The following is a 107,511-nucleotide window of genomic DNA, read 5'->3' as shown; positions in this document are numbered from 1 at the left end:
CAAGGCCGATAACGCGACTAATTACCCTTGCAGACGTGCGTGACAAGTTTTTTTTAGTAAAAAACACAGTCGTAAGTGAGTTTTTAAAAATTTAGAAATGTTTTTCAAATTCAGACTCCATACGGGTATGAGACTGTTAAAACACGATAGATCATTTCCAAAACTTACAAAAATACGGAAATATTTTGAAAAACGACAGATTTGACTTCACACTGGCGATATATCTTCGATTCGACCCTATATATAGCGTTAACGAGACGTTATGTGATATTATTCATTTGCCGTGTTTGAAAACAAAAATTTGCGAGGGACAAGTCAATTGAGGAGTACACGTTGTATACGCGGTTCTCGTCGCGCGATATACCTCTCCTCGCGGTCTAGAGGCAGAGCGTTCGACACTCGTTATGCAGGACCCGGGTTCGAATCCCATATTTTTATAACTTTTAATTTTTTTTATCACATGCTACTTATAAATATGTCAATATTAGGAATCTAGTTAAACGTTAATTTCTTAACAACACGCCTATAAATAAATTTATGCTTTTTAAAACTATAATGTACAGCATTCTGAATAATAATAATATGAAATGAAAAGAGTGAGAAAAGAATACTAAAAGTTTCACTTCCGCCGTGCGTAGGCTTGCCACACACTGTATTTTTTTAATATATATATAGATGATCGGGTATTTTTTAGATAGCTACTAGCAACACCTTTATTTACTGTAAACAAATGAAATGTCAAAGATCTGTCAAATTCGTGAAAGTAACTTTTATTCGAATGGAAAGTCGATGTTGTAATTTTTGAGTTCGCCTTTGTAGAAGCATAAATGTCAATTTGGAAATGAAAAAATCTGGGAAGAGGGATAGAAAAAAATCAAAGTTTAAAGAAATACGTTTTTTTAGGAGTTATTTTATATTATTGGATTGCCACATCAACAAGATAATGTGGTTTCCGTTTTTTCTTATTGAATTATTTTTATTTTCTGTTAATGGTTTGGATAATGGTTTAGCTTTGACTCCACCAATGGGATGGATGACTTGGGGCCGTTACCGCTGTAAAACTGACTGCGTCAAGGAGCCTGATGAATGTTTAAGGTATACTATTTGTTTTAAGATGTTAATGTTTTGCTTTTTGCTGCTTACAAAATTTTAACAAAATTATAAAAACGAGGAATATAACACAGAGTAATCTAAAAAACCTTCATGAATGGTGTATCATCAATAAACTGCAACTCAATTTAACTAAACTTTAATTTCAGTCAACGAAATAAATGATTTACATAGTAAGAAAAGACTTAATATATTTATTTAAAATTTTGTTGAATACGTCATTAGTATGTAACCAAATAGAGTATAACTCACCTATTTGGTCACCACAGTATGACGTTCGCTTGGATTCTATTGAAAAAATACAGCACAAATTTTTAAGACATAAATTATAAACTCAATACTCCTATTGAAAATATAACTTGTTTCATGAAAAATCTAAATTTAAATCTGATGCCCCTGATCTGATTCTTTAATGCCCCTGCATCGTATATAAACCATTCACTAGATCGATATCTTCGGGCTTTTTGAATTAAACAAATTGGTCCTAAAAAACCATAGATATGCCAATATTTAGTCAGTACCATTCTCATTTGGAGCCTACTTATTACACTATACACCAATGGAAAACTTTTTTTATTGTTTATTCCATAGACTTTCATAGTTTTCATTGGTGGATATGTTAGGCAACAATATGACGTCACAATATTCACGGTTTCAATTTTCGATCGGTGTTATACCCCCTGCTTGTACAGTAAAAAAATAATATTGTCATCTGTTTACGCTGTTCTCGAATAGCCACGAAGTTAGAAGCTTTGGTATTGTGGATCTATAGTTGAATCCTCTTTTTTTTTTTATAGAGCGGAGACAGTTTACATACAGTTCCCGTGAGCACTTAGGTTATAGGCCCATTGTGCTATCTCTCATTTTACCTCATTCCTTTAACAGTCACCCGGTCCCCTTTATAAAGTTCACCAGGGTTGAATCCTCAAAATGATTAATTTGTTTATATTGTTGATGATGGCCTCAGTGGTCGGGGGTAAGGCTCTCACCTAGCAAGCCGGAGGACGCGGGTTCAATCCTTGCATACCAGTAAATATTATTTGATTAATTTGTGTTTTTTCACAATTTACTCATTTAAAATAATATATAGTATATTTGTGGCACGTTTCAGACTTGAGGATACTCTCAGTATTTATTGCCTTGGTGTAAAACCACCATTCAGAATTAAAACGTTGCTTGAAATGGCTTTAGCTGTGTTTGGTGACCAGATCTGAAGAGCCAGGTACATTTCCACCTTCTTCTTTCCCATCTCTTTCTCTTCCCTACTACCTTCAGTCCCACAGCATACCACAATTGAGGATGCTACACTCTCACTGGCTCCAGACTTTTGGAAGCAGTTGTGACATTAAAAAGTTTAGAGATTAAATTGAGTGGCTAAATTTGAAGTAACAAAACTCATATATCTTGGTCACTTTGTGAATGACGAAAAATGCAAGGTTACTCAACTCATTTACCTACATAATATACGGGGGAAGTTTGGTGAAAGATGTGGTTTATGAAAGGACGTTGGACTTCATGGCTTCGAAACTTATATTACTGGTACTAGTTCAGTTGCCTTGAGTTGTTCAAGGCCGATTCCCTGATGGTTGCTAACCTATGATGTGAGAGGGCACCAGAAGCTGTAGACTGAACCCAGTGGGTGCAGTGGGCCATCATGTGGAGGGCGTAATAGCTTTTGCCGAGAAGGGCTTAGTGTCAGTTTTTCACCTAAAAACCTCACCGAACCCTTCCCGCCATAATGTCATATGAGTTGACATATATATGTCGTTAATATAATGGAAGGAGAAGTTTCAGCGGTCCGTCCAGTAGCAGTACCATAAATATTTTTAATTACTTAACTTATTGCAGAATATGAAACAATTTTTTTTGTTTTCTTTTTCCATCCAGTGAACGTTTGATGCTGGAGGTCACTGACAGGATAGTATCTGATGGATATGCTGATGTGGGCTACCAATATATCATAATTGATGACTGCTGGATGCAGAGAGACAGAGATCAGTACGGAAGACTGCAGCCGGACTGGGAGAGGTTTCCACAAGGAATTAAATATATTTCTGACCATGTAAGTAAGTCCAATAAATTAATCATTAAAGTAGCTCTTCCCTGATGATGTTGTACTCTTACAATGCTGGCCTTTTCAACACAATTATCCCAACATGCGGCACATTTTGACCAATGTATGTGTTTTAGTGAAACATCTGTGTACACAGATAGTTGCTGATTGCTCAAATATGCGGAGAAAACGAATTAACTGTTAACACTTTCTCGATATCTTTAGACAAAACAGATATAAACTTGTTTGAGCTTTCTGAAGTCGCTTCTGTAGATATTGGGGTTACCAGTTAAATTGTTTGCGATTTGTTTCGCTTTTGGCCAGCTGCACTGATGTCTTTGTGAATCTATTCCTTCCTTAATTAACTAACGTTTTACATCATACATTGTAGGGTTGGCAGTGAAGGTGGACTGTACACAACTCGGTTTTGACACACTCCATGCTTCATTCACATTCATACTGACTTGACATGCTGACTCAAGTGTTTAATTTACTTGATTATGTGCCTTTCTTTTTCCATATTATTGATTTTTGTTAAGAGTGTGTCCCGATTTGCTGTGAATGTTGTAATTTATGCACCAGAGGTTCGGAAAGGTGTTTCTCAACCTAAATCATCTTATCCCAGATATTCTATCCACTCACAAAGTCCCCCAACATTTGGGGTGCCATAGTCTCATCGACAATAAAGAATTCCAGTGAATTTTTTTTGTGTGGTTTTGTGTCGATTTCGTAGTTAAAATAATTTTTAAAGTTAGCATTTTTTTAAACGATCGAAATTTAGCGGGGTACGCGCGACTTTCATACGTAACTCGGTTTTTTTCATTTGGTCATTTGTTTCATTAGCAGTGAGTAAATCCCACTCGGGTTGGTATGAAATAAACAAATTCTAATTTATATATTTAGCAAGATTTCCAAAAGACATGTATTATTTTGAAATAATACTGCGTGCGATAGTGGTGAACTGTGTGCGAGTCTAAGCAGCACAACTTGGGACAAAAGTGTCCGCATTCTTAATGCATGTGGTCGACAGACCCGTGAGCTAGCAGTGTAAGTTCTGTCAGAACCTGGCGACCAATCACAGGGCGTTTAGTCTCTTACGGTTTTAATTGTTTTTGAATTACAGTTTATTAATTCTATGTATAATTAACAATATGTAATAAAACCTATATGGGTATTCAGAATCGGTGTTGATATATATGATTGTATGTTTTTAAGCCATAATATGTTTCACTCAACAAGTAAAGCCAACTACATATAAAATTTTAAAATTTTCCCCTGTAACACAATTTTGTTTTTATTAGGTCCACTCTGTCGGGCTGAAGTTTGGTATTTATGAAAATTATGGAGAATTCACGTGTGAACACTATGCAGGCTCTAAGGGCCATGTGAAGATGGACGTTGAACTCTTTGCATCGTGGGATGTAGACTATCTGAAACTAGATGGATGCTTCACACAGTCCGATGAACTTGATTCTGGTAAATGTGTATATTTATTTATTATTTGCCAAGAAATCCACAACGGATTTGCTAGTAGCTCCTGCACTTGCCTCGATTTTATTGTTATTCTAACTTGCAAATATGTTTTTTTTATTTTGTGAAAAAACACATCGCAAAATTCCAAGTGAAATATTTTAATTCCGATTTTCAAAAGTCACAGTACTGTATTTATTTACAGGGAAATCCCCGCGAAAGTTATTAGGAAATTATGCCGGTGTACACCAGGCGATTGACATTTTATCCTTGATATTCCAAGTATGAGTGTTTGGTAATGGTTCTACAATGTGGCTTCCCAAAAGTATCTTAAGCTTTCTTCCCATCTAGGCAGGACCTTATCTATAGATGAATCGGTTTTCTTTCATCCTCTTTACATTACCTACAACTATTGGTGCTTTCCACTCCCTATTGTTGCATGTTTCAATTTGTAAAACTAATTTAATTAGTTGAGAAGTTGAACTATTGAACACATATTATGTATTGCAGCTTTATGCCATCTACATGGGCGGTACATAACATTATATTATGTATTGCTGCTTTATTTCATCGACATGGGCGGTACATAACATTATATTATGTATTGCAGCATTTTGTCATCTACATGGGCGGTACATAACATTATATTATGTAATTGCAGCTTTATGCCATCTACATGGGCGGCACATAACATTATATTATGTATTGCAGCATTATGCCATCTACATGCGCGGTACATAACATTATTTTTAGAACTGGGAAGTTTCTTAATTGCTGAATTTTTTTGTAGGTTATCTTGAATTCAGTAAAGAACTTAACGACGCCGGGAGACCGATAGTGTTTTCATGCAGCTGGCCTTACTATCAAGAGCATATTTTTAAAATTGCAGTAAGTTTAATTTGTACCATTACCTAATAGTTTTATTACCCGCTTTCACCTGAGTTATAACATTTCTTTTAACCTCTTGAACGCCAGCAAATCCTTATGGATATGTTTAAAAAATCATTTCTCTGAATATAACTGACTATTGTTAACCCCCATAGGAGGCCTTGAGGAAAATAATTTCCCTCAGGGCCAATGTTATCTTTTGTGATGCTGTGTGGAAGGTCTTTTTTAAAGAAAAGGAAGGAGAGGAATTTCTGGGAAGGTAAAGGGTATGAGGGTTAGGTAGGAATCTAGGGATCAGTGTGTCCAGGAGTGACGGACATATGAATATATTCCTCCCACTGCGGCGCAAGGCGATGGGTTGAGAGACCAGTTGGAGAGGTCAAAGGGTCTCCCCAAACCAGCCTTCCCGATCCGGCACGCCACGGCACCTCACCCGATGAACCCGGGCACCCCTACTAAATCACCAAATGCAGCGAACCACTTGGGGTATGGAACCACCTATGGCAGTGGCGTTGGTTATCCAATAAATAGTTACCCAAACCCGCCTTCCAAATTAAAAACATATTATATAATGGTAGATTATATACGAGGCGTATCCAGAAAGTAAGTGTACTGAATTTTTGTAGGTTACAAATTTTTTTATTGAAACAAAAAAATTACATGGTTACCGTAGTACATATGTAAGCTATTTTTCGACATAGTCGCCATTCCTCTCAATGCAGGTGGTGAAGCGGGGGATCAACTTTTTGATGCCTTCCTCGAAGTAGTTTCCCGCCAACCCCTTCGTCCACTTTTCCACCTCCTCCTTTACCTCCTCGTCGGTTGAAAACCTTTTTCCACACATGTACAGCTTCAGGGAGGTAAAGAGATAATAATCTGAAGGTGCTAGGTTAGGGGAATGCGCGGGGTGGTTTAGGACATCCCATTTAAACGAAGCAAGCAGTTCCTTCGTGGCGTTGGCCGTGTGTGGTCTGGCATTGTCGTGCAGCAGGCTGACTCCCTTTGTCAGCATGCCTCTCCTCTTGTTATGAATCGCCTTCCGCAATTTTTTTAGGGTCTCAGAGTATCTTGCAGAGTTGATGGTCTCCCCTTGAGGCAGATATTCAATCAAAATTATGCCTTGACAGTCCCAAAACACGGATTCCACGATTTTCTTGGCTGAAATTGTGGTTTTGAACTTTTTGGCGGAGGGTGAAGAGGTGAGAACCGTTTTTAAACTCGCGATACCACTTGTGCACACTCGTACAATTCATAGCTTTATCACCATATGCAGTTTTAACCTCATTATAAACCTCAAACGGAGGTTTTTCCTTCCAAACGAGATAACGGATGACGCCGCGTATTTCGCACTTGGCGGGAGATTGGATTGACATTTTTCACGAAACGTGTTGTCGCGTCGACACTTCTCAACGTACCGACCTTGAACAGGTCTCATTTCGGAGGGGAAGAGTCAGGCTACACGTAAGTGTAACCAACATATCGAAAATAAAATTCATTCGGTCGTGAGAGCCTCAGTACACTTACTTTCTGGATACGCCTCATATATATAAAGATATGAATACATTACCTGGTAAGACGGTACATTTTTGAGAAACATAATTTGGAAAAATAAGTATGTTATTACGAAAATGGAATCAGCTGACGCGTGACGAAAATTTAGCATCGGCATTAAGAAGTTAAAGCTGTTGTTTATAAAATATATTTGAAATTTATACCAGAGTTGTAGATTCTTACATTATCATCCTGGTGAAACACCACCTTTCAGAATGAAAACAATGCTTGAAATGGCTTTAGCAGTGTTTAGTGACCAGATCTGAATAGCTAGGTACTTTACCTCCTTCCTCTTTCCCACTTCCTTCCCCTCCCTATACCTTCAGCCTCACAACATACCCCAATTGGGGATATCATAGTCTCACTGGTTCCGGCTGGCAGGGAGCTTGTGTAATATTTACATAAAAATAAAAAATAAATTATTCTGTGTTCCCTGATGAAACCAATAGTCATATCTCTAAATAGTATAAAATAAAGTCGCTATCCGTGTCTGTCTGTTTGTGCGCTTAGTTCTTCTAAACTACGCAACGGATTGTGATAAAGTTTTCATTATCATTCAGAGAATTTCTTCCGGAAGGTTTATATATATAATACATATATATTATAATTATAGAAAGTAGAGAAAAGTCAATGTTTTGTAATTGAGTCGTAAAAAAATATTTTCAGGCCATTACATTGCTAACGCTGGCTAAACCTTACGGGATACATCAAAATAATGTACTACGGAATTGTATATCTTGAACAGGCCTACAGAAAAGTTCATGCTGGTAAATGTCTATCTACTAAGGATAACCCCCAGCAATGCCAGCTACACGCCAGCTAGTGTTAAGAATAAAAAATGTTATGTAGACAATGTAATCAGCTTTTCAAATGAGTTTAATTATTTAGTTACATATCTGGATTTTTAAGTTTTTCTGTATGTCAGGTTCCTAGCACAAACCCATCTATAAAGATTTTATCAATTATATAGTATGACTGCACATCACCAAAGAACAAACAGTAGTTGACCTCCACTAAATAAAGCATAATATTCAGTTGACGTATACTATTGTTTATTTGTTTGTGCTAAGGGTCCTTTTTTGTTGGACCTTCTGAGAAGTTGTTTAATTTCTCTTATCTTAAATGTTAGGTTAAGGTTAAGATTCATAAGATGAGATTTTTACATTCTTCAAAGATATGAATGTTTATAAAACAATAAATGCACTTGTCTTGTGATTAATGAAGGTTATTTGTATTTTTTAAATCTCCATTAAATTATTGTATGACAGATTAATAGCCCATTTACAGTATAAGATATCTTTTCTAAATAGTATAAAATAAAGTTGTTATCCGCGTCTGTGTGTTTGTGCGCTTAGTTCTTCTAAACTATGCAACGGATTTTGATAAGGTTTTCACTATCATTTAGAGAATTTCTTCTGGATGGTTTACATATATGATTCATGCATGTTATATTTATATAAAGTAGAGAAAAGTTGATGTTTTATAATCAAGTCGTAAAAATATATTTTCGGGCACTACATTGTGCTAACGCTGGCTAAACCTTATGAGAAACATCCAAATTAAGTACTACGGAATTTAATATCTTAAAAGGGTCTACAGAAAAGTCCCTGATGGAATCTACCTCCTAAGGATAACCCCCAGTAACTCCGGGTACACGTCAGCTAGTATTTTAATATTTCGGAAGATAGTTTTCCTGCACAAAAAAAGTTTTTAAGGTTATTTTTGGATTAATTGAATATTAATTGAAATTTCATTCAATAGCACCATTACTCTTGTCATGCTATGCTGTGCTAAAACATCTGTTCTGCCGTGTGGTATCTTGAACAAGTTGTGATGACGACTGTTGCTGAAGTTATCAGGCACGTATGATCCACAGCATTCCAAGAGGAATGCACTAATAGAATTATGTTAAATTAAGTATTGCAAGATTTGCATAAAATCTGGTTTCCAGGCTAAACCTCTTCGCTGTACGTAAGTCTATGAATCTCAGATTAGTTATTACCTGATGGATTTTTTCTCGAGTTATTCCAGCATATTTATGTATTTAGTTTGGTGTGGAATCAATACACCACTAGCATACTCCAGCTTGCTTCTTATATGCTTGAATACGGTTATCATTGTATCTAGGCCATTAATCTGTTTAGATATTCCGATAAACCTAATTTTAATCCACGGTCGGTAAATTTACCGGGCAGATAAGAACATAGTAGAATTTCATATTTCCTTACAAGTTAATTTATGCTACCAGTGATGTGCGTAGCTCTATGAACAGGTAGGCTGCAGTCTTTACAACTGTAAATGCAAAACATTTAATGTTTTGTTGGCTGAAAAACCCTCTTTATTATCTTCTGTTGATGGATGGGGCCAGGTTTGACAAATTAAGGCAAAAGTTGCTTACCTATAAACATTCTAATGCAATTCATCTTTTTTTAACTCAAAATATTATTATTATAATGTAATGAGCAGGCAGCATTCTGCTGATGCGCTCATATCTGATTTCACAACAAGTTTGCCAGTAATTGAGTTGTTTTAAGTTTGAACTAAGTCCTTTCTTCTCTCCAAATGTGAATCCAATAGAGCTTTGAATTGATTTATATTTGTTGCATCGATGACATGTTGTGGGAGTTTGTTCCAAGCATCCACTACTCTATTTGCAAGGAAGTGTTTTCTAGGATTAGATGCAAGATATTACTTCGTCATAAAAAGTTTCCAAGTCATTTTCTTAAGGTATGCTTTGCAGCCTTTATGGAATACATGCAAATCTGTGCTATCGTGCAACTCGTGATCAAACTTTATGAAAAGATAATTAAGTGGTTTCTTCGTGATTTTGTACTAATGACTTTCTTTTATTATTATTGCAAAATGTTAACAATTAAAATTTATTACAGCCCGACTACGAGCAGATAAAGAAACATTGCAATTTATGGAGGAATTATCACGACATTCAACCTTCCTGGAATTACATAAAATTAATCATTAATTATTACGGAGAGCACAGTGAAATGATGGCTTCTCTCGCTGGGCCGGGTCACTGGAATGATCCAGATATGGTATGAGTATATTTACGAGTCTTGGAGTTGTAAATCCCGCTCTGGAAATTTGTCGATACATAACCAAAATCGTTGAAATACATACCAAGTAAATATGCATACTTAATATTAATATAAGAGTCTGGCTGGAGAGGTTAGAAGGTTTCTTTCAACCAGTTATGGAAGAAGTGTTGGTTATCTAATAAATGGTTCCCGGGAAGGCGGTACCAAAGTTATACAAAGTCTTCCAAATAGTTTTTCGCGACCATCTCCAGATTTACAAAATTTCTATAGTATATTATTTATAATGTCAAATATGTACCTACAAATTTTAAAGTTGTGTTACGTGACAAATGTTCGATTATAATTCAATAAAACAAATCATTAGAAACTATTGCGTTGCTTAACGCGTGAAATCATATAATATTGTTATAAGTACATTTGAATGTAAAACATTAAGATAACTATTATCAATAATTATTTGCATTTTTTAAATAATATTGTTTATGTTATCTAACCTTATCTCAAGTAACAAATAAAAATTAAACATATATTTCCTTGTATCAATCAGCTTATGATTGGTAATCCTGGACTAAATGAAGGTCAGAGCCGGGTGCAAATGGCAGTTTGGTCGATACTAGCGGCTCCTCTAATCATGTCCAATGACTTGGGCAACATTCCCCAGGAGATGAGGAGGATATTGCAGAACGTTGATGTGATAGCAGTGGACCAGGACCCTCTGGGGATGCAGGGGGGGCTATTGAAGGTTATTTACACTAATCTAAACATTTAGAAGCACTTTATGTTCGTCAGCTTTCTAGTCAGTCAACTAGAACAAATGAATGCAACCCTCCACAGATGTCGCAGATACAGTAAAACCACCATAGAGATCAGAATAACCAGGTAATTCCTGTCCGCCCTCTTCTCCTCTCTCTTTAGCTACATAACGTACCTCAATTGGGAATGCCACAGTCCCACTGGCTCCTGACAGTTGGGACAGTTTGGTCTTAACCCGTATTTTTCACGCTTGAAGTTTCAACGCTTGAGAATTAGTGTTTTTTCAGTCCCTTGAAAACTAATATAAAAATTGCCTAATTCGGAACCCACTTGATAAGATATTATACACGGTGTTCGGAAACTAGAGGCACAAGCGGGAAACTGAGGAATCTACATCAGTAATTATTGGAGCCGGATCTACTCCAATTATGATTTTTCCAGTTTCTGGCGTTCCATTAGTTTCGCAATTGTACCACTAGTTTTCCGATGCCATGTATATTTTACTCTTGTGGTTTTCCTACATTTTTACCAGCCCCGTGAACTACTTTATGACCTCATAAAAACTAAGATAATTTTATTTTAGTCAAAAGTGATCCACATTCCATGAGTTATAACCACAACCATTGCCACCGTATACTGATCAGAAGTACCACAGAATAATCAGAACTCCCCGTATCGTTTCCCACTTTTCAATGATTACTATGCGCATCTGTTGTACATATCGCTCACATATTATTCTGTGTATCGCTCATGACAAACCAATATCTTGTAGCCCGCATAATACAATTTTACAGGGGACACAAACTATCAACAAAATTAATTTATGCACGAAATTTGAATAGTCTTTTATTTAGCCGTTAAAATAGTTTTATTGTCCACTCGTGAAATAAATGTATTGATTTATCAATCGTCATATAAATTACGAGTTATGTTTTCTAAGAACATAAAAAGATGGTGACTCGATTTCGGATTATGCAACACAGTGAAATGAATGCAATACTACTTATGCCCCACCTCCTGCATGACAAATTTCTAATATTAGTTGGGGCTATGTTCTCTGAATTGGGTTTATAAGGAATTACATTACATGGAAAAAAGCTCTTCAAATTTTGTTTGGCTAAAGCTGCCAGGTTGTGTATTTTTTTTACCAGAATACACTGATAAGTCACTTTTGACGAATGGGTGGGATAGAAGATATTGTTTTGACTTGAGCTACGCCTTAGTATTTATGATTGATTTTAGATATGCGTATACAAATAGTATTAATTGAGTTGTATATTTTTTTTATAATCAACAGACTCTTCGAGGTTTAAAAATATGGAGAAGACAAGTTATACCGGTGCTGAGTGAGATGTGGTATTCTTACGCATTTGCGTTTGTCAATATGAACGGTAAAGCTGTGAAAACCATCACTTTAGATTTGAATAATTTGGAATTGGAGAACCCCTATGGATATTTAATTACAGTGAGTGCATCATTTATCATCATCATATCCATAAAATGGTATTATTTACATTTCATAAATATTAATTTATCATTATATTCCCTTTTTTTTAATATATGAGACGTTTGACGTAAGGTTCCCGTGAGCACTTAGGCCATAGGCCCATTGTACTATCTCCCATTTTACCTCATTCCTTTAACAGTAATCCGGTCCCTTTAATAAATTTCACCAGGGTTGTCATTGGATATGTGGCTATGTCTTCTGGTTCTACAATGTGTCTTCCCAGGTATCTGAGCCTTGTTCCCAACAGAGCGGGACATTGGCACCAAAGGTGAATTGGAGTCTCTTCATCCTCTTCACATTTCCTGCATCTGTTGGTGTTTTCCAATCCCAACAACTGCATGTGTCTCCTGAGATGGCAGTGTCCCATTAATGGTCCTACCATTTCCCTCAGTTCCCATTTCCATTTAATATGTGTATGTGACAATATTATTCTGTGCGAGTTAAATTTATTGCATTGCTTGGAGTTTTTACAGACTCAGTTACATAATTGAATTAGCTGTGTTAAGTTGTATGTTAGGAAAGAAAAACAAGTAAATGGCATACAAAAAAAAAATAAAGCTGCAGAAACTCCCGAAAGGTGAGCTATGGCTAATGAAATTTGCACACATTTTTCTGTTTGAATTTTTAGGGTAACAAATATTATGGTAAATATATTATATTTATTATAACATAAACAATCCATAACATAGTACATCATTTAGATCAAACTCATAATTATTGTAGCTCGCAAGTCATTTTTGTGAGTTTTAAAAAAATGTTAATGTATTGTGTGCTCTAAATTTTTTAGTTGTTCAAATTAAATTATCCACATATATTAAAAATATGGCGATGTGATGGCTGGCGTGGCTTGATGAATTTGATGAAACTTTGCACACTTTACTTTCGAAACAAGGGGAACAACATAAAATTTCTAAAAATCACCCCCCTTCTCTTTTCTTATCTCTTAACATTTAGTTCGCCAGCATCTCCATAACGATACTGTTAAAAATCTTTCTCCGAGTATAGCTAGCTATTCTGGGGAAACTACTATATAATATCGTCGTCCATATTATAACACCGCACATATCAGTACATAACAGTACAATTTACAAAAATACTATTTCGCAGAAAACAAGTAAGTTATTACGAAAATAGAATTAGCTGACGCACGGCAAAACTTTAGTTTTGGCGGTTTAAGAAGTATACGCTGAATTTTGATTCTCTGCATCTGATTCGAAAAAGTGCTGGGGATTTCAGTTAAGAGTACGAGTTCACCACCTAACAATATTTTATTTTCAACAGTTGCCTCTCTGTGACCACTAGTTAAGAGGTTTTAATTTTTTTTCAACTGAAAAAATAAAAGATGTAATAACTAAAGTTGAGAAGGGTGTAAAAAAACCCATCATTCTTATTTTTTGTACGTTTTCATAAAACATTCTCATGGCCAATAGTATGGTTATCTTTTATTTACTAGCTGTACCCCGCCAAGCGTTGTTGTGGCTCAGTCGTGTGCAGATAGAGAAACAATAGCGCTTGTTGCTTTTACATCCAACAGATGGTACTGTTTTTCACAAAAAGCATGTTTTTACCTGTCACAGGTGACATCCATATAATATAGGTATATAAAAACACACGCATATTCGAATGCAACGTTGTGTCAAAATTTCAAAGCAATAGGTGAAGAACTTTTGGAGATTATCGATTTTGAACAAACAAACGTGTACATTTTTATTTATATAGATAGATAAAAGCTGTTTTCAGTAGTTCGTTATTTTATTTACATCAAAACTAAAGAATAACAAATTTGCTGCTTTAGATAATAAGTTTGTATAAGTTATTGAGCATGATTTTTACGTTTTTTTTATAACTTGGTGGATAACCAATTTGGCATAGCGATAAACATCGCAAGTGCCTTTGTATTTACATTCTACAAAATTATAAGTGTTTACTGTTTATGTATGTAAATTAATAGATTGTTGATTGTTGATGTTGTAAATTAATAGGTATGTGTATGTTAATAAGTTTCACAAGGGCCATTGTGATTTTATTTTTAATTCATTCAAATTGGAAGTTACAATATTATACATAACTAGCTGACCCGACAAACGTTGTTCTGCCATATAAATTATTTATAGTGAATATATCGGTTGTTAAATAAAAAATAACTAATGTATTGTAAGTGTGTCCCGGATGGGATCTATGGCAGAAAGATGAATGAAGTTTAGAGATCAGGTGAGAGGCACGAAATAAAAGACGTATCGTGAAGGTCACAGTGTTTATTGAGTCAGTTTGCCGTGATGAGAGTTGACGTAGGACAGATGTATTCACCGGATGCTGGCTGTGATGGCTGGTCAAGCGCGGGTCAGTGAGTCGGCGCTGGTGACCGGGACTCGATGACGGTCAGACACTGGCGAAGAACATGGGTCTTCAGGTACTCCAGTGCTGACTGGAAGGCCGAAAGTGCGGTGGACCTTGTAGGCGGTTGAGCGGGAGCTGCGTAGACCAGTGAGGATGCTGCGTGTCCTCGTGGTGGTCATGGTGGCGTGGATGAAGCGCTGGTCAGAGACGCTGGAACCAGGGCGCTGTAATCCGTGTAGCGCTGGCCAGGGACGGTGGCCAAGGTACTAAGATGATGTCCCGATGGAGTCCATGATGTGTACGTGCGAAGCCGGGAGTATTGTCCTTCGCGGGGGCGCGGGACGCGCCGGTTGTCACTCGCGAGATTTGTAAACTGACGGCAGATTGATGACTGACTGACTGCTCGCTGCGTCGGGCTTATTTATACTATACGGCCGGCGGCGACAGTAGGTAGGTGATATTGCAACTAAATCGGAGACACTCGCTCAGTCTGGGTCTTTCGGGAACTTAACGCATAGGCGATAGGCTCGAACCTTCTGGCGAGTTGTCGTAATGTGCCAGACCGACTGCGACGTATTGTCGTAGGTAGGCCGCGTTGTTTTGTTTACGATTTCGGCTGTCAGTAGTAACTCGAAAGTAGGTACCTAAGTAGGTCGAGCTGTTTATTATTAATGAGAAAATTCTGGATTGTTTCTCTCAACGCCACAGAAACAAAAAAAAAGAAATTGAGTTCATTCAGCTCGTACCTCTTGAGATTGAGATTTACGCAATTGCAACATGCTCACACGCACATTCTCAGTATCTTGTTGGATTTGTATGTCTGTTCTTTCTGCTCTTCTATTTCGCTGGTTTGTTGCTTTATTCGTTCGACGGCCCAAATGGGCCCCCTTGCGTCTTGCTGGCATTGTTCACTGTAATACATGCACACAAATAGATAAATTAAAATAAATTGTACAAAATTATGCACGCACTGCGTTGTGATACATAACAAATGCCAAATGAAATGTCAAACTGTTGCGACGCTTCTCGTGAATGACTTGCAAATGTGTGGATGAATGTTCGATGAGGCGAACGCAGCGCCATCTATTATTCAACAACGTAAATACTTTCATTCTCTTTGAAATATGAACGATGGTTAAATTTTTTCACAAGTACATAAATACTAAAATCACGATTAAAAAATGGTAGGGCGAGGGTAGGAGGGTGAAAATTTAAGGTTATAGATATTTTTTGACACCAAATAATAAAAAAATACAAAAAATATTTTTTCTCAAAAAAACAGAAAAAAAATTCCGGATAGGGACACCCTATTCACCTAACCGTATGAAATATACATACTATACTTTAAAACTTATTCTCATACCAAACAATTACACGTAAAAAAATTCATAAAAATCGGTCGAGCCGTTTCGGAGGAGTGCAACCACAAACACCGTGACACGAGATTTTTATATATATAGATATATTTCAAGCAGACCATTACTTCATGTTTTACTGATTTGCGCAATCTTTATATTGTTTCTTTTCTGTATTACATTTTATGTGTATTGTGTCATACTTTTATATCCTTACGTAAAAGGCAACCCTATTCATAAATAAATGACGAACTTCATGGCAGAGTGACCATAATATGTTATACTACAAAGTATTCAAAGTGCCTGGCAATTGGTACGGAATAAAAAAACAATGGTCCATGGTCAAGAGGTAGGCTCTCAACTATAATTAATACATAATTCATTAAAAATAATATATTTGCGATTTGTTCCAGAGTGCAAGATACTCTCAGTATCACCCTGGTGAAAGACTAACTTTCAGAATTGTCAGGTTGATGTACTCCCCCTCCCCTCTACCTTCAGTCTCACAACATACCCTAATTGGGATGCCGTATTCTAACTGGTTCCAGACAATTGGGAGCAGTTGGGACTCTGGCGGTATTCAAATAAAATAAAAAAATGTAGATTTGAATGAAAACCAATGTCGCCACTGACTTTATACCTTTTGGTTCTAGCCTATTTAGCATGCGCTCTGACCCTCTTACACTTGCCTGACATCGTAATAATGATGAAACACAGTTTTGTATTGGAAATTTAAGCATAATAATACGCTGACTACTGTACACACAGCCAGGGCCGACCCTGAGTCAAACAGCGTCTGGTGCGAGTAAAATTATGGAGCCCCTTGTCAAAACTAATAGACGCCTAGCAGGCGCGGTCCATCCATAGATGCTGTGGATGCTCCACATCCCTTGCATTTTAGAGTAAATACTGCAATTTAAATATTTTAATATTTCTACACCTTAATATGATTTTTTTTACAAAAATGACGTAAAAAATTATACAAATATTCAGTCATCGTGCATATTATCGTCCCGTTTCTGTGTACGCATAACGAATGACACAATACAAGCAGCGTGGGCGAGTCTAAATACACATACATTCTCAAATACTGTGAAACGCATAAAACACATGTATACAAGCAATAATACTGTGGTGTGGAAGCGATCTGTAAACCATATCCAAAATGCTAGAACATACGTTTTTTCCACGCATGCGTACTGAGACCCGCAAGCTAATATCATTGTCAACTTTATACGATATTAATGACAGCATCCAACGTACAAAAACCGTCTTTAATGCTCATATGTATAATGCACAGAATCGTATACTCTATTACTAATCCATTGGATAGTATGCGCGCGCTGCTTTGAGTTTGAATACTGAAGTCGAATTCTTATTGAATATTATTAACCTGCGATTTACTTTTTAATCATAATTGAAATAAATAAAAATAAATCCCCAAAATAAGATAGATACTTCGCCAACGTGTTCTAAATGATAATAGTGAATTGTGTGGTTGTATGATTGAATCATTAATTCGAAAAAGTTTTGTGTCTCGGCCATTTGCGGAAAAAAAACTTATTCTAGATACTGGAAATATTGAGTTATGGATTACTACTTACATCTAGAAGTAATATTGTTTAAATCTTGTGTTGTTTCTTTATAAATTATTTACCTTAATACTAACATGTACATAATTGAACTAGAATTCCCTCACCAAACACAAGAGCATTGTCTCTTTATGGTGAGGAAAGGCTACTTTAATTTCTATTGTTTTATATCTTTTTTTATCCTGTATACTTATCTATGTAAAAATATATGTTTTCAAATATTAAAAAAAAAAAAAAAAAAAATGGTTTTATTGAGATAATTTTAGACGGTACCTAATTGTATCTTTGTCACCGACTTTTTGTAGAAGGGATGGTACAAGGTAGGTAGGTAGGTGATCACGGTAATCAATAACGTTTGAATGATTTGAATTTTGTGTAGCCCTGTTTTTATGAAAAATAATCTCAATGGTGATATGTTAGTTTTATCAGCACCTTGGTGTCTTACAATTCGGCGTCCGGAGCGGACTGCTCTAATTGCGCCCGCATAGGGCCAGCCCTGCGCACAGCACTCTTGAAAATGGCACCATGCAAATCATCCAAATATTATTATTATTATTTCTTCAATCATTGTAAAATCACTTTGTGGCGTTATTTTAACTATATGAAATGAAATTCTTCTTATACACCACCATTTAATCAAAAAGGATCGACATGTTTCGAAACCAATGGTTTCTTCGTCAGGATAAACATATACAAAGATACCATTGATTTTGAAACATGTCGATTTATATATATATATATATGTATATATATATATATTATTATTACATAGCTATGGTCATTTGAAGCAACTTTTCGATTAGGGCGATATTGAGGGTATCTTCCATTCTCGAATGAAGTTCAATTTACAGAATTTAAGACGATGCACTACGTCGTGCAATATTTTGAATCGAAACGCTATCAATAACACACCTTACGTAGATGGCGATAAGGCTTAAATTCCCGCTTAACACCATCCACCTGTTTTGATTTATGCAAGAAAAAAACATGGCCAAAAAGTGACTTTTATTTTATTTTGTGGATGTTCAGGCATGAATATTTAAATGTTTTTCGATCATTTTATAAATAACTTAATTTGTCACATTATACAATAAAATCATAACCGAAAATGGGTTCGTAAGTAGGAGATTTTGAAACTTTAAAGCAGTTTTCATAGGCCTTTACATTATTTTTTTCTGGACTTATAAAAAGACTTATCTAAAAAATACTCGATTATTTCAAAGGCCAAGATGTATTCTACTCGCAGTATTTAATTAAAGCATCTGAAACATTTCTAGGCGACCAAATTTTCAAACCAAAAACACATGATTTCGCATTACTACGTATGGCATCGCCTTAAATATTTATTAAAAAAGTAGTATATAATCTTCCATAAGTAGTTTCCCCAAAAAAGCTAGATACACTCAGAGAAATGATTTTTAGCGTCCTTAAGGATACGCTGGCGAACAAGAGATTACACATGTTTATTAAAATGAGGAGAGGAAGAATGATAAACACGTTAGCACAAAATTATATTGGAAAATGAAAAGCTGATAAAATTTCTGGTCGTATCGTTATCTTCCACTTAACATTTTTCTTAAACAAACTTACAAGGTGATAATTTAAATTCCATATTTGGAAAAAAAAACATCTTCACCTCGACTTGTCTCTTTGTGACTACATATTATATTAAGCAAGTTTATTGTAAAGTGTTAATCAACCATTAGTTTTTCTACAATTGAAAATACTAATTTCGGTTGTGCCTCTGTCTGTAACTCCGATTCAATAACTCAAGAACTTTTGCTTTGAATTGTGTCAACATTTAAAAAATTGGAAGTGTTTGTTTGGAGAATTCTTAATTGTTAGTTTTCAAAATTGAAACTGATTTGTCGAGAATTCAGAATATTCTCATTAGATGAGACACAAAGCAAAAAAATTGGTTCCACTTTTTTAGCTCTAAAGCCGAAGGACCGAAAACTATCGAATTCGGGCCCCGCGCACTGCTAGTCGCGTGATAATAGTGGAAAACCCATTTTGACAACTAAAAAACTGCTTAGATCTTATTTTGTTAAAAAAATGATCAGCAACAGTGATTGCATTATATCAAATATTGATTAATAAATAACTTGTTTTGTTACTCGGCTTTGCCTGACTGTTTACATTCTTTTTTCGAAACAATCTATGTATATAAATAAAAATGTAAATGTTTATTTGTTAAAAAGCTTAAATCTCCAAAAGTTCTTCACCTATTGCTTTGAAATTTTGACACAATGTTGCATTCGAATACGGATGTGTTTTTATATACCTATATTTTATAGGCATCACTGTGACAGGTAAAAACATGCGTTTTTTGAAAATCAGTGCCATCTGTTGGACGTAAAAGCAACACGCGCTATTGTTTCTCTATCTACACAGACAGATTGAGCCACAGCAAAGCTAGTTTATTGATAAATATGGAACAAACGGCAGATAGTGTCCGTTTGACTATTGTTTCTTCTTTTATTTTTTGGTTGTTGAATTTGAATAGTCTAAAGTGACATACCTCGCGTTGACCAAGAAACTTCTGATACAAAAAGCTGTGAATATTTCACTATGCCAAATAGTTATTACTGCTTCAGCACACTGATTACTGCTTTATAATTAAGATGGAAGAAAGATGAATCCAGCAATAACTATTTTCTGAGAGTGTTTTGTCTTTCGAACTTTGCTTTATTACAGTTGAATTATTTTTAATTTAAAAAAAAATTATCGAAGAAAACTTGACTTGTGGCTTGACATTGTAATTTAAATGGAAAATTACTAAATAAATAAACATATTATACTATGTAGTTTGTATATTATTACGGTCTCGAAAATAACCGAAACTAGTTGGCTATTTGTAAATTTGTGTAATAAAGTGGTTTAAAACTATGTAATTTTTCATTTAAATTAAAAAAAATAAATACTAATGTGATTAGTGAATGAATGGTTTATTAAATGTGTCATTGTGGACAGCTTTTTGAAAGTACCCTCACACGCAATAATACTAAAAATACTTTACTGACAAAATGTTACGTTCTTACTAATTTTATTATTTGCTGTACTTTTGTATGAATTTATCATGCTGTTCTTTACTAAACATGATTAGGAACATTATACACTTACCTACTTTTTACTGGTTAAGTTTTGTATTAGTGCATAAATTAGAGTTTTAAAAATACAATTTTTCTAATGATTAATGCCTTCAAGTAGATACAATAAAGAACATCATATTTAGCATTCCACTTGACCTTAGCTAAAACGTGACAAATGAATCAATTCATTTAATAAATAGCCCACACAAGTCGTGTATAACACGCCGTCATGAATTGACTCTGTAATTATGATGACTAAATATTGAGATGTAAATTTGAACAAGTTTTCAGGTCACGGGCAAGGCAGTAGAAAGTTCCCCATTGAATGGTTGAGAATAATTTATGTTTGTTGGTTCCTCCTCTTCTTTCTGAGTCGACTACTAAATTATAAACTACTGGAAAAGTTTAGAAAGTTTTTTTCTACTAATGACATTTATTTTCTCTTCCAATGAATTTTGACAAAACAATGCTGAAATGTTTGCATAAATTAATAAGATTTTAAATGTTTCATCATTTTTGTCAATATTTTTATTATATAATATCTTGTTTACTGTCTATTAACTTTACTAAATGAACACCTGATAGAAGTGACAATTTAATTATTTGTTTAGTTTATTTATTCTTTTAAATCAAATAAGATTCAAATTGTAGTATGTATGTTCATTATAAAATATGATTGCTATTTCGTCTTCAGAGTGTAGTTTGACAGTACAATTTAAAGGCAAACGTACTGTCATACGAAATAATAAAAATATTTAGGAATATTGAAATGTTTGATTTTTAATGTTTATTGAATTCTGTCGCATTTTAATACGAGGATGATTTTTTAGGACCTCTTTGCCAATAAGGAGATGGGAAACATAACTGACAGAGGATACGTTAATGTAACAGTTAAACCAATGGGTATGTTCATTACAATACATAATATTAATGACTTCTTTATTGACTTGTGGTCACCCATTCATCGTTGAGGATTGGACTCTGAACGTCGAGTACAAGGTAATCCGTGTTCAAACAAACCAGCCAAGTTCAAAGTTGTCTATTTACTTATTGAAAAAGGAATTTCAGTCAACTTTATAGTTTTTTTTTTTTAAATATTTACCTTCTTACTTAAATATCAATATAGAATGGTTTATTATGTTTTTAAAACTGGCCCAATTTTAAATGTTAACCCGCCCAGGCTAATTTGTTCGCTATTGAGAACAGCTTATACGGTCTCGTAGAAATTGTTGTGTCTCACTTACTGAATACAGAAATATGAACTAAACAGTGTTAGAAAGGGTAAACACCATCTTTATATTCAATCAAAGATTTGAAAGCGTATTTCATCACCTTTCAAAAACAGTTTTTAGTTTTCGGATACATTCAGAAATATTCCATTTATTTGGATTTAATTGCAAAGTGGAAATACTCCGACCTTCTGACAAAATATGCCAGAGTCCTGAGGGCTTAAACGCTTGAACCAGATGATGATCCCATAGTTGTCAATCTCACATATTTCCCCAAAATGGCTTCTCGATCGCGACAGGATTTTTAAAGGAGCGTTTAAATCTGTTAGGTTTTAAATTTTCAAAATCAATTTATTGCTATAATGTACTAATATTAATTTATTCCGTCCACACGACGCCCGCACAACGCGCTGATTCGCTAGAACTAGCAAGTAAGTTAATATATACTTGAACATTGATGGGAAAGCACATATACTCTATTTTGCCCTTTCGCTAGTTCAAATGGGCTATTGTGGACGGAACTATAAACAATAAAACATTCAGAATTGATGTTTGTTGTTCTATATTATGAATTTATTTTAGGGTCATAATTTTTTTCACTGGAATTTCTCATTAGATAGATCATGCTTACACTCATGGGTCTATTAGCAATACATTTAAGAATTCAGAAGAGTGGCACGGAGTAAAAATAAATTCTTACCAAATGGAGGACGAGATAACCTTTTACTTGTTTAACTTTCTTTTTTTATTTAGCCAGTAGGCAAACTTAGTGCTCACAGAAAGTTATAGCTTTTAAGTAATCAAGTGAGATGAGAGGTGAAATTAACATCTGATCTCAGGTGTTTTCACTTTTTTGTTGTTTATTTCTATTAATTAATGCAAATTTCGTAGAGCAAAAAAATCATGACATTTATTTATTTTTATCAAGTTTAATTTGTGGAACTCCATTTTAATTTGAAGTTTTTTCTTTTATGTATTGAATAGTATTATTATTCAATTTACAAAAAAAACAGTTGTGCTATTTCACCTTCTGAAGGCATTATCAAATTACTTGAGAGGCCACTTGCAGACAATATATTTATATATAATGAAAACAAATTGATTACAAGTTAGTAAAATAATAATGCAGCAACAAGAAAACCCTGAGTTATCCAAATTATTCATTTGGATACACCTTACTTAGTCAAATTTAAACAGTACGATAGTTGGGAGCTAATTTAAAGGGTAATTTATAATTTTAAATTGGTAAAGGGTCTAGATAATAAAAATAAAAAGAATTTGTTTTTCACTATAAGTACCAATATGGAAATATAAAAGATAATGCCTTCGGAAGGCGAAACAGTTGTCTCACGTAATAATAATAAGACAGAAGAACTTGTTTATAAATAAAAAAAATAATTGTAAAGTAAATAATATTATTGAATATGTAAACGAAAAAACATGATGAATTCTTTTATTTGTATTAATAAGAGATACTGAAATATTTATTTGTCAACAGATTTTACAAATATTTATTTGTTAACAGATATTACAAATATTTATTTGTCAACAGATATTGCAAATATTTATTTGTCAACAGATTTTACAAATATTTTAGAATTCGGCAATAAATTATCATTTGTCACAAAATTTAACGCTCGTTTTTTTTTTTCAGATGTGGTCTTCTATAAATTTCAAGTTTTACTTGTCTAGAATAGTACAACCTTTGTTTAGACAACCATTGGATTACTGTAATTTCAAAGTAAACATAAAGACTGCAAATTGAATACGTAATATTATTATGTATACTGGCACAATATGAATATTACCTTTATCGGTGTTACTACCTGAGCTGCCACGCGTTTACGAATTTACCATATCAGTGCTAGTAATTTTATTGATGTACCATGTACCTTTGTATGCATTTAAACATTTTATTGCTTACATGATATATTTATTTTTCTACTTGCAAATGTATAGTTAATTTGTGTACATAATATTACAATGACAAGCTGTATTAAATATGAAGACTTCTGTTGCTATCTGAATTTGTTTTTTATTTTTTAATGAAAAATTAAACATTTACTTTATAGTTCATTGGATCCATAGAATAAAGAGTAAAAAGTGCCATCCATAATTTTTTTTTCCCAATAGCCTAGTGCTCCGTACCACTTACACTCGCCTGACATCGTAGATCTCCATCCAATTTGAATTTTGTAAACACAGTTTTGTGTTAAAAATTTAAGGGTTGATTAGGCAAATATTTTTCTTTATTCTATGATTGTAACGATATAAATTTTTTAAATCTCAGGAGCTTTCTGGTTTCCCTCAGCGTCTGTGTCGTCTTTGGGAATGCGTTTAAGGAAAGGAAGGAGTAATCTAGGACTTGAACCAACACCCATAATGTAATAGAAAACATAAAAGCCATAGAGTCACTGTTGGACACTTTACTGATTTTGAATATGTATGTAATGATAAAATTGTTTAGTCGAAAAATAATAATAAAATACAATATTAAAAAGCATTTGGTGTCTTTCCTAATGTTTAAATGTTATTACATCATTTTGCATCTTATCAGATACAAATCTGTCTTGTTACTCTATTTCAGTTTCTAATAATAATGAATTAAGATAGTCATCTGAGATGATTCATAATTTTGACAAGATTGGAGAAATCAATGAAAACTCGAATATTTGTAATCAATTTTATAATTTTGTAAAATCAAACAGCACATAAATTAATAGGTAAGAGTCAACTCGGTAACAAATTAATATTTAACATGCAATAACTTATGATTGAAATTTTAAAACAATGTTTTACGAACCATCGAGATAAAATGAAATAATATTTCATTAAATATATTGCGAATTATATTGCACACAATGATAAATAGGATCACAGCTTGAGAATACAACAGTGATATAAAATAATGTAGAATAATTATCTAATATTTTGTAAAAATTAATACATAAATCAGACAAACAAAGTCATATAAAGTAGGCTATATTCCAAATTATTATTCCCACCATATATAGTTTTAATATAATTCTTTGTATAAAATTGGTGAGGTTTGATCTCAAATACTTTTCATCTTATCACCGAATCATTTTGAAACCGACACCCTGTAGTAACCAATGTTTATCTAACTTTTATTCTATAAAGATTAGTTGTCTTCCCCGCCGTATCGCAGATACGTCCGCCGGTGGGCTTCATCCACACTGTCGAGGTAGAAGGTCCCGGGGAACAGTGACTCTATCGAGCTGACGGGCTTGTAGGGGGCAGCGTGACAGTTCTTCTCCCGAACACCCATTATTCGGTTGAAGTCTTCGGGGGCGGAGCGTGTTCGCTTCTCCAACAAAGGCACAATATCAGATAGGTTCTCCAGCAACCTCTCTAGCTTGGAGCCGGCCTTGGCATCCGAGGACACGGATATAGAGTAGATAGAGGAAGCCAGTCCCGACCCATAGGAGAACATGCCGATCCTCGTGCCGGCAAGTTCTGCAGCACTCTTACTAACTAATAATGACACTAGGCCGCTGTACACAGATGAGGTGTACATGTTACCTACTTGGTTGGCCAGTAACAGGGATTGTTGTGTCTTGTCTTCAAATGTTTTCTTGCTCAATGTCATGAAGGCCTTTTCTAAATCTCTATCCGTGTAGTTATTCTCCAGCTTATAGTCCTTAAAACTCTCTAGGCCAGGATATTTGGCTTCTTTCTGGTCATCGGGAGTCAGGTAATAATCATTGAAGACCAGCCTAGCTAATGATTTTTGTACCAATTTACAATAAGGCGCGTGAAATACTACAGCACTAAAAGTTTCTAGGCCAACGTTGTCAGGGTCTACCTTCTGGGCTTTCTTTCTGTAAAGCTGGTAACACTGGTCGAGGGCTCCTACGTAACACTGTATGGAAAGTTTGCCATCTACAACAGGGTATTCGGAGGATAAATCTGGTTTGTAGAAGTCGTAAGCATGCCTCATGTAGGTGGCTCTGACCCCACGGTCAAAGACAAGGGGAGCATGTGGCCCGATGAGCATGGCCACGGCCCCCGCACCTCCGGTTGGGCGCGCCGAGCCCTTGGCATATACTGCTATGTCTCCGGCTATCACTATGGCATACCTCCCATCCCATGCAGAAGATTCTACCCAAGAGATGGCGTTGAACAAGGCCGCTGTGCCCCCGTAGCAAGCGTTAGTGGTGTCTATGCCCTCCACATCGCTCACTCCATGAGGCTCGAATAGCTGCATCAGAACAGTCTTCACACTCTTGCTTTTATCAATAATGGTCTCTGTTCCTACTTCCAGATGGCCTACCTCACTATGCTTGATATTATTTTTGTCCAGCAACTTCTGGAGCACAGTCAGGCAGAGGGAGTTGATGTCTTCTCTGTCAGAGCAGAAGCCCATCTTCGACTGGCCGAGTCCAATGGTATATTTTCCGGCCGAGACTCCATCGTAAACTTCCAATTCCGTTTGATCCACGTATTGGGACGGAAATATCATCTCGATGGCCAAAATGCCGACATCCTCAGGCCACTGTCCCATTTTATAAATTCAGTCAAAGACACTTGGAGAAAGATTCGCAACAGTTAAAGCGCGATCGCCGATCACGTTCGGAGCGGTAATCAGCTTTCGTTGACAGTGAAACTTACGCGATCAAGGCTAACCGGAATTTCTACCATACGCGCTACGAATACACACGAGCCGGCGAGCGCGGCTAGAGGCGTGATGCGTGATGAACTCGACACCCGACTGAAGACTGAAACTGAACAGCGAACCGTGAAGCCGTGAACACTGGCGGGCAATTGGATTGTGTTCTCCCCGCTCACGAAGAATTCTCACCTAGGTACTTAGGATGTGCATGTAGGTCATCTTATGACATGTGGGAAATACGCGTGGAGGGGAGATGACGACGGACTTGTAGGATATGTTTCTTCTCGTACCACAAATTCATTCACGAACATTGTTACTTTCCTTTCACGGATATTAGGATTTCTTCTTCGGAATTACGACATACCATAGCGATGTTTCATAACCCTGCGTAAACGTCAAGATTCTGACAGTGGTCTCTAAAAAATAGTAACAGAAACCGTCGTCGGTATCGTGATTCGTTAAAATAATTATTATTCAGGCGAAAATTTTATAAATAAATATATTTCATTCTTTCAAAAATTAAAAACAATTTTAAACTAAGAAACTTCACATACATAGTTACATAGTGCTACCAGTGTTAAAAAAACGCGTGGGTACTTGCATAAATGAACCACTCACTTGGGTACTTGGGTACTTGGTACGGCTGTCAAATAATTTACCATCTTTTATTCACTGGGTAGGGAGGGGGGGTTGTATCAATTAAATTTGTGATTCATAACGCGTCCATATATATTTTCAACGATCTTTTTCTGCCTTTTTAACTCCCATATATTGGTAACGAAATGAAAAAAAAATTAGTACTTATTCACAAACGAGTACAGCGTTCTTCAACCATTATTTCCTACTATGATAATTGATTTCCAATGTTAAATAAATATTTAGTCACATTATTTTGATTAATTTTCTGATTCATTTCAACATTTTGCTTTCGATCTAGCGGTTATCTGGGATATGGGTTTAATAATTTTGGTTTTACGACTGTCTTTATAATTTTGATAAATATGTATTTTCCTTCTGTGTTTCTAATTCCGAGAGCGGCAGAGCTGTAGACCCCAAAATATATTAAAATTAAAATAGACATTTGTTACTTTCACCCAATAGAAGTATTCACAGTTTATAAATTTGATTTCGCTCTCCTGAAAAGTTGTTCTTTTTGACTTGTATTCTTTATGCTTAGCATGATAGATATTATATTTTGAGATGCGTTGATACAAACACCCAAAAAATATTTTTAACCCTTTAGTCTCTGAAAAAAAAAAAAATTAAAAAACAAGCTCAGATCGATTTTTCGTGTTCTCTGTGATGTAGATTCGTCAATTTCCCGCATGTACCACTATTTTTCCACCACTCTCATATAAATAGAAAAATGTTATACCATAAATCAACTCAAGATGTGAGGTCAGAGGCGGATTTGCAGTCTTGGCCGCCCTAGGCTCCAGACCATGTAGCCGCCCCTTTCTCAGTACCCATCATAGGTGTGGCGAGGGCGGCTGCGGGGCGTGGGGGCGCGCTGTGTGCTGTGTGTGAACACGCTCTTGCATATCGCTATTTAATATTTTGGTACTTAGGAAGTAATAATAGTAATTTCTTGTTATCATCTGTGACTTTTATGTCACGATTGGCCGCCCCTAATATCTGGCCGCCCTAGGCCCGGGCCTACATAGGCCTAAGGGCAAATCCGCCTCTGCGTGAGGTAGATTCATTAGTTTTCCGCTTGTACCACGATTTTCCAGACATTGTGTATAGTAAAAAAAATCTTTTCTGCCACCAAAAAAATTTTGAAGTAAAAAAAGCCATCATGTATAAAAACAGTTTTTATTTGCTTATTTCAAACAATACAAAAATTTTAATCTTATATTAATGAACTTTGAAAGTAATAAATAATTATTAACAATAAATCATTTGACATAAGTATTCGAGTAATTTTTTTTTAGAATAAAAATCTAAAAAAAGATACATAAATTTTTATTTTGTTAAGATTTTTCTAACTAAGTAACTCATCTACCGACAAACAACAAAAAATCAAAATAATATATATTTTTTTAAATCGAAACTAAGATGGTAGCCGATAAAATCATTATTTCGGAACCCTAACAGATATAATAATTAATGTAAAAAGTTTACAGAAAAAACAATGACTATTGTTATAACTGGCAAAAACATAATATTAATTGATTATATTATTAGCTTCACTGAATATATTAGTTTTTTTTTATGGAATAAAACAATCTAATCTTAGTCAAATTCAAAACAAAAAATCAAAATAATATATATTTTTTTAAATCGAAACTTAGATGGTAGCCGATAAAATCATTATTTCAGAACCCTAACAGATATAATAATTAATGTAAAAAGTTTACAGAAAAAACAATGACTATTGTTATAACTGGCAAAAACATAATATTAATTGATTATATTATTAGCTTCACTGAATATATTAGTTTTTTTTATGGAATAAAACAATCTAATCTTAGTTAAATTCTTGTTCCAAGTTGTACGATATGCAGAAGATGATCATCTTATATTAATAACATATTATTAATTATGTAGTATGTAATTTTAGACTGTGGATTCCGTGTGTATGTTTACAAAATAGTCAAGAATCCCATTTTAAGATACTTAAACTAAAAAAAATAAATGTTGCAGTGCAACCCTGGTAGGTACTTAACATAAATATTCGAGGCATGCATTACAATACAATCACTGATTTCATTTAATTAAAAAACCCTTCGTGCTAATTTGTTGGCTTTTGGTAACAACTCATATGGTCTTATAGAAATCGTTCTCTCCCTTACTTGATGAGAAATATGATCTAAACGGTGATAGAAAGAGAAAACACCACGCTTTATATTCAAATCTTGAAATAAACCACAGAAGATTTAAAATGTGTACCTTTACGAAACCAAAGGTTCCGAACGCAATTTGAAAAATAAAATGAAACTTTGTGAATTTTTTATCAATTACGACAAAAAAGGGGTAACAATAATGTTTGTAATACATTTTTCTAATAAATGCGTTTGTTTTTATATATATTTTTCGTTATCAGTAATTTTTGTTACGAAAAACGTAAGGTGAGCCATTAAATTTTTTTTTCATGTTAATATTACAAATTTTAATATATGAAAATTAATATTTTTTATTTATAATAACAAAATTTGAAAGCGTATTTATCACCTTTCAAAAGCAGTTTTTAGTTTTCGGATACATTCAGAAATGTTCCATTTATTTGGATTTTATTAAAAAGCGAAAATACTCCAACCTCGTGTCAAAATATGGCAGAGCCCTGAGGAGTTAATAAAAAAATGATTTTAAATGCTTGCCCAGAGGGCCGGGTTTGTTTCGTTACCTAATCCACTGCATTCAACATAATCATTTAAAATCTTGAGGTAACTTTTGTATTCTTCGTAACCATAAATTTATGGCAGACAGTAATTACATCGCTTAAATTAACTTTTTTTTCAACATGTTAACTATTTATTTTTTTCCTCGAATGACAAAGCTAATTATTGTAAGTTATCAAGAAAAAATGAATGTACATATACAATAATTTTATGATCAAATAAAATCACAGTTAATTGTTATTCTGTGACATGTAATTATTGTGTAAGGTATATTTATACTGTTGATATTAAATAAATAAATAATAATATTTTTGGACATTACCATTTTACTACTCGAGAGCAGCAGAGCTAAATGCAGTCCAAATCACTTTTTTTATAAAAATTAATTCTGGCACATGCATAACTTAAGACAGCATAAAAATAATAAAACACATTTTTCTCCTTTTTCTCTTGCCGGAGGTTGCAGGATTACAGCTAAAAAACAATTAACAAATTATGTACCTAAGAAAAAAATTGAGTTGATAAATCAAAACATACAGTAGTAATGTAATTATAATTTTGACTGTTACTTTGAATACTGTTAAGACTAATCCTTTCTTGTATGCGTATTTCCTTTTCCGTGTTCAATAGGAGGCAGTACTGCCTTGAAACACGCACGGGTTTGTTAAGCTAATTCTCTTTCTAAACTTGTGTTTAATTGAAGGAGTGCATCCTCCAATTTTGCAACGCGAACTGTTCTTCCAAATGTGTTTAAGGCGATGAATGGAACATAGCCATGAAATTTGCCTCTTGCCAAAATAACATTGATTTTATAACTACATTATTATATTTTTATATACGCCTAGTTATGTTGATTACCTTACATAATATATACATCTTTGAGTGTAGTTTTATTTTTATCCTATATAATAAAAAAGAATGAAGACTGCCCATCCATCACACACAGAAAATGCACCAAAACAAACACGGATTTGTAGCGCTCAATTAATGCACATGGTACTTGTAAACCCGTGCACAATTAGAGGACGCGCGACTTGAATTGAACACGAGTTTAGAAAGAGATATAGCGTAACAAACCTGTGCGTGTTTCAAAGCAGTACTGCCTTCTACTGAGAAGGAAAAGAAAATATGCTTCCTGTATAAATGCCTAGACATTGAAAATCAAGATGACTGCTAAACAAGTTCAAACTGAACTAAGCAACTGTCGCATATGTGATCCATCCACACATACATAGCGTAAAAATATGCACGTGATGGGATAGATTGCTTTGAATCGGCCAGCTTTGTTAAAGTTAAGCACAATTTATTTACTCAATTTCCGTAATAACATGGCAGCCAAAATGTCTGAAAAAATGTCTGACGGTGAAAAGAATTAACCCAAAATCGAAATGAACTAATTTAAACAAGATGCCTATGCTTTAGCAGTAGTGTCCAGGCCGCTAAAGAGATGAACTTCAGAAGTGTGTTGTGGGCAAAGTAAGTTAAAATTGTTATTTACTTCTGGTGAAGTTATTTATCAAACATGGTCAAAATCAGTTTAATTGGCCTGACTGAGTCCAAATGACTTACGTAAATTGGTGACAATGGGTATTACATACAAATGTAAACACTTCTAGAGGTTATTTAGTTTTATTGTCAGGGCCATTCATGAGGCTGTGGTGGCCGCCATTGCTCTCTTGTAAAGCACGGCAAGGGATTTTGCGGCCAGATGGATCATGTCTCTCCTGGAAACTCCGCTGGCTGTTTCGTGCCAGTCACTGTGATGGGTCTGGAATAAACAAAATATATAGTTATGACATCCCAATATAACGCTTTAACCTCTCAGAAAAGGACTTTTATTTACTTTGTGTTCCTTTGCGAACTGTCAAAACACGAAAATTTTTGTGTTATTCACGAGTTTTGTTAAAAGCTTCATAACTCACGTTTTGGGAAACGTAGCCTCATTCTAAAAAATGTTTTGGAAAGATTATGAAATTCACTATCGTATTGTTTTGTTATACGTAAATATTTGCGTTTCTAAATATACATTTTCTGAAAACGTCAAAAATATGTAAAAATCGCTGACCATTATTTCAAAGCTGTGAAAAATGTACTATTTTCTGAGTATCATAAAGAAATAACACTTTATATATTGAAGAAATATAATTAAAAACTATTAGTCACCTCAAAATATTAACCGCCCAAACTAAAATATTTTTAATAAATTATTTAAAAACGCAATAAATTATGAACGAACAAGATGACAAGTCCAATCGACTTAGATAATGCACCTCGAAATTCCATAGATATTCTTGAATGCAGACGCGTAGCGTTATTCATTATCGATACTCTGTTTTTTAAATCATGGCAATCCGTATACAAGTGATGGAAATAAATCGATTTTTGTAAAATCTCGCGCGTTTACGTGAAAAGACGTACTAATGTCTTGACCGCTATTATCATATTTACGTCTTTTGACGTTCTAATGTTCCGAGTGGTTAAATCTCGATTACAAAGCAGAAAAACTTCTTGAATGTCTCACCAAAAACTGGCAAGCAGGAGATGGGGAGCGTAAAGTTTGGAAGTACCTGGCTATTCAGATATGGTCACCAAACTTGAATGAAGTCATTTCTGAATGGTGGTTCTTCACCAGGGCGATACTGAGAGTAAGCATGAGAGAAATAATAACAAAAGGTTTAATATTAAACCATTGTCTTAAATTATTTATTATGTACCTGTAGGTTGGCGCTCATGTATGATCCAATGGTAGTGCTGAAGCCAGATTCTTTGTGTTCATATGTGTCAGGAGTGTCTCCCCGTGCCGCGGCTACAACGGCCAGGGGTACTGGGGTCATCTGGGTATACGACTCCAGGTTTATCCCCCTTTCAGGGTCAGTTAGTACCAGAACTCCTAAATCAAACCACCTGCAATGAATCATGCCTTTATTACATACTCAGTTTGAGCCCTGTAGTTCAGAGTCGGTGGGATTATGGCTTTCCCAATCACAGATTATCGTGAAGCAGAAGTAAAAGAGGAAGGTTGGGAATCACCTGGTTATTCAGATTTCGTTCTTGTCTCCATATGCATTTCAATAAATTTTACGATTCGTAAGGTAGGTAAGCAAACATATACTCACCCAGAATTGAATACAAAACAAATACAAACAGACAAGGTCAAGAAGGATATTGAAAACCGTTGACATGTTCCAAATTAACAATAGATACATATTGATCTGAAGCTTGTAACATGCCACTATTAAAGAAACCTAACCCAATAAATTATTCAGTTAGTTTTGACCTTAACAACATTTTCTAAAGAATTTTAACGTTCTTTTCTCAGTACAGAGTCAAAGGGTGCACACTAAAAAAATATAATTTATTTATAAATAATCGGCGATGGCATCTATGCAAATACGCTCAAAGGAAATGCTTTGAAATAACACATAGGTTGAATATAAAAACGATGAAAGGAAATGCTAAGAAATACTGTAATGGAATATAAAAATAGTTGACCTTTCACTGGTGACCTCGATGATGAAGTTCTCCACGGCCACAATGGGCACATTGTTTCCAATTTTAGGGCTGGTGGCCCGCAGTTGACCTATCCTGTCCTTGGCTGCTGTGAGCCCTGCGGGGAAGCCAACAGGCTGGGTGGCAATCTTCGACGATTGGCACGGGAAACCTCTACAAGAAAAAATATTTTAAAATTTACATTCAATTAATTACTGTAAGAAACAATTATTTTCATAGGGGAGATAGAAAACATGCACAACATAGGCTATTAAGTTCTTATTTGGGGTTATTTAAATAATTTGTTGGTATTTAGATTGAAGTGGAACTTTCAAGAATATAGTCGAAACTGTTAAAACACAATAATACAATTCCATAATCTGTGCCTATTAAAAGTGCGGTTAAATATTTACCAAAAACCAACCAAACCTATAATTAGGTGGTGTTCTATTTCATTACTGTTCCGTTTTATCTGGTTAAAATAAGATTTTAAAGAGCAGCAGGAGCTACAAAATGGGATCCAACAAGAAGCTCGACGATCCGAGAGGGACTCGACATGGCTTCTTTTCACAGAAAGTCGGTGGCTTGGCGAGGTATTAAGAATTCCAGAACACCGAATTCCACTGAAAATATTGAGTGCGATTTCAGAGGGAAGACGTCCAGTGGGATGCTCCAGGCAAAGTTGGGAGAAGCAACACCAGAGGTGCGAGGAGAAACTCAGCCTACTAGCCTACTATCCCTACAAGGAGGCCACCGAACAGCGCAAAACAGAGATGTCTGGAGGCGTCTTGTCCAGGCTATGGGTCCCCGACCCGAAGATGAATCGAGAATGTTCTACTCAACACATAAAATTTAAAAAAAAAATAATAAGTAAGACTAACAAGACAGTGGCCTTTCCAAAGACATTCTGGAAGGCCTCACGAACTGGGACCACTTTATCATCTTTATCCGAAGCCACCAGCACCTCGATATCTCCTCCGGAATCTGAAACAAAACAGTTGCTGATATTAATTGATGTGTTTAAAATGGTAATACTGAAGTACTTATGAAATGTTTTTAATGTTATAATGATCTAAATTCAACCTATAAAATAGATCAGTAAGAACAGACTTTCTATTCAGCAGACACCCAAAGTTGAATCGACTTCAAATTTCGTTCTATGAAAGAGACCAATGGTTCCCAATTAGTTTTCTTGAGTACCCTTTCGAGAAAGAGCCCAAACATAGTATGTATTTATTTATAATCGCATAGCCAAAATGATAAAAAAAAATTATCCACCGCGTTCATCCATACTGCAGTCGAGTGCTTTGCACAACACAGTTTTGCAATATTCTTCCCTACATTAGCGCAACCCCTTTGATGTCATTTGATGCCGCCGCCCATCAGACGCAGATTGATTGAATTGGGGGTACACGTACCAATGAAATAGACCATAGAATAGATAAGGTGGGAGTCCAACTTTACAGAATTCTCTCACAAAACCCAAAGCATTGCTGATAACCAGCACTGTAATGTCTAGGAATTTCTTAGATCTAGGAGAAACAGATCCTGGAGAGAAAGTTAGTTTTTTTTATCAAATCTAGGGAGATTTCAGTAAATTGAGCAACATAAAGCCCTTTTTTACAACCACACATATATATTTCAAAATCTGTACATTATCACACGAAATCGTCTTACAGTATAAAACGACTGCTCAAAATCTATAAAGTTTTTTGCATTTCTTAGGTTTTTTTATGCCTTTGCTAGGGAGTTTCTATTTACGCTGATGATAACTATTAAATCCTTACAGATATACTCCTTCATCTGAGGATCGAGCGTTGTGATCATCGAGTCCACAGAGCTCTTAGCCTTCTCGGCTACCCGGTGCAGCAGGCCCCCGCTGGACACGGCTCCCTTCATCCAGGTGAACAGCCCGCTGCCAGGCATCACGTCTCCCAACTCCTCGGCCGCCTCGTGCGCCGACTGCAGAGAGGGTTGTGAGGCATCCCCCGTGCTCGGTGTGTTCAGCTCCGAGGTGTCTCCGCTTGCCGGCAGACTCGCCTCCGTGGGGATGCCTTTGCTCGGCGGTATGGCGGGGCTTAAATGGAAAGACATAATTTTTTTTACTTGTATACATATATATATATATAGAAAGCCGACTGACAATGTAATTCAATGGTTGTAATGCCTTAAAGTGGAGAATATAGTCCCAACTGCTTGGAACCAGTTATGGCATCCATAACTTGCTTATTTTGGGAGTAGAAGGTGATGGGAAAAAAGGAAGGTGGGGGAGTACCTGGTTATTCAGATCTGGTCACCAAACTGGCTGAAACCATTTCAAGCAATGTTTAGATTATAAATGATGGTCTTTCCACAGAGTTTCTACCACATTTTTAATTGATTAAATGTGGAATGAGACATACCAGTTACATAAAATTTATTTGTCCACGCCGGGATTGGAACCTGTAACCTATGGATTCGTAGCCAAAGATCTTAACCGCTCGGTCACGGGGATCGTAGGAGCCATACTCAATGACAAGTTTGTTGGTTTAATTCTTGTTACAGTGGAAAAAATCTATTTTAAGTGATATTTGAGAACAACCAAAAATATATTTTGTCTATGAATGTATTTATTTTGTAAATATTTTATTATATTTTGTCTATGGTCATTATGTTTCTTTCGAAATTTAAATATTAATTTGGACAATCTTAGCAGGGCATTCATTCCGATTCATTCACATTTCATTGTGATCAGCACAATTATGATTTTTTTTCGTGCAGCAGTTTTTGTGTTCAATCATATCATGCAGAATGTTTACCTAAAGGTTGGCTGAAGAAATTCACTGGATTCATTTCTTGGAATTTGCTGGGCTTGTGCGATTGACTGAACATTTTGAGATGCTGCTGTTAGCTCCCTCTGTGGAACAATTGCTATTTATAAAAAACATGAAAATAAAAGAATACCGATCTAATATTAAAACCCAACGAAATAGTGAATTTAAACAACAGTCTTGTTTAGATATTTGACAAATATTTTGTTCACTTATGAACTTGTAGATTTGAATCTGTTAGCTTGCATTTTTGAAGTACTAGACGTAAAATTATTGATTGAGAGTAGCGAAGTCCTGTATAATTCGACTGTTTTACATATCGTCTGTATATATGTTCAGTTTCCGGTTCAAGATGGTGGTGATTAGAGTTTGTTATCTGAATTTTTTCAATATTACGGTACTTATCCCTTATTTCAAATAAAGATAAATGTACAGAAAATAGGGACACGCTTAACACACTTCGGCCGGGAATGGTAGTTCTACCCGTTCGGTCGATTGATGCTTATCTGCGGGAAGGGTGGCTCTACCTTTTGCGCCGGCCTCATTTCAATGGCAGAAAAGATGGAATTATTCAATGTTTTTAAATTAATATTATATGACAATCTCTTTGGGGTACTACGACCCTAAAAAAGGTCAGTTTGGGTTTTTAATATAAACAAAATTAAAATAAAACATATTAAAATTTTTGTGTTAAAACATGGCGTGAAGAAAAGACAAAAAATTATCAGTTTTTTTTATTACGAAATAGTTACAAAAACCATTGTTTTCCATTTTCGGAAACTGAAGTACTTACTTCTCTTTGTTATCTAACTGATACACAGCGGCATAAATAAACCACTCACCACAGTGGTTTTTCTATTAAAAGTGATTATTAACAATTTCCCCATTTTTTGTATATTTACCGAAGTAATTTTATTTACATAAAATACATGGTTTATTATTAAGTGGGTAGGTATTTAAGTACCTACTTACAAAGCTTATGATTTCAGAGGAAATTTAGTTTTTAATTTATTATGAGAAAATTAGAAACATACTTTTATGGACGCGAGGTTTAGTGTTCACATAACTACACAGGACTTACTGCAGAGATTTCAAAACAAAAGCATTATTTCTTCTAACACAGCAAACTTATTTTGTGGTATAAAAGTGGTAAAAACGAAGTATTTTATTAATTTCAAAGGCATTATTGTTGAGATTCTGAACAGATATTTTTTAGCGTTATCCTCTTCTTCAATGAGATATTTCTTCCTCAGTTGTGAGGTTACTGGTTTATATAGCTAGACACTGTCGCTAACATCCCTTTGTATAATGTAGAAGTACCAGATGTAAACATTATTTACATTGGGTTTAACAGCGGAGATATCCGAGAGACGTAGTTGATTTTCAGCTTAAATCACACTTCTTTCGCTAACCTTGATTAGAGCTTCGGAAGAAGACACTTGTGGAGCCGGGGTTGTTATAAAGTTTGGCAAAGCAGAAGGTGGAGCAACACTAGAAAGGAGATTTCCAGTGGAGGAAGCAGCTGGTATTTTCAGCTTAGGCGCATTGGGAATACTCATTTTGTGGCCGTATTATCAAATCAATTTACTAGAAAATTAATAAATGTAAAAAACTACTACACATTACACTTTAAAAAAAATTAAGAATAGCTGGAATTATTATCTAATAACTGAAAGAATATCAACGATAACACAATAAACAACACGTATGCAAACAGTATCAAAATGACAGTTCGATCGAGTTAACGAAAAACAAAAAATCTGACTAGATCCTAACCAGAAATGAGTGACTTGTTCAGTAGGAAAAAGTTTATTTCTAGGTTTTGTTGTGGTTTTTATGTATAACTGAATTTTTATATGCAAGTTAGGGAAGTTAGGCTAAAAACATGCTAGAAACCAAACTATAGTGGAAATATGAAAATCTAATTGTAGTTAATGTTTAATTGAAGAAGAAGATAATACTAATTAATCTAAATTATCTATATTAATCTAATTAATCTAAACGAAACATGAAACAGTAAACAGAAAAATAAAAAGATAACGATCACAATAAGTATTTATTTTAAGATGAAACTTAATATATAATAATGAAATTAAATTTGTGAGACAATTTTTTATTCGATGGATGTCGATCGGCATGGTAAAAAAAAATCCTACCCACATCACGCGCAACACTAGTGAACGCTAGCCGGTCGTATTATGTCGCTGTCGTTGTCATATTCGTTTTGATTAGAGGAAAATCAAATTGGACAAGAATGGCCGAAGATATGGAGCCTCCCCCTTTGTTTGAGACTGTCAATATTAAAAGAGACGAAGATGAAGATGAAGACGACCTCTTCGCTTCTGCAGTTCAGGTTTGTCCGCTCTTATAGATTGTTTTAAGGCGTTTGATCTAGATTTTTGATTGTCATTTTGACAGTTCAAAATGTAGTGCATACGTCAATGCATTTTATCGCTATCTTCCTCCCCTATTTGCTAAATATTACTCATTTGTAGATAAAACGGCTTGGATATTTCCTCTATCTCTCGTTTCTGCACGACATATTTTTATCTTCGGCGTAATATAGTTTTAGTCAACGCGTTAAAAAAAAGTATGACAATCGGTAATTGGAGGCAATCTTCTCTTGAATAGTTCATCCACACATCGGATCATGTTAACTAACACATTTAGATCTGACGTAGGTGTAACACAATAGCTTTGAAATGTTTGCATGGATAACCACTATCCCTAAAAATAATAAGTTCATTTTGTGGTATATAATATAATGATTACTGTGTAGCAAGAAATGTATTCACAGTGTAATTCACATTATGTTTCCAGGATAACCCTATTTTCAAAGAAGACACAAACGGTTACGATAACATCGATGAGTTTCCCAGCTTAGAAATATCATCTCCGGTAAATGAAGAAATGGAAAGTGTTCATATTAGTAAACGGCATTCCATCAGTAGTCCCATCATGGAAGAGGTAAGGTTATCACTGTATTAATTTAGTTTTTGTTCCTCGTTTGTTTCAGCCCAGGCTTGAAACAGTTGTCGTTGCCTATTGTACAGTGGTATAAACATTAAATAGTGCGGTTAAACGACTGCTCCTGATGTTTCACAGGGAATCTTCAAATTGTACATTTGTCGGGCATACCAACATTAATATATGAGTTTTGACTGAATATATAACCTAACATATTCTCGTCATAAATTTTAGGTTTCATTTCTATTGGATTTAAATGTGCTATCATTTATATTGAAAATAACAAAATACATAAATGTAAAGAATTATTATTGATAATACGGTATTTTCACAAACTATGAATACCGTTAAAAATGTGTTTTAATGTTTATCTTTCTGACTATGATTATCGTACTAAAAATATCTGATTTTAATATTTTCATTTATAATTATCAATCTAAAACCGTACATTCCGAAACTGTTCCAACTGACTACAATATCATTATGGCATTGAAACCGCCAACGTCTGGTCAAGTTGGCTGTCACCAACGTTGCCTGGTGTGACATCAACGCCGTTGAATTCACAATTAAAAATGAAGATGTCGTTTTTATTTGAAAATTTATTCATCATCATAAAAATAAAATAAAAATACCAACATAATCTTAATATTTTTCGATAATGAAAAAAAAATAACTGAACTTATTTAAGATAAATTATAGCATGTAATATTTTTACAGCGCTTCGTTATGACCATTATAACTGTTATAATTATATTATATAGTTGATTTAGAGAGAGTTGTATAAAACTTTTTGTAACACCTTCAGTATAAAAATAATATACCTACATTATTAATGCTAAATATATAAATAACTACACCTCCATATTATTATTTGGCAATAAAATTGAAATTATATATTTAATTTCAACATGTTTCAAATAGTTTTTTTATGGATTTCTCGAAATAAAGACAACAGAAACTTCCAGAGCGGGTTTTGTGACTCCACGACTCCTGCACATATTTTTTTCTACAGAAGTAATTTCGATTATTATAAAAAACAAAAATAACAGATTTGATTTGTTATATGTAAGTCAAAGTACATAGTGTTAATGAAATACTATTTGCTAATGGATTTGTCATTTTTCTATTTAGGTCACGACGGAGCGTGGAAACAATATAGAGATCACAGTAACAGAGCCGCAGAAGGTTGGCGAGGGTATGAGCTCCTACGTAGCGTACAGAGTTCTCACCAAGACCAACATGCCCATTTTCAACAAGCACGACTTCACCGTGTCACGGCGCTTCAGCGACTTCCTGGGCCTGCACGACAAGCTGACCGAGAAGTACCTTCGAGCGGGAAGGATCATACCACCTGCGCCGGAAAAGAGTGTAATTGGTAAGTAACTTATTCTTGCATTTCCACAGTAAAACAGAACATTGAAAGTGATGAAAAACACCCAATCTGTTATTTTATCATGTTCTGTTTTGTCCATTTACCAACTTATTATATTGAAGTAATTAAAGTGAACAATCGAAGTGCTGATTTCTAACAGTATGGTCTCATAGAAATCGTTGTATCTCCCTTACTGTCATGTTGAGTAATATTATCTATACGGTGTTCGAAAGAGAAATCACCACACTTTATGTTCAATTGTAGAAGTTAACCACAGAATAATTAAAATGTCTGCACCTTCATGAAACCAAAAGTTCCAAACAAAATTTAAAAAAAATTATGACACATATTTTAATATGAAGCAACAAAAAAGTGATGTGACAATAACGTTTGTGATACATTTGTCTAATAAAATGCATGTGTTTTTATAAATTTTTTCACTATCTGTAATTTTAGTTGCGTTTGCAAGCAGCAAGTAGGATAGGTTAGGTTAGGACAGGATAGGTCAGGTTAGGTTAGGTTAGTTTGGGTCATTATATTATTATTATTGATAATTTCAAATTTTTCGTTTCAATTGTGTTCTTTATACTGGCTGGTAGAGTAAAAAAATCATTGTTTCATGTCGCTAATATTGTAAACAAAATTACGCATCATTGTTTATCTTATCCGCATGAAGTCGGCCACTTATGTAGAATCAGTAATAACAAATGCCAGAAATTATTTGAAATTGCTGTCACCCCATACAACGAAAGCGAATTTTCATTTTACGTAATTAAAAAGAAAAATGCTAAAATTAAAAATTTCCCAAATGCATTCAGTTTCCTTTTATAGTAATTAAGGTCAATCAGAAGGATTTATTTAAAAATATTTCGTATAATCCGTGGCCAGCGATTCCAAATAGTTACCAATTTTTTTATTGTTAATACTCAACATTTTAATACATCAAAAATTATATTTTTATTTAAAATAATACAATTTAAAAGCTCACCTTTCTAAGACAGTTTTTAGTTTTTGGATACATTCAGAAATATTCTATTTATTTGGATTTTATTGCAAAGCGGAAATACTCCAACCTTCTGTGAAAATATGACTAATTCTGTGAGTTGGCAATGTTGGCCTTTGAAATAATCAAGCACTTTTAATCAGTCTGTTTATAAGCCCAGAAAAACTTAAGTATCATAAAAACTGCTTTAAAGTTCAAAATCTCCTACTTAGAAAACCCCATTTCGGTTTTAGTTTTATTGTATAATGTCACACATTAAGTTCTTAAGAAAATGATTGAGGTAAATTTTAATATTTGTGCTTGAACTTCGCAAAATAAAATTCAACGGCTGGTGTTAAACGGGAAGTTAAAACTTATCGCCATCTACAGAAGGAGTATTATTGTTAGCGGCCAGATTCCAAATGTTACATGATGTTGTGCATCGCCTTAATGTAAATATGTAAGTCTAAAGTCACGGTGTTTGAAAGAGATAGTGCAAAAAAAGTATGCAATATATGTAGTTGTGATTGATGAATACTAAGGACGGGTTGTTTCGGAGAATTTGAACAATTCATCAAATTTTCTAGTTCTGTTTTTCTTTCAGTTCTGTCAAGCAACTAGCCTATAGTGATATATTAACAGAACTTGAATAGGACTTGAATAGGACAGAACCCGAAAACGAACGTTGAAATTTGATGAATTGTTCAAATTCTCCGAAACAACCCGTCCTTGAATTAAGTGGATGAGTTTGTGTTTTTGAGAATTGTTGAAAGAGGAAACATATTCCCCTATTTCTTCTCTGGATTTTGACACTAGGCAAATGTTTTTTAATAAACTATAGATATCAACCACTGGCATGTCCCTTCGTTTTGCTTTTTTTTTATAAGTTAGTTCTTATAGGAATTGGGACCCTCCACAAATCCTTAAAACTGCCTAGTTATATACAAATTGGACAGTGTATTTTCTTCTAATACATTTGGTGAAAAAAATCTTAAAAATTGGTCCAATTTTGGAGTAGAAAATATGGTAAGACAAAACCTCGATTTTGACAATTTTATTTAGGATTTTGAATCAGCGTGAGGTGCAGTTGTCCCCTTTGCTCAGTATTCATGGGGGTAACAGTGACACCTTTGTAATATACCTATTAGTCAAATTTCTCGGCGCCCGTGTTTCCCCTTAACGAGAGATGGAAAGACTGATGCTGATATTGAATGGATGGTAAATTCTGAAAACTCCATTAATGGAGGATCGAACGCAGTTGGTACTAATAAAAAAATGCCCAAAGAAGCAAAGCTAGTAGTTCACAATCGAATGCTTACTGATACCACTGTTCTGAATTCAGTTTGAATATTTTTTTGTTGAACTAGCAAGTCCCAAACTAAACTTGCTGGCATCAATTTCCTTGTTTTCGTTGAGTCTCTTTTGTATTGTTATTAATACTTTTCCCTAAAATAGTTTCAATCTTAATAATTTACCTTAAAAAATAGTTTCTATTTCAGTGGTTCTCATTTTTTTTTAAATGTATTCCACCATATCCAAAGTATATTAATATCTTACCCATTATAAAAATTCCAAATTTATAATTTTTTTGTTTTGAAAAATAGCAAAATTCACAGCATGCGGCTGATTACTAATACATATTACTAGTTGAGGACTACAGCTCTATAGGAAATGTGATTCATTGATTGCTATTAATTATGTTGCTGAATCATTTTATTAGAATTGATTTAATTATTTTATCTTTATCAGATAATACGTTATAAGTTTGTTGTTATTTTTTTATGATTATAAGAAAAAGACACATACTAATAATATTTATGGTAACGGTGTACTCATAATAGAATATGTAGTTAGTTTGACCAATCATTCGTTTGTTGAAAACATTATTAATTTTCTAAGTTATTTTAAAACTTTTTACATTGTATTGAAAAAGTGCACTACATAAACATGATAAACAGTTGATGTTTTATTCCACTAATACATAACATTATTCTACAAACGTTACATTCCATAAATATAAAATGTTTATCATTCTTGGTATGTGTTCAATGTTTTTATTTCTAAACAACAAACCTGTTGACCTAATTAAGTAATAGCAGTAAATTATATACTATCAAATAATGAACACTCGGTAGAGATGGGCGTTTCCATTCTTTTATGAAAACAGCCAAAACTATATCTGGTTAAAAAAAGATATCTCACAAAGCCATTTAAAAATAACTCAGTATGTTCCTTTGTAATATTATTTATTTTGCAACATAAGGACAAAGCATAAATTGAAAAGTATTTATATATATTTTTGTTTTCTTTGTTTTTCCGTAATCCTAATTATTAACTCCTCACGCTAATTTGTTCGCTATTGGGAACATCTCATATAGAAATTGTTGTCTCCCTTACTGCCGTGTTGAGAAATACGATCTTAACAATGTTAGAAAGAAAAAACACCACACTTGATATTCAAATCTAGAAGTTATCCACAGAAGAATTAAAATGTTCACCTCTGTGTCCAATTGCAATTTGAGAAAAATTTATTAATAATTTTTATACGACACAACAGAAATGTGCGGTGACAATAACGTTTATAACGTAACGTAATTTTAGTTAGAAAAAACGTAAAGTGAGCAATTTTAAAAACTTTTTTTATTTTTGTATTCAATATTTTAATCAAATTAAATGTCTCTCGTATAATAAAATTTGTAAGTGTATTTCACTTTTCAAAAACAGTTTTCTGTTTTTGGAAACATTCAGAAATACTCCATTTATTCGAATTTTATTGCAAAGTCGAAATACTCTGATCTTCTGACAGAATACGTTAACCTCTCAGACATAGAATTTTATTTATTATGTGTCCCTTTGAGAACTGTCAAAACGTGATAATTTTTGTGTTATTTACGAGTTTTACTAAAATCTTCATAACTCACGTTTTGGGAAACGTAGCCTCATTCTAAAAAATGTTTTGGAAAGATTATGAAATCCACTATCGCATTGTGTTGTTATACGTAAATATTTGCGTTTCTATATATACATTTTATGAAAACGTCAAAAATATGTAAAAATCGCTTACCATTATTTCAAAGCCTTGAAAAATGTACTTTTTTCTGAGTAGCATAAAGGAATAACACTTTATATAGTGAAGAAATATATTTAAAAACTATTAGTCACCTCAAAATATTAACCGTCCAAATTAAAATATTTTTAATAAATTATTTAGAAACACAATAAATTATTAACGAACATCTTGACAGTTTCAATCGGCTTAGATAATGCACCTCTACGTTCCATAGATTTTTTTGACCGGTTAGTGGTTGAGTGGGCATAGCGCTTGGGTCTCACCCGAGCGTCGCGTGTTCGATTCCTCGGCTGGCTAAGTCCTCCATCACAACACAAGCAACATTTTCGGCTTTCTGTGGTGGTAGTAGGAGATTTTCAAACATTTTTGGGTTATTCGTAACCCGGGAATGTTTGTCTTTCTTTTTAAAAAAAAAAAAAAAAGATATTCTTGAATACAGACGCGTAGCGTTATTCATTATCGATACTCTGTTTTTTAAATCATGGCAATCCGTATACTAGTGATGGAAATAAATCAATTTTTGTAAAATCTCGCGCGTTTACGTGAAAAGACGTTCTAATGTCTTGACCGCTATTATCATATTTACGTCTTTTGACGTTCTAATGTTCTGAGTGGTTAAAGGCCTGAGGGATTAATAGATTGTGGTAATAAAGATGGTGAATACATTTACTACTATGATTCTTACCACAGAAGTTACCTTATGATTGAATCATCATTGGTGCATCTCACATTTCACAAATCGCCCCACTGAACAAATATTTCCTTTAGATTTTATGTCTTGTATTGTTATTTGCGCAAACCATGGAACCCTTATTATTTCTGCCATAATTTTGATACAAAAAAATATTTGAAAAATATACCACATTATAGGGTCCATGTCTTAAAATACTGTAACTGTAAATATGACTATAAATTGAAATAAGTTTATGGCTTATTTAAGTCAGTAATGGGCACAGACATCCAAAATGACAGACCTGCCCTAACACGAAATCCGGGTATCATTTCGACAAACTGGAGGCAAACAACTTTACCATGTTTTTGGCGCCAGGAGGATTCGAGAATGCTTTGAATAAACTACGATATAGTTGTCCGCCAAATAACACACATTGAAATAACCAGACCCGGTGCAGAAAAGTAATGTTCGCTAAAGGAAGGCAACGATTTGCAGTGTAGTTCATTGTGGGACTTTTCTACGCAGGATCTAAATGTTCATTCTTAAATGAACTGTCTGGCCTAGCGATGCTAAAAATGAGTGAGATGGGTTAATTCTAACGCACTTGTAAAAAGGTCTAACTAAAGAGTGTAACAAAATATTTAATTTTGGAAAAAAGCCCATACTTTTGTAACAAAATATTTAATTTTGGAAAAAAGCCCATACTTTTGTTTACCCGATTTGGGATATGCAATAAGGTTTTTTGAGCAGCCAGCTATTTGCGCACCATTGTAAAAAGGACTAGTAATTTTTAAGCAGATTTTATTTTCGCAGACTAAATCGTGATATGTATTACAATGTGAACAGGCAACTCAGAGAGATATCAATATACAGATACTGTCAGATTCATTTATTTTCAACGGAAACGAAAAGTTAATCATTTTTATGTGAATTCTTCTAAAGAATTGCAATGTCTGAAACCGTTGAACTATGGCACTAGAGGTGAAGGATGTTGTGAGGCAAAAGCTCATAAAATGGGAAAGAAATTGTTTTTTTGAATTTTTCCTTTGTGGTAGCTATTATTGGAATTGTTATCATCAACATTTATAATATCATATACATATTATGTATACAGATTAACATATAAATATTATTGTTTTATAATGCCCACAACTAATTTTTACACTAACCTTGAAATTACCTTTATAAATAATACACCTATAAATAATACACCTATAACTTATCATTAATTTTCTAAAACATAAATTATTATAGGTGCCTAAATGACATTTCAATTACGTCAACACTGTGAAACAAAAATTTTGAAATCTTTTAAATTCAAAATACAAAACCAGAATGAAATGTGATTCGTGACTCGTGACAACAGATTCAGTCATGCCAACCAAAGGTGTTTTAATGTGATGGTGTTTTATTAATTTTTAAATGACGATTTATAAATTCTATTAAAAACTACCTTAAAGCGATGCACTACGTAGCAATGCAAAAATCATGTGTTTTTGGTTTGAAAATTTGGTCGCCTAGAAATGTTTCAGATGCTTTAAATAAATACCGCAAGTATAATACATCTTGGCCTTTGAAGTAATGGAGAATTTTTTACATAAGTCTTTTTATAAGCCCAGAAAAAAATAATTTATAAGGCCTATGAAACTGCTTTAAAGTTATTTTATTTCCTACTTACGAACCCATTTTCGGTTATGGTTTTACATAATGTGGCAAATTAAGTTATTTTTAAAATGATCAGAAAACATTTAAATATTTATGCCTGAACATCCACAAAATAAAATACAAAGCACTTTTTGACCATGTTTTTTTCTCGTCTAAATCAAAACAGCTGGATGGTGTTATGCGGGAATTTAAGCCTTATCGCCATCTATGTAAGGAGTGTTATTGATGGCGGCTCGATTCAAAATATTACACGACGTAGTGCATCGCCTTAAAATGTATGAATTTAGAAAAAAGTTATTAATCTTTTCTGCTTCTGAAATCATGTAGAATCACCCCCGAAGTTTGTGCACTTTACCCCCGGATACTCTGTATATTAAAACTAATATGTTCAGAATTAGCATTTGTTGATCTATATGAATATATTTTTTTAAAGCGATAATATTTTTCACTGGAGTTCTTTATTAGGGATGCCATAGTCTCCTAGCTCCAGAAGGTTGGGAGTAGTTGGGACTCTTGTACGGTATTCAACAAAAAAAACACGAATTAAAAAAATAAGACAATCTTTTTTTAATATAGTATGGCAGACCCTATGTGACACCAGATGTGGGAAATGATTTCTGATACTTGAAGTACGCAATGAAGCAAAAGTTTATTGTAATTATGTACAATGTATACATTTTTTTTCCAGGAATGACTAAAATCAAAATGTCCAATCAGTCATCTGATGGCTCGGGAGTTTCTCCAGGAGGATCCGGCAGCTCAGAGTTTGTGGAGAGACGTCGAGCTTCCCTGGAGAGATATCTGAATCGCACCGCACAGCATCCCGTCCTATGCATCGACCCTGACTTCAGACAGTTTCTTGAATCGGGTTAGTAAATCAAAATAATATTTTGGCTCATCGTTTTAGTGCGTTTTAGCGAAAGTCATTTTGAAACACCAGTCAGCGAAACAACTTTCAGTGAGATCCCTGACAGCAGAAAAAACATTATAAAAGCGGTTGTAGATATTCAATTACATAGTACATAGCAAGTGATATTATTTTTTCACTGTGTTTTGTTCAAAGGCATACTTTTTTGGCAAGCAAAAATACGCCTAGCTGTTTGAATTTCCGTGAAATTGACAGCACAACCAATTATACTTACGCTAAGGCCTATATTTCTTTCCTGAAAGTGTGGAATAATACCAAAACTATCGACTGCTAGCAGCGATGTTCGTTGATTACCTTACCCACTCACACAGCTTTGGTTATAACGATAGCGAGTGAGATGAGCAACACCCACAAGAGAGTAACTGTGCGAATAGATTAGCAGAAACATCTGTGCTATGGTTCAAGCATGCTTATCTACATTCAACAAAAATAAATCTGTTTTAATCTTTAGTTTATTTATTTTTTTAATGGTAGATTATGTGTTTATAGATTTCGTAGGAATGTAAAAATACCATAAACTATAAAGCCTCTATTTAAAATTACATGTGAATATTAGTAATTTCAGAGATTTAGGGTACTCCTCTTAGTAACAAGAATGTTAAATAGCCGAGTACCAAAGAGGCTTCTTCATAATAAACCTGCAGGACGAAAGAGAATTGCAAGACTTACACTTAGGCGGTTGGATGGTTTGGAGTTGAAACACCGCAATCGGAAGGAGACATCAGGAAACCGTGATGATTAAACATTTTGTAATTTTAGTATGTTTGGCGCGCATTTTGGTTTTCTAAGCATGAAAAACAAAGGAATTAATAACAATCAAATTAAATTAATATCCTTTATTCCCTGTAGAAATGGACCTGCCAAAAGCTACCAGCACTTCGGCCCTCAGTGGCGCCGGTGTCCTAAGATTGTTCAACAAAGTCGGTGAGACAGTCAACAAGATCACCTACAAAATGGATGAAACAGATTCTGTGAGTATCATTGTGATTATTATCTATTGAAGGTGTTTTCATATTAGCGATGAATGTTAGCCCTGTGTTGAAATAAATTAAATGTTAGGTTGAAATGATCCCTAGCTTTCACTGTTTATTTTTATACAAAATCGTATTAATTCCTTTGACGTGCCCTATAATATTTCATAAGTTTTCTATCCACAAACACGTGACTTTAAGCCCCATTCAAAAGGGAGTGAAATTTTCGCTACTGAGTCTTTTTGGTGTGGTAGTTGACATTTGGTCATTCACACTTCATGGAATCATCTGATCAGATTCCACATTATTTTTTCATTCACATTTAATGTGAGTGATTTTCTGTTGATTAAAGATGAAATTTTAGTAATGAACAGTTGTCAGGTAAAGTTGACTGCATACTCTGTCTGTAGGCGCTAAAAACTTCTTTTGTGAATGAGGCTTTACAGGCACTAACTTATTTCTTGTGTAAAAGCAGTGATATTTTTTCATAGTTTTGTCATTATTATCTTGGAAAATTACTGGTTTTGAATTATACTATGAAAACAAACTTAGTTTACTCCTGCAATGAAGATGTTGATGGATGCAATGCAATGAATGAGAGCACACTGCACTTCATTTTTATCATTGCCTTGAAATAAATGTTTAAATTTACACCACTAAAATTTACAATAAATGTACAAGTTGCAGTGAAATCTCTCAACTAGGTATTTCTAGTGCACCTTGTTTTATAATAAATCAAGATGTGTTCTACTCGCAGATCTAAAGTATTTCTAAGCGATCAAATTTTTAAACCAAAACACATGATTTTGCATTACTTCGTGGTGCGTCGCTTTAACGGGTTTACTGCTGACTGTAATTTATATAATCATCTAATTATTTCCTTACTGACAACCATCAAAATTAATGTTTGAATCATAATGCTTGACTGAAATAATCCAAATCCAATTAGGCGATGAGTTTTAATTGTTAAAATCCAGCGTTGTTCTTACCAGAGTAATAATTATTGTTATTTTATGAAAGGCAAATTAGCTTATCAGCTTTCTAAAATATTCACTGCTACAGCTATCTTTGTGACTCTGCCCATGTTTTATTCACGGTTATTTTTATTTTTCATAATTCAACGTAAGCAGAGGGATGGCAAGGTAGGGGACCTTTACCAAGCCACAATAGATTTTTTTTTAGTACATAGTTTGTTCATGTTTTATTTTCGTTAAGTTATAAATAGTCGCAATGTAAATAGCGTTCATTTTTAATGTCTTGTCTTTTATGTGTTTTTGATTTGTGCAAATTGGTATAGAATATACTAGATTGCGACCTCTGATAAGTTGTCCAGGTAAACGATACTCTTAGCCTCATCACGTCAGAGAGACCTCCGTTAATTTATTTGTATATGCGTTTATGAGTTTTTTAAAATATATATACAGGGTGTCCGGAAACTCGTAGTACAAGCGGGAAACTGGTGAATCTACATCACATTTGGAGTCGATTTTGTAGTATATTTTTTTTTTATTTGAGCTTTCGTTATCGAGTAAATCGAGTTTGAAGTTGATTTTTTTTTTTTAAATTTTTTTTTTTTTAATCAAATTCTTATAAATTATTACTGAAGATCAAAGTACCCAACTAATTAAAACTATTTGAAAGTAAAACAAATGAAGAAACTCGGATTTGAAGCATTATTTTGAAATCACCCTTCATTTAACCCGGTGTAATCATAAAATATTTCTGCTCTGCAGGGTTAAAACATCTGTTATTCAACCCTAAACACCAGAAAAAACTTTAACCCTAAAATAGCCGAAAAATATTTTTTTTTGGTTTTTTTTTTTTTTTTTTTGAAAATGCTCAAATCAAAAAACTTTATGTTTTTTTGGGTTCCCCATGTGGTGTAGATTCTCCAGTTTCCCGCTTGTACTACGAGTTTCCGGACACCGTGTATATTATGGTGTAAAATTAGACGTAAGGAAAACGGCATTACAAAATATCTATTACGTAATTAATATCTTTATTATCATTCGGGTCAGACTGTACCCATCACCGAAGTGGATGTGTTAACTAAAATTTATGTAAATAAAAATGTTTGTTCAAAATCTTAAATCTCCAAAAGTTCTTCATCGACCACGCTTTGAAATTTTTACACAATTTTGCATTCGAATACGCGTGTATTTTAATATACCTGTATTATATATGTGACCTGAAACAGATAAAAAAAAATTAAGAAGTTTTTCAAAAAGTTGTTTGTTGAACAAACATGCTTTTTTTTTTTAGATACAGCGCCATCTGTTGGACGTAAAAGCAACAATCTCTATTGTTTCTCTATCTTCACAGACAAAATGAGCCACAGCTACGCGTGGTGGGGTACAGCTAGTATAAAGTAAAATAATTTATTTTTTACTCCACCATGATTCATGTAATTTAGCACAAAACGAATTCCATTACAATTGGCTTCTGTTAAAATAACTGTTTGGGACGGGTTAAATTGATACTGTATATGCTAAGCAGTGAAAATCGCTAAAAATATTTTCAAGGGACCTTATTTCAAGGGTTCGAATTAGGCAACTTTTGAAATTTCATTTATGAATATTAAAAAACTAAATTTTAGCAAAACTTCTTCTTTGGAAATCATGGTTTTACTAACTGTACATAACATAATATGAGAAAAGCAGATGACAAATACATTTTGCGAGTTGTATGGTCAAATAAAGGCAATCTTATGTATTCTATGTTGATGATTATGTATTTGTAATGATTTGTGTGTAAATTTGTTGTCGTCTGAATGTTTTTATAAATAGAGAAATAGATCACTTTGTAAATAGGTGTTTTTTAAAACTTTTTTTAATGCTGAAATCTTTTAGTTTCTGCAATATTCATCTTAGAAGATTGCATGAATTCAGTAGGAATTATTAGTGAAAACAAATCAAGCACTTTTAATTTATTTTTATGGTTCGTCTGAATAAACGTAAAACTGTGTATTGATTAGTATTTAGAATTATTTGTAAGAGCATGTTTAGTTTATTAATTTTGTATTAATCGACCAAGACCAAGATAAGTGTTCATATTGATTATCATTTTTTATTAAATAATTAATATGTAATTCAATAATAAAATTACACTTTAACAAGATATGTTAAATTTTATATTTCTAATATTTGACTGATTAGCGAAGTCTTGTTTTAACTCAACCATTTGGCATTTCATTTGTCTGTAAATTCATTTGTTACGCTCCGGTTCCGGTTCTAGATGTTAGCTTTATTGGATAGTGCCTTTTTATCCCGCCAGAGTTTACGTGATCGTGGTTCCTAATACGAGCTGTCAAATCGGAATAATCAATATTATGGTACTTACCAGGGGGGTATAACTCCGATCGAAAATTGGAAACGTGAATCCAATAATGAAAAACTCTGAAAGTCTATGGAAAAAACTTTCAGAGTTCTTCATTGGTGTATGGTATAATAAGTAGGCTCCGAATGAGATTTTTACTGTCTATATATTGGCATATCTATGTTTTTTAGGACCAATTTGTTTTACACGAAAAGCCCTAAGATATCGATCTAGTGAGTGGTTTATTTACGGTACCTACCGACCTGAATAAAGTTTGAAAAAAGATTTGTCACTGAGATGGTGAAATATCTTTGGACAGATTGTATGTATAGTTCCTTGTTTGAAATAATAACATGTTACGTAAAATATTTATGGTTTATAGTAAGTAGGTAGGTAGGTATTTAAGTACCTACTCACAAATCTTATGATTTCAGAGAAAATTTAGATTTATTAAATAAGAAAAAATTAGAAACATACTTTTTTTTTTGGATGCGAGGTCTACTGTTTACATGTCCATTAGTTTATTACTGTATTATTTGTATATAGAAAATATATTACCTTGTCTTCTGCAAGAGATCAGTGTAATACAACAGACAAAAATAATATTAATATTGTTAGTGCCACAGGTTCTGCAGTTATTGTTCTTTTAACTCGACAAAAATGACGAAAACAAAAAAAAATTCAAAATTTAGATATGGATTAAAAAACAAAAAAGGCTATACATATTACAAAATAATTTTTTATTAAAATAATAAAAAAATATTCCTACATAGTACACATATTATACACAACCGACCAACAATTATATACATATTGCTTAGTTTTTATAACTGCCTTAATTATTTTATTTTTATAACATTACTTTATTTAATTTAATTTTTTATATTTCATTTAAATTCGTTTAATTAACTTGATTTCAATGCAGTACATTTTTATTTACATACATAATTTGTCACATACAATTGTAAAATGGGGGCCTCTGCACGGGTAAAGCACTCAGTGATGCTCACATTACCGGTTCATATTTTATGAAAAAAAGATTCTGGAAAAAAAAAAAAAAAAACTTTAATCGTTATTCTAACCTTTCAATCAATCAACACATTATTAACTTGCACCGAAATTCCATAATACCAGATACTACATTAACAAGTACATAATACTAAATTACAGTGAACATATTATCAAAGTTTTCATGCCGTTTTAGCAGTTGGGGCAGGGATGCATTGCTTTGATAAGGTTTCCGTCTTGTGCTACTGCGGTCAATTTGTAGGCCCAGCTTTTTCTCAGGGTTGGTGAGATAGGTTATATTTGTTCCAAAACTACACAACAAATTGCTTTAATGTTAATGACACTATTTTGCTTCATAAATATCTTGTCAAGTAAAGTATTATTGTACCAAAATTATTAAGGAATCTGAAATACGAAGGCTGTGAAAGGTATAGGAAATGGAATTAATCATACTAACCATTTAGGGGGCAATAGAAAAGCAAGGACTTGCTTAATACCCTTAATTCTGTTTTGCCACAGTGGACACGTTCTACAGAATACTGTAAAAAAAAATTATATATGTCACTGTGAGACAATAAACAGATCCGTGTGCACATGTTTGGTACGATTCCATGATAACTCAACACAATGACAATTCAACGCACCTTTAAGTAGTGGTATTAATAAAGTCATTAAAAGCGATGAAAACAAATTTAAACCTAACCTACGTAATCTATTTAATGTAGTTTTTGATTCATCACTTTTCATGGCTTTATATAACTTTTTAAAGGTGTGTTAAATTGTCATTTTGATGAGTTATCTAGTCACCGTTTGGTACGAAACCACTTAAATCACTAATTCATTTCTATTCTAACTCGATTCTAAGTACGTATACACATTACCATTATTTCAAAACCATGTAAAAAATACTCTGTAAGATCAGAATTGACTGTGTATATATTTAAAAGAAATTATCTGCCTGCTTTCAATTCTTATAGTTATTGATTAACAATGGTACGAGTGACAACTCACATTTGTATTACACCCCCAGTGGTTCGAGGAGCGCTGCAGCATGGTGGATGCCCTGGATGCCGCCTTACGCCGCCTTCATGGTGCCGCGGAAGCCCTGGCTGGCGGGCGCCGCGAGCTGGCCACACTGGCAGGGGGCGCTGCCAGGTCCGCGGCCGCGCTTTCCGGGGCCGAGGAACACGCCGCATTGGCGCGGGCGCTGTCGCAGTTGGCAGATGTTCAGGAAAAGGTAATGATTCACATATAACTGCCATGATGAAAGATCACTATTCTAAATCAAAACTTTGCTTGAAATGGCTTTATCTGTGATTAGTGACCTGGTTATCTAACACGATCGATCGATGATTTATCGATAGTGTCAATAACTTGTCATAGTTCCCGAGCACAACTGCAGATTGCAAATAAGGTTCATGTCGAATAAATTAAGATAATTTATTATATTATTGTTGATTTGCAGTCATGCCCGGGAAAGATGATAAGTTACCAACATTATCGTATTTATAAAACCTTTATTGATCAACTGTGCTAGATACCCTGATCTGAACCTCCTTCCCATCCCCACTCCCTTCGGCCACACTAAATGCACCAATTGGGAATGACTTATTCCCACTGGCTCCAGGAAGTTTACTCCGTACAAAAGCAATAAATCCCTTCTCACCTGTTGCGCCATTAGTAGGTTGATCTTACAGGCAGGAAACAATCTGTGCTGAAGCTGTATTCGATAGTCGTTAAGAACACACTAGCTAGGAACATACTGTCTTCACAAATCTATTTTAGCTACAGTTGTTGATCCTTGTACACTTCTGTTGTCCTCCTTTTTACACCGTGAAATCGTTTTTGAAGGGTCCTATTGAAATAAACTATGAATGCAGGAAAACAATGGATGCGAAAAAAGCTACATTCATATTTAAATGTTTAATATTCTAAAAATATATTCATATTTCATATATACGTGAATGTGTTTAAATAAAGATGCTGCGATTCCTAAATGCTTGGCTACATCAACGTGTTTTTAGCGGGATGATTTACCACTTTGACAATTTTCAATCTTTCTTGAAGAGTATAAACAGACTTTTTTTAAAATTTTTATGTTTGAATAGTTTAAACTTTTGACTGGAAAGTCATAAGATATCCACATTCGTGTACCGCTGTGTTTGAATGTGTAACGACGACTAATATTAGAAGTGACTGCTAGCAACGATCGATCGAGTAAAATAGTATAAAAACTGCTTGTTCTAACCCCGAGGGGGCCGGATCCTTGAATTTGCTGTATTGAAGAATCGTGCCCATGCATAGTATGAACTGCACTAATTGCAGTGTTGACTTTATATATTAATTTTGCCTTCGAATATCGGGTTAGGTAAAGACAAATAAAAATGTCACTTTAACAAGTATGGTATTGTCTGATGGGTTGGCTTTAACAAAACAAGTTTCTTGCCGGCCCCTATGTGCTATAGGATTAATGCAGGTAAACAATGCATAGCGAAACAATCTTTGCATCTATTTTCGCGAGTTTTGTATGAAATTAATTCGGGACTGAAATAAATGAACGGCACATGCGGGAAAACGATTATTCGAGGAACAATCAACCGAGATTTCACTGTATTTATAAAGTAGTATTGTAAAGGTAATACTGATTTTATTTCTGCTTTCAGGTAGAAAATCTTCACAACGAGCAATCCAACACAGACTTCTATGTCCTTTGTGAACTTCTGAAGGACTACATTGGTCTTCTGGGAGCCATTAAAGATGTGTTTCATGAACGTGTTAAGGTATGAATGATTTCTTTTCAATGTTGGTCATATACATTTTAAATGAAAGTTCTCTAAATTATATTCAATGAATTTATGTACAATTTTTTTAGAAATACTTAATTTTAACTTGTTTATTTGAGATATCTTTACAATCTTACGAAAATTGTAATCTAAACGTGGGCAAAGATCCGTTTAGTTGTGGACTGGGACGAGGAGAAAATGCCACAAGATATGGGCTGTCAAGAATTAGCAAAGCTGCGCGGTGTTGCAACCGATCGGATAATAATGTGGCAATGGCAAGCGTAAAAATGTTTTAAATAATTAGTTGCGGTGCTTGGCTGCAGGGCCTTAGACTAAAAATGAAAGAGGAAGATATTTCATTTTAAAATCTATATCTAGATTCCGTTAATTTGTGTTTAATTTGTAAGGTTGTTTTATTAGTATATTACATTATGTAATGTTTTGTTATTAGGTTTTCCAAAACTGGCAACATGCTCAGATGCAGTTGACAAAACGGAGAGAGAACAAAGCCAAAGCTGAGTTGGCAGGAAGAAGTGACCGCATTGAACAAGCATCCACTGAAATTATTGAGGTAAAGCAATTATTTCCTTTCTTAATAGCGCCTAATTTGTTTTACAAATTAGCCACAATATAAACATTTTTGTATTCTATTATCACTGAATTTTATGCACTTAATTATAGTTCAATGTTCTATTTTGTCACTGTTCTGTTTTATCATGGACAGCACACAGACATAGTTATTTTATCCACCAACATCGGCCATTACTTTGGATTTATTCCTAGGTCTTGGGAAGACTAAAAAATTGCAGAAATTATACTGCCGGAATTATAATTACGGAAGCAATCGAAATCCACAAAAACCCCATTAATATTAACGGCCACGGGGTTAAGCTTAATAGTTCTTGGTATCTGGTACTTTTCGGCTACACCAAAACAAAACGCCGAAAACCACATTAATTATATACAGAAATACCAGCCCTAAAAGGATAGATGCGAGCAACACAGTATCGCTTCTACATACATAAACTCACATTTAACCATAATCTACACATCTGTCTTGATGATGGACATTGTAACACTGTCTGAAATGATGACTAAAGAAGGAGGAAGCGCAACAGGCACAATACAACTTATATATTAAATAATTATGTTGTTTTATATTAAGGGTATATATTATACTTAAAAGAATTCACTATCTGCACTTTCATAGATGGCGCTAATTTAATTATTTTAGGAAAAAATCACTTTTGCGAGTTGTGCTTTAAAATATTAAGATGAATTATTTGTTTGCCCGTACATACGCAATATGAATATGAGTAGTAATTATTTATATATTTACCCTAAAAAAATGTACATTAATTTGGCCATGTAGTGGGAGGCAAAGGTGGAGCGGGGCCAGCAGGAGTTCAACAACATCTCCAGCATGATAAAGAAGGAGATGGAGTTGTTTGAGGTTTCCCGCGTCCGGGAGTTCCGCGCTACCATCATCCGATACCTGGAGGATCATATGGCGCACCAAGCCCAGGTTTGTTCCTGTTTTCCTGTTTTGATCACCCTTATCAAAGTATTTTAATACTATTTCGACGTTACAACTAAAATTTTAAAGCTGTTTATTAACCACTCGTGCGATAGCTACCCAAATTTTGGTAGCTGTAGGTAGGTGATTTTTATGTTTTAAAATTAATTTATTTTTAACTTCCCGCAGTCAGCTAACATGTTTAGTCATTAGTTTGATTAAGCTTCTATCAAATACCAAAATATGTCATTATATATCTGCCATGGAATATTCTGCATTATGTTTTATATTGTGTAGTCTGCATGTAAACGTCATTTTAAAATGTTCTCGATAAATTTAACATCTGTTTACATGTTAAATATTGCATTTTTTAATGTCTGTTACTATGGAAATTTCCAGTAGAACGTAGACGACATACAGAAATAGTAATATTCAATAATGCCCCAAGTAAGCACAAGTAGGGCGATTTCTAAATATAGGTGGATTCATTGGCTTTAAACCACAGAAAGCAGTTTATGTATTATGTTTCCGTGTTAATATTGGAAAGTACGATTTTTGGAATGAGGGCGGCCGAATAGCTCGAGTGGTTAAAATAAAAGTTTCCATGACAAAACACATGGAAGAAAGAGAAATAACTAACTTCAACTAGCCTAACATATTATTTTTATTATGTTCTGTTTTGTTACCGTTGTTTTATCGGGCTACCAAAATAAACATGAATATTCTGCAAACGTTGCATTTGCTTTCTAGAAAATCCAAGGATTGCAATATGCAATTTGTGCATTTCTTTGGAATAATAAGCATCTTGAAACATGTCTACGAATGTTTCTTTGGTAAAATTCTAACCTTTAGAGCTCTGTTGTAACCTTTCTTTCTGTTGCATGCATCATTTATGAGAAAGAGCGAGAGGTTAAAACTGTTTTATCAGCAGTATGCTATGTATCGTAGGCACATGAAAAATGTTAATAATTTTTCATTGCCTTCTTATTGTCCTTGCCGATTCCATTACTGCCCTCAATGCCCTCCCTGTTGGATGATGGATGCAGCTAATGAGTTTGTTTATCTTTCCAGCTCATCAAGTACTGGGAGGCATTTGTCCCAGAGGCAAAAGCGATTGCCTGAGGTTCGGAGAAGCTCCTCAGTCGTAATCAACATACCAAATGGTGATTCCTGTTGTAGTATGTATTTGTTATAGACGATCTTTACGCTACAACTTTGTCCACGGCTGGTGGATACGTATTAACACATAAGTACTCGTACACATAGTTCACAGGCTTCATTTCTATATTTGAACATTTACAGAATTTTTAGAACATTTTCAGGTGTTTTACAGATATTAAAGTGTAACATTGTCATCAAATGGCCAATAGGCGCCATTTTGTTTTGTTTTTTTTTTTACATTTCAAAGGTTTTGGATATTTTGACTTTTGATGTTTTCTGATGTGGTCTCTGTTAAACGCTTATTATAGGTCTGTTTTAGATTTTGAACAAATTTTGATCAGCAGAAATGCACAACTGTCATGTTGTTATCCTTGTCAGCTTATCATAAATTGACAGAAAGCTGAGACATACCAAAGATTGTCAAAAAAACAAAATGGTGTTGATTGGCCATTTGATGACAATGGAAACATTTTTTAAACACAACAACATTATATTTTCAGAATAAATACTTTCTTCTAACTCTGAGGGTAGTAGAAACCCTCTTTCTGTAGCCACGATTTTAAATTTTTAATGCTTTGGGTAAACGGAGCTTTTCAAAAGTGGTACCAACATAACTAATATTCCTTCAAATTGCTGCAAAAATTACTTATAAATCATAAATTTATTGTGTTTCTACATGGTGCCAGTAATATCTTACAGCTTTAATTACATGCTTCACAGAGGCGCTTGGCAGTTAAGAGCTAAAATCCTGTTCACCGTTGATGTTGGCAGAATGAGAATGCTTCGGTTCTTCAACTTGTTTTTGCGTAAACATACGATTTTAAAAACATTGTTTCTTGTGTGATAATTGAAATATTAAATTATGCAATAATTTGGTAATTTAATGTGATAGATGCAACTAACTATCTATGAAAAACAGAAAAAAAAGAATTTTTGTTATGTCGGTACTCCAGCGCTGTTCATACACCATGTCTATGTTTATTGTAAAGAAAAATGTATAACTATTGTGCCACGTTCGCCACGTTCGCCACGTGTGCCACGTTCGCCCATTATTCTATATAAATTAGGCAAGCGGTGAAAAGGTTAACAAATAAAAATCTGAAATTATAATGTGACTACATAATTGATAATAATGCATTCATATAATACGTATCTTTAACTTCACTATAATTTTGATATAGAACAAAGAATCATGTAATTACTTCCTCTTAACTTGAAAATGAAATAGGAAGCAATCATGTAATTGCTTAATTAATCATGTAATTGCTTCCTCTTAACTTGAAAATGAAATAGGAAGCAATTACATGATTGCTTCCTATAATCATGTAATTGCTTCCTCGAAATTTGAAAATGAAATAGGGAGACAGTTTATCCTAAATAATATTGTCTCTCCTGTGCTTCCATTTTATTTTCAAAGCAGTCTTTAACCAAGTCCTTATCAATATAATGTAGTATGTTTACAACTTAATTTATCACACATTTTTTGGGTTAAATTACAACACATAGTTTAGTTGATTTCGCATCAGTTTATTTATAATCTGGTTCCCCCAACTGACTGACTATATTTTTCGTGATAATTTGGTGACTGGTATAGTTTTCATATGTGTAATATTATTATGAATGGGAGAAATTCTGAATTAAAAATAATATCTATGAGATAGATATCTGCAGAAACAGATGAGTTTTACTAAAAATTAACTGCTTCTGTAGAGAACTTCTTAGAACCTCAAGATTAAAGCATTGGTTCTTTGAAAGCCTTTATGCACAGAGGGGCGCTAAATTATAATTTAATTTCAACCGTGTATGAATTGTGGCTGACAAAATGACTTCATAGTATCTTCTGTCATTGTCCTGCCAATTATTTCACAGTGAACTTGCTTGACCATTTATTTAGTTAATTCTATATAAATGTTTACCACTGTGCTAATAAAATCCTTCAATGTCTATTTGTAAGATCTGTTTTCTGAATTATTTCTGAATATACATTTCATAAAATAATATGTATGTTGTTGCTATTTTGTTAAAACATACATTATAAATGATAGCTTGTGCTCAATTTGTGTTAAATTTATTTTTATTATTATTTAGGTTTTCTCAGCCTTACTAATAAGTTACTTTTATTTCAGTAGGATATATTTTTTATATGGTGCATCAGCCCTTGAGAAATACGTACTATATTGGTTTCCATGTCTAGTTTTTATATGGTGCATCAGCCCATGTGGAAACCAATACGTACTATATTGGTTTCCACATCTAGTTTTTTTTCTGCTCTTATGGAATTATTTTTTTATTACTTTTATGCTTCAGTTTCTGTTCAGGAGAGATAAATTTTATAAATTAGTATTTATGTGCCTAAAACACGTAACATTGCGGTAAAACCACATTCATCAACACAAAAGGCTCTTATGGAGGATTTGAAATACATATATTTATCAGCCCTTGAGAAATACGTACTATATTGGTTTCCATGTCTAGTTTTTATATGGTGCATCAGCCCATGTGGAAACCAATACGTACTATATTGGTTTCCACATCTAGTTTTTTTTCTGCTCTTATGGAATTATTTTTTTATTACTTTTATGCTTCAGTTTCTGTTCAGGAGAGATAAATTTTATAAATTAGTATTTATGTGCCTAAAACACGTAACATTGCGGTAAAACCACATTCATCAACACAAAAGGCTCTTATGGAGGATTTGAAATACATATATTTACATGAAATTAAAATACATAATGTACATTTAAATAGGGTACGATTTTAACAGTAAGTCAATATATATAGAGAATATGTATCCATCAATGGACATTCTGTCAGGAGAAAGGTGTGCATCTTATCCCTAGAAGGGTTTTAAGATAAGTTAAAAGAAATGTAAAAAATATTTTTAATAAACATAATATTTAAGATGTGAAAATGTATAAAAAATGATTATCTGATTCCATAATGCAAAATTTATTCTTTGATTAATTTTACCTGTGTCCGGTTTTTACAGTTACTGAACAAGGAATTTAAACAAAATTGGGATTCGATTATTAACTTCATGTATTAACTATTTTCACAATAAGGGTGAATTTACTCTGTAGTTTTAGAGGGAATCACCCCATTTCATCCAGGTTTGGCAGACCTATCCTACAATCCGTTACACAAGTTTTTTGTGCAAGAGACTACAATAGTCTTCCTTTTTCTATAGGCAGAAATTTACGTTAACTTCATACGGTTACTAACCTCTCGGCAAGTGAGTTTCTGCGAATTTATCTGGGGAGTAAGTTTCTTTTTTGTTCAATTTAAACTTTAAACATATAAATAAAAATGTGATCAACTTCAATGCACCCCAATAAAACTAATTTCCTATTATTTTGTAAGATAATAGTCCATACTCCTTTGGAACTTTTTTCGTTCAGACGAAACGTTTCATTCATACTGGCTACTTGCGGAGAGGTTAAATTCAAAATGAGCGAATTCGTCTTATTCCCAATAACAATGTATGTACATATTGCTATCAATAATCTAGAAAAAGTAATAGATGTTTAAACCTATTGTTTTCCATTAATACAGATCGACGGCGTTATTTTTGCAGTCGGTTGCATCGTGTAGATTTTGTGGATACAAAAAAATCTATGGATTTAATAAATTGAGTGTTTGAAGCACATTTTTTTCCTTTGTAAGTAAGTACATGCCGTATTTTTTAATTGAGTTTTATTTTTAAAACTGTTTATCTCATTCCTTGGCAACACTACATCATGCTGTCAATCTTAATATTCCACAAAAAAGTTAAAAATTTTCTAAATCAAAACATTTTATTTTTCTGTGTCTAAATGTTACACATTTTTATTTTCGAGTATATTAGATACCCACCTATATTTTTATTTGTTATCAAAAACTATATTAGTTAATATAATTCTTGAATGATAATAATTATATAATATGTAAAAAATATCTAGCCAGGAAAGAAAATCGCCGAATATAATCAAAGATCTACATATTAATATTACATAGTTATGTCAAAATTATTTTATACATTCGTATGTAGTTATATAATGATGTTTATGTAATGTTAAATGGTGCCCTATATTTTGTAGGCTGTGCCAATAAAATAAAATTAATTACTGATCGAAAATGATTTATGTAACAGTTTTATGGTGAAGTGGATATCTTAGAGAATCATAAAATTTTACAATCCCAATTCGTGAATATTATTATTTCCCTGATTAAATTTACAAAATAGTATTTTTTATAACACACAGCAAACTTATTGGTATGTAATATAAAATACCCGTTTTTCATTGTCAAAGAGTAAGTCATTGTGACAAAGAACAGAAAGCTGATATAAGTCCAAATGTATTTTTGAGTTTCAATTGATAGTAGATACCCTATATTATTCCAATACAGTTATGTTTAAATATATCAATTCTTGATCGAAGTGTCGATGTCTTAGAGTTAAAACATTGTATCTCCTTAAATCGTATATATAGAAAAAAACTGAAACTGAAAACTGAAACCTTCGAAAATTTGATCTTATGATATAAAAATAAGTTTTTAGTTCCATATTATGGTATCTGTATCTGATGTAAATATAATATTTTGGCATTGGATTTTTATTCAAATTATTTTGTTAAGGAAGTACAATATGTGTGCTCATAAAACCAATTCCTGGAGGATTTACAATAATACTTTAATTATGTTTGTATCTCTAGAACGTGGGTTAAGGATATGTTATTTGAACTCATAAATTACTTAACTTACTATCAACTAAAATTGGAGGTACAATATTTTAACTCTAAGCCATCAATTTATTAATTTTGAATATCTAGAAAATATTAAATCGATATATTTTTATGTTTTGGACATGTCACCTTTCCATACTGTACCAATTTTTTTCCAACCATTGCTACACGAAATGATGTTTGTTTGTGAACAATAATAATCATGGCATCCATTCAAGTTAAAAGCTTAAGAAAAAATGTAAAATGTACTCGTCTGAAAATCACCTATAAAAATATTTTTCTCTTAAAGTTTACGATAATCGCTTTTTCAATTTAAATTTTTTTTTTTTTTGATGATAATAAAGCACTTTGAACATCTACGTTTCCGTCTTTATGCAATTACTTTTCATAACTTCATTCATCCAATATACCTTTATTATATTCCCATATCTAAAGAATGGTACATGATCTTTTTACTAATAAGTACAGTAATACCCCGAGTTACGTAAGCAATGCGTTCTGCAGATCTTTATGTAACTTGAATTTGCAAAGTAATTACAGATCTTTGTTTTTAGGTTTATTACCCGTGCGTTTGAATTGCATTCTAACGGTTAATAAACGATGATTACTATATAGCGGTGATAAATGTAAATATTAAATATGCCACACTCTGCCTCAGCAAGAACGCCATGTATATACTGAGATAAATGTATCACATCGATACCCACGAACAATCTTCGTGGCGCTTCATTAGAGTAGCGAAATAAGCCCGAGCTAGCTTTGAAGCAGTCAACGTGTTAATAATATTACACATACATTGTCATATACGCATACCAAGTGAATGAATAAAAAATTATGTCGCCTGTTACATAACTTGAGGTGTTTCTGTACATTGATCGTAAGAACAACTGCAATCAATATTCCCTATTTTGCTGCACTTGTTAGCAATGTATATAACAATGCGGTTTTGGAAGGAGTAGAGAACAAATTCAATTTTACCTATATTGATTGAGGTCGTTGCCAGGGCACTTGGATGTTGATAATCATATATTACTAATGCTACAGTACACTGCCAATCGAAACATTAAAATAAATTCGAGCTTTATTATTAAAAATAAATTTCAGATTATTTTCTATTTAACTCAACAATTATTCCTTGCTTAAGGTAATTAGAATGAATGGTGATTTCGGCAATTGTGACTACATTACTTCCCAATCCATGATGAAAATCAATATAAAGAAAAATATTCAATTTATTCTAAGAACTAGGTAACATAAGTTCGCTGATTTCAATACTAAATAATAATTTACAGGTCTCTAAATATTATGCTAAAAATATGTTCATTTAATCATTTCTGGCTTATGAAACAACAGATTTGTAAAAGGTTCACAAAAACCATATTATTTGAAATGAATAATAATCCACAGTGGTTATTATTTATAATTATTTTTTTACGATTGAAACATTTTGAAATATTTGTTATTTTCTCCATTATTATAAAGTTGTATGCATAAATCTATTATGAAATATCCAAAAATAATATTTTTTGTTTTAATCTGTTTATTGGTCCCACTGTAAGCAATAATAAATTAGATTCTTTATCTACTTTTGTTTCTAGGAATTTCCAATATCTACTGATCTCTCATAAAAGTGTACAAATTTGACGTTTGCAAATCTCCCCAATACAATTTTATGAATTCATTTTATGGTTATATAAAATATACGGTCAACTTTATGTAGTTTCATAAATTGTCATAAAATGAACGCTTTAGCATTTCTTTGTCATAATGTTGTCATTGTCTTTCTTGGTCATTGTTGATAAAATAACTTAAAAAGAAGTACAAATGAAATTCTCTTTATTAGTAAAGTTGTTAATTACAATTCTAAAAGAATTTTGGTGGTAGGTGAGTGATTTTCAACAATCAACGATTAACGGATTAGATCAGTAGCTGGCCTCAGGCGATCGTTTTGGCTTTCGAGGACGGGGCGGGTGATTCCAGAAGGTGCTCCTACAACGGGCCTGGTCAGATCGATGGGGGCAACTGGCACCTCAAGGATGGGCCTGGTGATACCGGCTGGGGCATCAATAACGGGCCTGGTGATGTCAATTGGGGCTCCAATGACGGGCCTGGTAAAGTCGATTGGGGCAACTGGCAGAACAAGGATGGGCTTAGTGATTCCATGTGGTACTTCAGCGATGGGCTTGGAGATGCCAGATTCAATGTTGATGGGTCCTAGGGTATCGATGAGGGACTCTGCAGACTTGTCGCTGACGATGTTGATAATAATCTGAACACGGGGGCTGGAGACTGGAGCTTCAATGGGAAGTTCTTCTGGAATGGGCATGGGGAAAGTTTGTGGTCCTTCTGGGATTGGCATTGGGTAAGTCATTGGTCCATCGGGGATGAGTGGCAGAGGCTTGGTAAGGCTTGGAATGTCTGGGAACAATGGAGCTGGCAGGGGCATGACGTCTGGGTAGACTGGCAGTGGGCTGATGACGATTGGCAAGTTTGGCAGAACTGGCAGTGGGCTGATGATGGTTGGCAGGTTTGGCAGAACCGAAGGTCCTGCTGGGAGCAGAGGAGCTGGCATGGGCACAGCGATGTGCTCCTCTTCTACGATGGGCGCAGGGCGGTGGCTGATGAGGGGGATGTCGAAGGTCCCGATGGGGGAGCTGCTGGCAGCGGCCACGAGGGCGAGGGCGAGGATGAGGAACTTCATCTTGTAACTACAATGATAAAAATTGTTTTATTAGATGTTAGTCATGAAAATTAAAATAGTATCATATATATTAATAAGGAAATTCTAAATTTAAAATTCTAACCAATGTTTTATTGAGTTCTAATGTCAATGTTTTTAGTTTTAAAAGCATGTCTTAAAAAATCATCACAAATAAAATCAGATGTTATAACAACAGGAAGGGAGTAGGTACTATATAATAAATATATAATTTAGCTTTGAAAATTAGAATGTTACAATGTGAGTCCTAAATTTTAACAATAGCTCCTCAACGTAAACCAAATGAATAAACAAATATTTGAAAATTAGAATGTTACAATGTGAGTACTAAATTAAAAAAAATAGCTCCTCAATTATAAACCAAATGAATGAACATATATTACATTTCCAATGAAATTATTTGTCTGACACAATTTATACCTGAAGAACTATTGAATCTCACAGGTTGATAATTTTGTAGCTTCTAACTAAATACTATAATTTGTAATGTGGTAATAATAAACTTACTGATTATTTCCTTTCGAACAGAAAGCAACTGAATGATGTTGATTGATTCAGTACAGTTTATATAGTGGATATTTTTATGACTGAGATATGGAGAAGATAAAGAAATAGACTGGCTGGCTTACAAAGTTCTCCAATAAAACAAATCCCCCAAATTAGATGATTTGTTGGCCATACGGCTTCTAACATGGATTAATTTATTGCTATTGATTTGTCTGTTCTAACGTAGGGCTTTTCCAATTTTTATTTGCGTAATTAACCAGTTGACAGTATAGCGAGGAGAATTTTATGTGGTTGTATTATTCAAGTATGTGTAATTTTAAGAACTTAAAAAATATGAACACGCTAACAAGTAAAATAAGAAAACTTGTATGGCTTGACCCCAGTGGTAGAGCAGAATGATGCTTGGCTATGTGCCCAAAAGTTGCTGATTAAAAGTTAACAAGGACGAAAAGGTATGATTTGAGATTTTCACGGTCAAAAGTATTATAGTGATTTGTTTTTGGGGTATTATGCCGTGTTGCGCTAACTCCTTCTTTAGCCAACGTTTCGGACAGCATAGCAGTGTCCATCATCAGGGCAGATGTGTAAAATTATTATTTAGCCATTTTTTCAATTTTAAAGAACATTTGGTTGGTAAAACCTTAATTCGGCAAAAAGTTAGTTAACCGCTTGTCACTCTTAATCGATGAATAAAATTTGATAAATCCGTACCTATTCGTCCTTTATTATGGTGATTTGTTTTTGGGGTATTATTTAGCCAACGTTTCGGACAGCATAGCAGTGTCCATCATCAGGGCAGATGTGTAATAATACATTAAGGTTAACTAAAAATTTTGCCGAATTGAGTTTTACCAACCAAGAGTTCTTTAAAATGTCCTTTAAAATTGAAAAAATGGCTAAATAATATTTTTTTTTTTTCTACGATTATTTTTATCCTATTGACCAAATATAAAAACTTTGACATACCTGGTTTATAACTAGTATGTAGTTCTGTGAATGGCGACAGACGCTTAGTATGCTCTAATTTTCTCTACTGTAAAACATAAAACCAAAATTTTCCCTGAAATAATAAGTTTTATAAGTAGGTACTTACATACCTACCAGCTTAATAAGGAACAGCGTGAAAAATATTATGGCTTAAAAAATATGTACATATTCATCGTGTAGATCAGAGGTTCCCAAAGTGGTCTATATGGACCCCCAGGGGTCGATATCGGCATGCTGGGGGTCTATGTAAGCGAGAAAAAAATTTGGGGGTCCACAAGATTCAAATGGGGGTACATACGAGTGGACCCCCATTTACCTCAAGTAAACATTTAGGAGTTCCGTAAATGACACAATAGACCTAACACAAAAATAATAGACTGAGAAATTACTTATTTGATATTTCGTAAAGTTGTTAATTGAGGTATATAAATAGAGTCTAGTTCCTTTTCTTGTCAGAATTAATATATTCAAGCAGAACATTGCACATTGGAAGCCGCGAATTTTCCTAGTTCCACAACTTATTTTTGAAAAACGTCCAAGATAATAATGACGTTCAACATTTAAATGCACTTCACACAGACTTGAAAACTAAGTTTAAGGACATTTTGGCTAAGGAAATGCAACGTTGAAGAATCGGATATTATGTGACAAGAAGAACTGACCGGAATAAGCACTGACAAAGAACTTAAGGGGCAGTTCTGTAATGCCAGCCACAGAAAGAAATTCCCGTTGCTTATCCTGCTTCATTTTCATTTGGTGTAATACCTCACAAGGGTGCCCCTGTCTGCACAATGTATAGACAGAGCAACTATACCGCCACCCGGTTGTTGAGCAGGCAAGGGAAGGGAATAATTTTACTAAAAAAATAAATGATTATCACATTGGACGTTAATAGTTTTAGGAAAATTCAATATTCGGCAGGAAGGGGGTCTACGGAAAAAAAAATATTAGGCAAGTGGTCTACGGGGCAAATAAGTTTGGGAACCTCTGATGTAGATCAACAAAAACTGATTCTGAATATATAAGATTTGTTATTTATATACAAAGATTTATGAAACTTCTTTTAGAAACGAATAAAACACCATCTCATTCAAACACAGTTTGGTTGGTACAACCGAAATGCTGATCGATCACAACCAGTCTACGTGAGTAATACGTCTATGGCCTATAAAATATTCATCAAGGTTGCCAATTCGTGGAGGATTCCCAAAATTGCGCAGAATTTAGACTTTTCAAAAATTTGTTTTTTTGAGAGGAGAACCTTTTGTGCCTCAGCCTGAACGTAAGAGAAAATCCTAAAATGACTATATAATAATTTAAAAAAACAGGGTTAATTTCAATGGAATTTAGTTTCATTTTGGAGGTAAAGGAACTTGTGGTGATTTTCTGGAATTTCAAAATCTCTTTTTCAGCAGGTGCGTGCATGGATGCACTTTTGGATTTTGATTCAGTACGATAACATTAGTGAAGAGATGCCAACTTTTTACCTAGTGTTCTTCGATGTTGAAAGCGGGTAATCTTAAGAATAAAAACACTTTGACTCTCATACAAAATACAGCGCCAGTTGAGAAATAAAATGTAGGCTTTTGAGACTGCATTTTAAAGGCATTTTTTGGAGACCAGAAAAAATAACATTCTGAAAATTATTTTTAATTATTAAAAAGAACTATATCAAAAAATATATACACAGGTAATTAAGTTAGAAGGTTATTATTGATACAAAAATGGACTGCAGTTCCTCAATATAAACCACAAATATTTTATGTAATTCATTAAGGAATTATACATTTTTTCCATGGATTTTTTATTTATATTTTATGTTAGATCCACAAAGAGACCAGGAAAATAATACCACTCAGGGCCTATGTCATCTTTGTGGATGCTGTGTGAAAGGTCTTTTTAGGGTAGGAAGGAGAAGATGTCCTGGGAAGGAAAAAGGCAAGAGGGATGGATAGGAATCTGGGGGTCAGTGTGTCTAGGAGTGACAGACTTATAAATCCATCCCTCTCACTGCCGATGCAAGGCGATGTTCCGAGAGAGCCTACCGGAGAGGTTAAAATGTCTCTCTTGACCTGTCACGCGGTTGATGGTCAGACGCATCGGCTACCAAGACTACATAAACTCGGGCTAAGTCACCAAACATAGTGAACCACTTGGGGTGACCTATGGCAGAGGTGTTGGGTATCCAATAAATGGCTCACAGGCAATCTCAATGACAATTATTTTTAAAACTTTCTTCAGGCAGGTGGATAGTAAGTAAAATAAAATGCGAATAAGATGGTTCAAGTAGACCGGTCGGTGGCCGAGTTGACATCGCGTCTGGGTCCCACCCAGGCGTAGTGTGTTCAATTCCATGGTTCATTAAAAAAAAACATGATATCACATTTGAAAAAAATAATCTTTACTGAACCATAAACAAAGTAATGCTTGCTTGAATAATGAAGTGGATACAACAGACTTTAGAATACGGAAAGCACAAACACATTTACAAAAAGACAAAAAAACGGTTGAGTTGAAAGAAAATAAAGTTGCTATCCGTGTCTATCTGCTTGTGCGTTTGGTTCTACTAAACTACCTACGCAACGTATTGTGATAGGGTTTTCACTGTCATTTGTAAAATTTCTTCCGGAAGGTTTATATATAATACATGTATAATAATACTTATAGAAAGTAGATAAAAATCTAGGTTTTGTAATCAAGTCGTAAAAAAATATTTTCGAGCGCTTACATTGCTAACGCTGGCTAAACCTTATGAGATACATCACAATAATGTACATCTTGAAAAGTCCGCGATGGTATAATGCCGGGTACGCTTCAGCTAGTAGTCAATAAATAATTACTGCTACTATATTGGTATAAAATGTTAACTTAGGTACCTAGCTACTTGTTCAGTAATTTATGATATTATGTTATTTTCCGTGTTTTCCCCAAACAGATCGCCAGCTGATTGCCTGATTAGGTGGTTGATTATTTATGATCATTAAAATTCATAACATTTTTTGACCTAGATACTACGCAGTAGGATATAGGAAAATAATGTAGGCATTAATTACACAATTTCGTCAGCAATTTTCATATTCTTTCTTTCTTTTTTATATTGGGTTTTTACACATAATAAGGAACTCTATTGGAAACAGTAGATATAGCATTAAGAGTGTGTATTCAGATAGAAAACAGTGATGCCAAGTAATGCACAACCGGCGGCCTGCGGGATTTTCGTGCGACCCACTTAGCAGAATAAAAATCAACAACATTCATTTATTGAGTTGACCTCGGATCTAGAATTTTTTTTGCCTGATAATTGATATTTTTAATGAGTTCATTTTTATCACAACCAAAATGTTGTTTTTGTAAATATATTAAAGTAATGGAAGTGAGGTTATATATACCTAACTTATTTTTTAATAACAATCGTTCCGATTTTCGGGTGCTGTGATCAAAATATTTAATGGTTTCCCTACTGTTTTACAAAATACGAAACGGTGTCGCCACCGTGACAATTTTTTTTTTTAATATTCATCTTTTGAATTTCACTTTTGTTTTCTTGGATAAATGTATGAATGAAGTGAAAATATGGAAGTGGAAATTAACCCACTTCCTGAAATACGATCGAACTGAAGTTCGACAGATAGACACACGAACATATACGCATTTTTCTGGGAGTGGGTGACATTACAAAAGTTGATAGAGGTAATAAATGTCGGTCCTGTTTACCTAATTGGGTTTTGGCTCAGTTAGCGCGGTTAACTCTATTTTCTGGGGAGGAAGGTTCAATCCTTAGTCAAACCAAAAGAAAAATATTTATTTTTAAATACAATTATGTATATATTGTAGTAAGAACAGTTATTTATGGGTTGATTTTGTGAATATCGCACAATAGTCCCAAATCCTCCCAACCTTCTGGAGCCAGTGAGACTATGGCATCCCCATATGGGGTATGGGAAGAGCATGGTGAGGAAGTACCTGGATGTTCAGATCTGGTCACTAAACACGGCTAAAGCTATTTCAAGCAACGTTTCAATTATGAATGGTGGTCTTACACGAGAGTATCTATCACTCTGGAATTTTCCGCAAATATACTACATATTATTTAAATTAATAAATTGTATAATAAGACAAATTAACCAAATAAAATTTGTGTTATTAATTTCACATCTTAGATAAAATATCATATTTTAGGTAGGTTGATAGTTATTTAAAAAAAATATATGATAGTTTTAGCTCTACTGGCTCCGGACAGTTGGGACGTTTACACGCTCCCTCCAGCGTTTTAGGGTCATATATGACCTGGCATCCATATTTAATAAAATTATTTTCATCTTTTTTTCTATCATGCGGAAATATTTAATGTTTTTACACACGTGGACGTGGCTCAGACTATCTGTGCAATCATTGAGGACACAGGCCTACGTCGGAAGAGGCCTCGTCTGGGTACCAAAATGACACACATTGAGGACACAGGCCTACGTCGGAAGAGGCCTCGTCTGGGTACCAAAATGACACACATTGAGGACACAGGCCTACGTCGGAAGAGGCCTCGTCTGGGTACCAAAATGACACACATTGAGGACACAGGCCTACGTCGGAAGAGGCCTCGTCTGGGTACCAAAATGACACACATTGAGGAAAAATAAATTGAGACTTTCATTCCCGAAAAAAGTCAAAATCTCATAAATTTTGCTGTCTTTGCGGTGAACATCTTTTTAAGATTTACCAAAAGAGAGAATAGGAAATAGATACCCTTATTAAGTGTAATTTGTTTCATTAACAATTAATTATAAACAACAAGTTTCATGATTCTTGGTATGGAACTCAGTTAGAGTTATTAAATTTTGAACTTCCGATGGGTTGGAGGTCATCAATTTTGTCCCTCTCTGTTGTTCAGATTTAATGAAATTTGTTGATTGACATTTTCCATTTGTTCACATAACGTTAACACAACCTTCTTCCCATTAGTGCATGGCCGGATCTTAATCTAAAAATGATTCTCATTTCCAATCTTTTCAGAAGAATTTCAGTAAACCATGGTGTTTTAAACGGTTCCTTTTGGAGCATTCACACACAAATCCACCTATTCATTCCCATGGAGTGCCACATGAGATGGAATATTATCAGCTCTTTGAACAATGGATATGTAATCCACGTAAGAATAAAAAAAATTATTATTTTAAATTGTGTATTTTTGTTCCTACTTTGAATAAAATCTTTATCTTATCAACGATTTCTTCGTGATAAAGAAATTAGTATAAAAAGCTTTGCGGAATCATTCTACATCACAGTTCGCTGATTGAAAGGATCTAACAGTGAGTAAAACTTATTATCGTAAGAAGTATTTTAGTAAACAGTTACTAAACTAAATACCACTTATTAATTTTAGTAATTTAGCAATAAAGTGTGAATGCACCATAAAATATAATATTAATTCAGTTTTCTATTATCTAATTACTTATACCATCTCTAGATTCAACATGAAGTTCCTAATCCTCGCCTTCGCCCTCGTGGCCGCTGCCAGCAGCTCCCCCGTCGGAACCTTCGACATTCCCCTCATCAGTCACCGCCCTGCACCCATCGTAGAAGAGGAACACTTCGCTGTGCCCATGCCAGCTCCTCTGCTACCAGCAGGACCTTCGGTTCTGCCAAATCTGCCAACCATCATCAGCCCACTGCCAGTTCTGCCAAACTTGCCAATCGTCATCAGCCCACTGCCAGTCTACCCAGACGTCATGCCCCTGCCAGCTCCATTGTTCCCAGACATTCCAAGCCTTACAAAGCCTCTGCCACTCATCCCCGATGGACCCATGACTTACCCAATGCCAATCCCAGAAGGACCACAAACTTTCCCCATGCCCATTCCAGAAGTTGAAGAACTTCCCATTGAAGCTCCAGTCTCCAGCCCTCTTGTTCAGATTATTATTAATATCGTCAGCGACAAGTCTGCAGATTCCCTCGTCGATACCCTAGGACCCATCAACATTGAACATGGAATCACCAAGCCCATCCTTATGCTGCCAGTTGCCCCAATCGACTTTACCAGGCCCGTCATTGGAGCCCCAATCGACATCACCAGGCCCGTTATTGATGCCCCAGCCGGTATCACCAGGCCCATCCTCGAGGTGCCAGTTGCCCCCATCGATCTTACCAGTCCCGTCGTAGGAGCACCTTCCGGAATCACCCGCCCTGTCCTCGAAAGCCAAAACGACCTCCTGAGGCCAGCTACTGATCTGATCCGTTAATTAACATTATAATTGATATTTATTTAACTATGACTACCAAAAATGTTACTATTCCACTACTCTGTTTGATTTATTTTGAAAATCTAATAAAAAGAATTCCATCTGTATAAAGTATTTATTTTATTACCAATGTATAGAAGTAATAACACATGATAAATAAGGCACAGTAATGTTGGCAATGGAAAATAAAAGGATCACAGATCAAATGATCAGTACCTTCTTTGAAATTTCTACAAAAAAAAGATAAATATTCCACTTTAGAATAGTGATATTAGATCTAGTGAAGTGACAATCCAATTTTTTTATAGAAAAATTTAACACCAGATCTCCTTAAATTTTAAATGATTGATCAAAAGCTTTCAAGGGTTTCTAGAATCGCTTCGTAACCCGCTGGATAACACGCTGAAACACCAAAACCTGTAATTTGTAGGGTGGAAATAAACGTAAATACCAGCCCCTATCAGCCCCAATCCCAATGCAATCTCCGTGAAATAAATTCCCTCAGGGTCTATGTCATCTTTGGGAATGATGTGTGGAGGGTCTTTTAATGGAAAGGAAGGAGAGGAAGAACAGGGAAGGAAAAAGGTTAGAGGCTTGCTTCGTTCCTTTCCCATAAGTTGAGGTTCTGTTCGACAGTTCGGTTCGCGTATGTTTACGTAGCATTATGTGCTATATACACCATTGTAACAATTTGTCATCTTTGTGGATGCTGTGTGAAAGGTCTTTTTAAGGTAGGAAGGAGAGGATTTTCTGGGAAGAAAAAGGCATGAGGGATGGATAGGAATCTGGGGTTAGTGTGTCTAGGAGTGACGGACTTATGAATCCATCCCTCTCACTGCGGTGCAAGGCGATGTTCTGAGAGAGCCTCAACCAGTCTCTCGCAGTCTGGCCTGTGACGCGGTTGATGGTCAGACGCATCGGCCACCAAGACCACATGAACCCAGGCCCAAGTCACCAAACATAGTGAATCACTAGGGATGTAGAGGTGTTGGTTATCCGATAAATGGTACATGGGCCGCCTCCCAAATTGCCTCTGAAATCTCACCATCTCAATGACAATTCTTTTTAAAACTTTCTTCAGGCAGGTGGATAGTAAGTAAAATAAAATGCGAATAAGATGGTTCAAGTAGACCGGTCGGTGGCCGAGTTGACATCGAGTTTGGGTCCCACCCAGGCGCAGTGTGTTCAATTCCATGGTTCATTCCAAAAAAAAACATGATATCACATTTGAAAAAAATAATCTTTACTGAACCATAAACAAAGTAATGCTTGCTTGAATAATGAAGTGGATAAAACAGACTTTAGAATACGGAAAGCACAAACACATTTACAAAAAGACAAAAAAACGGTTGAGTTGAAAGAAAATAAAGTTGCTATCCGTGTCTATCTGCTTGTGCGTTTGGTTCTACTAAACTACCTACGCAACGTATTGTGATAGGGTTTTCACTGTCATTTGTAAAATTTCTTCCGGAAGGTTTATATATAATACATGTATAATAATACTTATAGAAAGTAGATAAAAATCTAGGTTTTGTAATCAAGTCGTAAAAAAATATTTTCGAGCGCTTACATTGCTAACGCTGGCTAAACCTTATGAGATACATCACAATAATGTACATCTTGAAAAGTCCGCGATGGTATAACGCCGGGTACGCTTTTATATAATTAATAAATAAATAGTAATAGTCAATAAATAATTACTGCTACTATATTGGTATAAAATGTTAACTTAGGTACCTAGCTACGTGTTCAGTAATTTATGATATTATGTTATTTTCCGTGTTTTCCCCAAACAGATCGCCAGCTGATTGCCTGATTAGGTGGTTGATTATTTATGATCATTAAAATTCATAACATTTTTTGACCTAGATACTACGCAGTAGGATATAGGAAAATAATGTAGGCATTAATTACACAATTTCGTCAGCAATTTTCATATTCTTTCTTTCTTTTTTATACTGGGTTTTTACACATAATAAGGAACTCCATTGGAAACAGTAGATATAGCTTTAAGAGTGTGTATTCAGATAGAGAACAGTGATGCCAAGTGATGCACAACCGGCGGCCTGCGGGATTTTCGTGCGACCCACTTGGCAGAATAAAAATCAACAGCATTCATTTATTGTGTTGACCTCTGATCTAGAATTTTTATGACAACCAAAACTTGTTTTTCAAAATATAGAAGTAATGGAAGTGAGGTTATATATAACTTATTTTTTAATAACAATCGTTTTTGGTTTCGTTTTCGTCAATTTTTGGGTTGTCGATGATAACTAACTAACTAACCATCACGCCGTTTCCCGCAGGGGTAGGCAGAGAGGACGGACCGCCAAACAACTCGGTCTTGGCACACACTTCTTGCCTCATTCACATTCATACATCGTCTTATACATACTCTTCTATTATTCTGTATCTTGACATGGCCCGACTCGAGTATCTGATTCACTTGATCGTGCCATGTCTTTCTCAGGCGTCCCCGACTTCTGCTACCAAGTGGTTGTCGATAATAATGTATTCTATCAACGTTATCTTCAGTTTACCTCAAATATTTATACTGGAACCAATTAACAAAATCCTAAAAATAGCGAAAATGAAAGTGGAACCCATTAACTAAATCCTAAAAATAGCGAAAATGAATGTGGAACCCATTAACAAAATCCTAAAAAATAGCGAAAATGAATAATTCATATTTCGCGCCGCTATCGTAACAATCGGTTTAACTTTAAAAATTATTTCCTATTTTTTTTATATGAACAAGATAAAAGTGATGATAAATTTTTATTACAAATTCCAAAAAAAAAACAAATAAAATATCGAGTTCTCTCAATTATTCTATAATCGGAGTAAAAATTTAAATAAAATGTGGTTGGCGATTTTGACAACATTTTTCACGTTTGATATTAATATTTTATTATTTAGAAATAGTAATGTTTATTTTAAATGCATACACCGCAAAGACAATTTTATTTAGTTGCTAAAAGAGTATTTGTTTTTACGGAAAATGAAAAAAATAAGATGTATATAGAGCATTTTAAATACACAGAAAACATTGCAAACTGTACCAAAGTGATGAAACTACTGATGGATTAAAAAAATGGCAACTCCATCGACTGTAAAGTTAACGATGTAGGAACCATACCCCCAGGCCCACAGAAAAATTATAAAATGGCCCTCCGGCTAATGGTTGTGCATCACTGATATAGATATAGAACAACACACTTAGATTCTGAATATCTTTATTGTATATGGTTATTCCTACAATCAAAACTACTTTAAAAAATGAATAAAAAAACTGCTTTTATGAACCCAAAAAGCATTAAAACATATCTATTCTTCTATGAATACGATTTTTTTTTGGTTTTAGGCATTTCACCCTGAAAAGAGTGTTTTTTGAATACGATCTTTAACAAATACTAGCATTAGACAGTGGATAAGTAAATTAAATAATGTATGCATTGTAAAAAATTGAAAGGATTTTCCCGTTATTGAATTTCGAACGTTAATCCCTTCAAATTGAAAAAAAGCGTTTGTAAATAGTAAGAAAATAGTAAATTCCGTTCCGTTTAGATTTGATATAGGTACCTAGTTAAACGTGTCGTGGCGTAAGAACGTTATACTTAGTATTTTCAAAAATTTTCCGAAAAATAGTTTTATTTCACACGCCAATAATCTTGTTATTGTACAATTATTTAAAAATATCAATGAATAGATGAAAACAATAGCGCATTTTGCTTTTACGTCCAACAGATAGCGCCGTTTTTTAAAAAAACTATTTTTACAGATTACGTTGTTTTTCAAAAAAGTATGTTTTTACCTGTGACAGGTGACATCTATATAATAAAGGTAGGTATATAAAAACACACGCGTATTCGAATGCAAAGTTATGTCAAAGTTTCAAAGCAATCAGAGGACACAGGCCTAGCAAAATAATGTGCCAAGTTTTTACTTTTTCCTTTACCTCGGAGGTGGTCTCGTCTGGGTACCAAAATGACACACATTGAGGAAAAATAAAATGAGACTTTCATTCCCGAAAGAAGTCAAAATCTCAGAAATTATTGCTTTCTTTGAGGTGAACATCTTTCAAGATTTACCGACCAATGACAAAAGAGAAATAATGTGAACTAAATGAGGAAATATAGACACTTAAGTGTATTTTTTTCTTTAAAACTAATTACAAACAACAAGTTTCATGATTCTTGGTATAGCATGGAACTCAGTTAAAGCTATTAAATTTTGAACTTCCGATGGGTTTGAGGTCATCAATTTTGTCCCTCTCTGTTGTTCAGATTTAATGAAATTTGTTGATTGACATTTTCCATTTGTTCACATAACGTTAACACAACCTTCTTCCCATTAGTGCATGGCCGGATCTTAATCTAAACATGATTCTCATTTCCAATCTTTTCAGAAGAATTTCAGTAAACCATGGTGTTTTAAACGGTTCCTTTTGGAGCATTCACACACAAATCCACCTATTCATTCTCATGGATTGCCACATGAGATGGAATATTATCAGCTCTTTGAACAATGGATATGTAATCCACGTAAGAATAAAAAAGATTATTATTTTAAATTGTGTATTTTTGTTCCTACTTTGAATAAAATCTTTATCTTATCAACGATTTCTTCGTGATAAAGAAATTAGTATAAAAAGCTTTGCGGAATCATTCTACATCACAGTTCGCTGATTGAAAGGATCTAACAGTGAGTAAAACTTATTATCGTAAGAAGTATTTTAGTAAACAGTTACTAAACTAAATACCACTTATTAATTTTAGTAATTTAGCAATAAAGTGTGAATGCACCATAAAATATAATATTAATTCAGTTTTCTATTATCTAATTACTTATACCATCTCTAGATTCAACATGAAGTTCCTAATCCTCGCCTTCGCCCTCGTGGCCGCTGCCAGCAGCTCCCCCGTCGGAACCTTCGACATCCCCCTCATCAGTCACCGCCCTGCACCCATCGTAGAAGAGGAGCACTTCGCTGTGCCCATGCCAGCTCCTCTGCTCCCAGCAGGACCTTCGGTTCTGCCAAATCTGCCAACCATCATCAGCCCACTGCCAGTTCTGCCAAACTTGCCAATCGTCATCAGCCCACTGCCAGTCTACCCAGACGTCATGCCCCTGCCAGCTCCATTGTTCCCAGACATTCCAAGCCTTACAAAGCCTCTGCCACTCATCCCCGATGGACCCACGACTTACCCAATGCCAATCCCAGAAGGTCCACAAACTTTCCCCATGCCCATTCCAGAAGTTGAAGAACTTCCCATTGAAGCTCCAGTCTCCAGCCCCATTGTTCAGATTATTATCAACATCGTCAGCGACAAGTCTGCAGAGTCCCTCGTCGATACCGTAGGACCCATCAACATTGAATCTGGCATCTCCAAGCCCATCGCTGAAGTACCACATGGAATCACCAAGCCCATCCTTGTGCTGCCAGTTGCCCCAATCGACTTTACCAGGCCCGTCATTGGAGCCCCAATTGACATCACCAGGCCCGTTATTGATGCCCCAGCCGGTATCACCAGGCCCATCCTCGAGGTGCCAGTTGCCCCCGTCGATCTGACCAGGCCCGTAGTAGGAGCACCTTCTGGAATCACCCGCCCAGTCCTCGAAAGCCAAAACGACCTCCTGAGGCCAGCTACTGATCTGATCCGTTAATTAACATTCTAATTGATATTTATTTAACTATGACTACCAAAAATGTTACTATTCCACTACTCTGTTTGATTTATTTTGAAAATCTAATAAAAAGAATTCCATCTGTATAAAGTATTTATTTTATTACCAATGTATAGAAGTAATAACATATGTTAAATAAGGCGCAATAAAGTTGGCAATGGAAAATAAAAGGATCACAGATCAAATGACCAGTACTTGGAAATTTCTACAAAAAAGGTAAATATTCCTCTTTAGAATAGTGGTATTAGATCTTCAAACATCTAGTGAAGTGACCCAATTTCTTTATAGAAACATTTAAGGCAATGCCATACGTAGTAATGCAAAATCATGTGTTTTTGGTTTGAAAATTTGGTCGCCTAGAAATGTTTCAGATGCTTTAATTAAATACTACGAGTAAAATATATCACGACCTTTGAAATAATCGAGTATTTTTATAATCCCAGAAAAAAATAATGTATAGGCCTATGAAAACTGCTTTAAAGTTCAAAATCTCCTACTTGCGAACCCATTTTCACTTTTACTTTTTTCACTCGAGCAACAGCTACGCAAATTTATGTAGATATGTTATTTGTATGAATAAAAATGATTATGCTATTTTATTTGAATAAAACCTAAAAATATGTGACAAACGTTGAAATCTCGGTGGATTTATTGGCTTTAACTCCAATAAGCAGTTCATGTGACTCGGTATTAATATTTGGAGGTACTTATGATATTAATTCAATCGAAAACCGAACACCCGGAAATCCCCATCGCTCGGGAGGTTACTTCACCAATCGAGACGATCCACTATGGTCCCCTTTGAGGAAACTAGCTAGACAAAAAGATTTCAACGATGTTTTTATTTATGTACAAAAATATTCTCACAACATTGAAAAATGTCCATAGTATTATGTTCACATCGATAAAAAATTTAAAACAATATGCGCGATACGTGGCAACGTTGTAAACACGACACTTTGGATGTGCCAATCGTTCGCCCAGCGGTCGGTCGCTTTCGGGTGTGCACCCTGTTCGATCGTTACTGTTGTTATTTGAAATCGGAGAGAAATTACGCAAAGACAGAAATTGAAGTCTATGGTATTTTCTTTCAAATTAATTTAATTATTTTATAATTTGCCTATTCAAAATTACTTTAATTATTAATTAAAAATCGTGAAAAAAGTGTCAATATTTACAATTATTTGCCAAAGTTTAATTAAACTTTCAAAATCGTGTACCGATTTGTACCACCAAACGAAACTAGTCTCATATAAAACCATTCTTTATGTATAATATCTTATAAAATTTGTTTGCTCAAACTTGCTCTTTTGTCATTTACAGAGCCTGTACCCACAATCTATCGTTTGGACATTTTGGAGATTCTAGAAGTAAAGGGCACCCCAAAGTTGAATTGTGCTGCAATAAGGCAGTGTGTTTATGAACATATAAAATATTTATTGAAGAAAAACAGTTTTGAAAGTCTCGAGGATAGTTTACGAAAAAAATCGCTTCGTGTCTATTAATATTTCGTAGAAAATGGTTTGAAGTCGGAAGAAGTACTTTAAAATTGATGTTTAAACACGCAAAATGGCTTAACACAGTTTTTATTCTTCATGCAGTGACGCATGACGAAGGATTACGTGGTATACCAGAAAAAGAATTTGGTTTATGCTCGTCAAAAAGCAAAACAAGAAAAAATAAATGTCTTCTGAACTTTCGAAGTCCACAAAAACTATCTCATGCTACTCAAATCAGCTTGAGGTGACATGGAAAACGGGATGCTGCCAAAATATCAATAAAATATTCCAAATCGATAATAAACTTCGGTTCCAGCGAAGAAAATACAGAAGTCTGTTAACAAAGCCACTGTTGGAACATTAGCATTCAATAAGAGTGATGATAGCGACTCGGTCAGTAGTTCATTAACAAAAAATGTCATTTGGTTTTGTTCTTATATTATGTTAAAAAAATATTTTTAACTAATAACTTTAAATAAGTACTTCGTTATAACGTAACCGAACCATTATACCATACGAATTTTATTAGTAATTAATTTTGTTTTAAAAATTCCATAACAATGGCTAAAATAAATGTATATTTTTTTAAGTATTTTTTTTATTACATTGTGACCCTTTTGCGTCAAATGACATGAAAAAATATGTTTGTCTAGCTAGATCGGGATTTGGGACCACTGTGCGATCTAAGCAAGATAAGTAACTAATTTAGGTACCCCTAATTAAATATTTTGCCCGAGACAAAGTTCGCTAATAAAAATAAATAACGTAATTCCTCAGTTAATTAGATCACCATCGTATTCTTTAGTGGCTTCTTTGTAGGTACCTACGGATTAGTAAATGGCAATCAAAATTATCTTTAAAAAGGTCCTATTAAAACAAAATTTACTGCCATAATATAATATTAAAGATTTTCAACAAGTAAAATATCAAGCACGCGGTTCCGTGATAACTCAGAACGATGGCCAATCAACATTCCTTTGCAAAGCGATATAAAGTCAATAAAAGTGATGAAAAAAATAGCCTAACCTAACGTAATCTAATGTTTTTTCATGACTTTATATCACTTTTGAAAATTGTCACTATTCTTGTCCGGTTATCAATGCTAGAAGTGTCTTGGTTAATTTTACTTAAGTACCAGAAAGTACTCTTTGGAAGCAGAGATTTTGGAAGTTGCACTATCTATAACAGGGGTGGGGAACCTTTTCGCCGTCGGGGGCTTTTGGATGTTTGTAATATCACCCGCGGTCATATTATGCTAAGTTTACAAAAACGTTTTGAACAATCGCTTGCCATAATGTGCCAAATTTATAGATCCTAAAAATATGGGATAGACGGTGAAATCTACATGGATTCATTGGCTTTCAACTTCATTAATCAGTTTCATATTGATATTTCCGTATTTATATTTTGAGAAATGGTATTAAATAAATAATGTGGTAAATGTACATAAATAATCGCTCGAGTGGTTATATAAATACCTAGATATAAAAAAAAATACTTCGAAAAGAATTGCGAATGCCGCACATTAGTCCCAATTCCACAATAATCTTGTAATTTTTTATATGGTATTCCCAATTGGGGTAGACATGTGTTTTGGGTGAAGGGAGTGGAATAAGGATTGTTACATTCACAAAGCCACGAAAAAAGCACCGCGGGCAGAAAATTTCCAAGATCGAAGCAAAAAATAATAAATACTTAATATTTTTATTTTTCGGAGTATAAGCATCTTAACAATATTTAGAGAAAAATTCTTTAGTATTTTCTTTTAGTTTTGTTTAAAACGGAAACATTTAAAACATATCATCTTAATCGGCTATTAGCCGAGTTGAGGAAGCCTTCGTGACTTCAAACCACTGCGGTCCTCCATCACTGCAACATTTTCTAATTACACGAAAATGTTAAATCTTCGACGTGTATCACTTTGGAACCTAGCCGGAGCCTCTCCGACGTTGGGGCCCTATGGACAATGTGTACTATTTTCACAACATCCCCGAAGACAACACGGTAAGCCTTAAGGAACTTATTACCCATCGGGGCCTCCTGCGTGGATTTAACATTAAAAAATAAAATAAAAATAGGTTCGTGGCTGAGCCATAGTTTTTTTTAAACTTTTTTTATTTGTCTAGATGGCTGCCCCCTGCCAAAACCCATGAATAGTTTTCTTCTAAAATGCGTCTGGAGATAATTTCATAACTTTAATTTTATCAGTAGGCGGGTCCCCAGTTTAACTAGAATTACACTCATAATTTCTTATTACACATTAAATTTCTTATTAGTAAAATAATAAGAAATTTAAAGGGATTTGCTTCGCCTATTTTTTTGTGTTTAAGCTGATTTCTAGTATTGTAGGTGCATATATAATATCTGCCTTTCAGCTATGTTATACCTTTCTCTGGGTTTTGTAATAATGTCTTAAAAATGTATCTGCAACGCCGTGAAAAAAAAACCGTTCTCGAGTTCTAAGAGTATTTTTTTTATTCTTTTTTTTGTGATCGGAAAGAGCTTGCCAGTCGCACCAAAAAGCGTCGCGGCCCGTAGGTTCCCCACCCCTGATCTATAGGATTTACTGAAGCATCATTTACCACATTTATTTAAGTTTTAATCCATCAATTTAATTTAACAAGGAGAATTGTTGGCTGCGTCGAAGGTTACTAAGGTTTTGCTAATCACAGGCCATTAGAAGTCATAAGGAGATCGTTTGCTGAAGGCTGCAGGACGAGCGAGTATTTGTATTTATTTACTACTTAAAAAAACAATCATAAACGAAAAGCAGATAAAAAAATTAACTGATTTTTTTCGACTCAAAAAAGGATATGAAAACAACGTCAAAGTGAGTCATGTATATTCTAATTCTACGGTCTTTCTTTTTTATTTTACTTCTGCTATAATTTTCTTCAATTTATACAAAATTGAATGGGTTGACCAGTGACATTACAAAATCTATTGAAATACAATCGAAAGGAGCCTTACTTACGTGTAGTGTAGAAAATTAAACAATGGATTATATTGAAGAAATTATTTATTTAGATCAAATAAATTGAATTGAAATTACTTTATTTATGTATTGAATAAATTGAAATTATTGTAAAAAGGGATTTAGCTGTTTTCAGAAGGTTCTTAACGGATGAGGTCGAGAGATGGCCTCTCGCTCTCTGGGTAGAAGCCTCCTGGGATCAAGACAGCGGGCCTGGTGATGCCAGCTGGGGCAACAACGGCGGGTCTGGTCAGGTCGATGGGAGCAATTGGCAGCTCAAGGATGGGCTTGGTGATGCCATGTGGTACCTCAGCGATGGGCTTGGTGATGCCATGTGGTACTTCAGCGATGGGCTTGGTGATGCCATGTGGTACCTCAGCGATGGGCTTGGTGATGCCATGTGGTACTTCAGCGATGGGCTTGGTGATATCAACCAAAGATTCTGGAGACTTGTCGCTGATGATGTTCAGGATGATCTGAACAAGTGGGCTGGAGACTGGAACTTCAATGGGAAGTTGTTCAACTTCTGGAATTGGCATGGGGAAAGTTTGTGGTCCTTCTGGGATTGGCATTGGGTAAGTCATTGGTCCATCGGGGATGAGTGGCAGAGGCTTGGTGAGGCTTGGAATGTCTGGGAACAATGGAGCTGGCAGGGGCATGACGTCAGGGTAGATTGGGGCTGGCATGGGTACAGCGAGGTGTTCCTCTTCTACGATGGGCGCAGGGCGGTGGCTGATGAGGGGGATGTCGAAGGTTCCGACGGGAGAACTGCTGCCAGAGGCCACGAGGGCGAGGGCGAGGATGAGGAACTTCATGTTGGGCCTGAAAATTATGAAAAAATGCTATTTAGTTAAAAAAAATTGTTTCTGAATCCCAAATTTAAAAAAAATTCAGTTAGAAATGCTTTAAAAAATTTTATTAAATGAGGTAGAAAGTTGCAGACTTAATTTTAAAATACTTGCTCCAAAACATAGAACTATGAATCGTCAGTGGTAATAAGTTATGTTTCAATAAATACCTCTTGAAATCACATAACAAATTGAAAATATCTCCCGAGTAAAAATAAATGCTGCCAACGGGAATTGAACCCGTACCTTCTGATGTCCGGTCAGGTGCTCTGAAACCACTGAGCTATGTCGGCTTATTTCCAACCCGCCAACTAATTCAATATGTACTAGTACCTCAATCAACAATTACTGCTTATTATATTTTTTCCACCTGTCAACAACCAAATTTATTTTTGTAGGAAAGCCTTTGTTAGTGCTAAATTTCTCACTAGATGGCGTCGAGACATATTATATCTTCATTTGTTGGGGAAATATTTTTGACTTTTCAAATATTATTAATGATAAACTAATGTTTATAAGACAAGGTTTTATACATAGCATAAAGGATAACAATTCTTACATAGAGTTTGAAAAAAAAGTCATGAAAAAGGATGATTGTTATTTTTCTCTGCTTCTATTTACCAAGAAAAATGAAGTGATTTTATTCTTCGATATGTCTTCATTTTCAAAATAGTTTAGAGGAGAAGTTATTTTGAGTTTAAATAATTATATTAAAAAAAAAAGAATTAATGAGTCCATAACAATGAAAGTGTGTCTTCTTGAACACTTGTGTTTCATCGTGTAAATAACTTATTATTGGATAATTTTATAATTTGGTGTAAAATATTTTATTATGATAAGTTGAAATACAAATAAAAAAATATATCAAAAATTTCCAAATATTAATGCAATGTTTACACTACATAATTGACTTCGGGTCCAATTAGACCCATGTATATCGTTTACGTAGCTGAAAATATGTATACCAGTTAAGTTTTAATGATTAAATTGTGTTATCATTGAAGACAATCTTAGCAACTCTCAAACGAAAATTTGAAACAGAAAAATCAGAAAATGATTGGGTGGCATCTACGAATTGAACCCAGGACCTCAGTCTTGCCGGGGGTTTTCTAGCTAATTTTCATTAATATTGTGTTCAATGATTAAATATTACAATTTGGGGTTTTACTCATTAAATTATCAAAAAAGAAAAATATATATTTATCCCAAACTTGTAAAAAAGTCAACAGATGTCGCAAATTAAAATGAAACAAAGGGATTTATTAATCCAAGACACTATCTAGATTGCATTTTGTTCGGGGAGAATTTTGCAAACGAGAATTAAGATAATGTTGGTAGTTCTTAGTCAGTTGGTAGTTACAGTTAAATGTGACCGAAGGGGATAGGATCGAATTAGCTCAGCTGTAGAATAAAGCCCCGGCAAGGAGGAGGTCCTGGGTTCAATTTGAAGATGTGACCGAATCTTTTTTTATGATTAAATATCACAATTTGAGGTTTAACTCACAAGTTATTACAAAAATAAAAGAAGATTAATTTTTTATTTTAAAAATATTCAAATTTAAAAAAATATTTATTTAAACTTTCAAGCTAGTTAGTAAATATTATGTAACAATACTTACTGCTGACGTACTGTTGTTTTATTCACACAGAAAAAAAAAAACAAACTAATATGAAGATGAAGGTTTGCCTTGGTTTATATAGGTATTGAAAATTTGATGGGCAATAGATAAAATTATGATAATGTTATTTTTTGGTCATAAATAATGTTTATTTATTAATAATTAAAGGCAATAATTAACGATGCACATTGTACATAATTCAGCAATAAAATAAATCCACATGTGATTACAATTGTATCAATTGGAAATTTCCCAGACCCACGGATTAAGAAAACTTTGTCAAAGTAAAAAGTTAAGTAGAGAAGGTATGAAGGTCATATCAATGATAATTGCACTGTAATTTTTTTTTATTACTTAGAGTCAATGGATTTATGACATCCCAATTTTATGTAAAAGCCGGGAGGCTTAAGAAACTGATTTAAGGCGATGCCATACGTAGTAATGCAAAATCATGTGTTTTTGGTTTGAAAATTGGGTCGCCTAGAAATATTTCAGATGCTTTAATTAAATACTGCGAGTAGAATACATCTTGGCCTTTGAAATAATCCAGTATTTTTATAAGCCCAGAAAAAATAATGTAAAGGCCTGAAAACTGATTTAAAGTTCAAAATCTCCTACTTAGGAACTCATTTTCGGTTATGATTTTATTGTATAATGTGGAAAATTAAGTTATTTATAAAATGATCGATTAAAAAATTAAAAATTTATTCTGGACATTCACAAAATAAAAGGCACTTTTTGGCCATGTTTTTTTCTTGCATAAATCAAAACAGGCGGATGGTGTTAAGCGGGAATTCAAACCTTATCGCCATCTACGTAAGGGTTGTTATTGATAGCGGCTCAATTTAAAATATTACACGACGTAGTGCATAAAATATTTAGTTCAGTGAAACGACGCCTGTTGTCTCATTATCTTCTCCCTATTATTTCATTAAATTTAAACGTTTAAAAAAAGAAATGCGCGTTTAAAGTAAGTTTTGAAGGTTATACTTATCAATGTAATATGTCATTGAAGAAGAAGATAATCCTAATAAATTTAAATGAAACGTGATACAGAACAAGACACAGATAAAAACACAAAAATAAAAATGAAACGGTCTCAACTGGCAAATAACATTATAACCTTCAAAAGTTTTTAAAAAAGTTATTCGAATAATATTGAATATTAATTTAGACTTTTAGAAAATGTCAATAGGTGTCTCATAAAAACAAAAAAATCGGATGTTTATCCGAGACACTATATAGGTAACAAAATTTGTGATCATTCAAAAAGATAGCAACCAAAAATATGGGCAAAATTAGTTGAAGATAATTCTGAATTGTACATATGAGATCGAAAAAATGTCGTAAAATAATTAGGTCCCAACGGCAGAGGTGGTTGAGGCATTGTACTGTTAGGGCAGAGATTCTGGGTTCGATTCCCAGTAGAGACCGCCAACAATTATTATTAATTCATAAAATAATGTTGGTACCTACCTACTTATTCTAATATGTTAATTGAACTTGAATAATGTTACGCATTACGCAGACCATGCGCCAAGAACCGAAATTATTATGTTGGCAAAACAAGAAAAAAACCTTTTAATTCGAATCACATAAAAGCGAGGTTTTTTTGGAATTGGCGTGTTTCTAATGTTTCCTATAACTAGACTTATATTTGACTTTTGATAATTCAGATCTGAACTTCAGGCTTTTATAATCCGGAAGTTATTTTTAATAAGTCGAAAAATTATGTCTGAATTAGAGATTCCTTCACAAACGTACTAAAATATTTTGAAAAATATATTCTTGTTTTAATGTGTGAATATCAAGTGCACTTAGGACGGGTTTTTTCACAGAAATTCAAATGTAACATTGTCATCATTCATTGTCATTGTCATTCATGTCATTACCATTCATCGCAATTTTGTTTTTTGACAGTCGAAAGGTCCCCGTGGAATGCCGATTCTTAAGTCAGGTTTTAGCTTTTGACTTAACTGTTGTTGAGATTTTTCAAACGTGAAATGCAAAAAAAAACTTTAGTATTATCGTCTGCAATTCCCAGAAAACTTTTACATATATATTCAGTGATAGTTTGTAGTTTGAAAACATATTATGAATTATATAGTTTAATTAGTTACCTATTTCTGTTTTACCATAATTGTAGGCAAAATAAGAAACAAAAGTTATAACTAACGTGAGATTTTATACTTATGATCGATTTAAAATGTTTTTTAAAGCAAATTTGATATAAAACAAATAGAGACATTAGAGACTGAAACTGTTGTTGACATTAGAGTGAAATGTAAAAGTCGGTTTACTTCAAAATTGCTACTTTTTGTAACAGTTGTTATAAAAAAATAATATCATAATTTGTATAAGGCCGTTTTTGTGAAAAATACTCGAGGGCCCTGTTTGTTGGACAATGTTTGTATACATGTGTATTTACCAATTCTAGTCAGCACGGGAAGGAATGTTGAAAACATTATTTTGCAGGGACTAATAAATTAGTCGTTTAAACTGCATGCGTTTTGGGTATTAAAATTTTCTTTAGTATTAAAGTTTGTGCGTCCAGTGGATGTTTTTTGATACTGAGAAATCATGGTGAATGATTCTTTTAATTATTTCAAGTCATTCAAATAATATATTTATTAGTAAAAATTTTCTCAAATTCCAATTAATTATTACAAAAATATTACATAAATTGATAATTTGAATGCGTTTTTAAATATATTTGTACTAATAGCAACAGACCTTGTCTTTAAAAAGCAGCTTCATTGATGCTAAATATGTCTATATCCAAATTGATTCTTATAACATCAAGATTGCTCTTCCCACCGGCATGACCATTGGCAAGTTAGTCTCTATCTATTCTGAACCACAAATGGTTCATTCAGAGCTTAGTATTTTATTCATTTATCTACGGAAGCCTCCGATAGGATTTCAAATTCAAAATATTGGTTACAAAGTATTGTATCTAACTCAGTGATATAACATGAAAAATTTAGTAACTAATTTAGCAAAGCTTTAGAATTCGGAATCCCCTAGAAAACTGACATAGGACAAATTTTGTTCTTAATTTAGGTTAAGATGAGACAATACCCTAAAATAAACCCAGAAGCTTAACGACGTAAGTGAAGCAGCCGTGCACAAAAATATGTGATGCGTGGCCGTGTGTACTGGATAGACATGCGGATGAATTTTCCCCAGCAAATCTCTAAAATAAGGTGGAAATCTTAACGAAATAAGTGATGAACTCTTGTAAAGACGAGAGTAATGGAGAAATAACAGAACAAAACGTTTTTCTACTAATTTTCGGAGCTTAATTTGCGATTTTTTTCTACAGATGGAATTTGATATAATTAATATTTCGGCAAAATTAGTTTTTAAGATAATAGATATTATCTTAAAGTAAAGATATATTTTTTGGAATTTGAAAACTTAAAGAGAAACTTGTTATAAATCGGAATAAATTGGGAATGCGGGGGCTTAAGCTAAAAAATAAACTGCTCCCGAAACACATGTTTAATAATGTAAATCTTAATTTAGAAATACATGGCTACCCCACGAGAAAATGTGGAGATTTTAGGATTTTAGTTTTTCAATGAACTGCCGACAGATGTTAAAGAAGTTAAAAGCCTTGCTGATTTTCGTAGGTTATTCCTAAATGTCATACAAATAAGTTGTTAGTGGTTAGTAAAGGTTTATACTAGACATAACAAGGAAATTTTTTATAACTAAATTAAAAAGGCAACCATAATACCGACAGCCAAATTAAATTGACCAAGTTAACCTTACTGGGGAGCGATTATGTAAGCTTATCCACATCTTTTACAATTTACGGATCATAATTAACAAGAAAACAATGAAAATCATATATACGCATTATTGCAACTACTACGGTTCAACATCATTTTCATTTTTCGAATTAAAATGTCACCATAAACTTATATCCAATAACAAAGTTAAACTAAGACCAAATAGTCTATGAACATTTTAAAATGCAGATAAAGTCTTTAGATTTGAATGACAATTTATTGTAATCATATAAAGTTTCGTGAAATTACATTACACTCTTTACTATAATTACCCAAAGTAAAAATACACATCCTCTGAAAATATTGCATTTAATTTCGTCATACAAGTTTTTGACGTCTGTATGCATTTTTATTTCTTTTGTAGTAGTTTATCATTACATTGCTATCTGTAAGCCTTAATATTTGGTTTATGCCGCATAACATTTTTTTTCCGACTTTATGTCCGGGTTAAATCTTCCCCACAGGAAAAACTAAACCCTTCCACAAATGATCATCTAGTCAATCCACATTATGCAAGTGCATTATATAAGCATAATACATACAAAACAATACACGTTAACTCACCATATATCAAATGGGAAAATAATTCACCGACTCCAGATATTTTCATATCAGAGGGTTCGGCTCGGTAGAACTTCTAACAGGGCCTATAAATCCTACTGATCCCTCAACATAAATATTTAAAAAATATTTCGTAATCCTACATGTATTTAAAATGACTGATTTTTGCATTTTTATACATAAATTCATTGACAGATCTAATACGCCTAAATTTTGAATGAGCGAGCTAGGTATAATGCCAGTAGCCGAAATAACAAATGGTAATATTTTTATAGTCTGAGAATGCCAAATTCTTTTAATTTCATTTAATAAATCTGTGTATTTTTTTATTTTATCAAAAACAGATTTTTGAATATTACAGGAATTTGGAATAGCGACATCAATGATATTTTTATAATTTATATATGTAAAACTATATCTGGTCTATTACGACTAATCGTTCGGTCTGTTAGTATAGTTTTATCATAATTTATTTTATAAAATTCATTTTCTAAAGATGAATTTGGTTCGTATTCATAATATGGTACCATATTAAGGCAATCAATTAAGTTATATTTAATAACCGAACTTTGGACGGCGCTAATACAGAACATCCCGATATAATATGTTCTATAGTTTCCGGAAAAGTCAAACATTTTCTACAACTTAACGCAATCAGGTCACTGCCCCACCATAACACACTCCAGAAACATTAAATATCTCGGCGTTGAAATCGATGAAAATCTTCGATGGGACACTCACATAAATAGCATAACAAAGAAACTTACAAAGCTCATGTAATACTTTAGAAACGTACGCAATATACTAAATAAAAATGATCTATATAAAGTCTACTATGCTCTTTGCCAATCACGCATAGAATATGGGATTATTGGATGGGGAGCTGCCTCAAGCCTTCACATGAAGCAGCTCGTTAAAACACAAAAAGTAATAATAAAAATAATCCTGAAAGTACCCATAAGGAATCCATCGAAAGAAATTTAAAAAAAAATTAATTTGTTCAGCATTATAAAACTGTACTAAAAAAATGCACTAATCAATTTTAAAGAAAAATATGAGTACTTTGCTGAACAACACACCTACATTGCAAGGAAGAAATCCTAAAATCTACTAAACATTCCAAAATTAAATACATCTTTCGGCCAGATAAACCACTATTTCCATGCTATAAAATTATATAATGCCCTTCCTATTGAAATTAAAAACACTATGGATATAGAAAAGTTTAAAAAAGACATCAAATTATGGCTAACTAAACATGAAGATGAGGAAAATATTAAATTTATGAAGTAACCCCAACGCAACCTACAGACAACAAACATAAATACTTTTTGCTTAATATATTTTATATTTTTGTGGGAACCAACAAATTAGAAGATGAGGAAATCATGATCAACACACATACAACAAACTACAGTCCGCCCCGGAACAGGAATACCTAGTGAGGAGGACTGAGAACAAACTAAATCACTTTATATTTTTATTTTACTTAATATTGTATCTTTATTAATTTACTTTATATTGCCGTTAAATAAAAAAATATATAAAAAAATAAATAAATTAATCACCAATTTGATTTGTATCTTTGATTATATGCTTCCTATAATTTTAAGTATTAATGACTCTATCCTGAATGGCAAGCATAAATCCTTCTATTTCTGCGCTCAACTCTCCAATACACAACTATTTGTTTGACGAAAATTTGTCCACACACGTTTGGTTGAGATAATTGAAGTGTTTTGTGTGAGTAATTTTATTTGACCAGGAATCTAATAATTCCTGGTTGGGATTTATAAAAATGTTGGCATTCTCGTCGTATAAATTTAAAAATGTAATGTTTCTATCTACCTTGCAAATTATTTTGTGCATTTCTGAGCTATTAGCTTTCCTATGGAAAAAAAGTTCTTATCATTTATCAGTTCTTATTCAGTTCAGTTCTTATTTATCAGTTCTTATCACTACGTGATTAATTCTATACTAGCGTCTATAGCGGCCAGAGTTGTTGATACTGCCAATATTTTAGCGGAGTTGGACGTATCATTAATATAAGTATTTGTTAGTATCTACCACACACCACTTACACTTAAGCAAATTAACAGTTGAATTTAAAACCACCCATCAGTTTTTTATTCTGGAAGCAAGCTGGCATGCATCCAGTAAATGCTTTTGCAACTTGTGAGTAGTCTTTAGTTCAGGTCTATTAATTGTTTTAGTCTGCGGTCCAACAAGAGATAGTTGCCTTTCCATACATTGTTTTATATAATAGGACTGTGATACAACGATTATAATATCATAATGATGGGTAGAAACAAAAAATATATATTTACGAAATCTGTTTATTGAGGTCCAAATTGTTAATAATTTATTATTTTTATAAATTTTGTGTTTTATTTTTTCTCAAATGATCTTAACGGGTGCGGTCGAGGTATTTAGTTTCGCTCTCTGGGATCAACACAGCGGGACTGGGATACCAGCTAGGATACACACATTGTACACGCTAGGATACGACAAGAGCAGCCCTGGTCAGATCGATGAAGGCATTTGGCATATCTAGGATGTGTCTGGTGATACCGGCTGGGGCGTCAACCACTTTACACAATATCAATTAGTGTTAATTAACGGATCAGATCAGTAGCTGGCCTCAGGCGGTCGTTTTGGCTTTCGAGGACGGGGCGGGTGATTCCAGAAGGTGCTCCTACAACGGGCCTGGTCAGATCGATGGGGGCAACTGGCACCTCGAGGATGGGCCTGGTGATTCCGGCTGGGGCATCAATAACGGGCCTGGTGATGTCAATTGGGGCTCCAATGACGGGCCTGGTAAAGTCGATTGGGGCAACTGGCAGCACAAGGATGGGCTTGGTGATTTCATGCGGTACTTCAGCGATGGGCTTAGAGATGCCAGATTCAATGTTGATGGGTCCTAAGGTATCAAAGAGAGACTCTGGAGACTTGTCGCTGATGATGTTGATAATAATTTGAACACGGGGGCTGGAGACTGGAGCTTCAATGGGAAGTTCTTCAACTTCTGGAATGGGCATGGGGAAAGTTTGTGGTCCTTCTGGGATTGGCATTGGGAAAGTTTGTGGACCTTCTGGGATTGGCATTGGGTAAGTCATTGGTCCTTCTGGGATGAGTGGCAGAGGCTTGGTGAGGCTTGGAATGTCTGGGAACAATGGAGCTGGCAGGGGCATGACGTCAGGGTAGATTGGGGCTGGCATGGGTACAGCGAGGTGTTCCTCTTCTACGATGGGCGCAGGGCGGTGGCTGATGAGGGGGATGTCGAAGGTTCCTACGGGAGAACTGCTTCCAGAGGCCACGAGGGCGAGGGCGAGGATGAGGAACTTCATGTTGAGCCTACGAAAGAAGAGCGTGTTAGATTGAATTTTAAAAATGCTTTAGATTCCAGGAAGGAGCATGTCACACTTTTGTTGTTATGGAAGTCGAAAGGACGCTAAATGCCAGAGATGATTTCAAACTAGGCACCTACTTGCTTTTCTGTAAATTGGGCTAGAAATCATTAGTAGAATTTATTTAATTGAACTTTAAATACACATTTTAACTTGCAGCACCTGTATTCATTTGAAATAAATTCAATTTTTTCATTTTGCCCAGCACGGTAGAGAAAAAAGAACTATGTTTTCTAGCAGTTTTAAAATGGTTTACCACGAAGCACGTTTATGAGTTGAGATTTTCACGGCCACAAGTACTATTGTGATTTATTTTTGGGTTATTATGCCGTGTTGCGCTACCTCATATAGCTGAAGGAGGTAGCGCAAGACGGCATAATAAATTATGATATAAATTCTGTTTAGTATTATTGACGTGTTTGAATAAATTTGTTTAAAATTATATTTACTAAAAAAATAACGTATTGTTACAAAACTTACTATTGACGCACTGTTGCTTTCTTCGAAAGGAAAAAAAGAACTGATGTGATGAACAAAGCTTGCCATGGTTTATATAGTCATTGAAAATAATTGATATGCGATTAGATAAGATTACAATATTATTATTAGGTTGCAATTAATGCTTGTTCATTTATAATTAATAAACACAACGAAAGATTCACCCAGTTCGGTAATAAAATAAACCCATAAAGCGATTATAACTTATCAATCGGAAATTTTGCCAGACGATGGATTAAGAAATCTTTATTATGGAAATTAAATAAACAAGTAGATAGTATCGACGAAAAAGGTTATCCCACATATTAAATGTTCTCTGAGGTTAGAGTAACTAAAACGGAGGCATTCCTATTAGGTTGGATCAAAAAAATAACTTTTCGTAGTGCAGAAAGGTGATGAATAAAGATGGTAAAGTTGAAACGAAAGGCTTATACTTATAACAAGACGTCGCGTCAGGTAGGAATGTCGTCGTTATTCTACCGGATGTTGAAGCAGCCCGCTCCCGGCGTCGCATTGCCAAGGTGCTGATAATAGGTACCTATCACCTAACAGTCCTAACATATCGCCCTAGATTTGTTTATAAAATCAGCGGTACACAAATATGCAAATCTACAGCAATGGAATGAATTAGAATAACTCTAATTCAAGGCTGAACAAAGGTTTTAGAAATTCACTCTATTTCACGTTTTTCTAATACGATACTTTGCGTTTTTCTAATACGATCCAAATTATTTATAGTAGCGAAGCCAGCAGTCCCCAATGGATTGCTATCCCAATATATGGTAGTGAATGGATTAAACTGCCAGAGGAAAGATGAAAGTAGACTCAATGCTGTAAAAATGAGATCACTGGAGTGTATGTGCGATAAAACCATGTATGTATGACCGTGTGAGAAATGTAGAGATTTTCAAAGAACGCAAGGCTGATATAATCATAATGAGTAAGATTAAGAAAGGGACACATAGATGGTTTGGGCATGTAGAGCAAATATATGAATAATGGAGTGTTTGGAGAGTATGTAATGCAAATGTGAATGATAGAAGATGTATGGGATGCTCATGAAATACCAAGTGAACCAAATACTTGAATCATGCCGTGTCAAGAAAATAAGAATGACAGAGTGCATGAGATGATGTATAAATGTGAATAAAGCGAGGAGTATGTGTCAAGACCGAATATTTGGCGGTCCATCCTCTGCCTACCCCTGCCGAGAAACAAGGTGAAGGTTAGTTAATTAGTTAATTGTTGGTTTTATGTGATAGCGAGAGTGCCAACTGCCCCAATACAATGGATCTAGAATCTAGGGTATCGCTTCATTGGGAAGGATGGGAGGATAAGGAAGGTTCGGAAATAGGTACTAAAGCCGTTTCAAGAAACCGTTCGTTTTTAAATGTCTCTCTTTCGCCCGGACGATTTCAAGTAAATATAAGAAGAAATGAGACGATCAAGTGAAGAAAAAAAAATTGGCCAAAAAGTGCCTTTTATTTTATTTTGTGGATATTCAGACATAAATATTTAATTTTTTTCCAATCATTTTATAAATAACTTAATTTGCCACATTATACAATGAAATCATAACCAAAAATGTGTTCACAAGTAGGAGATTTTGAACTTTAAAGAAGTTTTTATAGGCCTATACATTATTTTTTTCTGGACTTATAAAAAGACTTATATAAAAAAATACTCGATTATTTCAAAGGTCAAGATGTATTTTACTCTCAGTATTTAATTAAAGCATCTGAAACATTTCTAGGCGACCAAATTTTCAAACCAAAAACACATGATTTTTCATTACTACGTATGGCATCGCCTTAAATAAATAAAAACATTATTTTAGTATAAAAAAGCTTTCCGCATAATATGCAGTCAGTGGGGAGTGGTTTATTTATGAGTCAGTGTATGAGTGAGGGTCGAGAGATTATTCCCCTTTGCTGCAATAAAAGATCATAAACATAAAGGGAGATCAGAAAGGTCATAGTAACGGTAAGAAGTTACGTTTTGATTTTTTGCAAAATGAAAACATAAAACCGGCGGTGTAAAATATTATATATAGCCCAGTCAATGAAGGGAAAAAAAGACCCAATGTCGGAACTAATTCCCCGGAAGCTGAATTTCTCACAGATGTTAGAAGACCTTTAAACATGTATTTTTACAAAAGTCCCCGACTTTCCCCCTTGTGCTTCCTTCCCCACCCCCTCTTGAATATATTTTTCAAAGCCTTTCGGAATACGCTAATATCTCCTTAATGGTTTTATTAAATCAGATTATTTATTTTTTGTTTAGTTTTTGATTAGTTGTTCTATAAAATTGTATTCTTTCATTTTTGCGAGAAAGGCTATACAATCTCTACAATTTATTAGTAAAGGAAAAATATGAGTTTTTAAAATAGTATTTCAGAATATATTTGCACATAACTTTTTTCTGAGCCTGTTAACGAAAAATAAATCAACAAAACTTGTAGACAATATTTTTAGCTATAAAATAATGTATATAATGATGGGTTTTAATTTATAATAAGGCACGTAGGCTGAATAAGGAGCACGGCGCGCGGCAGCGGCTCGAACGCGCAGCGGTTCGCGGCGCAGCGAGAAATTACAAAAACCTAAGTAAAGTAATGATTAATTCATGTGTTTGCTTTATTTTTATAACAAATTCATCTAAAGTTGAAGAGTTTTATTGTTATTTACCAGTTTTAGTTCGGAGGGGGGGGGGGAATATAAATATTTTCCCCTACCCAATGAAGCGCTTTCATTATCCACCAACCGCCGTGCCCCGGTCTGGCTAAACAGTCATATTATGTTGTATGATTGTTTGTAACTTATTATTTAAATAAAAGTATGTGGGAAATCTTTGAGAATCAGTTTACGCGTCCTCACAAGTCCCTGGAGCATGTGGGTATTAATATTCTCGGGCAAACAGAGCCTACACTTAAACAGCAGCGTCTCTTTTCCACGTAATGAGAGAAGACTACCAAGATATTGATGGTAAATTAAGACAAATAGAAATATGTATCAAGATTTAGTTACGCGGAAAAAAGATATGGAGGAGTTTAATAATGATGACAATCTAAAAGAGACGATTCCATATACTGAAGCAAGTGAAGACAGGATTAAGGAATCATCGAGTAGGACTGCCAAGTTGTGGCTTTACCTTCTACATTGCATCGACCTCATGCTTAGATTTATATTTGCAGAGAAGTCCGGGAATCGGAAAATGCACCTAAATACTATTGTTGATATGCTTCCATTTTTCAACTCGGCAGGACATTTACCATACGCAAAATCAGCACATATGTACGTTCAAAGTATGTTGCAACTCGAATCAAGAATAACCAAAGAATAATATAAACTATTCACTAAAAATGGGTACTTTATAATAAGAAGAAGCGACAGATATTGGTCCGGTACGTGGACGGACATCATCATCGAGCAGTGTCTCATGCGACCAATGAAGTCAGTTGGCGGTTTGACACATGGGCGCGGAATCACTGACAGCGCTTTGTCAAAGTGGAAACTTGGAATCACTTACTGCGTGAAAGTGCAAGAGAGCATTTAAGAATTCATAGGTATAGAATTTGATTTTAGTGAACATCATGTTGAGCTGCGCGAATCACGGAAGAAAAGGGGTGAGCTAGATATAGGAAAATATACATCATGGCTAAGACAGCACAGCCCGTTCGCCAAGCTCTCAGGGGAGTTGATGTCTTTATCTTTAGGGTTTGTTTCAGATAATAGTGTCAATTGTGATAATGCTTATGAGGTGGGCCTGGCAGCTGTTCAAAAAATGAAAGGATGTAATTTTGGATATATAAGACTGAAAAGGAAAGACATGGTGACTACCCAGCAAGATTCAAATCCGCAAGTGTTAGGACGAGACAAGTTGCAGTAAACCCCCAGCAGTTATTTAACAGAATACTGTGCATTAGTGATAGTCCTAGCAAGCTTTAGACCTACTTAGGATATGAATTGGCTTCAAGACCCCCGTCTATTTTTGATGAAGTCTTCCTTCGTAAAGGAACAAAATCATGTATGGCGAAAGTATTTAGCGAAAGTATTCATGACGAAGTTAATTTGGAAAATGCTGCAATAGTCATCGATGGGGGATACCTCCTACACTCTGTTGTTTGGGAAACTGAAACTTCTTACGGAGACATCATTAAATCATACTCACGTTTCGTCCATACTATATTTGGCAAATATTCTATTGTCGTTTTCGATGGATACCCTGAAGAACCAACTGTAAAATATGAAGAGCAAAGACGAAGGTCGGCTAACAACTCATCATGCGATATTGGATTAAACTTCACTACACGTTGTTTGACTAAGAAAGAAGCTTTCTTATCTAATAAGAATAACAACAAAAATAATGATTGAAGTACTATGTCATGAATTTAGTGAATCTGTTTTGAAAACAGTCACGGCCGCAGGTGATACATATTGACACTGTACTAACCGGCATCGAAAAACTCAACATCTTCTCAAAATTGATTGTTGTTGGCACGGATAGTGATCTTTTGGTATTATTTTTAAGTCTTGCTCCTGAAGGAAAATCTATTTTTTTCTGAAAAGATGTTGGTGGAAAGGCCCCTTCAAGAACTTTCTACATCATAAAGAAACCTTTAATGATACATAAATATATTCTAAATCACATGCTATTTACGCACTATTACGGGCTGTGATACGACCTCATCTTTATATGGGTTAGGAAAGCTAAAAGCTATTGACATGATGAAAAACAATCCCGAAGCAAAACGCGCAGCCTAGGCATTTCTGGAAAAAAGATGCAACTGAAGAGAACTTGTTGCAAAATGGAGAAAAATTCGCTCTCGCCATGTATGGTCTTGGTAGCTTCTCTAATTTAAACGAAGCTCGATACTATAATTTTACCAGACTAACGACAAAATCAGCTTTTAAATCTAAATTTGACTTGGCAAAACTACCACCGACTTCAGAATAGTGTCATCAAAATTTGTTGAGAGTTTATTTGCAAGTACAGTTTTGGTTAGGAAACAAACTAAACCCTATAAACTGGGGATGGAGGTATGAAAATGTAAATGAAAATGGTGGAAAGAAGAAATTTATGAAACCATTTGCTCCTGATGACCTTATTTCTTTGGTGTCCTGTTCCTGCAAGTCTGGATGTGGAAATTACTGTGGCTGCAGAACATCTGGATTTACCTACTCTGCCATGTGCGACAACTGTAACGAATTATCATGTCTGAACACACCCCAGTATGACGAAGAAATGGAAGACTCCCTTGACTAGAAAATTATTTGAATATTTGCCTAATTTTGTCATAGATAATATTGATAAGTATATAATTTACAAACCGTTTTGTCATTATAATATTTTAAGAAGCTTGTTTGAAAGTAAACCATTTTAGATCTATGCACTATTTTAAGTGATTTGTTGTTTCGGTATTTTATTGTTGATAAGTGCACATAATAAAACAAGTGAGAATTTCCACAAAAGATTTTTCAGAACTTCGCCATAACATAAGTCTGCAATATTTTAATGTGATGAAAGGGTAATCCCACGCTGTCTTAGGTATTTTTGGCTTCTTTCACATAACTTTATTTAAATAATAAGTTACAATCATACAACATAATACGACTGTTTAGCCAGACCAGGGCACGGCGGTTGGTGGATAATGAAAGCGCTTCATTGGGTAGGGGAAAATATTTATATTCCCCCCCCCCTCCGAACTAAAACTGGTAAATAACAATAAAACTCTTCAACTTTAGATGAATTTGTTATAAAATAAAGCAAACACATGAATTAATCATTACTTTCCTTAAGTTTTTGTAATTTCTCGCTGCGCCGCGAACCGCTGCGCGTTCGAGCCGCTGCCGCGCGCCGTGCTCCTTATTCAGCCTACGTGCCTTATTATAAATTAAAACCCATCATTATATACATTATTTTATAGCTAAAAATATTGTCTACAAGTTTTGTTGATTTATTTTTTTTCGTTAGCAGGCTCAGAAAAAAGTTATGTGCAAATATATTCTGAAATACTATTTTAAAAACTCATATTTTTCCTTTACTAATAAATTGTAGAGATTGTATAGCTTTTCTCGCAAAAATGAAAGAATACAATTTTTTAGAACAACTAATTAAAAACTAAAAAAAAAAAAAATAATCTGATTTAATAAAACCATTAAGGAGATATTAGCGTATTCCGAAAGGCTTTGAAAAATATATTCAAGAGGGGGTGGGGAAGGAAGCACAAGGGGGAAAGTCGGGGACTTTTGTAAAAATACATGCTTAAAGGTCTTCTAACATCTGTGAAAAATTCAGCTTCCGGGGAATTAGTTCCGACACAAAACCTTCATTGACTGGGCTAATAATCCACCTTCACCGGAATCGGGTTCCGATTGAGCGTTTACACGATACTTTTTTTGTACAGATCCATGCAGGCCGTCTTTCCATATAGATTCGGTACGGAAAATAGGACTTGTTCTATTTTTAATACCGATTAGAGTGTACATTATGTAGTAGGCACTATTGTTGGAGTAATTTTGTTGGAGTAATTTTGAGTAAATACCTCGAATAGTTAATATTTTTAAGTATATAGTTAAATTCATTGTAGTAGGAAAATGTTTCATAAAATAATGGTGACACAGAACGCTAAACATCCCAAAAGAGATAAATGAAAGTAACATAATAATTATTTCTATAAATATTTTATTGAAAACACCACTCAAATAACACTTCAAAGTTCCATGATCATAATTATAAATTATAATTGACAGTTGAATTATTTATATTTCCCAAGATTCAGTAGTAATTAAAAATTTAATATTTTAGTAAACCATTGTATATAATAGGTGCACTGTGTAGAGTAATATCAAATGACTGGAAGTTGACTGATGTATTTACCCCAGAATTAGAAATACAATAATAAACACCGCCTTATTATAGTATATTCGGCAAAAAATACCGAACAAATCGTGTTGGTCTTTCCATTACTAAAGGGTTCAATCTATAGTCTTTCTTCCTTAGCTCGCGCGGGCTTTGGTCTCCTTACCGTGGCTAGTTACTTCATTCCTCTCACCCCCGAAATAGGATTATAATCTTCGTGAAGCTGGACTTAAATAGGTTAGGTTTACAGACCATATTTTTGAATGAATTTAAATCACTTTTCAAAAGGGATTTATTTTTCCACTGTCCTAAATTGCCATGGAACCCCAGTTCAAACCTTTCTTTCCTTAAAAAAACATACATACTGCGTCCCCATGATTATATGCCATATAATCGAATTTTTTCATTTCGAGCTTCTTGTGTGGAGTTGTATTTTATATATACAGGGTGTCTCGGCACTAACCCGAGAAACTTTAACCGGCTATTCTTTAGCACATTTGGAGTAAAAAATGTTATGGGCACTTTGCTGTCCTGTAGCATTTTTTTTCAATTAAAAACAAAAAAAATAAAAATTTCCAAACTAAATCACTGTCATTGGCATTGCTTTTCATATTCAACAGCTGTTATAAGCAAGTATGTCGAAAAGCGTCATCGCTATTTCGCACACACTAAATAATAATAGTTAAAAATGAGACGAATGGTGCCGTGCCATTTCGTTGTGATTGTAAAAGTGCGCCAATATAGGTAGACACGTGCATTATTCAACGGAATTCGAATAAAATATTGCCAGATGGGTTTTTAAACTTTGACAAAGGATAAAACAGTGGTGACATGTAGTGAATATATGAATAATAATTTTTTATTAAAAAAAAACGTTACCGGACAGCAAAGTGCACATAAGATTTTTTACTCCAAATATGCTAAGGAATAGCTGGTTAAAGTTTGTCGGGTACGTGCCGATACACCCTGAATACACACATAATTTGAATACTGAAGAACGGTTTGTATACGACTGCTATGTAACTGCCCTTTATACAAGGTGTCCGGAGGTGAAGTGCACTAATTTCGGGGGGTGATTCTACATGATTTTAGGAGTAGAAAAGATTAATTACTTCTTTCTATTTCATCGTTTTAAGGTAGTTTTTGGGTAAAAAAGTTGAATTGATTGTGTGGTAAAATAATCATTCTTCCATAGAAAAATATTTTAGTATTGTAAAAAAAAAATGTAACTTATCTTTTTTACTTCTACATCATTTAGAATCACTTCCCGAAGTTAGTCTACTTTAACCCCAGACACCCTGTATAACGGGCAGAGTAGGGTTAAACCTGTAATATTTTTAAAGTGTTTTCGAAGCGAAAAAAATAGATTTTTTATTAAGTTTTTGGGACCTCTACACGCCGCAACTTAACATTTACATAACATTTTTTTACTCGCAAATTATTTTTGCACCCCTCAAAAGTACGGGAAGACAATTTTTTCACAAAAATAGTGACTTGTTCGTGACAGCTAGTGTCAGCTTTTCTGGTGAACGAATTTATGTGCCTAACTAAACGCAGTAAATTTAAAATTATAAAGTGTTTCCACTGGACCTAGTTCAGTGAAAGCACGCGCGTTGTCTCAGTAACCTATCTTTACTTTTTAATAAATTCATCTCAGTCACCATTTATAATTTTGAACATAAAGATTAAGTTGGATATAATCCTTCGATCTAAGAGTTTTAATAAATTTAATTCTATCATCTAATATTTACAGTTTATGGATTCAATGGGAATACCGAGTTTAAAATTAACGTGTCTTAGAAATATATGTTGAATATAATTTAAAGTAATGACTTTGAAGAGATCAACCGATAGAAGTATCTTGTGAGTGAATAATAATAATAATCACATTTAGATGATTAATATAGCGCCGTTTTTATGCAAAATCACTTCTAGGGCGCTTTACAAATATATAATACACTTCTACAATGATCTACTAATTATATATGGAGATAATATACAGTACAATTTAAGCATTGTTTTAATGCTTTTTAAAATAATGTTATTCTCTAATCGTTTAGACGACATTGACGTGGTGCTAATGTATTTATTTAAAATTCTCCTATATTTAGAATTAAAGGATATAATCGAACATAAAGCTATTTTTAGAGGTTCTGTAAATATTTTTTTACGCAATTGTTTAAAACATTTTAATGCGTTTTGTTTTCTCGTTGCTTAGAAGAATAAATTATTTGTTCAAAAAATAATATTATTTTCTAATAAACAATATGGAAATTTCTAAAAACTGCGTCAAAAACCGCAATTATTTATTTATTTATTTATTTTTCATGTTCTCCGTAAAACGGTTATTCACCAATACACTATGGAGAAGATTACAAATTAGACAAAAAGTATAGCAAAACACATAAAAAGGTCAGTTTCACTACTTTGTGACATACGTCAAAAGATAATTGTTAAACTGCCTGTAGGTTACGTTAAAAATGTCGATGGTCAATGCAGACTCGTTGAGCAGTTCAGTCGCTCTGTTGACTGGGGCGTTCTGATAGGCAGAAGTCCTCGCTTTTGGAGCATAAAAAAGGGTATGGGACCTTCCACGAGTATACTTGTCTGGGACATATAAGTTAATCTCTTTCAAAATAGGTGGATTATGTATAGTTCCAGAGATTATCTTAAAAAAATGTTTTCCTAAAAATATTTTTCGGCGGGCTTCTAATGTATTAAGATCGAGCATTCCTTCTAAGGATAAGGATGGATACAGGAAAGGGTAGTACATATATTTCCTCATATATAGGTAACGCATGAATCTCTTTTGTACTTTTTCTATTTCGAGAATATGGTTTTGCTCAGAAGGGGCCCAAATAATGGAGCTATATTCCAAGATACTGCGAACAAGTGCTTCATACGTTCTTCGGATTGCGATTCCGTTGGTAAATGATCTTGAATTACGAAGAACAAATCCAAACATTTTGTTGGCACGGGAGACAATATCAGATATATGGGATTTGAAAGAGAGATTTGCTTCAAAAATTACGCCAAGGTCTCGAATCTCATTTTTACGTGTTAATTCATGTTTATTAATATGGTAGGGGAACAGGAATGTATCTTTGGACCTTGTAAATGTAACGACACTGCATTTCTGAATACTGAAGGGTAAGTTGTTCAGTTCCGACCATTTGACAAGAGAATCAAGATCGTTCTGCAGAAGAATGGAATCGATGTTACTTTTGATTGCTTTGAAAAGTTTTATATCGTCAGCAAAAAGGAGATATTTTGAGTGGTTTATAGTGTTGCCAATGTCATTGATGAATAAGAGAAAGAGAAGGGGTCCTAGATTCGATCCCTGGGGAATCCGGAGTTAGTTTTGTATTCGTGAGAGATATGGTGTCCGTAACTGACATACTGACGACGATTGCGTAAGTAGCTAGCCACAAAAGCGAGGAAATTCTGAGAGAATCCGATGTCACTTAATTTTTTTAATAAAATATCATGGTCGACTTTATCAAATGCTTTCTCGAAGTCTGTATAAATCACATCAACAGGTACAAAATTTTCAAATGAATTATTAATAATAATATATTAAATAGGTAATGAGATTCATAAGATTCGTTAAAGGTGACAGTGTGGGACGAAATCCGTGCTGATTTTCGGTGAGTGCGTGTTTTGTTTGGTTATATATCTGTGAATAAATTATGGTTTCTAAAAGTTTTGCGGGTGCTGACAACACAGCTACAGGTCTGTAATTATCTATTTCTGACTTTTTTCCTTTTTTATGTATAGGCGTTACTTTCGTTAGTTTCCACATTTCCGGAAAGATATTTTTGCGAAGTGATAGGTTAAAAATATGTTTTAGAGGTTGAACAAAATAACTTGCATATCTTTTGAGGATTATAGGTGGAATACAATCTGGGCCGACGGAGTATTTAGGTTTTAGCTTATGGAAAGCTGTAATAATATCGTCATCGTTAATTTCATGAATTTGTACAGGTAAAGAGTTAAATGACGATGAAGCTATAGAGGATATGTCAAGTTTGGGGATATTGTCGCTAAATACTGATTGAAAATAGTGTGCGAAACCTGCGGCGATCTCAGACGATCCATCATATTTATTGTCTTTGTAGTCCATGTGGTTAAGTTTGTCACAGCCGCGGCGTTTATCGTTAGTGTAAGACCAAAATCGAGTTGGGTCTGTTATTATACTGTTCTCGGCCTCACGTGTAAAGTCAGTGTAGGCCTGACCAATTAACCGTTTGATTGATTTTCGCAAAGTTTTAAAGTTAGCTAAGGCATGTTCGGATTTTGTTTTTTTCCAAAGATAGTGCATTTTAGTTTTTTCTCGTATGAGGTGAATGATTTCCCCATTAAATCATTTCGGATATTGTCTAACATCTTTGAGCATACGTGTAGATCTTTTCTTAAAACAAATGTTGAAAATATTATTGAGCTGTTCATAAAACATTTCGACAGCTAGATTTATGTCAAGGCAATCGTAATGATTCCAGTGATGTTGTTCTAAGGCATTCTTAAGTGTGTTATCTGAGCTTTCGTGGAAAATCCAACCCATGTTTATGTCTGGAGGCAATGTGTCTGTTTGTATATGTGATTGAGTTGTGTAATCGAATGTGAATGAAAGTGAAGGGTGATGAATATCCTCTCTGACTAATGGGGAGTCATGGCGGCAGATAACAGCATTTTTAGAATTTACATTACTTAATACTAGGTCTAACATGTGTGCATTTATGCTATAAACAGTGTTGAATTGTGTTTAATTATAAAAAGAACAAAAGTAATCGAAAACGTCAATTGGGTTTTTCCCTGAGGGAAAGTTAAAATCACCGAAAATAATAATATTTTTTGATTGTAACTTTACACTTTCACTTATAGTTTTGTCGTAAAAAAATTGATACTGTTCAGATGTTGTTGGAGGAAAATATACAACACATATATAAATGATGACATTTCTATGCGATACTTTCATCCACAAGTCTTCTCCTTGGGTTTCTATGCTGTCCATTCTTTCCGCGTGTGAGTGGCTGTCAGCTCGGAGAGCTAGGAGAGTCCCTCCTCCGCGACTGCCTCTATCCTTCCTGTAGACGTGGTATAGGTTTTCGAATAGCTCCGACGAAAAGGTGCTTGAAGTTAGCCAAGTTTCGGTAAGAGCAATCAGAAGTGGTTTCTGGCACATTACGTTTGTCATGAAGTCGATAATTTTATTATTCAGACTTCGAACGTTCTGGTATACTCCACTAATGTCTATCTTTTTCGGACGTCGTATCGACCGTCCTAGTTTGGGGTCGTGGTCTCCGAAATGACCATTCGTTGAAGGCCACGTTTTCAGGCCAGATCGTGGGGTCCAGGAAAAAGTGGAAGTAATTTTCCGGTATGCCTATTTTGAAGGCAGCATAACGTTCATGCCTCGTAACCAGTTTTTCGACAATGTAAATTAAATCCGGCTTCTTCTTTTTTAAGAATGAAGATATATTTTCTTCTGTGGTATTCGGGTGAAACATGAATACATGCAGATGTAGGTTTTTGGGAATAGTGACCAAGCTGTCGTCGATAGACCCTGTCCCTTTACAGATTGGCCGAGATCGTCGTCTACCGTTGACGAAGGCATCGCTATACGACGTTATTGGCTGGGTTGGCAGCTTGGGCACAACAGGCTGTATTGTACTCTGTGGTTGTAGAGGAGAAGACGCCGCTGCAGCAGATGTGGAAGCGGAATGTAGATCTTCCTCCGGTTTTCCTTTTTTAGCAGTGGATCTTGTGGTCATTTTGCGGGTAGTGAGCGGCTGGACGCCGCTAACGGGTAGGTGAGTCTGGCCGGCTAGAGCGGCTAAGGTAATAGCAGGAGCGGGGGCGGGGCCGGGGGGCTCGGGCGGTGGAGGTATCCCAGACGGCTGCTTAGTGATATCGCCGTA

The 107,511-nt window shown here is 34.2% G+C and overlaps 5 protein-coding genes across 8 annotated transcripts; 2 read left to right on the top strand and 3 right to left on the bottom strand.

Annotated features, from left to right (window-relative positions):
- The first annotated feature begins 730 nt into the window (after positions 1-730).
- Positions 731-24,456, top strand: LOC149418554 (alpha-N-acetylgalactosaminidase-like). 3 transcript variants are annotated; one of them, XM_089638569.1, is made up of 9 exons: positions 731-1,095; positions 2,998-3,172; positions 4,465-4,639; positions 5,424-5,521; positions 9,961-10,122; positions 10,673-10,867; positions 12,176-12,343; positions 21,592-21,760; positions 23,645-24,452. In XM_089638569.1, the coding sequence occupies exons 1-8, from the start codon at positions 842-844 to the stop codon at positions 21,730-21,732; spliced, it is 1,368 nt and encodes a 455-aa protein (XP_089494695.1). In that variant the 5' UTR covers positions 731-841; the 3' UTR covers positions 21,733-21,760; positions 23,645-24,452. The 3 variants fall into 3 exon arrangements, with proteins under 3 accessions (XP_089494695.1, XP_089494697.1, XP_089494698.1); XM_089638571.1 differs by having other exon boundaries at positions 21,592-21,664; positions 23,645-24,450; XM_089638572.1 differs by lacking the exons at positions 4,465-4,639; positions 5,424-5,521 and having other exon boundaries at positions 23,645-24,456.
- A 251-nt stretch (positions 24,457-24,707) lies between these two features.
- On the bottom strand, positions 24,708-27,182 carry Hmgs (hydroxymethylglutaryl-CoA synthase). Its single transcript, XM_089638568.1, has one exon. It carries the CDS (start codon positions 26,513-26,515, stop codon positions 25,133-25,135), a length of 1,383 nt encoding a protein of 460 aa, XP_089494694.1. The 5' UTR covers positions 26,516-27,182; the 3' UTR covers positions 24,708-25,132.
- A 1,696-nt stretch (positions 27,183-28,878) lies between these two features.
- On the bottom strand, positions 28,879-37,994 carry LOC149418552 (protein PRRC1-like). Of its 2 annotated transcripts, XR_016303002.1 has the most exons (8): positions 37,676-37,994; positions 36,252-36,349; positions 35,241-35,530; positions 34,335-34,437; positions 33,457-33,627; positions 32,679-32,868; positions 31,534-31,732; positions 28,879-30,438 (listed from the first exon to the last, which is right to left on the bottom strand). XR_016303002.1 is itself a non-coding variant. In XM_089638838.1 (7 exons), exons 1-7 carry the CDS (start codon positions 37,820-37,822, stop codon positions 31,610-31,612), a joined length of 1,122 nt encoding a protein of 373 aa, XP_089494964.1. In that variant the 5' UTR covers positions 37,823-37,994; the 3' UTR covers positions 28,879-31,609. The 2 variants fall into 2 exon arrangements, 1 of the variants encoding a protein (XP_089494964.1); XM_089638838.1 differs by having other exon boundaries at positions 28,879-31,732.
- A 446-nt stretch (positions 37,995-38,440) lies between these two features.
- Positions 38,441-61,100, top strand: LOC149418551 (sorting nexin-2-like). Its single transcript, XM_089638837.1, has 10 exons — positions 38,441-38,616; positions 39,084-39,230; positions 40,362-40,605; positions 47,681-47,860; positions 48,770-48,891; positions 54,245-54,451; positions 55,878-55,994; positions 56,449-56,568; positions 57,370-57,522; positions 58,585-61,100. The coding sequence occupies exons 1-10, from the start codon at positions 38,518-38,520 to the stop codon at positions 58,633-58,635; spliced, it is 1,440 nt and encodes a 479-aa protein (XP_089494963.1). The 5' UTR covers positions 38,441-38,517; the 3' UTR covers positions 58,636-61,100.
- Positions 61,101-65,304: 4,204 nt separating this feature from the next.
- Positions 65,305-66,097, bottom strand: LOC149418550 (uncharacterized). Its single transcript, XM_089639119.1, has one exon. The coding sequence runs from the start codon at positions 66,094-66,096 to the stop codon at positions 65,305-65,307; it is 792 nt and encodes a 263-aa protein (XP_089495245.1). The 5' UTR covers position 66,097.
- Positions 66,098-107,511: the final 41,414 nt, after the last annotated feature.

This window comes from Hesperophylax consimilis, chromosome 13 (assembly GCF_061612785.1).
Source record: "Hesperophylax consimilis isolate HC1 chromosome 13, BYU_Hcon_1.0, whole genome shotgun sequence".
Classification (NCBI taxonomy): domain Eukaryota; kingdom Metazoa; phylum Arthropoda; class Insecta; order Trichoptera; family Limnephilidae; genus Hesperophylax; species Hesperophylax consimilis.
This window is presented reverse-complemented; position numbering and strand designations above follow the sequence as displayed.

Coding starts and splice junctions, on each gene's coding strand:
- LOC149418551 (XM_089638837.1), top strand. CDS start 38,518: ATGGCCGAAGATATGGAGCCTCCCCCTTTGTTTGAGACTGTCAATATT. Junction 47,861..48,769: donor CAGACAGTTTCTTGAATCGG/GTTAGTAAATCA, acceptor TATTCCCTGTAG/AAATGGACCTGCCAAAAGCT. Junction 57,523..58,584: donor ATATGGCGCACCAAGCCCAG/GTTTGTTCCTGT, acceptor TTATCTTTCCAG/CTCATCAAGTACTGGGAGGC.
- Hmgs (XM_089638568.1), bottom strand. CDS start 26,515: ATGGGACAGTGGCCTGAGGATGTCGGCATTTTGGCCATCGAGATGATA.
- LOC149418552 (XM_089638838.1), bottom strand. CDS start 37,822: ATGAGTATTCCCAATGCGCCTAAGCTGAAAATACCAGCTGCTTCCTCC. Junction 36,350..37,675: donor CTTCCGAAGCTCTAATCAAG/GTTAGCGAAAGA, acceptor ATTGTTCCACAG/AGGGAGCTAACAGCAGCATC. Junction 34,438..35,240: donor TCAGATGAAGGAGTATATCT/GTAAGGATTTAA, acceptor GTTTTGTTTCAG/ATTCCGGAGGAGATATCGAG.
- LOC149418550 (XM_089639119.1), bottom strand. CDS start 66,096: ATGAAGTTCCTCATCCTCGCCCTCGCCCTCGTGGCCGCTGCCAGCAGC.
- LOC149418554 (XM_089638569.1), top strand. CDS start 842: ATGAAAAAATCTGGGAAGAGGGATAGAAAAAAATCAAAGTTTAAAGAA. Junction 4,640..5,423: donor GTCCGATGAACTTGATTCTG/GTAAATGTGTAT, acceptor ATTTTTTTGTAG/GTTATCTTGAATTCAGTAAA. Junction 12,344..21,591: donor CCTATGGATATTTAATTACA/GTGAGTGCATCA, acceptor ATGATTTTTTAG/GACCTCTTTGCCAATAAGGA.